At 41.2% G+C, this 144,179-nt stretch overlaps 1 protein-coding gene, 1 non-coding gene and 2 pseudogenes across 3 annotated transcripts, besides 6 other annotated features; 2 read left to right on the top strand and 2 right to left on the bottom strand.

Annotated features, from left to right (window-relative positions):
* RNPS1P1 (RNA binding protein with serine rich domain 1 pseudogene 1) lies at positions 5,388-10,316 on the top strand (annotated as a pseudogene).
* On the top strand, positions 5,394-5,488 carry MIR572 (microRNA 572). The gene has a single exon (NR_030298.1). It is a non-coding gene; the product is annotated as a microRNA 572 (primary transcript).
* Positions 20,541-21,112: an enhancer, noted in NCBI's record as "NANOG-H3K27ac-H3K4me1 hESC enhancer chr4:11385598-11386169 (GRCh37/hg19 assembly coordinates)". NCBI's record gives its function as "activates a minimal SCP1, AML or CMV promoter by ChIP-STARR-seq in naive and primed H9 embryonic stem cells {active_cell/tissue: H9 hESC(naive and primed)}" and the evidence as "EXISTENCE:reporter gene assay evidence [ECO:0000049][PMID:30033119]".
* On the bottom strand, positions 29,717-70,894 carry HS3ST1 (heparan sulfate-glucosamine 3-sulfotransferase 1). Of its 2 annotated transcripts, none has more exons than XM_011513913.4 (2): positions 65,992-70,894; positions 29,717-36,680 (listed from the first exon to the last, which is right to left on the bottom strand). In XM_011513913.4, exon 2 carries the CDS (start codon positions 36,570-36,572, stop codon positions 35,649-35,651), a length of 924 nt encoding a protein of 307 aa, XP_011512215.1. In that variant the 5' UTR covers positions 36,573-36,680; positions 65,992-70,894; the 3' UTR covers positions 29,717-35,648. The 2 variants fall into 2 exon arrangements, with proteins under 2 accessions (XP_011512215.1, NP_005105.1); NM_005114.4 differs by lacking the exon at positions 65,992-70,894 and adding an exon at positions 65,266-65,461.
* Positions 33,352-34,551: an enhancer, noted in NCBI's record as "CDK7 strongly-dependent group 2 enhancer chr4:11398409-11399608 (GRCh37/hg19 assembly coordinates)". NCBI's record gives its function as "activates an origin of replication core promoter dependent on BRD2, BRD4, P300/CBP, MED14 and CDK7 cofactors, with strong dependence on CDK7, by STARR-seq in HCT116 cells {active_cell/tissue: HCT116}" and the evidence as "EXISTENCE:reporter gene assay evidence [ECO:0000049][PMID:35650434]".
* RNA5SP156 (RNA, 5S ribosomal pseudogene 156) lies at positions 50,618-50,727 on the bottom strand (annotated as a pseudogene).
* Positions 65,117-65,336: an enhancer, noted in NCBI's record as "active region_21321". NCBI's record gives its function as "activates an Ori minimal core promoter by ATAC-STARR-seq in GM12878 lymphoblastoid cells {active_cell/tissue: GM12878}" and the evidence as "EXISTENCE:reporter gene assay evidence [ECO:0000049][PMID:35858748]".
* Positions 65,427-65,606: a silencer, noted in NCBI's record as "silent region_15283". NCBI's record gives its function as "represses an Ori minimal core promoter by ATAC-STARR-seq in GM12878 lymphoblastoid cells {active_cell/tissue: GM12878}" and the evidence as "EXISTENCE:reporter gene assay evidence [ECO:0000049][PMID:35858748]".
* Positions 106,749-106,938: an enhancer, noted in NCBI's record as "active region_21322". NCBI's record gives its function as "activates an Ori minimal core promoter by ATAC-STARR-seq in GM12878 lymphoblastoid cells {active_cell/tissue: GM12878}" and the evidence as "EXISTENCE:reporter gene assay evidence [ECO:0000049][PMID:35858748]".
* Positions 141,491-142,690: an enhancer, noted in NCBI's record as "CDK7 strongly-dependent group 2 enhancer chr4:11506548-11507747 (GRCh37/hg19 assembly coordinates)". NCBI's record gives its function as "activates an origin of replication core promoter dependent on BRD2, BRD4, P300/CBP, MED14 and CDK7 cofactors, with strong dependence on CDK7, by STARR-seq in HCT116 cells {active_cell/tissue: HCT116}" and the evidence as "EXISTENCE:reporter gene assay evidence [ECO:0000049][PMID:35650434]".

The following is a 144,179-nucleotide window of genomic DNA, read 5'->3' on the forward strand; positions in this document are numbered from 1 at the left end:
GCTGGGGAGGCCTCATAATCATGGCAGAAGGTGAAAGGCAAATCTTACATGGCAGCAGGGAAGAGAGAATAAGAATGAAGTGAAAAGGGTTTCCCCTTATAAAACTATCAGATCTTGTGAGACTCATTCACTACCATGAGAATAGTATGGGGGAAACCACCTCCATGATTCAATTATCTCCCACCGGGTCCCTCCCACAACACGTAGGGATTATGGGAGCTATAATTCAAGATGAGATTTGGATGGGGACACAGCCAAACCATATCAACAGGTGAACTGAAGAGACAGGTCTAAGTATAGGATTTAAAAGACAGCAGAAACATAATACCTGTTGCCCTTGTGAGTATTTGGCAGGTGTTTTTCTATAACACCTGTTTGCCAACCTATGTCCTCATAGTTGCTCTTCTCTCTGCTGCGAATATTATTCCTGCTCTTCACATCTCTGGCCGCTTCTCATCACTCATACCTCAGCTCACTCTGCTCCACCACAGACACAATGGATGCCACTGAAAACCCTTCTGAAGGCACCCCTCCTCCATCAGGATCACATCATCTTGGGCTACTGTTCTCAAACAATTACCACCCCAAAGTGTGTGTACGTGTGTGTATCTGTGTGCGTGTGATACATACTCATTTTATTTTCTGTCTCCCCCAAATGCAATTCAAGCTCAAAGACAGGAAGAGCACCTCTTTTGTGCTCATCTTTGTCTAGCAATGCTGCTCTGTATTAATAACTGTATAAACATTTGTTAAAGGAATGAATGGATGAATGATCTCTAGGAGAAGCCCTACAGAAGCATGTTGCAGGATAGAAGGAGTCTGCATAGGGGAGGAAATCATGAGAGATCCTGACCCTGGCCTAACCAGGAGGGGTGGAGGGCAGGAATGGCCTGAAGAGGGGGATATTTTATCAGTGACATTGATTCGCATTACAAGTGCATGGTAATAACAAAAAGTACGCCCACTTTTAATTGTTTTTATTACTGTTTTTAAACTACGCAAACACTACACCCCTCATCACCTGCACCCCAGGAAGACTGTTCCCATTGCCCTACAGTACACCACTGGACTTACAAGCGAGTCTTCTGCTCAATGTGGAGAAAGAAAATATTAAATTAAGGAAGGTAGAGGAACCTCAATATCTCTGATCTATCTATCAACTATCTAAATGTTCTTTCAACAAACATTTGTTGAGTACCAACTATGAGCCAGTGCTGTGTAAAGTTCAACAAAACAAGGTGGTGAAGGCATAGCTGCTGGGCTCTGTACCTGGTTATAGACCCAGACCCAGTAGGGACAATGACACTGAATGGTAAAGACTTCCCTACAGATGAGAGCCAAGTGCTTGGTGGATGTCATAGATGTGCTGAGTTCTTCTATTGTAGAATACCAGGGGAAGTCAATCCCAAGAGGTGATGTGTTAGGTGGGCTCTGAAAGTCACACAAGATATTGCTGGGAAGCAAGAGGAGGAAAATGTTTTGAGTGAGGCACAGAGATGTGAAAAGGGATGGCCTGTTTGGGAATGCAGGCTAGTGTGTCTAGCACTCCTGTCGCTTGAACTGCAGCCCAACATATAGAAGAGCAGGGAAAGAGGACAGTAAAGGTTAAGTTGGGCCAGGCATGCAACAGGCCTTGAATGCCACATTGAAAATAAAACCCAAGAAACAAAAAAAGCAAAATTACCTTCTACCAGTGGGCAGCCACCAAGGTGTGGAAGTGGGGAATGACACCAGGAGCCTTTTACTTTTTGAAAACTCCCCTGCTGGCTGTGAAGATCACAGCCAACATGGGTGACCTTAACTCTGTGCAAATGTCAGCCAGCAAGGAAAGTGGAGCTCCCTATAGCATGCACCTGCTCTCTGCATCAATGTTTCCATCCCTTTATTTGCTGCCAGTTTTCTGAACCTCAAAAACCCATTCATGTTTATTAATGACTACCTATAGTACATCACAAGTGTGACATTTAAAACTTAAAGTTGTTTGAATTATGAGATTTCCAAGAAAGTAAAAATTCCTCTACATTTGAAACCCTTTCAGTTCTACCAGCCCCCATAGCTATGGAAAAAGAGCTTAAGAGTTTTCAAACTCCACAGAATTTTGTTTTTGTTTATAGAAGGACCAACTGTGAAGTATTTCAAACACTAGTTATTATTGTGTTGTTTTGAAAGCTGTGAATGTGTCAAAGTCTTCAGTAGGGAAGGTCCATTATCTCTAGTGCAATGATAATAAAATACATAACATGATATAATTATACATATATTAAAATGATGCATGTGCAGGCACAGAGTCCAGAACAGAGCAAAATGGGAAAAGGAATTATTGCTGTGTGCTCCGAAGAACATTGGCTTTAGTGTGAGACAGTCCTGGGCTCAAACCCCAGCCTCCATTTCCTTCTAAGGAATCATTGCTAAGCTTCAAGGAAACAGAATACACCAAAGACATTAATTCTGTCCAAGCAAGGTCACACTGACATTTAATCCAAATGGATAGTGATATTGAGCCCTCTTAGCTTGATTGCAGGGTGTCCTTCCTCTCATCGACATCTTCTGATTCTTTCTTCCACTTGCAAAAAGATAATACCATGTGCCTACAATTAGTTTACTCATTGCCCTTGTCCTATGGGTTATGTTAATCGGGTAAAACTTTGGCTGTGTTACAACAGCAGCACCCCTAAATCCCAAAGGGTTTACACACAAAAGTGTGTTTCCAGCTCACACAAAATCAACTTAGAATCCAGGTGACCTTGGCACAATTATCCCTCATGCCACTTGCCCCCACTGCCTCCAAGTCTGAGGAGGAAGGGGGCTGGGATGTGGACACTGGCTCTGCCCCATTTGGAGCTACTTTTTCACTGGACCCTGGAAAAGTCTTTCTCTACCCAGAACTTCACAATATCTCTCATGAAATCAGAGTCTTCAGCTTCGCTTTCATTTGTGTTTTCTCCTGTACGTAAATATCAGTAAAGGAACTTTCAAAAACCCTCTCCAGCTGGGTGTGATAGTGTGTGCCTGTGTTTCCAGCTACTCAGGAGGCTGAAGTAGGAGGATTGTTTGAGCCCAGGAGTTTGAGGCTGCAGTGAAATACAATCATACCACTGTACTATAGCCTGGGTGACAAAGCTAGACCCTGTCTCAAAGAAAAAGATTATCCATTTTTACAATGATAAGGTATAGACCACAGAACACATTCTAAATCTATTTCACAAGTTTTTGCCAGGCCCCAGCTGTAGGCCAAGACAAGGTTAACTCACTGACTTAGCAACTCCTACCACTGAAACAAGTGGCAAGTGTAGCATGGAAAATGAAAAATGGAAAATAGGTTTCCATGACCAAACCCATCACTGAATTCCTCTATGACATCTCAAGAAATGAGATTTGTAAATAATGAACAGAGGAAAAGGTGGCTGCAAAGGAGTCCTCAAGTTTCATCATGTAAGGAGCATAATAAAATGTCTACAGCTTTTTAGAGGATATCTTTCTGGCTTCTACCCAAGACAACTTCAAAATTTCAAGGTACTAATTTCATGCAGAAATTATTTACTTAAAATCTTGGTACATTAGAGAGAGAGAGAGGAAAAAGAAGACAGGAAGGAGGGAGGAGAAAGGAAGGGAGGGGAAGGGAAGGGAAGGGAAGGGAAGGGAAGGAGGCAGGGAGGGAAGGAGGGAAGGAAGGAAGGAAGCAAAGAAGGAAGAAAATTTCCTTTTTTCTTAAACTTTCTTCTTTCATACCTAGGAGAAATTATCATGTTTTGGAATTTTTCAGAAATTTAAAGATAATCTAGTTCTATGACCCTTTTCAGAGAAGGAAATCTGTAGCTCAGGAAGGTGAGGCTCACCGTCACTAATCACAGGGTCAGCAAACGAATGAACTAAACCTTTGTGCAGCACTTTCCACAAACTCTGTTGTGCTGTCTAGCTAAACAACAGCTTAGATGAGAGGAAGACCTTGCGGGGTAATTATCTCTCCCAGATCCTAGCCAAAGAATGCAGCCTTCTGTTTGTACCAAGGCACTTGGTTTCTGTGTTTCTGTGCTGAAAGAACAGTGCCTGTTTGAGTCCTTGGCCATTGGCCAGAGAAGCTGGGCTCTGGAAGCAGTTCAGGGAGACTGCAGTGAATGGGAGGAAGGCTCCCAGCTGAGAGGAGGCTCTTGGCTGTCCACTGAGGAGAGGCTAGGAATCCTTCACAATGAACGATTGAGAAATCCTCCAGGAAGGTAAACAACTTCAAGTGTGCAATTGGTGGCCAAGGATGAACTACTGATGTGAGCAAAAGGCCAACTAAGTGTCCGCCCGCTTACTCATTTTTTCTCTTCTTCTTTTCCACTCCCTCCCTCCTCTTCCCCTTCCTGCTCCTTCTCCTCCTCCTCCACCTCCTCCTGCTGCTGCTTCTCCTCTTCTTCCTTCCTTTTTTCATAAACCACTAAAATGATTTATTTTTTTCAGGTATCTAAACCCTAGATGTTTAAAATCTCCAACATCTATTTTAGATGGAGTGTGGGGTGATGCACACAGCCTAGAGAAACTCCTTATGTAACTGAGGTGTTTGCCAACCCTTCACTATTTCTTCTCATTACTGGTCTGTAACTCAGGGCTCTTCTGCACAGATATAGTAGGTAAATTGCAGAGTTGGTGGTCAAATAGACCTGGATTAGAATTCTGACTCCATTTCCATCGAACTGTGTGTCCTTGAGGAAGTTGTTTAATGTCTCTGATTTTCACTTTCCACACTAAGAAAAAGCACAGACCCTGCAGAATCATAAAGAGGAAATCTCAGATGCATTCCATTACCCAGCTCTCTCCGTGTTAAAGAGCTTCAAGGTTTGCTCCTCTTTTCTTCCCTGGTGACAATTTTCATGTGCCGGGTAAAAATATTACTCACTCACTCATTTGTTTATTCACTAAGTGTTGACTTTATGGGATAGTCACTGTTCTAGGTTCTGAGTTTTGAGGAATGAATCGAAGACACAGAGTCCCTACTCTCATGGAGACAGGCTCCTGGTAGTGAAGGTCAGTAAGTGAACACCAGAAAAGAAGGTGAACAAAATTTTACCTTTTAATTACTGTTATATTTCCAGTCCCATGAATGGGTCCTGGCACATAGTAGGTGGTCAGTTAATATCTGTAGAATGATTTAAATGAATTACATTTGGTAAAAAAAATTAAAACAGAGAGCGGCGCCGGCCTCGGCGGCTGAGGAAAGCAGGAGGAGGTGGTGGCGGCGGGAAGATGTAAGTTGGCGCGGAATCCGACCGCATCCGTGTTTCGGGGGCTGCCCGGCAGGACGCATCGTGAAGCCGGTCCACTCCTCAGCCCCGCAGTGCGGCGGTGGTCTGGCAGCGCGGTGCGGGCTCCGAGAAGAAAGAGTGTGGCCCGGGGCGGGCGCATTAGGAGGTGTCGAGGCCGTGGCCCGGAAGTGGTCGGGGCCGCTGCGGGCGGAAGGGCGCCTGTGCTTCGTCCGCTCGGCGGTGGCCCAGCCAGGCCCGCGGGACTCAGACCAGCGGGGAGCGCGACCTCCGCCCTTGGGGCTCTCCCGCTGGGCCGGAGACCCAAGCCCCCAACGCTAGGCCCTGCCCTGGAAGCGCTCGCGGCCCGGCGCCTGGACGGGGAAGTTGTGAGTGAACGCGGACGGGTAGCGGCAAGGTCGGCGTGTCGGGCCGGTGTCGGCGGGCGCGGAGTTTCTTTGTGGGATGCGGTGGAAGGTCGGCTGATCCCCCCTTCGGAGTCATTAATTCAAACGTGTACTCCGCGAACGTTTCCCGGACTCCCGTGTGCAATTATCGACGCTAGGCCTTGGGGATACGGCCCACTATGGACCGAGCACGGTGGCCGAGCTCAGTTTGATGGGTTACCCCAGAGGGGCGGATACGGGAAGATTAAGGTTGTTGGAGGAGAAACGTGGAGTAGGCTTTTTGTCTTGATTCCGCATGAACTGTGCCTGAAATGTACTTTTAAATGGGGAAGGTGCTCTGAAGATTTGTGCCGAAACGCCCTCTCCTCGAGATTTAACTAATTGTTCTCTCCTCTCTCTGGCTGTTGGACGCGCACCTTTCCAGAGGATGGGGGAGGTAACCGAGGTCCTGAGCCGGTACCTGAACTTGGGTGAACAGAGAACCTCAACTTTTGCTTTCTAGCACTCGACCGCACCCAGCAAGGCGTCCGCTTACTCAGTGGTTCTCAGTGTTTGGAGTGCTTAAGAATAACTGGTGGCTGTTCATGTCCTTTGCCCACTTTTTGATGGGGTTGTTTGTTTTTTTCTTGTAAATTTGTTTGAGTTCATTGTAGATTCTGGATATTAGCCCTTTGTCAGATGAGTAGGTTGCGAAAATTTTCTCCCATTTTGTAGGTTGCCTGTTCACTCTGATGGTAGTTTCTTTGGCTGTGCAGAAGCTCTTGAGTTTAATTAGATCCCATTTGTCAATTTTGTCTTTTGTTGCCATTGCTTTTGGTGTTTTGGACATGAAGTCCTTGCCCATGCCTATGTCCTGAATGGTAAATTAGCCTAGGTTTTCTTCTAGGGTTTTTATGATTTTAGGTCTAACGTTTAAGTCTTTAATCCATCTTGAATTGATTTTTGTATAAGGTGTAAGGAAGGGATCCAGTTTCAGCTTTCTACATATGGCTAGCCAGTTTTCCCAGCACCATTTATTAAATAGGGAATCCCAAAGAAGACATTTATGCAGCCAAAAAACACATGAAAAAATGCTCATCATCACTGGCCATCAGAGAAATGCAAATGAAAACCACAGTGAGATACCATCTCACACCAGTTAGAATGGCAATCATTAAAAAGTCAGGAAACAACAGGTGCTGGAGAGGATGTGGAGAAATAGGAACACTTTTACACTGTTGGTGGGACTGTAAACTAGTTCAACCATTGTGGAATTCAGTGTGGCAATTCCTCAGGGATCTAGAACTAGAGATACCATTTGACCCAGCCATCCCATTACTGGGTATATACCCAAAGAACTATAAATCATGCTGCTATAAAGACACATGCACACGTGTGTTTATTGTGGCATTATTCACAATAGCAAAGACTTGGAACCAACCCAAATGTCCAACAATGATAGACTGGATTAAGAAAATGTGGCACATATACACCATGGAATACTATGCAGCCATAAAAAATGATGAGTTCATGTCCTTTGTAGGGACATGGATGAAATTGGAAATCATCATTCTCAGTAAACTATCGCAAGAACAAAAAACCAAACACCGCATATTCTCACTCATAGGTGGGAATTGAACAATGAGATCACATGGACACAGGAAGGGGAATATCACACTCTGGGGACTGTGGTGGGGTGGGGGGAGGGATAGCATTGGGAGATATACCTAATGCTAGATGACGAGTTGGTGGGTGCAGCACACCAGCATGGCACATGTATACATATGTAACTAACCTGCACAATGTGCACATGTACTCTAAAACTTAAAGTATAATAAAAAAAAAAAAGAATAACTGGTGGTGTTTGATTTCACAAAGTACATTTGGGCAGATCTTTAGTTCTTGGGGGGGTGGGGCTGGAATCTGCGGGTGTGACCGCCACTCTAGGTCTGTGCTGTCCAGCAAAGTAGCCATTGGCCACATGTGGCTACTAAGCATGTGAAATACAGCTAATCAAGACTGAAATATTAAAACACACACCAGTTTTAGAAGACTAGGAAAAAAGCAAACCTTTATTAGATTTTTATGTTGATTATATGTTGGAAAGATAATATTTTGGATGTGTCAAATGTTAAAAATTAATTTCACCCATTTTTGTGACGTGGCTACTAAGGAATTTCAGGTGATGCTTGTGGCTCCTCACACGGTTTCTACTGGACAGTGCTGCTGCAGGTGATCCTAAGGCGGGTGGGTGCAGGAACCCAGCTGAGAGTTTAGAAATTACGTGTAAATTTGGAGACAAGTGTCTGTGGGGGAAGGAGCCTCCGGACGTGGAGATACAACTCTTGCTCCTAACATTTATCGAGTCTTTAATTAATGCCCTGGGTAACTATAAGGTTGGAACTGTAATTGTCACCATATTGATGATGAGAAACTTGAGAAAGGATAAGTGACTTGTCTAAAATCACACAGTAAAACCTCAAATCAAACCCAGGCCCTCTGGCTCCAGACTCTAAATTATACTCTGAATGATACTCACTGATTGTCCGAGGACACAGTGTCGAGGCACTATCTGCTGGGTGTCTGCAGAACCTTACTGTTCTAAAGCAAAACATTTTACCCCTGGACAAGAGCAGCAAAGGTGGCGTTCGGCCCTCCTTGGCTCTCATTTGACTGTTCAAAGCCAAGTGCTTTTCTTTCTTGGGTCAGAACATATTTTCAGCAGCATTTTGAAGCACCCCTGGCATGCACTGCACAGGGAAACCAGGACCACATTGGTGTGCTGCGTCCTCCTTACCAACTGGCTCTTGGAGGAGGCCGCTCTTTGGCGTAAATTGCAATCGATTAGGGATCGTTTCTCAGAATCAAGTTAGAAGTGAGAGTTCAGATAAGTGAGGCCGCCATTGCTGCTTTGAACACCTCAGAAGGGGAGAATGGATTTATCAGGAGTGAAAAAGAAGAGCTTGCTGGGAGTCAAAGAAAATAATAAAAAGTCCAGCACTAGGGCCCCTTCACCTACCAAACGCAAAGACCGCTCAGATGAGAAGTCCAAGGATCGCTCAAAAGATAAAGGGGCCACCAAGGAGTCGAGTGAGAAGGATCGCGGCCGGGACAAAACGCGAAAGAGGCACAGCGCTTCCAGTGGTAGCAGCAGTACCAGGTCTCGGTCCAGCTCGACTTCCAGCTCAGGCTCCAGCACCAGCACTGGCTCAAGCAGTGGCTCCAGCTCTTCCTCAGCCTCCAGCCGCTCAGGAAGCTCCAGCACCTCCCGCAGCTCCAGCTCTAGCAGCTCTTCTGGCTCTCCAAGTCCTTCTCGGCGCAGACACGACAACAGGAGGCGCTCCCGCTCCAAATCCAAACCACCTAAAAGAGATGAAAAGGAGAGGAAAAGGCGGAGCCCATCTCCTAAGCCCACCAAAGTGCACATTGGGAGACTCACCAGGAATGTGACAAAGGATCACATCATGGAGATATTTTCCACCTATGGGAAAATTAAAATGATTGACATGCCCGTGGAAAGGATGCATCCCCATCTGTCCAAAGGCTATGCGTGCGTAGAGTTTGAGAATCCAGATGAAGCTGAGAAGGCGCTGAAGCACATGGATGGAGGACAAATTGATGGCCAGGAGATCACTGCCACCGTCGTGCTGGCCCCCTGGCCTAGGCCAACCCCCAGGAGATTCAGCCCTCCCAGGAGAATGTTGCCACCACCGCCTATGTGGCTCAGGTCTCCCCCACGGATGAGGAGAAGGTCCCGCTCCCCGAGGCGCAGGTCCCCCGTGCGCCGGAGATCACGGTCCCCGGGCCGCCGCCGCCACAGGAGCCGCTCCAGCTCCAACTCCTCCCAATAAACAGGCCACTGAAGCTCTCGCCCCTGTAACTTATACGCCACCCAGCTCAGTTTTGTCACTTTTCTAGCCAAAGCAAGACCAGTAGGAAAGCAAACCCTTGACTCTGGCAGGATTTGCAGGCAGCAGGCAGCACCCCTCTGCCAGCCGGGCTCCGGCTGCAGAAGTGCTGTTGGCTTGGATGCTGTGTGCCTGTCAAGATTCCCTCCGGTTTTCTGGCTAGAAAGCTCACCCGTTTCCGGTTTTAAGAGTCAGTTCAGTGGCAGAGCCACCAGGGACAAGTGAGGCTCTTGGGGGTGGTTTGACCCTGCTTACCTGGGAGCACACTTTTCCCTTCCCCGATGACCTGGGATGGTGGCCAGGCCGTGCCCTTGCTGTTGCTGGGCAGTGTCTTTTTGGAAAGGGAGCTGCCCCAGGCTTTAGTGCAGCTGCCAACGCTGTTAGGCCTGGCCTCTCGAGGCCTCTTCTGACTTCAAGGGTCACAGCCCCCCAAAGATCCTCTCACCCATGGTAGTTGCTGCTCATGGTTCTGTCTGTCCGTGCACCGATGCATACACCACACCCCACCGCTGTACTCTGAAATTGGCGAGTGAGTTGAGAGCCAGCTCTGCGGGGTCATCACGCAGCCATGGTTGTGCCTGTCCTTCATGGTGGTCTTTCAGGTTATCTTGGCAACATGTACATTGCTTTTATTTTTTTTCTTTTTTGCTTTTATTGTACAGTCAGTTCTATAAAATTTCTCTTTTGAGTTTTATACCTTTGTAGCATTTTAGATGACATTGTGTTTGTACTTTGTTGTGTAGAGTGGAAGAATTGTGTTGAATAAACCCAAGATCGGAATGCAAATCTAAAAAAAAAAAAATTAAAACAAAAGGGGCAACATTTAAAATAATATTTAATCTGTATGTTACTAATATACCTAGTAATGATCAGTTCTATGAGGAAAAATCAGTACAATGAAAATCGAAAGTTAGCAGAAGTTATAAGGTGGTGAGGGAAGCCTTTATTTGGTGGTATTTGAGTAGAGAGCTAAGTTAAAGTGAGGCAACAATCATAATGAATATTTATTCATGACCTAATCACATGAGAAGAGTTCTTCTTTTCCACACATTTGATTATTCAGCTCTCCGTAATCCAGTAAGGGATTGCCGTTATCATTGCCATTCCAACATTGATGGAAGGAAGCACTGGGAGTCAAAGAACTTGTCCAGGGTCAAACTCTCTTCTGTCTGTCTGGAGATATTTCCACTCTAGATAGACAGAAGAGAGGTTGAGATTTGAACCCATAACCCTGACTCTAGGTTTGTGTGTTCAGCCTTCATGTGGCACTGCCTGAATTCCATCAGGTTAGGTGACATTCTCAAGCCTTGGACCCCTCAGATTCAAATTATAGAATAATGGTTCAATCATATTGTGTGTTTCAGAATAACCTGTGCTTGAAATGTTAGTAGCAGATGGAAATATTTGCAGCCCCCATAAGCAAATAGTACAGGCTTTAGGATTTTGGAGCAAGCTCTGCCATCATCTTCAGAAAACTCTTCTCCTTTTGAGAGACAGCTCTCTGCCAGCTATTAGGCCTTAGTAGAAACTGAATGCTTGACTATGGGCCACTAAGTATCCATGCTATCTGTGCTACTTATCATGAACTGGGTGTTACATGACATACCAAGCCATAAGGTTAGGCACGCAGTACAATACTTCATCACCAAAGGAAGTTCTGTATACTGATTCAGACCCAAGAAAGTCCTGAAGGCAGAAGTAAATTACATGAAGAAGTGACCCAAATGCCCATGGTCCCTACTCTGGCTACACTGCCTTCTCTCTTCTAGCCTGCACCTGTGGCTTCGTGGGTAGTACCCTATGATCAGTTGACAGAGGAAGAGGACAGTTGAACCAGGCTTCAGATGTTTTTGCATAATATGCAGACACCACCAAATGTGGGCAGCTGCAGCTCCACAGCCTCTTTCCAGAATATCCATGAAGGACAGTAGCAAAGGGAAAACCTCCCAGTGAATAGAACATTGGGCAGTGCACCTGGTTATGCACTTTACTTGGAAGGAGAAATGGCTAGACATGCAATTATGTGTCAATGCATGGGCTGCAGAATCAATGGTTTGGCTAGATGCTCAGGGTCCTGGAAGGAAATGGAATCTCCATTTATATTTATGTCTTTCGCAACAGGCTATGTGTCAGGCCTCTGAGCCCAAGCCAAGCCATCGCATCCCCTGTCACTTGCACGTATACATCCAGATGTCCTGAAGTAACTGAAGATCCACAAAAGAAGTAAAAATAGCCTTAACTGATGACATTCCACCGTTGTGATTTGTTCCTGCCCCACCCTAACTGATCAATGTATTTTGTAATCTCCCCCACCCTTAAGAAGGTACTTTGTAATCTCCCCCACCCTTAAGAAGGTTCTTTGTAATTCTCCCCACCCTTGAGAATGTACTTTGTGAGATCCACCCCTGCCCGCAAAACATTGCTCTTAACTTCACCGCCTATCCCAAAACCTATAAGAACTAATGATAATCCACCACCCTTTGCTGACTCTCTTTTCGGACTCAGCCCACCCGCACCCAGGTGAAATAAACAGCTTTATTGCTCACACAAAGCCTGTTTGGTGGTCTCTTCACATGGAAGCGCATGAAACTATGGGCTCCACCAGGACAAGAACTGCATCTGAGCCACCTGTGAGTCACTGGGATTTTAGGGTGCAGAGAGGCCCAAACTTTGAAAAGGGAACACGGAACAGTATGGTCCGAAGAGGAAGAAACCTGAGGAAGACAAGCCTGACTTTGTTGGCTCTATCTCTTAAACTGCTCCAGGGCTGGGAGTCAGAATGCTTCCCTGGGCTACAAGAACTTGAGTTGTTAAAACCATAAATTTCATCCTCACTACCTGTATGTTTGAAAATAGCGATACCCCCTTCCAGAAGTCACTCAGTGCAGTTAAGAGGCTGCCTTGAAGGGAGTCCATTGAGCTTCCTTTTATCTGTGTCCTGAACCTGAGGCTCCTCACAGACCTGGAGTCTGTGTTTTCTCCAGCACCCCTTGGGGGGCTGAATAATGTCACCACAGATATCCACATCCTAGTCCCTGGAACCTGTGAATATGTTAAATTACACAGCAGAAGGACTTTGCAGGTATGATGAAGGTTAGAGTCTTGAAATGGGGAGATAAGTTACCTGGGTGAACCCAATGTGGTCACAAGAATCTTGAGGGAAACAGAGGTAGATCAGAGTCTGAAGGAAGGTGATTTGATGTGAGACCACTAGCCAAGAAATGAGAATGGACTCTAAAACCTAGAAAAGACTTTATGAAACATTCTTCCCATTGCCTCCAGAAGGAACAGATTCCTGACAACACTTTGATTTTAGCTCACCAAGACCGAGTTTGAACGTCCAAATTTCAGAACGGTAAGAAAATACATTTTTCTTGTGTAAGCCACTAAGTTGCGGCAATGTGTTTCCGTGGCGATAGAAAACAAATACAAGCCATTTGATGGATCTTCTGAGTTGACAGACGTCTACTTGAAGATGAACAATCCATTCCTGTGTAAGGCAGACACTCTAGTTTCTTATGGTTATATAAGTGAGCCAAAGATGGCCTCTATGTATTGGCTACTGGGTTGTTTACTTCTTTGCAGAAGGCTGAGACCCCTGAGCTCAAAATTCCACTTGCTTCAAAGTCAAATATTTTTGCATATCCAATTATTTAAAATATAACCCAAACAAGCCAACTGTAGCCTGCTTGTTTTGCATACTCCGGGAAACCTCACCAGGTAATTGTTACCCATTGATAAGATAGGGCCTTGTAATTACAAATTCAGAAGAAGCAGCTGCTACCTTTGGGAGCTTTCTGACGCGGCCTTGCTGTTTAGCAATATCACCTGGGCACTCAAACCACTGGATGGTCTCGTGCTGTAAGGACTTTCCTGTTATGCAACCCTGTCCAAGTACTGCCCCATAAGGCTTGTTGTGTGTTACAGCCTTTCAGGATCATATCTTATTTATTGATCAGCCCCCAAATCCCTTGAACTTCCTATTTACTGGCCTCTAGTAGGAGAATGCCCAGTTGCCCAGGACTTATTTTAAACAACTAAACTATTATTTAAGGAATCCAATCAGATTGTAAGGTGTCAAATTTTCTCCATATAAGACTGCATATATATATATATATATATATACACACACACATATACATATATACACTTAACTCTATGTGACGTTAAATATAGTCAGTTTTATTTCCAATTATATAACACTTTTCACTTGCTATCTAGCAGGAAGTTGGCATACGATACAAAATGATACCTACTCAATTAGCCTGTGCGTCTGATGGAGATAAACAAAACAAAAATAATTTGAAGGTACACCCACCCCTTGTTAATGTATTCTTTTGGTTAATTTATTACAGCTCAAGTATACTATCTGCTTTTGACTATTAAGGAGCTTATCTATTTAGTACTTACTCCAGTTTGGGCAGCTATGCTCAACGCATGATCAGGAATTGTTGTTTAACAGAACTGAGAGGGCAAGGGGTTAATTTCCACCCTGGAAATTGCTGACTGATGATGCATTCACACTGAGGTTGTGTCGCTGAACGTTTCACAGGTAGATTGGGAATAACGTGATTTAGAGAGGCAATAATATACTTCTCAGGATGGGAGAAACTGAAAACCGCTTGTACAGTAGTTTAAGTTACAAGTGTAAATGATTTATTTGGTTTGAAGCTAAGTCACATGTTAGGCACATGAAAAGTGGGTGTAATTAAGCCTGCTTCACGTTAAGTACCATGTTTATTTCCCATCTATAAACTGATAAATAATGCAGCAATTGGTAACTGAAATTGTCATGCAATAGTGATGCATAGATTTAGCATTTTTATAGAAGATTTTATGCATATCCTAGAAATGAGTCAAGAACATAATTGACTTGCTTGCAATTAAATACAAAGTTCACATAGAACGTAAGATTAATGTTTTCCCCTGTTTTGGGACACACAAACAGAAACACACACACACTCACATAGTGGTAAAATATATATAACATACATTTGCCCTTTTAATCTCATGTGTATGATTATATGATTCAGAGCCATTAATTGCTTTCAAAATGTTGTGCATCCATCACCATTATTTCTAGAAAGTTTTCAGCACCCAAACAGAAACTTTATACCAGTTAAGCAATAACACTTCATTGCCTACCCGCCAGCCCCTGGTATCTGCTAATCTACTTTCTATCTCTATGGACTTTCCCACTATAGATATTTCATGTAAGTGCAATCATAGAAGATTTATTCTTTTGTGTCTGGTTTATTTCACTTAACATTTTCAAGGCTCGCCCTTGCTGCAGCGCGTATCAGAACTTCATACATTTTCTTGCCTAAATAATATTCTACTGTATAAATACGTCCATTTAGTTTATTCATTCATCAATCGATGGACATAGGTTGTTTCTGCATTTTGACAATCATGAATAAGGGTAAGATTGGATTTTAATAAATAGAAGGGCAAGACTGAGATATCCCTTGACCTTTACAATTCTTTTTGTCCTTTTCAAACTTGCCATCCTCCACCTCTCTAGAAAAAAAATAATAATAGTAAGTAGGGCTATTTGCATTGAGAGGGGGAAATAACTGAATTTTAAAGGAATCATCTCGATAAAAATGAAAAAAAATGATAGATAATTGAAAATAGTCATTTTACATCCTTGAAAAACGGTTAACAATCATCTTTAGAAAAAAGTAAATTTCTCAACTAGTTAGTAGAAGTGTTTTAAGAAAATTAACTTTAATCTGCATCTGTCTATGTGTAAGAAGAAAGAACAGGAAAACCATCAGCCTTTTCTTTTTTTTTTTTTTTTAATTATACTTTAAGTTTTAGGGTACATGTGCACACTGTGCAGGTTAGTTACATATGTATACATGTGCCATGCTGGTGCACTGCACCCACTAACTCGTCATCTAGCATTAGGTATATCTCCTAATGCTATCCCTCCCCTCTCCCCCCACCCCACCACAGTCCCCAGAGTGTGATATTCCCCTTCCTGTGTCCATGTGATCTCACTGTTCAATTCCCACCTATGAGTGAGAATATGCGGGGTTTGGTTTTTTGTTCTTGCGATAGTTTACTGAGAATGATGATTTCCAATTTCATCCATGTCCCTACAAAGGACATGAACTCATCATTTTTTATGGCTGCATAGTATTCCATGGTGTATATGTGCCACATTTTCTTAATCCAGTCTATCATTGTTGGACATTTGGGTTGGTTCCAAGTCTTTGCTATTGTGAATAATGCCACAATAAACATATGTGTGCATGTGTCTTTATAGCAGCATGATTTATAGTTCTTTGGGTATATACCCAGTAATGGGTTGGCTGGGTCAAATGGTATCTCTAGTTCTAGATCCCTGAGGAATTGCCACACTGACTTCCACAATGGTTGAACTAGTTTACAGTCCCACCAACAGTGGAAAAGTGTTCCTATTTCTCCACATCCTCTCCAGCACCTGTTGTTTCCTGACTTTTTAATGATTGCCATTCTAACTGGTGTGAGATGGTATCTCATAGTGGTTTTGATTTGCATTTCTCTGATGGCCAGTGATGATGAGCATGTTTTCATGTGTTTTTTGGCTGCATAAATGTCTTCTTTTGAGAAGTGTCTGTTCATGTCCTTCGCCCACTTTTTGATGGGGTTGTTTGTTTTTTTCTTGTAAATTTGTTTGAGTTCATTGTAGATTCTGGATATTAGCCCTTTGTCAGATGAGTAGGTTGCGAAAATGTTCTCCCATTTTGTAGGTTGCCTGTTCACTCTGATGGTAGTTTCTTTTGCTGTGCAGAAGCTCTTCAGTTTAATTAGATCCCATTTGTCAATTTTGTCTTTTGTTGCCATTGCTTTTGGTGTTTTGGACATGAAGTCCTTGCCCATGCCTATGTCCTGAATGGTAATGCCTAGGTTTTCTTCTAGGGTTTTTATGGTTTTAGGTCTAACGTTTAAATCTTTAATCCATCTTGAATTGATTTTTGTATAAGATGTAAGGAAGGGATCCAGTTTCAGCTTCCTACATATGGCTAGCCAGTTTTCCCAGCACCATTTATTAAATAGGGAATCCTTTCCCCATTGCTTGTTTTTCTCAGGTTTGTCAAAGTTCAGATAGTTGTAGGTATGCGGCGTTTTTTCTGAGGGCTCTATTCTGTTCCATTGATCTATATCTCTGTTTTGGTACCAGTACCATGCTGTTTTGGTTACTGTAGCCTTGTAGTATAGTTTGTAGTCAGGTAGTGTGATGCCTCCAGCTTTGTTCTTTTGGCTTAGGATTGCCTTGGTGATGCGGGCTCTTTTTTGGTTCCATATGAACTTTAAAGTAGTTTTTTCCAATTCTGTGAAGAAAGTCATTGGTAGCTTGATGGGGATGGCATTGAATCTGTAAATGACCTTGGGCAGTATGGCCATTTTCACGATATTGATTCTTCCTACCCATGAACATGGAATGTTCTTCCATTTGTTTGTATCCTCTTTTATTTCCTTGAGCAGTGGTTTGTCGTTCTCCTTGTAGAGGTCCTTCACATCCCTTGTAAGTTGGATTCCTAGGTATTTTATTCTCTTTGAAGCAATTGTGAATGGGAGTTCACTCCTGATTTGGCTCTCTGTTTGTCTGTTGTTGGTGTATAAGAATGCTTGTGATTTTTGTACATTGATTTTATATCCTGAGACTTTGCTGAAGTTGCTTATCAGCTTAAGGAGATTTTGGGCTGAGACAATGGGGTTTTCTAGATATACAATCACGTCATCTGCAAACAGGGACAATTTGACTTCCTCTTTTCCTGACTGAATACCCTTTATTTCCTTCTCCTGCCTAATTGCCCTGGCCAGAACTTCCAACACTATGTTGAATAGGAGTGGTGAGAGAGGGCATCCCTGTCTTGTGCCAGTTTTCAAAGGGAATGCTTCCAGTTTTTGCCCATTCAGTATGATATTGGCTGTGGGTTTGTGATAGATAGGTCTTATTATTTTGAAATATGTCCCATCAATACCTAATTTATGGAGAGTTTTTAGCATGAAGGGTTGTTGAATTTTGTCAAAGGCTTTTTCTGCATCTATTGAGATAATCATGTGGTTTTTGTCTTTGGCTCTGTTTATATGCTGGATTACATTTATTGATTTGCGTATATTGAACCAGCCTTGCATCCCAGGGATGAAGCCCACTTGATCATGGTGGATAAGCTTTTTGATGTGCTGCTGGATTCAGTTTGCCAGTATTTTATTGAGGATTTTTGCATCAATGTTCATCAAGGATATTGGTCTAAAATTCTCTTTTTTGGTTGTGTCTCTGTCCGGCTTTGGTATCAGAATGATGCTGGCCTCATAAAATGCGTTAGGGAGAATTCCCTCTTTTTCTATTGATTGGAATAGTTTCAGAAGGAATGGTACCAGTTCCTCCTTGTACCTCTGGTAGAATTCGGCTGTGAATCCATCTGGTCCTGGACCCTTTTTGGTTGGTAAGCTATTGATTATTGCCACAATTTCAGCTCCTGTTATTGGTCTATTCAGAGATTCAACTTCTTCCTGGTTTAGTCTTGGGAGAGTGTATGTGTCCAGGAATTTATCCATTTCTTCTAGATTTTCTAGTTTATTTGCGTAGAGGTGTTTGTAGTATTCTCTGATGGTAGTTTGTATTTCTGTGGGATCGGTGGTGATATCCCCTTTATCATTTTTTATTGTGTCTATTTGATTCTTCTCTCTTTTTTTCTTTATTAGTCTTGCTAGCGGTCTATCAGTTTTGTTGATCCTTTCAAAAAACCAGCTCCTGGATTCATTGATTTTTTGAAGGGTTTTTTGTGTCTCTATTTCCTTCAGTTCTGCTCTGATTTTAGTTATTTCTTGCCTTCTGCTAGCTTTTGAATGTGTTTGCTCTTGCTTTTCTAGTTCTTTTAATTGTGATGTTAGGGTGTCAATTTTGGATCTTTCCTGCTTTCTCTTGTGGGCATTTAGTGGTATAAATTTCCCTCTACACACTGCTTTGAATGCATCCCAGAGATTCTGGTATGTTGTGTCTTTGTTCTCGTTGGTTTCAAAGAACATCTTTATTTCTGCCTTCATTTTATTATGTACCCAGTAGTCATTCAGGAGCAGGTTGTTCAGTTTCCATGTAGTGGAGCGGCTTTGAGTGGGATTCTTAATCCTGAGTTCTAGTTTGATTGCACTGTGGTCTGAGAGATAGTTTGTTATAATTTCTGTTCTTTTCCATTTGCTGAGGAGAGCTTTACTTCCAACTATGTGGTCAATTTTGGAATAGGTGTGGTGTGGTGCTGAAAAAAATGTATATTCTGTTGATTTGGGGTGGAGAGTTCTGTAGATGTCTGTTAGGTCCGCTTGGTGCAGAGCTGAGTTCAATTCCTGGGTATCCTTGTTGACTTTCTGTCTCGTTGATCTGTCTAATGTTGACAGTGGGGTGTTAAAGTCTCCCATTATTAATGTGTGGGAGTCTAAGTCTCTTTGCAGGTCACTCAGGACTTGCTTTATGAATCTGGGTGCTCCTGTATTGGGTGCATATATATTTAGGATAGTTAGCTCTTCTTGTTGAATTGATCCCTTTACCATTATGTAATGGCCTTCTTTGTCTCTTTTGATCTTTGTTGGTTTAAAGTCTGTTTTATCAGAGACTAGGATTGCAACCCCTGCCTTTTTTTGTTTTCCATTTGCTTGGTAGATCTTCCTCCATCCTTTTATTTTGAGCCTATATGTGTCTCTGCACATGAGATGGGTTTCCTGAATACAGCACACTGATGGATCTTGACTCTTTATCCAATTTTCCAGTCTGTGTCTTTTAATTGGAGAATTTAGTCCATTTACATTTAAAGTTAATATTGTTATGTGTGAATTTGATCCTGTCATTATGATGTTAGCTGGTGATTTTGCTCGTTAGTTGATGCAGTTTCTTCCTAGTCTCGATGGTCTTTACATTTTGGCATGATTTTGCAGCGGCTCGTACCGGTTGTTCCTTTTCATGTTTAGCGCTTCCTTCAGGAGCTCTTTTAGGGCAGGCCTGGTGGTGACAAAATCTCTCAGCATTTGCTTGTCTGTAAAGGATTTTATTTCTCCTTCGCTTATGAAGCTTAGTTTGGCTGGATATGAAATTCTGGGTTGAAAATTCTTTTCTTTAAGAATGTTGAATATTGGCCCCCACTCTCTTCTGGCTTGTAGGGTTTCTGCCGAGAGATCCGCTGTTAGTCTGATGGGCTTCCCTTTGAGGGTAACCCGACCTTTCTCTCTGGCTGCCCTTAACATTTTTTCCTTCTTTTCAACTTTGGTGAATCTGACGATTATGTGTCTTGGAGTTGCTCTTCTCGAGGAGTATCTTTGTGGTGTTATCTGTATTTCCTGAATCTGAACGTTGGCCTGCCTTGCTAGATTGGGGAAGTTCTCCTGGATAATATCCTGCAGAGTGTTTTCCAACTTGGTTCCATTCTCCCCATCACTTTCAGGTACACCAATCAGACGTAGATTTGGTCTTTTCACATAGTCCCATATTTCTTGGAGGCTTTGCTCATTTCTTTTTATTCTTTTTTCTCTAAACTTCCCTTCTCGCTTCATTTCATTCATTTCATCTTCCATCGCTGATACCCTTTCTTCCAGTTGATCTCATCGGCTCCTGAGGCTTCTGCATTCTTCACGTAGTTCTCGAGCCTTGGTTTTCAGCTCCATCAGCTCCTTTAAGCACTTCTCTGTATTGGTTATTCTAGTTATACATTCTTCTAAATTTTTTTCAAAGTTTTCAACTTCTTTGCCTTTGGTTTGAATGTCCTCCCGTAGCTCAGAGTAATTTGATCGTCTGAAGCCTTCTTCTCTCAGCTCGTCAAAGTCATTCTCCATCCAGCTTTGTTCCGTTGCTGGTGAGGAACTGCGTTCCTTTGGAGGAGGAGAGACGCTCTGCGTTTTAGAGCTTCCAGTTTTTCTGTTCTGTTTTTTCCCCATCTTTGTGGTTTTATCTACTTTTGGTCTTTGATGATGGTGATGTCCAGATGGGTTTTTGGTGTGGATGTCCTTTCTGTGTGTTAGTTTTCCTTCTAACAGACAGGACCCTCAGCTGCAGGTCTGTTGGAATACCCTGCCGTGTGAGGTGTCAGTGTGCCCCTGCTGGGGGGTGCCTCCCAGTTAGGCTGCTCGGGGGTCAGGGGTCAGGGACCCACTTGAGGAGGCAGTATGCCCGTTCTCAGATCTCCAGCTGCGTGCTGGGAGAACCACTGCTCTCTTCAAAGCTGTCAGACAGGGACATTTAAGTCTGCAGAGGTTACTGCTGTCTTTTTGTTTGTCTGTGCCCTGTCCCCGGAGGTGGAGCCTACAAGAGGCATGCAGGCCTCCTTGAGCTGTGGTGGGCTCCACCCAGTTCGAGCTTCCAGGCTGCTTTGTTTACCTAAGCAAGCCTGGGCAATGGCGGGCGACCCTCCCCCAGCCTCGCTGCTGCCTGGCAGTTTGATCTCAGACTGCTGTGCTAGCAATCAGCGAGACTCCGTGGGCGTTGGACCCTCCGAGCCAGGTGTGGGATATAGTCTCGTGGTGCGCCGTTTTTTAAGCCGGCCTGAAAAGCGCAATATTTGGGTGGGAGTGACCCGATTTCCAGGTGCGTCCGTCACCCCTTTCTTTGACTCGGAAAGGGAACTCCCTGACCCCTTGTGCTTCCCAGGTGAGGCAATGCCTTGCCCTGCTTCGGCTCGCGCACGGTGCGCGCACCCACTGGCCTGCGCCCACTGTCTGGCACTCCCTAGTGAGATGAACCCGGTACCTCAGATGGAAATGCAGAAATCACCCGTCTTCTGCGTCGCTCACGCTGGGAGCTGTAGACCAGAGCTGTTCCTATTCGGCCATCTTTGCTCCTCCCGCCACCATCAGCCTTTTCTTCTTCATTATTGGAATAGTTCAGAAAAACAAAATGATCTTCATAATCCTGATAATTATCTCAAAAAATGGTGTTTGTTTGTCCTACAGGATAAAACAAATCATTTTATACTCACTCAACTTCCACACCACTGTTTCACTTCTAGTCATCAAATGTGTGCTTTTTTCCTCCCTCACACCAAGCAATTTTTAAATTCTTGGCAGACAACAACAGTTGAGTGTTCTATGATTTAACTCAATTCTGATATGATCCTGAGATCGTATCAGACCCCATAGGCTAAGGTTCATTCCCACAAGACTGCCCCCACTTCAAAAGTCAATAACAAGATCTAAGGTGTCATCATTGCTTCTGACTTGGCAAGTACAAATTCAAGGGTTCCAATAACCCCCTTTCTCAGGTTTAATAATTTTATACAATAGCTTATAGAACTCAGAAAAGTGCTTTACGTACGATTACAAGTTTATTATAAAAGATACAACTCAGAAGCTGACAAATGGGAGATATGTGTTATAGTTTGAACATATCTCAAAAAATTCATATGTTGGAAACTCAATCTCCAATGCTTGGGGTTGGGGCCTAATAAGAGGTAATTAGGTCATGAAGCCTTTGCCCTCATGAATGGATGAATGTCATTATCAAGGGAGTGGTTTATTTATCACAGAAGTAAGTTTATTAGAAAAATGAGTTTGCCCCCCTCATGTTCTCTCACTCCCACCCTCACCTATATGCCTTGTTCAATGGGATGACACGGCACTAAGGTTCTCAAATACTCCTGGACTCCCCAGTCTTCAGAACCGTAAGCCAAATAAATTTCTGTTTATTGTAAATTACCCAGTATGTGATATTCTGCTCTAGCAAAATAAAATGGACTCAGACAGAAAATTGGTACTGAACAAGTGATGTTGTTGCTATAACAAGTACCTGAAAATATGAAAACAGCTTTGGAACTGCCGAATGTGCACTGATTAGAAGAATTTAGGAAAGCAGGCTAGGAAAAGCCTAGATTGCCATAAACAGAGCCTTAAGGGCTGTTGTGGGGAGGACTCAGAAGAAGAGAATAGCTGTAAGAAAAGTCTGAATCTTGTTAAAGATTACTTAAGTGGTCATGATCAAAATGTTGGTAGAAATGTGGACAGTAAAAGCCATTCTGATGAGGGCTGAGATAGAAACAAGGAATAGTTTATTGGAAACTGAAATAAAGCCTATATTTGTTATAAATTGACAAAGGATTTGGTTGAACTGTGTCCATTCTCAAGGGCTCTATGGAAGGTGCAATTTAAGTAAGAATGATAAACTATTAGGTTGGTTTTTGCCATTGGATGTAATGGCAAAAGTGCAATTACATCTGCACCAACCTAATAGGATATCTGGTGGAAGAAATTTCTAAGCAAGATATTGAAAGACTTGCCTGGCTACTTTTAACTGCTTATAGTGAAGTGATAGAAGTCAGAAGTGATTTAAAGATGAAATTTATAATTAAAAGGGAAGCAGAATGAAAAGACTTGTAAAATGCTCAGCCTGCCATGTCAGGAATAGAAAAAAAAATAAAAAATAAATAAAAACATGCTTGGGAGAGAACACTAAGAGTGTGGCCAAGTGAACATTTGCTAAAGTGATTAATATGGATAGAAGGAAGCCAGGTTCCATTTAACCAGACAATGAGAGAATGCTCTTGGAAGCATTTCAGAGACATCCCAGGTGAGCTAGAAACTTGAGGGCAAGGTTTTCAAAGAAGTGCCCATGGAACCTCAGAATCTGCTGCCCTGTGACATCTAAAATTCAGGGATCCCTGAATTCTGGTGCAGCACCCCTCAGCCACCCCAGCTGTGGCTCAGGTGAGTCCAGGTGTGGCTTTACCCACTGTTCCAAAAGTTACAAGCCATAAACTTTGGGAGAACTCATGTGATTCTAATTCTGCAGACAAAATGCAAGAGCTATGTGGCCAAGATGGCCTCCGTCTAAATTTCAAAGGATGTCTTGGACAGTCTGGGGGCATAGACCTGTCACAGTAGTAGACACCACAGACAGCACCCACTAATGCAAAGCCTAATGGTGCTATGAGAGTGGAACAGTCCCTAAGACCCCAGAACTGTAAAGCCACTGGAGTGCAGCTCCAGGAACCCTGCAGTTGCAGGCATAAGATTTTAACCCATGATAGCTTCTGGATGGATTGTGCCCGGCAAAGCCATAGGCATGGGGCTGCCTGAGACTTTGGGGGCCCAGTTCCTAACCCACTTTGTGCTCAGGATTCAGGACATGGAGTCAAAATAAATTGTTCTCCAGATTTAAGACTGAATGTTATTTTCCCTGTTGGGTTTTGGACTTGCTTGGGCCCAGTTACTCCTTTCTTTTCGTCTATTTCTCTCTTTTGAAGTGAGAATGTCTATTCTGTGCCTGTTTCACGATTGTATTTCATAACTTGTTAATTTCACAGGCTCACAGCTGGAAAATAATTTGCCTCTGATGAATTGTGCCTTTAGTGTCACTTTGATTTAGATGAGACTCTGGACTTTGAACTTTTGAGTTGATGACTAGAACAAGTTAAGAATTTGAGACTATTGGGATAGAATGAATGTATTTTGCATTGTAAGAACATACATTTGGAGGACCAAGAATGGAATGCTATGGTTTGAATATGTCCCCAAAATTTATGTATTGAAAACTTAATCTCCAATGCAACACTGTTGGGAGGTGGGGCCTCGTAAGAGGTGATTATGTCATGAAAGCTTGGCCTGAAGGAATGGATTAATGTCATTATCAAGGGAGTGAAATAGCTGTCACAAGAGTGGGTTTCTTTTAAAAGTGAGTTCAGCATATTTTGCTCTCTTGCTCTCACCCTCCCTTGCTCTTCCACCTTCTGCCATGGGATGATGCAGAATGAAGGAGTGCAGAGCGTCCATGGCCTCTCTGGGCTTGCTATCCTCCCAGCACCCTCAAATGTTCATCAACTTGGAAACTCTGAACTCTGTCCGTTTGGGTTTTTATGGTCACACCATTAAGTAGGTATGGCTGATTAAATCATTGACCATCGGTGATCAACTCAATCTTCAGCCCCCCTTCACCTGCTTCCTTCAGGGAGATCAGAAGTGAGGGAGTGTGGCAGCTAGGGCTGAAAGCTCAGACCTTTTAATCATGTGGTTGTTTCCCCTGGCAACCACCTCCCATCCTGTGGTTATCCAGGAGTTTTACAAAAGTCATCTCATCGGCCGGGCGCGGTGGCTCACGCCTGTAATTCCAGCACTTTGGGAGGCCGAGGCGGGTGGATCATGAGGTCAGGAGATCGAGACCATCCTGGCTAACAAGGTGAAACCCCGTCTCTACTAAAAATACAAAAAATTAGCCGGGCGCGGTGGCGGGCGCCTGTAGTCCCAGCTACTCGGGAGGCTGAGGCAGGAGAATGGCGTGAACCCGGGAAGCGGAGCTTGCAGTGAGCCGAGATTGCGCCACTGCAGTCCGCAGTCCGGCCTGGGCGACAGAGCGAGACTCCGTCTCAAAAAAAAAAAAAAAAAAAAAAAAAAAAAGTCATCTCATCAATGTTAACTCAGGTGTGGTGGAAAGCGGCCTGTTGTGAATAACAAAAGGCTCCTTTCTGTGCTTTATTGCTTTTATCCCTTAGGAAATTCCAAGAGTTTTAGAAGTTGTATGTCAAGAACAAGGTGAAGACCAACATAGGGATGGTTCTCAGCTTACAGTGATTTGGCTTACTATTTTCTGACTTTGTGATGGTAGCAGAAGCAATACAAATTCAGTAGAAACCATATTTCCAATTTTGAATTTTGATATCTTCCTGGTCTAGTGATATTCAGTAAGACACTCTCTAGCAAGGCTGAGCAGTGGCAGCGAGCAGTAGTTCCCATTCAGCCACGTGCTCACTGGGCTAAACTGACACTTGGTATCGTCCTGAAGAACACTATTGCTGCTGACCCATAAACAAGTGTCCGTGTTCCAGTGCCTTCTATCGGCTCTTCTTAAGCCTCACTGGAAGAGAGAGAAATTGATGACCCTGTGGCTGTAGCACCCCCATCATTCAAAAATTAATTTTAGTTCAATTCTTCAAACATATTTCAGGCCCAGTGTGCTTTCAGCTGTATGTGCTAGTGGTGGGTACTCATACAACCATTCTGTTTTTCACTTTCAGTACAATATTCAATAAATGACATGAGATATTCAACATTTCATTCTAAAATAGGCTTTGTGGTAGGTTATTTTGCCCAACTTTAAGTTAATGTAAGTGTTCTGTGCATGTTTAAGGTAGGCTAGGCTTATCTATGATGTTAAATAGATTAGCATATTAAATGCATTTTTGATTTACAGTATTTTCAACTTATCAAGATATTTCAATAAATCAGATTTATTGGGATATAACTCCATTGTAAGTCAAGGAGCATTTGTACATAGTTCTTACTATACCACTATATCACATTTGCCCATGGCTTGGACTTATGTAAATGGTTACCATTAGAAGCACAATAAAATTTCATTGATTTTTAGATGTATTGGCCTTGACATTCATGATGGTACAATGATATCTGAAGGGCTGTTCCATTGTCACAAGTGAATTCCTATTTACAGACCCTTTGAATCCACCAACAAAAAGTGTATTAAAAGATCAATGAATATGTATGTGTTGAATATCTACTGCATGCCTGGCTATGCTCATAGCCTTCAAGAGCCACAACAATTCCTGAAACAAAATCATACTCCCATTTAACATATCAGCCAACTGACCCTCTTGAATGGTTAATCAAATTTGCCCAGCATTACCCAGATTTTAAGTGATGATGCCAAAATTTAAAACCTCGTTTTCTAACTGAGAGGGAAATAAACAGATAAACAGAGAAGAAAATGTAAATCACAGACGAATTGGATACTTGAAGTGCATATCAGAAATAGGTACAGTCTTTAATTGTGTGGAAAATGTAAATTGCTACTAAAGATAGAACTTCCAAATTAAAGAAAGTAGAAATAGAGTCTGCCATATATTGTCTTTTGAGTGCTGCGAACAGCTTTTAATATCCAGTGTTAAATGTCTCAGCAATAGTCTTTTATGTCTGATGAATTGTCTAAGAGGTTTTGCAGGTCTGTCAGGGTTTGTGCTTTCATATAACACAAAGTTTTCCAAGCTGACTCCAGCCTGTAATTTGTTCTAAGTGTATCTTTTCTTCACATGGTTTGGTTGAGCCATAAAAACATTCAGAGGAAGCAACATAGTGTGCACGCCTGGATTCTACTTGTAGAATAAATTGATTTATGCAAAATCACTTAATCACCATCACATGGGATCAAAAGAGGAGTGAACTGGCCACATTCCTTAGGTCAAAATAGTTGAAATTACATAGCAAGCCCAAGGACTTATAATAATGATAACTTACATTTGTATAATGAACACTAATATCCTGAAAGCTTACACTTACATTAATCTCCCTTTTTAAGTATGACCACATAACCATTAAGCACTTGTTCTGTCGATTTCATTGTCAAGGAACAACCAGGTATGGAAGCTAGTCTCAACAGAGGGCCCCCCTGTGAACCACGCCTCCAATTATTCTGCCTCTTTTGTGGTCTTTTCCCACACTGAATTTGGGCCGGCCTTGTTGAAACATTAAATGTGACAATAGTTTCACTATGTAACATTTGCAACTTTTGACTTGGTTTCTTGGAACATTCTGGGGAAAGCCAGCTACCATATAAAAAGTTCCACCAATAACTCTAAGTTGGCCATGCTGTGAGGAAACCCAAGTTGGCCACATGGAGGTGTTACAGTTATCCCAACATGAGATTAAAGAAGCCATCTTGGCCATCCAGATGAGGTTAGTCTTCAGATGACTACAGTCCTAGCCACCACCTGACTACAACCAGGTAAGCCCCCAAGCAAGACTTTCTCAGATGTTTCCAATTTACCCACAGAACCATAAGAGGTAATAGATTGTTTCTTTATACACTAAATTTTGGAGTGGTTTGTTATATAGCCTTAGGTAACTGGAACACCCAGTATGTTTAGCTATTATTGTTTTTCCTGCAGTACCAAAAACACTACTAAATGAGGAGCATAATTTCAATCAAGTCTCAGCTGGGTATCTGCTTTATGCAGAGAACTGTGTGGTGCATTTTTCTCCATAGTAAGCAACAGACCTTCACTTGGAGAGCAAGGGATTAGACAACAGATACGCAGTGTGATAGATATTACGAAGTAGTTCTGAGTTCTCCCTTGGATTCTGCTGCTACCTACATTACTTTACTCCTCCAGATCTCAAATCCTTCTATAAAAAAAGAAGTTTGGCTAAAATGACCGGTATGTTCCCTTTCAACTCTATCAGCTGATGGAGCCGCAGTTGTGTGTATGTGCTTTTTGTTTTTTTTTTTTTTATCTCAAAGGATATAATTAAAATTTGACAATTGTCATCTCTGAATAATCTTGCTGTAAGGCTCTGGTTAATATACAATGGAAATGCATTCCTTGGGTAACAAAAATCCATACATTTCGTTTGTTTTCAAGGGAGCATACAGAAAAGTGAGCATGAGGCAAGATGAATAGACTAGATAATAGAATTACACTTTGAATTAATTACCTATTACCTAACAAATTACTACAAACTTAGCAGCTTAAACCAATATACACCTATTCTCTCAACTTCCCTATGATAGGAGTCCAATCACATCCTACCTCTGCTGTGGCCTTCCCAAGCAGCGATCAAGATTTCAGACAGATGACTTTCTTATCCAGAGCTTGGGGCCCTCTTTCAAGCTCACGTGTTGTTGCAAAAATTTAGTCTTTGAAACTGGAATATTGAGATCTTTGCTTTCTTGTTGGATATTGGCTGGGGACACTCTCAGCTACTACTGGACACTGCAGTCCCTTGCTACATGGCCCTCTCAAAGGCCTCTCACAGCATGGCAGGTGATGCCTTCAAAGCCAGTAGAAGAATCTCCCCAGTGTGCTAAGTTGGAGTCTTACATAACACAATGTCATTATAGCCCATCACCTTTGCCATATAAAGTACTCTAACCAAGAGAGTAAGTGACTCATCTTATTTATAACTTCTGCTCATATTCAAGGCGAGGGGTCTATGCAGGGTTTGTACACAAGTGGGTGGAAACCAAGGGAGCCATTCTAGAATTCTGCCTGCCACAGCCTTTTTTGCTGATATTTATATTAAGTTTCTGGTCTCTATCTTTGCCTTCTTTGTGTTCTAGCTCTTTTTATGAACAAACATGTTGTAGAAGAGATTCTCTTTTGCATTGACAGCATTATAACCTAGAGGTAAAGCATTTTATTTATGAAGAGAACACGCAGGAGATAAATCTGGCTCTACTATTTACTAGCCATGTGACCTTAGGCAAATTACTTAATGTCTCTGTGCTTTGGTTCCCCATCCATATATAAAAGAAGCGAAACAGTAGCATTTGTCTCATAGGTTGATATGAAGGTTAAATGATATAATACCTAGGTTTTAATAAACACATGAGTGTTATTCCTTTACTTTCTGTCGAAGATGATACCAGCCATGAGAGCTAACTAGGAATTAGAAAGACTCACTTTTACATATTTGGAGAGTTTATGAAATTGTGATCTCTTATATGTCCATTGTCCATTTTCCATAAATTGTTCATAGAATCTCTGTGAAGAAGGTATAATTATCCCTATTTTACAGAAAGGTACTGGAAGTTCAGAGAAGTTAAGGAAATTGCCCAAGGTCACATAGCTGTGAAAAAGGCTGAGATAAACTTCTAAATTCATGTCTTCAGAATCCGAGGTCAGCGCTCTTTTCAGTATGCCAACATGAGAAAGTGGTATTAGACCTGTTCATTATGGCACTGTGTGGTAGAACTCAGATGCATGAGAGAAAGCTGGGGGATGTAGGTCGAGGTACAGTAAGTATGAATTTCAATAGCCAGTTTGGAGATATAATGGGTTACCTTGGAGAACTATTCATTGGTTCAATATTCAAGAAGAGGTCATATAGTAAGGCATAGTGAAAAGAGCTTGGGTATTAGGGTGATCTGTTCGATTAATAAATATTTATAGCTCCTATGTCAAGTATGGTTACTATTTGATGTGGATCTAATGGTAAACAAACACAGGAAGCTTGAATTGATTATTTCCCCTGAGGTTTGTGAAGATTACATAAAACAGCTTATTTTAAAGTACCTACCAGTGTCTGGGCCAGAAAGGCTACTTCCAGGAGGCGGGCCAGATCATGAGGCTGCGATGTGGTAGAAGGGGCTTTCGCGTAAAACTGACAACTAGTCTAGAGTTACCCTTCAATCCACAAACAAGTATTAATACTCCTTACTTACCATGTACCAGGCACTGTGTTAAGTGCCAGAGGGTTGCAATCAAAAGAAAGAGACATCCATGTATTAGTTCTAAGTGGAATATTTATCAAACAATAGAAATACAAGATGTTGCTACATAAGATGGAGCAATACCTTCATATTTGTTGGGCCCAGAATTGTTTTATGAAGTTGAAATTTAAGTTTGATATTGATGCATTATACTATTTTGGTAGTCCGATAAGCTAATAAAAGAGCCTACTACTTGGTAACAATTTCAGCCATTATTGAATTTAACACTTTGCTATTTGCTAGCCAATAAAATAGACTCATTCTCTGCTATATCTCATTTAATTGGAAGAATTCTAATAACTCCGTGGGTTGATCACGTTATACATGTAAAATACAGAGAGAAGAAAACATGCATGCAAGGTTAAGACTTTAGAGTGGATGGTCTAGAAGCAAAGTCTGAGGGGGGATTCCTGTTTTCTTGGGAAACACATTTACTGAGAATAGGGTAGCAGAAGAAATGAGTAAGGTAATGTGGGAAAAGGATGAAGTTTCGGAAGAAATAAGTAAAAGTACAGTTTCAGGAGAAGTCTAGCCTCAGCCTGATCTCACGAGGAGCTCTGAGCATGAGTTGCACCAGAGGTTGTCCTGCCTGGAGGCAATGAGGGTGGACTGTTACCCTACTACCCCCATGCCCCATCCCACATGGGTCAGTCAATCATTAGTCATGCCCTAACCCTAGGAAAGCAGGGGAGTGGGGTGGACAACATTTCTCAGGCATCTTCAGGTAAGAAAACTCCTGCCAACTAAGAGAAATCCTTCAGAAAATAGTACAGAAGACAATCTTTGTGGCAGCTGGGGTTGAGAGCACTTCCCTGGTAAATGAGCTCTGGATGGAGCATTAACAGCAATAGCTACAGTCACATAGCTGGGAAGCAGAGGAGGAAAAAAGGCAGCGCATTTCTGCCGACTGGTTCAAAACCAGTTTTGGTCTGTCTCCTAAAGTCCCAAATGTTTTTAACCACTAAGTAACATATGCACTGGGTTTATAGTTTTTACCTACTTTATCTCATTGAGTTGGAGTTTTCCCCCAACAGAGTACAGTACATATCTGCCCATTTTTATGGAGAAGGAAATGGAGGTTCTCAGAGTCTGAATCTAAGATCCCATGGTCAGTGATTGGTACAGCTAGGATGCACACCCAGGTCTTCTGGCTCTCTCTCTTTGCTGTTATCTAACTGAGAAATTTGGGCAAAATAGAGTAAAGGTCTTGACATCAGGGATAACTAAAGCACCAAGGTCATTTTCTACATCAAAACACTTTAGTGAAGCAGCTAAATCCGATGATGTCCTCTTTAGCTTTGGCCTTCTCTCACTGTGTGCTGTTTGGAGAACTCTGTTATGTTGCTCTGGCCTTTAACTCAGGCTCAGTCTTCCGAAATGAGCTGCTGCCGGTTAGGAGCATGTTTTATCACGTCCCTGTTGCATCAAATCCCAGCCACTGCTTTGCTTGAAGGTAATCTTGATATCACCCTAACTGTCCAACTCCAAATCCTAGATGCCCATAATTTCCCTTACAGGCTCTGCCTAATAGACAGATGCATATGCTTTATATCTTCCTCCACTTACCCACAAATAGATGGACTGAAAAGGAGCAGAGACATCGGAGACAAAATTTCATTTGTAAGAAGTAATGGCTCTATCAACATGGGCAAGCCCTTTAATTTCTGAGTTTATTTTTCTGTAAAATTAGTAGCCCATTTTCTACTTCCTAGGGTTGTTATATAGGTTAGAAGCAATATATTTAAAATACCAAGCACATGGCAGGTGTGCAACAAATGATAGCTATTTTTATGCAACAGATACACCTGCACAGGAGCCAAATTCACATGGGTGCCTGCTAAGTAAGCTTCCAACACTCCAGCCTTGGAAAGCAGTAGCTTCTCATTGAGTTTAACACATTTGACATGCCACTCAGACAAATCTCTTGCCTACCTCTACCCTCTACCCCCAGCCTCTCCCCGTGACCACTGTCTTCATGTCTCAAGCTTCCCTTGTTCAGAATGCCCTGCTCTGGTGACACTACTGCCATTCGTGCGTGCCCCAGCTTTATGGCAATTCCTCCATGAAGCCTTCCCACAGGAAGGTCAGGGTCTCTGTGGCCCACAAGTTAAGTGACCTGCCCTGACATGCGACCTCTGGGAAGATTCTCTATTTCTTAATATTTCTGAGAAATGACATTCTGGAGAGGGTCTCTGATATTTTTCACCTTCTTTTGTGATTTGTGATGTCAACATTTTCCATTTCTGGACTATTTCCCTGGAGTGAGCAAGAATCCTTTCTTCTGAAAAAAATGACTTGAAGTCAGGATTACTTTTTTATTTTTTTATTATTAATTTATCTTTTTTTTTTTTTTTTTTTTTTGAGATGGAGTCTTGCTCTGTTGCCCAGGCTGGAGTGCAGTGGCATCATCTCGGCCCCCTGCAACCTCCACCTGCCAGGTTCAAGTGGTTCTCTTGCCTCAGTGTCCTGAGTAGCTGGGATTACAGGCACTCGCCACCATGCCTGGCACATTTTTGTATTTTTAGTAGAGATGGGGTTTCACCATGTTGGTCAGGCTGGTCTTGAACTCCTGACCTCGTGATTCACCTGTCTTGGCCTCCCAAAGTGCTGGGATTACAGGCGTGAGCCACTACACCCGGCCAGGACCACTTTTTAAATCTCAGTTTCCTCTTCTCTATAAGGGGGCTAGTTGATTTCTCTCAGGAATGTTGCTGAACTGAATGCCAAACCATGGAACACATTCCCCCACCCATTCTATACACAGCTAAATGTCTTTGCCTTTGTACTCCAAGACCCTCTGTACTTTTATTAAAGTCCAGAACAAACAGTTAATGACTACTGGTTCCTGTTGTATTTTCTTTTTATATTCTTGAGGACTCAATACCATGTTGAGCATGTGGTAGGGGATCAAAAAAGTAAAATTTTAATGAATAATGGTGACCTGTGACACCACCCCTGTAAGCAGCAGGCACGCTAGGCATCGGCCTCTCCTGCCCTCCATCTCCTTTCAGTTGGGTAAGCCTCCAAGCACAGAAGGAGTAAAGCACCCTGTGCTCAGAGGCATGTCACTTTTCCTAAACTTGCAAACCTTCAGGTTGTGAGCTGATAACCAAATGGTGTTAAAAGGATTTCAACCCTATCTGATTCCAGGAGGAAGGGAAAGGGAAGGGGCTGTTCTGACTCTGGAGTGTCAAGTGTGTGAATATTCCAAATCTAATAGCTGAGGCTTGGTTCAGTTGTTCTCACTTGCCTCTCTGGAAGGACCCACCTAGATCCCCCAGGCTGCTCCCGGGCCGGGGTGGTCTGGACAGGAGACCCACCCCTTCCACTGACACCTGTCTCTGTTAATGGAATTGGTAGAAGGCATGTTTTGGAGGGACCGGGTGCTATTAGGCTCCTGAGTCACTGCATTTTGGCCCTGTAAGGACAGCCCAGGGTCTACTACAGGGCCTCCTTTGAATTTGACAGTGCTTGGTGAGATCTAGCAATAAATACCTTGGGTAAGTCTGGAGTGATGGTTTCTTACACAGTGTACCTTCTCAATGACTGGCTGGGGTTGTACCAAAAATGAATGAACAGATAGTGCCACTAGGACCTCTGATCCCTTGCTCATGGTAGACTCATTTGAACATTCCTTTAGCCACGACTCTGCACCCCCAAATGAAAACATATTGAATTTACATTCACTGATCATTTTACACTGGACCACCGCCTCCATCGACTATGCCAGTCCCAGCAGCTAGATTATATTCCATGTGCTGGTCCTGTCTTCCTCCACTCCTCCCCGCTGCCTCTTGCATCCACAGTTCATGCTTCTACCAGACCATCCCTGTCAGGGGACAGGAATTTACAGGCAGTTTGCAAAGAGCATCTTCTTCAGTCAGAGACTCTCATTGCAGTTTCCTTTCAGTCACCATATTCCTGAACAGGCTTGGAAACTTGACTTAACCTTGCTGGGCCCTCTTATTTCTTCAGCTCTTCAAGGAGTATGGTAAAAGCAAGATCCAACGATGTGCTGCAGAGGGAGGCTCTCTGCCTATTGAAAAGTACCATGTCCACCAGGGGCCTGCTGTAAATATTTCTGCTACTTCCTCTGGGGGAGATGATGGCTTAATGACAACTTCAATGGATTCTAAAGAGGAAGGCATCCTCTCTGCTCTCTGTTCATGATATGGGGTGGGGCATAGGCCATGCTAAGGTCAGGTCAGGCTGGAGCTGCTGAAACGTACCAAGGTGACTCACTTCCCTGATAACACTGCTGAGAAAAATGCAGGCTTCTTCTTGCCCTTCCTGTATCTGGGACACACCTCTTAGGATGGAAGATATTTGGCACCTGGGAAGAAATGTTAAGTCAGGTCAGGAAGAACTGGCTCTGAGTCTGGGCTTTTCCTTTTGAGTTCAGAAAGAGTTGGGTAAAAACTAAATACATAAATAACCTGTGCTTTGGCTCTGAGTAGCCTCTAAGCCTGAGTTTATAGTCAATGTGACCTTGGGCAAGTTTCTCATGTTCTCTGGGCCTAATTCCTCCTCTTTGAAATTTCCATAATAATATCTGCATCCTGGGGTTGCTTGGAGAAATTTCAATGAGTTCTTAAGTGTAGGAGATGATTAATAACGTCCATTTCTGTCATTTTCCTGCGGTATAAACCATGTCAGGAAGCCGGTTTATTTTGCTTGTTTGTATTTTCTCTTTTACTGTAATGAATGTTTTATTTTTATTAAAATCCAATGGGTTTAATTCTGTAAAAGGCTGACTGCATGAAGAATGCATGAAAAAACTGAGGATAAGAAGGGTTTATGTGACCATCTCCAACAAGCTGGCTGCTCAGGGGCAGAAGTAAAACTGAACTCCAGCCACTCCTCTGGGGGCAGGTACAGTGGTTCTCTTAGGTGCTACCTTCAACTCTGCCCTTTTCTCTTTTTAACTTCAACACTTGGGAACTTACTTTTTCTTTCACATTCAGGACTCCAAATTTAGAGTTGATTTTGAAACATACACATATTTATGTCTCAGTGCATATGGAATATATGTCTATAATGCCAATGTGTCTTTCAGGAAGTAAGCAGACTTTCAGACTAAGCAAAAGACTACTACCCTTTTAGTCAGCCTTTCACAGAACCGACAGGATGAAGACACGCATAGATTTCGCAGTTTCTCTTTTCTATTCTAATTGGCTTTCTGGAGGCCAGCTGCCACCTGGGGCAAAGTATCCAGGTCCAAGATCATTCTGAAGGCCAAGGGTTTAATCCTCTTTATTATAACTGCTGAGATCAGAAGCATGTGCAAATATTCTTTGAGGTCAAGATGGATCCCAAGAGACCTCTAGCCAGTCACTAACTGCTTCTCCATCCTGAATATTGCTTTGTTTACTTGAAGTTTACACATGGGAATGAGTAAAACTGTGACCTCCAAAAATGACAAGGAATCGCCGAGGAGATAAATCTTACAATCCAAGTAAAAATAAATCTGATGATCACAATGAGACATTAAAAATTAAAAAGAGCAATGCAGAAAGGAGAGGGGAGAGAGAGGATTGTAATAGCCATGAAAAACATGTTTTTTTAAGTAACAAAAGAATTTAGATTTTGCAATGATTGCAACACAGACAGCTATTTTGAGTTGGGGGCAAGTTAATTATATTCAAAAAAACATAGCGTCTCCAGAAAAAATCTTTTTTTTTTTTTCAGTGAAATAGTTTAGTTCCTTCATATAGAGACATATTACACAATGTTAACAACCATGAAAAACAATACAAAATGCCCTCCATTTAACAAGTAGAAAAATATAACTAGTATATATGGCAATTGTGAATCTAATACTGTACAGAAGTACTTTATGGATTTTACAAATAAATTATACCTTAAATGCTTTTTTAAAATTCTTTTTCCCCTCAGATGTACACCAGAACTTACAGTAGGAAAGTTTCTGAGCTTAGCTTATTGCAAATCAGTGCCAGTCAAATGTTCTGCCAACAAGCTCGAAGAACTTCTTATTTGGCTCATGAAAATATTCGTGCAGTTTATTGAGTAGTTTGGGATCGACTTGGGGGTGCGCCCGGCCTTTGGACTCATGTAAGCAGCGGTCCCGGCCGCTGTCCCGCAGGCAGTAAAAGCCCTTGGTTTTGTTAAAGTAGAAGTTCGAAGCATTGATCTGCGGCGACAGCTTTAGGAACCTCTCGACCTTTTGGATCTCAGGGAAGGGGTCCCTGATGAGGCGGTCGCCGTCCACAATGTGGATGTGGCGCAGCGGGAAAAAGCGCAGCCAGTTCTGCATGTGCACGTGGTAGAGGCTGCGGTTGAGGGCCTTGTAGTCCACATTGAGCCTGCCATCGCGCACCAGGAACTCCTCGATGGACGGGTAGGGCTTGTGCTTCTGCATGTGGTTGTAGAACACTTGGGTGTAGTCAGATAGCACGCGCTCCGACGGGTCTCGCAGGATGAGCAGCAGCCGGATGGACGGGTTCATGCTGTAGACTCGCTCAGGCACTTTGGGCGACGTGAAATACGCGGGGGTCTTCTCCACTGTGAGCTGGTGTGGCCAGGAGAAGGGCATCTGGCTGAGGTACCAGCCCAAGCCGTGGCTGTAATGCTCCTCCCAGTCGAAGAAGTGGACCTCGTTCTCCGCGGCCGCCACGTCGGGGTGCAGGCTGAGCATCTCCAGCAGTGCGCGCGTGCCGCCCTTGCGCACGCCGATGATGATGGTCTGCGGCAACTGCTGGGCAGAGCCGTTTGGGGCCACGCCATCGCGGACGTCATCCTGGAGGGTCCCCGCTTTCCGCAGAAGCTCCTGCTGGCCTAGCTCGGCGGGGCGGGAAGGCACTAGCTGGGGCTGGGCCACCAGCAGCACCGCGCCCAGGAGCAGCGCGGCCATGCTGGACACCACGGTGGCTTCACTGGGCCGCGCGCCGCTGGGTCATGAAGTGCCGCAGCAGGGAAGCCTCCTAGTCAGTGGCACATGGGCGTTTCAGGCCTTCAATTACTAGGGAACAAAAAGGGAAGATATTAACATATAACAAATACAGGGATAATTCAACTAACAACTCTGTAGCCACTCTGTAGTGAGGCCTATATTCACCTCCCCAGGACTCTCAGTTTCTTATCCTATACAGGAGCCGATGGCAAACATTTTCTGCAAAAGTCCAGAGAATAAGTATTTTAGGCTTTAGGGGACATACTTTATGCCAACTCCAACTCCAACCGTGCTATTATAGATGAAATGCAGCCATAGACAACACACAAGGGAATGGGTGTGGTTGTGTTCCAAGAACACTCTATTTATGGGCACTGAGTGAATTTCATATAATTTTCACGTGTCATTAAATATTATTTTCCTTCTTACTATTGTTATTTTTTGCAATCATTTTATATGTTTAGCTGGCTGCATACAACCAGGCCAGGTTTGCCTCCCTAGTCAGAGCATGCTAACCCTTGCTATAAAGGAAAGGGTTGGGAAGACCCTTTGGAACTCAGCAAAAATCAATAAAATATCTACTACTCACCAGTCCCTGGCAAAGGGGCAGGTGATATAGAAGCAGGCTTTGTTCCTGCCCCCACTCTTCCAGCCAGGGGCTCCTAATCTAACAGAGCATGTGAATTAGTATGAAAGATTGCATGATTAGTCCCAATTCTTCACCTTGTGTCCAACTCTTGAATTGGCCTTGCTACTAGCATATGAGCAGATGTGACAACGTATCAGTCCCCAGCCTGGCTGCAAGAGGCCTTGTGTGTTTTTGCTCACCCTCTTTCACTATTGGCTTTGCCATGAGAAGAATATGCCCTGGCTAGCCCATGGTCCCAGAGGGAGGATGAAAGACACACAGAGCCATCCCAGCTCATGAGTGAAGATGCATGATTGTGGTTTTAAGCCCCTGAGTTTTGGAGTGGTTTGTATTGCAGCGGGAAATTGGCAAAAGTTAATTGACGCAGCCTGACTGTAGGCATCAGGGAGATATATGTTATGATTGTAATTTTGGTAGGGTACTATGAAGACACATGTTCATTCATTTTGCCTAAAATAATTGGGGATGGTTTCACAGTGGAGGAAACATTTGAAATAGGCCTGGAGGGATAAACAAGTGAAATTACTACAAAGTGCAAAAAAGCCTTCATTTGTACAAAGCTTTACTATTGATAATGTGGTCTCATACTATATTCAGCTATTGTCACTACAACCCTACACTGTAAGGTAGGAAGGCAAGGCAGATGTCACCGCCATTTTTTTTTTTTTTTTATGGAGTTTTGCTCTTGTTGCTCAGGCTGGAGTGCAATGGTGTGATCTCAGCTCACCGCAACCTCCGCCTCCCCGGTTCAAGTGATTTTCCTGCCTCAGTCTCCCGAGTAGCTGAGATTACAGGCATGTGCCACCACGCCCAGCTAATTTTGTATTTTTAATAGAGATGGGCTTTCTCTATGTTGGTCAGGCTGGTCTCGAAATCCCACCCTCAGGTGATCTGCCTGCCTCGGCCTCCCAAAGTGCTGGGATTACAGGCATGAGCCACTGCGCCTGGCCTGTCACCACCATTTTATAGAGGGTAGTCTTGTCTAAGGACACAATTCTATTAGTCTATTTCAAAATTTAGAGCCCAAATTGAAAACTCTAAACTCAGTGTTCTTTATCCACAAACCACATCTTTTCCACAAAACTTCTCCTCTTTACCTATTTAAGATTTATAACATTTAGGCAGTAAAGGACACAGGAACTGCTGGCCTAGATGCTGTGGGGTTCCACAAGACAGACCAGTCAAGGGTTTATGTTTTCAAGGAGCTGATACTCATCAGTCTGTGTTTCACGCTATCCCCTAAAGAGGAGATTAGTTGCTTTCACTTGAGTCATCTCTGTTAAAACACATTAAGGGAAGCGTAAGAGACAGGCCTGGCTTGGGGACTGAGGGATTTACAAAGCTAGTAAAAATATTCTCCATCAAGAGGACTCATCATCTTTTGTACGGTAGTTTCAAAATTTACTTCATTAGTTTAAAACTTGTCCAGAATGAATAAAGGAAGAACAAATTCCAGGACATCCATTTTTATGATCAACCAGCTAATCTACCTTTCTCAGATATTGTTATCTTCTTTGAAAAACATATTAAAGAGCAAGTAATCAAATAGATGGAAGGTTTTAGAGAACCACAGTGCACTGGAGAAGGGACCTGAGAGATCAGTGATGTAACTCTTTAAGAAAAAATCAAGAATGCTTTAGAAAGGATAGCCAAGAACGATGAGGTTTCAGGTTGGTTCTACCGATTGGTGAACTAAATTTAACAGGCCAATTTTTTTAGTCAAGTGATGGTTTCAGGGTGTTTCAGCTGAATTTCATTTCCTTCTCAAGTCACCTATGTGGTTCGACCAAATGTACCAATTGTGCTTGGCTCTTACATGTTTGAGATGTGAGAATGTATGCAATTGTATGTGCATGCTTGAGTGTGTCTGTATGTGTATGCATGCATGTGTGTGTGTGTGTGCAGGTATAACAGGTAGGTCAAGTGAGAGAGGGACTAACTACTACCCTTTAGAGAGCTATACTGTGTGTTGGTCACTGCTATCACCATCTTATAGTTCCATGTTCAGACTCAGGGAACAACACATTCATATTATTTGATACCTAAGTGTAGAGGCAGAGGCCAGATCTGAAATTCATATTATCTGACTGTTTATGCTCCTTCAACTCTAACCTGAGGCATCCTGGTTAGTGTAGTGTACATCTGAGGTTTCTTTCCTGAAGGAGAATTACCAGCAGACAGTAGAGAAGAAACTAAATATAGTTTGTCCTTTATGAAAGAAAATAACAACAACGTATTGGGAAGTTAAGTAGCTTATAAGCTCCTTGTTTGTATTTTAATCCTTTCTAAAAATGTATTTACTTATGTCTAGACCTTTTTCATTCAAAAATATTTGAGGCTAATAGAGAAAGAAATTAGCTAATGTCTTATATACACATATGCAAGTATATACGCACACATATACATACACACATACTATATATAGCATATATATCATGTGTATACCCCATGTGTATCTTTTATGTGTATATGTAAAAATGTGTATAAGTACATATGTGTTTGTGTGTGTAAATGTATGCACACATATATTCATAGCTAAATATAGTATAACCTGTTTTATATTACATACACACTGTGGGCATTGGGAGCCAACTTCCTCTTGTGGTTTTGTAATTTGGACTTCCCAGTGGCACAGAAAGGATTTCTGGTCCTTTTTGTAACACTCTCAGAAACAAAAAGATTCCCAAGCTCAGGTGAACCTGTAAGCCATTCCTGTGTGCCACCTTGATCTTGACAATGAAGTTATAAACATCAGGGAAGAAGGGAGTCACTTAGTCCCTGCCTTTCACACCCCAAGATGACTTGCCCAGTGTCACATAGTAAATCTGTTCCTAGGACTTTTGGCTCCAGAAGTCCAGTTCTGTAGTCTAGTTGCTGTTACTACTGTCTTCCGAGTAAGTGGTTGTAATGTAAAATAATGACAATATTTTTGGGATTCCATAGAAGAAAAACCCAACAAAATCTACCCAGCAATGACAACTCCCTGGCCACCAACTTCCAGTGTCAGCTGACACACAGGGTATGTGTAGTACAGGGTCAAACTTGCTCATTTGTTCTGTTCAGTAGAAGGGTCCAAATGAATTGCACAGGCCCTGGAGTCAGGATTCCTGTCTCTAGTTTGGACCTTGGTCAAAGTGACTTAACCTCTCTTAGCTTCAGTTTCCTCATCTGTAAAATGGTAATAATTCCACCTGCTTCAAATGATTACTTTGAGACTGAAATGAAACAATGTGTGTCAGGACTGTCCAATATAAATATATTGTGTATAACATATGCATTCAGACATTTTAAAACATATATTCTACATAGCTTAATAGATCTAAAGTGTTATCACTCTAACCTATAATCACTATATAATTTTTCTTTTTTGAGACAGAGTCTTCCTCTGTCGCCCAGGCTGGAGTGCAGTGACATGATCTCAGCTCACTGTGACCTCTGCATTCTGGGTTCAAGTAGTTCTTGTGCCTCAGCTTCCCAAGTAGCTGGGACCACAGGTGTGTGCCACCACAGCTGGCTAATTTTTGTATTATAATTTTAGTAGAGATGGGGTTTCGCCATGTTGGTCAGACTGGTCTCGAACTCCTGACCTCAAGTGATCCACCTGTTTCGGTCTCCCAAAGTGCTTGGATTCCAGGTGTGAGCCACCATACCTGGCCTAATCACTATATAAAATTAATGAAATATTTTGCATTTTTTTCTACCCAGTCTTCAAAATCCAAGTGCATATATATTTCCTGTGTAGCACATCTCAAGGACACATATGGCTGGTGGCAATTGAGTTAGAGAGCACAGAGATAGATAGCACTGGGCATGTTTGCAATTCTTAATCTGAGAGGTCTTTAAGTGTGGAACACACTCTCCTGAAAGCAAGATTCTCTACGCACTCACAGATTAGGAGCTTCCTGAACAGGAGAAGAACCAGGAAGGCAGGTTTGAACCTGCAGGCAGCACAAAGGCAAATTCGATCTTCTCCCTCAAGAAACAAACCAGGTAAAAGTAAACAAATGGGACCTTTTGACAGTTGAAGCACTTGGCTGATGTGGGCATGGATACAGAATTCTCTATAGCACCTGGAGCTGAGGCCACATCCTTGGCAAAAGCAATGATTGCAGCTCCCATCTGCAGCAATTGCTACTGAGCAGGCACTAGACTGGCAACTTTCCACACAGGGCTTGCTGTAATCCTCACTGCAAGTCCTCAAGGTAAGTGATGTTTTTATTTTAAAAAGTGAGGTTCAGAGAAATGAAGTCTTGTGTCTAGAAAGTTAGAGGAGGTGAAAGGATTCAAACTCAGTCTAAACAAAGCCAGGAACTTCACTGTCACTTTCACTTTTCTTGGCAATGTCTGGAGTTAGTGAGCAAGTTATTAATGAACTTGGCTCTACTTCTTTGGTCCTGTTGAATAGTTGTGCCTTGCACCAATTCTTTGATGAAGGACAGAATTTCTGTGAAGGCCCAGACTTGCTAAGATGGGCAAAATGAACCTCCGATGGGTTAATAGGTCCCAAAGGGAGACCCAGCTACCCCTCCATTTACTTCCCTTTATCAGGGAGGCTGTTTTCTGGGTGTTATGGTGAAAACCCAAGGCCTGAGTTTCATGAATTGAAAAGATTAAGGTCCTTCCTATCAGCAACAGTAAGCTTCCTCGAGTCCCACTGTGAAGACAGTAGCCACATGCCAGGCATGGGAAACCCAAGGGAGATTCCACAGAATCTTCCAGATGGAGGCTTCCCTTGCACTTGGAATTAAATCTAAACTCCTTTCCAAGGAGGCCTTTCCTGCAAATGGAGGTCTTGCCTTGCTCTACTCTGTCCCCTCGGGCCTGGCATGATTTCTGGTATATAGCACATACTAGACATTTTGTTTGCTGAATGAACTTGTCAAATGCAGTAGACAGGCAAATAGCTGGAAGGTACTGGGAACATATTTTAACACAGTAGGAAGAGAAACTTTAAGGGTTTGAAACTTCTGTCTCTAGAGAGTCAAGCAGAAACCAGATGTTGAAAGGGGGACTCAGCATTTCTAATCGTGATTGGGCGACATCACCTGAGAGCCTAGAAAATATTTGGATTAAAAAAGAGGGGAAGCAATGAAATAACCCTTCAAAAATATTTTCATTTTCTCCTTATGTCTCCTTATTACATAATTCACATCATGACCTAGATTTCAAATGTAATTAACTGTAATATATTCTCTCAGTCCCACTACTGGAACATATTCATAGATGAAATGAAATAACTAGGATATTTCACAAGAGGTACATTTAATGAATCTGGAACAGCGATGCCTGCCATCTGTCTGTCTGCAGGACACCTTCACAGCCCCTCAATGAGAGATGGTGACACACTGTCACAGGCAGGAATCTCCTCTAGGGTAGCAGGGATGATCAAAGCATACAACCACAATTCACTTATGGGATTTAACAAAAGGGTTAGAAGGAAAGAGATTACCTGCTGAGCACTCACTGGGTGCCAGGTGGTAAGCACTTGGGTATAAATTATTTCTTCTAATACTTGCAACAATACAAGAGGTGGTTGTTCTCATTTTATTTTATATTTTTAAGCAATAAAAAGGTGGTGGGGAGTAGTAGATGAGCAAAGAATCTTTTGCAATCAGGTAAATCCAAGCTAGAATTCTTACTGCTAACTGACCTCAGTAAATGTCTAACCTCTCTGGGTCTCCACATTCCCCTCTGCAAATATGAGCTTAAATCTACTTGATAGGGGTGTCATCATAATTAAATAAGATGACCCATGCCAAATACACGGCACAGTGTCTGGCACACAGTTATTCAACAAATGTTAATGGCCTGCCTTTCATATTCATATCTGCCATGACAGAAATGGATACATGCTGTTAAGGTTAAATGACCTCCTCAAGGTCACAGAACCAGGAAATATCAAAACTAAAATATTCCACTGGCCATCCTCAAAGCCCACGGTGTGCTTTTGTCCCCTTTGAATGGTGATGCTTCCCCTTGGGCAGTGGGGAGTGCATTCCAGGCAAGGGAGAGCTTACTTAAAACCACAATGAGATAGAAGTGTGAGATTTATTATACTGTTATGCGAGAACTGCTTCTTTCCAAGAATCCCATGGTGTTGAGTGATTTAATTTTCTGGAACGTACTGAAACATGAGAAACACAGGTTGAACAACAAAACTGTCTTTTTTTTTTTTAATCTACCAAACTTCTGGGCAATCAAAAGTATAAGATTATTTTTTCATTGTTAAGAACGAAACATGTCTTCACTTTCATCTTTGCATAGCTATGGAAGAGCACCTCACAGTGGTGTCAGATTTTCATCCTTGGCAGGTCATTTTAGAAACAATGAAATTGGAAATACGTTTAGTTTGTGCCTGTCAGCCTATGAGAGGACAGTGATATTTCAAGACCTACATAAATATTTATTTTCTTGAAATTGCCTATACATGTCAATCTTCAACAAATGTTGACATTCACTTTTGTTTGGATTTCCTTATGGTAATTGCTGTGAGGTGGGATGGGGTGAAAAGAGTTTAGGGTAGAAAGGACCGTAAGTCAGGCCACATAATGTTAATAAGCTTCCTTGGACCACATTTACTATGCAGTGGGGGATAAGTTACAGTAATTGGCCCCACTTTTTCCTTGAAAAAGAGGAGGACTATTCGAATATCTCCTCCTCTAGCCTTCTGTGCTTCCTTGAATCCTCTGCATGTCTGAGAGGTGCCATATTTACAAACGTTTAACTGGATAATAAATTGAATTCTCTGAAATTGAAGGAAGGAGATGCTTTGGCAAGCCAAGGGAGGCAGCTTGGTGTAGTCACTGGGATAAGGATTCCCATCTTGGTGTTATTTGTGAGCCTCTAAGTGCTCCTTGATAAAATGAGAATGATAAATGCAACCTGTCCCATAGGTGGTCTGAAGTCAACCCACACAACATTATTGTCCAGATCAGGTGAAGGATTATGGCCCAAGGATCTGGATAAAAAATTCGCATGAGAGGTAACTAAAGATTTCCTCCTGGGAGGGACTTGTGGCTGCAAGTTACAGTCATCAGGCATAGTGCTTTCCAAACATGCATATGCACGCAAGTCACTTGGAAAGCCAGTTACAAATGCAGATTCTAATGCAAGAGGCCTGAGCAGAGGCCTGGGATTCTGTATTCCTCATAAATTCCCAGAGGAGCTGATGTAACCCTCGATAGTCTTTGGCATGGCTAGGACCCTGTGAGCTTAGAATGTGGGTGCCAATTCAGATTCTGATACTCTTGGCCTGGGGCAGAGATGGGCAATGTCTTTTGTTTTTTATTTGTTTGTTTCCTACTGTTGTTGGGGTAGTATATTTTTAATTCCAGGACTGAAAACAATTGTGGTAGACAAAATAGACAGGGATTATTTTGTCTGCTGAGTTTGTATTTTGGGAGGCGGGAGATGGAGGAAAGATGCTGGGAATTAACAGGATTTAGAGCCAAAAACCCAGTCTCAAATCTTAGCTCTGTAACTTGAAATCTGCAAGACAGCCCTGAAACTCAGAGCTTGAGATTGAATGTCTTGGCCCTACATATTTACTGTGAGGATTAAATAAAAAAGTACATGTGGCATGCTTAGGGCATTGCCATACTGACTGGCCTGTGGTAAGCTCTCAAATCATGGTAGCTATTTTTGTCCCTTAAAAAAAAAATGTTGGGTGGTATAAATGGGATCCTGGGATGATAATTAGTCAAACACATTTGTTCATGATGCAAAGTACTGCAGTGACTCAACCAGACAGAAGCTCAAAGAAGAAAGGACAGTGACACATAGAAATAATTTAGCTCTCTGTAGAAGGGCACGCAGTGGCTGTGGGTCCTTCATAAAGGGCTCCTGAACGAATGATGAGCAGCCAGGTGTGTGCAGTGGTGAGGCAGGCCCCAGTGAAGGAAGAGGAGAAGTTACTTCTCAACATGTTTAATCTGCATTGCTGTGCACAGAAGGCAGCAGTGACCTAAATAAATCCTTCATTAGAAGCAGAAACACACTGGCTCAGGCACTGTGCAGCAGAGCTCCGTGACAGGAGGGCGGACAGACGGGGCTTCTCTTATTACTCAGTGCAACTGAGTGGAAGAGGAGCCCCATAGCAGACAGGAGACAGGACCTGGGCTGCCTTGGGCCCACAGTGGGGTGCATGGCTTCAGCCCCTGCTCCAGGTATGACTGAGCCTCTGAGAGGTGCCATCTTAGCTGAAGAAGCTCCCCTGGCTGGGGTGGACAGTCATCTGTCACCCTGCAGATGGTGAGTACCCACAAATCTTTTATGTTAACCCAGAAGTGGTCAGGAAAGACACACAAGGCATCAGAGGCAAAATAGCCATGTGCCATCATCTTGTTCTGTCTTATCATTTTGCAGATAGACAAACTGAGGTAAGCAGAGAACAAGAACCCCAAGGTCAGGCCTGCAGGGACTGAACTGACTCAGAAACATGGGTCTCCCAATTTGCATCTTACTAACCCCCAGACACATGGAAATCTGTCCTTTTTTGTTTGGGTAAGGAAGATTGGAATAATTCACAGCTGAAAATAAATTTATACAAACCAAAGTAAATTGTTTCCCCTGAAACAATTTGGACAAACAGGGAGAGATGATTTGTCTCATTTCTTGAGCCAGGTTGTTATGGACTGAATGTTTTTGTCCTCCCCAAATTCATAGGTTGAGACCCTAACCCTCAGTGTGATGGTATTTGGAGGTGGGGGCTTTAGATGATCGGATTTCCATAAGGTTGTAAGGGTGGGGCTCCATTCTGACAAGATTGGTGTCCTTATAAGAAGAGGAAGATAAAACAGAGCTCACTCTGTCTCTCTCTCTCATTCTCTCCACCATGTGAAGGCACAGGCAAAACGTGGCCCTCTGCGAGCAAGGAATGGGGTTTCATGAAGAACCACTTCTGCTGACACCTTGATCTTGAACTTCCAGCCTCCAGAGCTGTGAGAAATAAATATCTATTGTTTAAACCATCCATTGCAAGGTATTTGATGATAGCAGCCCTAGCTGACTAGTACATGGTCCTCAGAATAATTAGTAAAGCAAAACTGTTTGGCTGGGACTTCCTCCACTGTGTGTATTTCCAGGGGCAGCACTCAGATGCTTCCAGGTTTAGGCAAGTGACATCTATGTATGAAGCCAGCTGGCTGATGGGAGACGGTGGCAATCAGCTGTGTGTGTAGTTTGGCTAAAGAAGCAGGTGCTGCCAACTCTGGCAGATATTGTCAGAGACCAGGGACCAGAGTGGTCTGATCTTCACATTTCTCAAAACTCAACTATGGATATTTATGTGAAAAGTGCTGATTTTTAGGAATCTCATAAATGGATATAAGTTGCCAAGTAAAGTGAAGAAAAGGAAAAAATAAAAATAAAAAAGACTGAATGGCAAGTCTGCAAAGAGCAATGCCTAAGGTCTATGCTTTGCCCATAGGTGATCACTCAAACTCTTACAAGACATCTACGATGTTTCTAAAATTGTACTGAGTCCCTGGGGACACTGAAATAATCCCGTCCCTGTCCTCAAGGAGCACCTTATAATGTGGAAGATGCACGTGGAAGGAATGAATGACTAGACCTCAGAGTAGACATAGATCCAGCCGTGGAAACTCAAGAGCCCAGAGGAAAGAGATGGGAGCTGGCAGAGGGTCAGGGAGGGCCTCGAAGGACCTCACAGCAAAGATCATGTTCGAACACAATCTTGGAGAAAACTTGGCCATTGCTCAGAAGGAAGTCCCACGGAAGCATTCATTCAGGGCAGTAGGAGAAAAAGCCAAATGGGGTACAAGGAAAGCCTCAGCCTATGCTAAGATATGCTGTGGGGAGCACAGGCCATGGCAGGTGCTGGTGTGGATGAGGCTACAGGACCCACAGCTTGAGAGGCTGCAGTGTTCTCTCTAGAAATTTAGAAAGAGGGTAGAGGAGGCTGGGAGCGGTGGCTTATGCCTGTAATCCCAGCACTTTTGGGAGGCCAAGGCGGGTAGAACATGAGGTCAAGAGTTCAAGACCAGCCGGTCAAACATGGTGAAACCCTGTCTCTACTAAAAATACAAAAATTAGCCAGGCGTGGTGGCACACGCCTGTAATCCCAGCTACTCAGGAGGCTGAGGCAGGAGAATTGCTTGAACCTGGGAGGCAGAGTTTGCAGTGAGCCAAGATCACACCATGGCACTCCAGCCTGGGCAACAGAGCGAGACTCCATCTCAAAAAATAAATAAATAAATAAATAAATAAAAAAGTAGAGGAAAAATAGCCCTGGCATTGGGATGAAGCATATAGTCCTGAACTTAAATCTCAGCAGTGTCACTTCACTATGTACAGGCTCTGACTTGAGAAAAGTTAATGGTGTAACTTGGAAACTTTTGTTCAGCTTTGGCCCAGGAACTTTTTACTATCTTTCTTTTTAGGTATGTGTGCTCTTGGTTTATCATGATCATTTGAAAACAAACATTTAAGAGAGTGCTTAGTATTGCCAGGCACCATGAAAAACACCAGGGATAGAGCAATGACAAAGCGGCATCCATGCCTGAAAGAGCTCAAGGGGAAAACTGGCATAGAAATAATATGAGTAGTATGCCCTAGTGGGTTTTGATTTTATATTGAAAAAACTGTTGCACTTCATATGATAGCACTAAATAAAGCAATAGTACATGGTTCTTTCCTCTGGCCCACATACATATACACACCACTGTGATTTCCATCTGTCCCTTACTTGAAATGTTTTTAAAGTGTCATTCAAGTTGAATATTTCATTATACTGATGCTTCAGGTTCTACAAGTAAATTAGTATCTCATTTGCCTCTAACTCAAGCTTTACTTTAAACAGGAGGTGCTGTTTAATCATCTTGCTAATCTTGAAATATTTAAATGCCATGTAATCTATCCAGAGAAACAACACCTAGATCGTGCACACCACACAGCCCCCTCTGTAATCTCTTGTTATCTCTTATTATAATTACACTATCTTCAGATTAAATGCACTGGTGTATGTCAAGTTAATCCATCAGTGGCCTGGTCATCTGTTCTTTCTGAATGTTGATGCAAAATGATTTACATTTTATATTTTTAAAATGTTATTTATTATTACTTAAGTAATGTCAGAAGGAGAAGTTCAGGAATCATCAAGATGAATTACAGGAGCTCGGAGTCGGGAGGCTGGTGATTAAGGGCCTGGGTTTGAATCCTGGCTGCACCCATACTGGCTCCATAGGACCAAGAGCAAGCCATGTGATCTCTATATGAATTTTCCCATCTGAAATATGGGGATGGTAACAGCACCAACCTCATGGGATTGTCATGGGGATCAAAGGAGGTGTGACTGTGTGAACTGTTAAAGAGTGGGGCTGGCATAGAAAACTCCCACCAAATTTCAGTTTTTGTAACCGTCAGACTTCCATATCCCAATAGCTGATAAAGCTTCTATTCAGGTAATCAATAATTCGGACACATAAGATGCATATCCACAAAGTCTTCTTTGCTCGAAAGGGCCAAAGCACCAGGGTAAATAGGGTGCTGAACTGGGAGATAGGAGCTGGGGTCTAGTCCCTGGTTCTGTCTTGACTTCCATGTGATGGTCAGCAAGACACAGGGATACTCTAAGCCTTGTTTACAGAGTGAAACGATTGGGTCGTAAATTCTAAGATAGTATAAGATCAATCTAAAACATGAATGCTTTAGAGGATTGAGAAACATACGGGTTGATCATGCATGGCTCTCTTGGAATCCAGAATTTCAAGAGAATTTTCCAAGAGCCACGGAATCCAAAATTCCTAGCCAAAGTGATTACTGTTAAAAATTAACCACAAAGTTTTGTCACCAATGTGGGCATCTAACATTTTATAGGTTAAAAGTAGCACCATATATCAAACTTCTAAGCTGCTGAGGTCTCCTTGATGGGGAGGGGGAAGAATACAGCCTTTAGTGGAAAAGAGGCTGTTTCCTTGGATAGGGTCTCTCAAACTGCACTTGCTGCTCTGATTCCACTCAGATCATACTTAGCACTCATTCAATGAATATTCATTGAACCCAGGACCTGATTGAGAGGTGGATCAGTTAGACTGAGAAATAATCTATGAAGAATGCTTAACCATTACTAGAATGAAACAAGGCAAAGAAGAAAGCATTATACTCCTACGGACTGAATGTTTGTGTCCTTACAAAATTAATATGTTAAAATCAAATCCCCATCATGATGGTATTGGAGGTGGGGCCCCTAGGAGGCAAGTAGGTCATGAGGGTGAAGACGTCATGAATGGTATTAGCGCCCTTCTAAGAAGAGGCCAGAAATCTGGCTTATTTTCTTTCTGCCATGTGGGGTACAAGGAGAATTCAGCAGGGGCTGCAACCCAGAAGAGGGCTCTCACCAGAACCCAAGCATGCTGGCATCCTGGCCTCAGACTTCCAGCCTGCAGAACTGTGAGAAGTCAGTTTCTGTTGTTCATAAGCCATCAGGCCTATGGTGCTTGGTCATAGTAGCCCTAATTAACTAAGATAAGTATTATATAAAAAGTTTATCAGTGACAATAAAGCATACCATTAGAAGAGAATCCTTCCAACCTGGGGCATGTGGTGGGATAAGATTTCCCTTATCCCCACACCAAACAGGCAGCTTAATCACCTTCTAGGCTGGAGGAAGGCAGTTTGCTCTAAGACTTCTGCTTGCTTAAATGAGGTATGGACGATTGGGAGTGAGTAGAATTGCTTAGGAAAAGAGCCGAGGACTGAGAACTGCCACAGGGGTCTAGTTTCCTGGTTTGTGCCACATATGACACTCAGCCTCTTCCGCCTCTTCCTTAGCAAATGGAGAAGCAAACTTTGTAAAGTATCAGGGTTTGAGAGTATCCACAATTCAGAGTCAAGGCCTAAATAAATGTACGGTGCATCAGGCACTAAGAAATTAGAGACACAGTTGACACCCACCCTGTCTCTTCCCTCAAACAACTTGGGACCATGCAGGGTATAGGGTGTGGAGAGGGAACAATAGGAGAGAAGGTACAAAACAAAACAAAAACAGCCATGATCACCTTAGGGTTAGGGCTGTGAGAGGGCTAAGGACAGGATGCTTGTGGGAAGAGCACAGAGGCTCATCGATAATGGACTGAGAGATCTACATGAAAACCATTTTGGTCTTATTCATACTTTATGAGATAAGAAGAAGGATAGCAGAGCTACAATTAGAAATAGATTGCTTTGTGTTTCAAAATTGAAAAAAAAACCATGTGAACATGAGTTATTGTCTGTTAATAACTGCATTCCTTCCTCTAAATCATAGTGAGAAAGAAGGAAAAACAAAGATATTGGCAGGAGAAATGAAGGACTAGCAGGAGGATGCATGAGATAGGCTTCTTTCCTTTCTTTTTTTTAAAGCATAAAACACTGGATCTTCCTGGACAGTCTTCCATCCCAAGTACTAACCAGGCCTGACCATGCTTAGCTTCTGCAGTCAGGCACTTGCAGGGCGGTATAGCTGCAGGCAAGAGAGCCTTTGCTATGTTGCTCTTTATTCTGTCATGTTCATTAGATTTGATGGGACCTCAGCAAGGTTCACTCATCAAGTCCTGGTTCCATCTCCTTTCAAGAGGGGCCTGTGGCATATAATTGTTGTGTCTCTCTTTGAGTGTGTGTGTGTGTGTATATATACATATACACGCGTGTGTGGTTGTTCCAATGATGAACTGAGTTTTCAAGACTTCCTGCTTCTCACAACCTTCTCAAGGTCATCAGCACATTAATGAAGGAAGCTATGCCTAGAGGTCCTGAAATGTTCTAGCCCATAGCATGGTACCATAAAGATGAGTTTTCAGAGGCGTCTAAAGAATAAAACTGACTGTGGCTTCCTTGGTGAAGTCAGTCCCATTGCTTTTCTACTTTAACAACCGTATTTACTTCCCCAACCAGCTAGCGTGAACACTCAGGCCTGGCTTTGTATTCCAGATTGATATCAAATCTAAACCAACAGATTCGTTAGTGTCCAACATGCCAAGGAAGATGAGTAGGCTTGGCCAAAGAACAGTAGCTCATGTTAAATAAGCTTTGGAAATTGTGTTGAGATTTCTGGATTGGTTTTTCACAGTTTTTCTTCAAATGCTTAGATTCATAGAGAGAATTTTAATACTGTGAGTCACTAAGTTGGAATCCAGGATTTCTTTCTACAATTATTATCCCCTTTCCTCACCCCCACAATGTAAGATTAGCAAATTCAGACACTGAAGAGGGTTAGATGTCATTTGCTCAGGTCACAGGTAACCAAGCCCAGAAATGTAAGAAGAAAATGAGGTCCCATCCCAAGGAACCCACTGTGTAAGGGGAAAGATGGATTTGGAAACAAACACTGCCAATCCAATGAGATGAAAGAAACTGTGGAATAGACATTATTTCATCAACATTAAGGAGGTTGGGATGAGGAAATTTGGAATATGCTTCATGGAGAAGGCACCTGAGGAAAGTTCAGGGGTCTGGTGAGGACAAAAACAAAGTTCAACACTTTGAACTAATGTCCAGGCTAAAGTATGTAAATAGGGAAACAGAGAAATAAATGGATGGGGCAGAAAGATCAAAGCAATCATGTTTAAATTATCTTGGGTTTGCATTCTGGGTTAGTTACATGCCCTTGAAGAAGCTATTTTTCACTCTGGGCCTAATTTCCCTATCTTGAAGAAAGGGACCAGTGCTTGTTTTCTTAGGTGGAATTAAGTAAAATATTATAGAAAAAACATTTTAGCCCACCTGACATATGATAGACTCACAATAAATAATTGCTCAATAGTATTCACTCAATCAATAATAGCTCAATGATATTAACTTGAAGAGAAAAGTGAAAGAAAAATATTAGTAATAACTTAGGTTTAACAACTATTTTTGTCTGCTTAAATAGTTGTCATAAGTAAAGAAAGAAACAACATTCTGAAAATTGATGAGTAAGAAAGAAACATTCTCCAGTGAAAGCAGAAAAATGCTGCTCTATTGATAGCTGTGCAGAGACAGATGACAAAGAAAAAGCAGAATAAAAAGCCTAAAGTGGCTCTTAATCTAGTGTTTTTAAAGGACAACTTATCATAAGATAATTAGCCTTTGTGCTGCCTTTAGCAGAGAACCTTAAGAACTAAAGCAAGAAAAAGGAGCAGGTGATGACAATCTTAAACCAAACACATGGGTTTGTCTAAATGAATAGGGCCCACTGGTCTATGTCACCAAATGACCCAATGACAATGCAGAGAGAGTGCTTCTGCGGAAATGTGTGCAGCTAAGGAGACTTGTGTGGGGGTGAGAAGCCGGCAGGAGCAGGCTGCTCCAGTACGCCTGGAAGTGTAAAAACATTCCTAGAACAGGTGCCTTCCTGGTTGGGGAAGGGCTGATGCACATAAGAACTCCCATGAGAGAGTTCAGGGAAGGGCAGAGTGCAGGTAGCATTGACCTTACCCAGGGGACATTTTCTCAGGTCACTTTAAACCCTTCATGAGATGACAAAGGACAGCTGCCAATCTGAACTCAGGCAATCCGAATGAAAAGATCTGCCTCCCCTCAAAGACTGATAATTCTGTTTATCATAGTGGTACTTTCACTTCCTAACAACCATGACCAAATGCCCCTCCTTTCATCGCCCCTCACCACATAAATCCATATTTCACTCAGGGATCAAGGACTTATACTCTGGACTAGGCACGAGAGGTGTGAAGGGGCATGAAGGGGCATGACCGTGGTTCTGTCCTGCTCTCTGGGAGCTGTCTCCTGAGGGATGCAGCCAAGTCAATGAGCAATGACAACAGTGCCACCTGCACAATGTGGAGAGCTCCAGGAGGACTGAAGAGGTGGTGCCTCGTTCAGGGTATGCCAGGTTAGGCTGAGATCAACACCTACATCTCTGTCCCTCCTCCCTTTGGCTGTTTGTCCCATGAGGGTTGGTGGCAGGACACTGCTCATTCGAGTCTCTCAGAGAGGCAGAAAGACGGAGCAGGTACTCTCCGGAGTAGTGCCAGTCACCAGGCTGGTGGGGAGGAGATCTGACACAAAGCATGGGCTGGCTCTTAAAGCTTCAGGCCAGGTGACCACACATCAGTTCCCCTTGCTTTTGCATGGCCCTGCTGAACTCCAACTAGGAAGGAAAGCATGTCCCATCAAGTGCCTGGAAGAGAGTGATCCAAGGCAAAAGGCACACATGCAGTGATTTACTATGGAGAGGGAGCAGTGTATTGGGACAGAGCTAGACAGCTCTTAAAGAATGATACAGTCTGAACCTGATAAGAAAAGGGAGAACGTACAAAAGTTCTACGCAGAGGAAACAGTATGCGTAGGGGTGTGAATGCTCACATTCCTGATTTATCTGGGAACAAAGGGTGGTCCTGAGGTCAGATTATGAGGTATGTATACAGAACAGAGAGTGGCTAATGATGAGGCTTAATAAATTAGAATGTGAGAGCCATCCTGCAGAACTTGAATTTTGGTACTACTTTCATTATTTAAAAAAACAAAAACTGAAAGGACAGCCAGCTTTCCAGCACCCACTATGTGTATTAAACATTCTAAGTTAATCAAATGCATTATAATTAAAATAATCAGTAAATGCATTATCATATTTAATCCTGGCTATTCTATGAAATGGAGGGCGTTATGTTCCATGGTTTTTCACTCCACAATTATTTCCTGGGTGACCACTGTCTGCCAGGCATTGGTTCAGATTAGAGACAGATTTTGGTGGGGGCGGCTCTAGACAAAGTCCCCATCCTCTTACAATTTCATCTATTAGACTAAATTAAATGTTAATAAATGAGTGTATGAAAAATACATAATTAAAAATCATGGAAGAATACCTGAAGTTTAGAGAGATTATTCACCTGCCCAAGGTGATATTGTGATGAAGTGATGTGGCTAGGACTTGATCTCTTCTTGCATCTAAAAGTCCTGCACTTAAACATTAATATTATGAGTAATGGAAATCCATGGAACATTCTGAATTATGGGACTGGGCAATAACCTAATTATATTCGTGTTTTACAAAGATTTCTCAGGTTAGCAAGAGAGATTAACATAGAGAAATATTGCAGATTGCAAATGGCTGTAAAAATGACAGAGCTGGGAAGGAAAAACAAAACAGAAGCCAGAAAGATATCAGATTTGTATTTTAGCTGAAGACGGCAGTAAAAGACAAGTGATGAAGCTGAGCAGGATCAATCTCCAATTGTAATATACAAACAGAAGTGTAATTGTTGCCCAAAGGCAAGAGGGATCAATTCAGAGTTACCATATTCGATTCATTTTCCTCTTTCACTGCTTCAAATGTCTTTGTGCCTCAGTTTCCTATTCTGTAATGATTTTGCCTGTGAGCCTGTGACCTAGTTTTTGGCCAAGAGGACACAAGGGGAAAATATTCTGGCATTTGAGAAAGATTTTCCTCTGTGATTAAAAGAGAGCCCCTCTCTTCTCAGCCCCTCTGCACCTTGCTCCCCTCCTACTTTAGAGCAGAGTGATGACATCGGCTGCTTTGGGACACTGTGGCACTTTAGCCACCTGGAGGGGAGGATCGGCCAGAAGGCAGAGGTGGACTGGAAGGCAATAAGCAGCTAGATCTATGATGACATTTGTAATCTGCTTTTCAATCAAAATCAGGCTTACCAGCAAGAAAAATAATCATTGCTATTAAGTGCAGCATTATAGACACTTAACTACATACCAGGCTCTCTAATGGGTGCTTTGCATACATTATGAAATGTGATTCTCACAACAAAAGTCCATAAGGAAATATAATTCTGTTTGACAGATAAGGCGACAAAGGTTCGATGAGGCAAAGTCATTTCCCTGTCATCAAATGCTTCAAATACTACACTCCCTTTTGGATCAGGGAATAGTCTCTCATACCCAGAGCCACCATGAATTTCAAACTGCGTGGCGAATGGAGCTCTGGCCCCAAGAATGATCCTGCATCACAGAATGACTGGTAACAATGTACTCATCACCCCAGAAAGGATCAGTTCCCATGGTGCAGGCAGGTGGGGCTTAGGGACAGGAGGAAGGCCAGGATACACCATGCAAACCAATAAACCAAACCAAACCCCCACACAGTGAGAGGACCACCAGGGGCACCATGGCCTGTCCCTCCACAAGATGGCACTCAGGTCCCTTGTCTTCAGTTTTCATCTGTGATGTTCAGCTGTCACAGAAACAGACTGGGGAGAAAGCACATGGCTCACTGCTCCTATCATGCTCCATATGCTTTCTAGTTGGAACACTACAGTTTCTATGTCTTTCCCTCAAGATCATGAGGTGTTGTGTTGGGGTCCTCAGAAGCTCTGCTGAGGCAGGGAGAGGGAGTGGCATGTACCACTCTCAGTGGTCTGGCTGCGTTGGGGTTTACTCAGGGGCTGCTGAAGACCACCCTGTCACAAAACATCACTGGACTTCTATGCTCTTCAAATCCTTTTTTCTGCTTGTCATGATTTTTCTTTTCTCTCTTGTCCTGTATTCTCTTCCCTTCTCTCTCCCTCTATCCATCTTGCCTTATCTCCCCACTTCTCTTCCTCTCCTTGTACTTTTTCTGCATCTTCCCCCTCACTGTTCCTTCCATATTTTGCTACATTGCTGCATCTCATTGGTTGGCCTAGAAAATGAATAACAGTGCTTGCTTGAATTATATAAATTAAGACTAAAGAAACAAAGGGCAAAAAACTGAGACACTCTCCCATGAATATGATGCATAAAATTTAGTTTGTGACACCGCATGTTCTCACTCCTAAGTGGGAGTTGAACAATGAGAACACATGGATATAGGGAGGGGAACAACACACACCGGGGCCTGTCGGAGGTTGGGGAGAGGGGAGGAGAGCATTATGACAAATAGCTGATGCATGCGGGGCTTGAAACCTAGATGACGGGTTGATGGGTGGAGCAAAACACCATGGCACACGTTTACCTATGTAACAAACCTACATGTTCTGCACTTGTATCCTGGAACTTAAAGTAAAACAAAATACAATAAAATTTTAAAAAAAGAAAAAGTAGGGGCCTTCTAGTAATAAAACGTATATGGTAGGGGCACATTTAACCCATTAAGAATATAATTTGAAAAAACAAATTAGTCTGTGGTCTTTGTGACAGGACGTTGAGTTTGCAATCCAGAGGCCTTCCTTGCTTTCCCTCATCATTAATGGCATCCTTTAAAAAAAAATTCTGACCGTGAACCAGACACCGTATAAGTGCATGACATAACTTATTAATTTAATGCACATGAAATAAAATCTGTGCTATAATTTTAATTAAGCCTATTTTGTGGAGGTGGAGCTGAGACGTTGAGCTGTAAAGTAGCTCACCTCTTATGGCATGGCTGCAAAGCAGCATAGCAGATTCTAACCAGATCTCTCTGGCTGGTTAAGCCTTCACACTAATCATACTGCTGTTCTACCTTCTTTCTGTCCCATATTTCATGTAAACACCCTGCTAGTTAGGAGCTCAGGTTAAATGAGGAGTCACTGATATTACACGCAACAGGAACTGGTTATTTTGGCATGAGCAGTACCTCACTATTGAAGAAAGCATGAAACTCTGCTTTGGAAAGACCACACGCAACAAAACTGTTGTTAATTTAGTTCCCCATCAGTCTATCACCTGAAATGGAAATGCAACATTTTCACAGCCCTCCTCAGAACGTCATGCTCCAGCAGTCGCAGGAGAGATCTCAGACTCAATTTATAATCTGTGTTCATCTATTTGGGGGGAGCGAGTCTGAAAAGCTCTCTAACAGTTTTATTAGCTTTTATTGCAGGAGCAATTTCAGGTGTGAGTTTTCAAAGCACAAAGTATCCCTTCAGTGTACTCAGTGGAACGCTGTGTGACGCTAGTCTTTCTAATTCCAGCCCTACAGTAACGAGCTTGGAGCAATGTTAGTATTTAATAAGGTTCTATCTTAGCGGAACGAACACTACGCTGGTGGCCTCACAGGGTTGAAATACCTTCTTCTTGAAGGGTGTTGAGAATAATCTGGCTTGTGCTTTGGTGACATAAGCAAGAATCAGACTCACTTCTTCAATGCCCAGAGTTCTGTTTTGCTCTACACTTCTTTTGGTCCTTTTAAGCAAAGAAATAAGCTTGCTTTTGTTTGATTGTTCTGTTGCTTAGCTCACCAAAGAAAACAGCCCTTCTCTTTCATCTTGGACCCTACTCCCTGGACAAGTCATTTCACCTTGAAGACAACACTGCTTTCTTTATCTTTCTATGGCACAAGAACTTTCAGAAAAGAATCGTTCAGAACTGCTACCAGGAGAATAGGGATGCTAATAAAATACAGGATGTCCAGTTAAATTGAAATTTTAGAGAAACATGACACATTTCTTACTTTTTAGTATCTGAGACATACTATACTAAAACATTATTTGTTGTCTGTCTGAAACTCAAATTGAATTAGGTGTTCCGTATTTGTATTTGCTAAATCTGGCAAATCTACACAAGGAAAAACACATTGAGCATTGTGCTAGGCACTATATATTGGCCATCTCCCTCAATCCTCACTAGAGTATGGAAAAAAACCGAGGCCCAGAAAAACCGTCTATTACTCAGAGTGACACAACTAGTGAGAACCAGGCCAGAAATTCAAACATACATGACTTCCAAAGTCATGCTCTTTCAACCACAAAATAGCTCCAAAATCTAATCTCAGAAATCTATAACCAACACCCTCCCCCTCCTTCCTACCCAGGACACTGGGAGAGATCTGGTTTTAGAAGTAATTCAAGTAAAGTGCAAGCCAGTTTTCCAGAGGAGGCTCCCAGCCCACTCTCATTCCCTGCCACACAAGTATGTATTTTTCGGAGCACAGCTAGGCAAGCTTGCTTTTCATTTCAGCTGCAGCCGAAATCACCTTTCTCTCACTGTATTTTAACTGCTGACACAGAACTTTGATTTACCCTCCTAAACTAAAGAGTGAAGACATTTACATAAAACAACCTACCACAGGGTGTACAAGTACTTCATCTGCAGGAATTCTAGTGGAAATTCGACAAGACATAAAATGCTGAAATAGAAGTTCTTGAGGGATGAAAGGAGATGTGAATGTTTCACATCTAAATGTATTTCTTTGCTTATAGAAAATGTGGACTACTCAGTTCTCCAGGGATTTAACAAATCTCCACCTTGAGCCTACTGCTCACAGCAGGTAGAGAATTTTGTCCCTGGATCCGGAGTCTGCCACCTTTACTCTGGGCATCTCTAAGAAAAGTTTCTTCACTTCTGGACCTCAGTTTCCTTAAATAGCAAATGAAGATGGTGAGAGCTCCCCTGCAGTCCTCGCAGGACTGGGTACGAGAGATAAAGGAGGCAGTGGGTATTGTCACATTATGTGAAAGTAAGGAATTATCTACTACATTCTTTTCATGCCAGAGTGCTTTTGCACAAGCAGACCAGGATCTATTCAGCAAAGCGCTTGTATTAATATGCCAGTTATTCAGCTGGACTGACCGTATTGGGAATCCCTAAAATAGACAAATGAGTTTTCAACAAAGGTTTGAGGGCTATGCAATTTTGACTACGTCTTATCATTCTTCTTTGGCTGTTCTCACCACATCTCTTTTCTTAAATATTTCTTCCACCATGAACCGCTTCCTAACTCCCCCAGACAGAAATGCCGCCTGTTTCTTCTTTTCTGAGCAATACACTGTTCTAGAAACTGGAGCAAACAGACACTGCCCCTGCTCTCCTGGAGCACATATTCTGGTGGGAGAGTGTGAGAAAGTAAGCAAATAAGCCAATCCAGTAACAAGGTGACTCCAGATAAACATACTTGCTACCTAATTATGTTACTGAAGAAATTATTACCATGAAAGAAAGAAGGTGATGAAAGGGAAATATTCTTGGGATGGTCCATCTCATGAGACAGGCAGAGACTCGGTTATTTATCTGACTCCCATACTAAACTGTAAATTCATCAATGACAAGAACTATTTCTTAATATCCTGCACAACTGCCTTGTGAACGACAATCAATAGCAAAGGTAGGGGCAGATTTGGGAGAAGGTGTACCAGAGTCTCCAAGGGCACAAGCACACTTTACACTTGGAACACATTTTTTAAAAATAAATACTTTTAATAATGCAAAATGAAATTTTATAATAAAAATGTCATTGCCAGATAAAGAAATTAAAGCCTCAAAAAAATTTCCGTGGACGATGGGAGCAGGCTTAAAGTAAGTTAATAAGCACAGATGTAAACTGTTCCTGGAACAAAACAAATGATCAAGTTAAAAGGTGCTCAGGAGGCTGAGATAGGAGAATCCCTTGAACCCAGGAGGCAGAGGTTGCAGTGAGCTGGGATCACGCCACTGCACTCCAGCCAGGGCAACAAGAGCGAGACACCGTCAAAAAAAAAAAAAAAAAAAAAAAAAAAAGTGCTGAACGTCAGAGTTCTGAGTATGAAAACTCAACAATTAAGGCATCCTTACCACAGTCCTCAATCACTGTAGTTGCCTAATCATTTGAGATCATGTTTAATGTATTTCATGCTGGTCTATAATTTCCTTGCAGAGTAGTCCTTGACTGGTTTTGTTCATCAATGTACTCTAACACGTAATGCAATGCCGGGTACATGGCAGACAATAAACGTGCTCAATAGTCAGTTTTATTAAAATTGAGAGTATAGCTCAATATCCAAAACTACCCAATGGATGATAGACCCAGGATACAATCAAACTCCCACATAGAAAATATTTTATGTTGGATAATGAAATTTAACTTTGGGTTATGTTGAGCCAGAGACTGAACTGCAGGCTCCCTGGCTAACAGCCTAAGGTTTCTCCCCAGTATCCTGATATTTCCTATCACTTTCCTCTAGTTTTTATTTTTTAATCCTTAGCACATCACTATCTAACTAGGAGAGATTCTGCTTATCTGTCTTGTGTTTTGTCTGTCTCCTCTGCTGGAAGATAAGCACAAGGGCGAGGACTTCCATCTGTTTTGTTCCCTACTGTGTCACCGGTGAGCAGAACAATATGCGGTACATGGCTGGAACTCAATAAACGTGTTAAAGGAGTAAACATGATTGCTGTAACCACTTGCAGAGATAGGAAGAAGGAACATCCCGAACAGAGGTTCACTCTGTAAACAGTAACTAACTAGAGCACTGTCTGTGCTCCATGTCCCTACACTCTTGCCTCGATATTCTGAACAACATGCCCTCCTGAATTTCATATTCCAAATTTCCCTCATATCCCTGGAAACCAGAGGCCATACATTGGAGGCCTGTGTGACAGATATAAGGCTTACACACAGAAATGTTTGGTTTGGCCCACATGGTGTTATTTAGGAATATCGAATTAGCTGCTGGCACTTGAAAGTGAGTAGATTTTACATAAAACTGTGAATTGACAGTCTATCTTGAAAAAAAAAAAAAAAAAAAAACATAACCAGGTCTGGCAAGACCAGACCTGAAGTCCCGCCTGCAGCCCCTGTGCTGGATCTGGGCTACAACCCCCACTTACCCAGGCACAGGGCCCAAGTCCTGTTCCACTCAAGCTGTTACTTGCCTGGCTGCTGAAGACATTAGAGTTTGCGACCCCTGCTGGAAAACTACCAAAAAGCATAATGTATTAGAGAAAAAGAAAGATGCCCACTGGGATCTATTTCTGTTATGTTTAGAGTATTGCTTGGAAGAATAATGTATTCATTTTTCTAGACCTCTTGTAGTAGCACATAACTATTGACAAACTACGGCCCAGTAGATATTATTCTAACGATCTGAAAAAGCTACAGACTTCATTCCCCATGGGTAGAGGAAGCTAAGGATGTTTCATGCTGGAGACAGGCCTGAAGATGAATGGGGAGAAGCTGTACATCAGTGGGTTGCAATTCTGGCTAAGTCAGGGAGAAAGGGAATTCACTTGAAGACTATGGGTTGCCTCTAGGAATTGCTGAGAAGCTGAAAAGCCAGGATTGGAAAATGAGAAGGAATGAAAGGAACCTGGGCACCAGAGGCACATCAAGATGGTGTTGCAGAAAAGGCACCTCTGGGACCACAGCTTGGGACATGCATACTGCTGCCAACGCCACTTGATCCATGATCCAAGGTGGTAAATAAACACTCCAATGTCCCTGTGCCCTTTAGCTAGTCTTTCAAGATTCCAGGCCCCAGGTGGGATCATTCAACTAAGCCCTAGTTCAGGGCTGGGAGATATGGACAAGGAGAAAGAGGCCCATCTCCCACAAAAAAAAAAAAAAATCCTTCTATGAAGGGAAGGTTGTGTTCCCTAAATAGGATGTTTGGTTCCAACTGCTTAGAAGGGTTTTAAGTGAGTCTGAAGAGAGAGGGCACTACAAGCACGACTGTAGAGTGGAATAAGAACAGACAGGCCTGAATTCTAGTCTGGAATCCTTTGTACCTTTAGAAAATTAATTAAGTTTTCCGATCGGCAGATTCCAAATCCTTAAAATAGAAATGACGCCATCTGCTCTCCAAGGTTGCTGTGAAGATTCAGTCCAATCACTCATTCAATTATTCCAAATATACTTATTGAATGTCTAAGTGCCAGGCAGGCACTGAGTTAGGTTCTGGAGACACGTTTGGAACAACACCTAAAATGCAATGATGAGGAGCCAGTGCATTATGCTGATGAAAGATTCAGACAAGGGGGACCCGGGTCATCTCGTGACACTGGTCATGTTTTACTTTTCCCCAGTGGAGTCACTCCCCATTTGTGACTTTTCTCCTTTTTTAAAAAAATTATTAATTAACATCAGGGCCCTCTCTTCAAACAGATTTTCTTAAGACATGTAATGTGTATTATGTTAAAAGGAAAAACACTCTAAAAATTGACTGTGATCCTGAAAACAAGAAAGGAATCATTCTGAGAAGTAGTGAGGCCCGGTGCTTGTAGCATTCAGGTGGAGTGATCACAAGAAGAGACTGGCCAATTAAAAGAAATCTCTCCCACTTAATGTTTAGCATATGTCATTTACTCAGACATATGCAAACTATGATTAAAATGAACATTAAAATAGATCTACGATAAAACTTAATTTTTTGTATTTTTTACCCTTTACAATTGCACAAGTGTTCTCCAATCGGCAAGATGCATTTCATATACATTTTCTCACTTTCTTATAATAATCTTTTCATCACTGTTTTGCAGAGGAAGAAATTTAGGGTCAGGGAGGGAGAAATTGTTGCCCAAGGTCATGGGGCAAGAAGTTGGCTTTAAATCCAGCTAGCACTCTCCTGCCTTCTGCCATAAGAAAAGAGCAGCCTCAATTGAAAGCACCAGGTCAAGTAGCCAGGTTGAGGGGAAAAAAACTGGGAATAGCCCTGATATTTTCCAGCACTAGCTGGAAAGTTACTGCATTTCCCTGGAAGCTGCTAAAAAGTTACCACTCTCCTGCAACAACTGTCTCTAACACAGGGACCCAGGCTTAGATGCAGGCCCGGAAACCTGGTGCCTGAGCACTGACCCAGCCTACAGGCTCAATTTCATCAGGACACCAGATACATCTTACTGTGCCTTCCTCCAAACTTTAGCCCCCATAGACAGACATGATTTAGCAACCACGGTGGGGATATGCCATTGTGGGTAGCTGCTATGTTCTCAGAAAGGCAGTGTGCATGAGTGAAGCAATTTACACCACCCAGGCCATCTTTCTAGCCCCTTCCTAGTCACCATCGAGTTTCAATTCAAGGCAAGAGAAGCTTCCATGTGGCTTTTCCCTTCAGAGGCCCCCCCCCCAACCCTCACAAGATTTTTCCAGTAAAATAATTTCTTATTTTAATAAGAAAAGTACATGCTCCAACTTTTAGGGGGACCCAGGGGGGGGGCTTGAGGCTTCATTCTAGACATAACCACAGGAAAGTAAAGAACCCTTTGCTTTTTCCGATGCCATCTCAAGATGCCAATTTCTCACCAGCTTCTCAGAACAAAAATCTCCTATCTTAAAACTACAGAGCATTGTATACCCTGTGGCATCACAGAGGATCCACAGTCTAGAAGCACAGCTTAATAAGCCTCACTAAGGAATCTTCATCTATGCTGCTGTTGTAATTAACTGCTTCCACTTAAGAGTGCTTAGTCATGAAGTTGTCCATCCCTGTCAAACTCAGCTGAAAGAGTTAGATGGGCTAACCAAAACCTGGAAAGACTCTTTTAGAAGCTGTTCTTTCTCTGCTTAGCGCTGGAGAAAACCTTATGTAACACAATGGTCCATTTCAATATGTTATTTCTGCAATCCTGTGGGGGAAAATCTAAGCGCTGGATGTACAACGGGAAGGGTAAGGCAGGGATTTGCAGCGGAGCGCGCGTCTCCTGGAATTTCAGTAGGTAAGGCTTATTCTAATTGCACCCAGTGTTACCCAATATTACCAGGAATGCAGAAAGCAAGAAAAAAATCCGAACGTCAAAGGATGCGCTTTGCTTTAGAAATGCAGGGAGGCAGAAGTTGGGTTATTTCTCCCTCCTTTTTTTTTCTTTTTTTTTTAAAGATGGAATTCCTGGAATTAACCCTTGGGTGGAAGCATTTCAACAAAATAAAATGAGATTTGCCTGCAAAGCGAGAACGCACGGGTGGGAATGAAGGATCCTGCCTGTGCCAGGCTGCTGCCTCAGCAGTGTCCAAGCACCCAGCGCCTGAAAGCGGGAGCGTGGGGACTCGTCTGGGGACCCTCTTCCGGGGCTACTGGCGGGAGGCGCAGCCGAGCTGGTGGTGGCGGGGTTTCCCTCCGGGGCTAGGGCTGAGGGAGGAGAAGAGGGCGGACTGGCTCCTTCCGTTCTCGGCCACCCTCCCCGCCACTCCTTGAGGCTGCTCCATGCTAACAGGAGACTGTTTCTCGGAGCGCAGCGCAAAGACAGTGGATTTGGAGTGGCCTCCCTAGAATCCCCCCAAAAGCATCTTGGCACAAGTTGTAGATAAAAATAGCTCATGATAACATTGTGGGAAAGGGAGGAGCGAGACTCGCGCAAGGCGAGGCAAGGGTACCACTGGATCTGCAAAGGAGGAGGAAGAGGGAGGATGCAACCCTTGGCCCAAGAGAGCGCCCTGAGTGTGCGAGGAATCGCTGGCTCCCAGGGGAGGGAAAGAGATGGAAGACCTATAGCGCCTATAACTGCAGAGTTATAGACCTATAACTGCAGAGCCCAGCACACCCCATCCCGCGCCGGCACCCGGCTTTGGCTCCAGCTTCTTCTTCCCATCATCCGCCTACGTTCTGGGTCTGTCCTCCGCTTCCTGGGACAGGCTGGGGCTAGAAGGAGGAGCAGCGCGCCGTCCGCCCCCTGGCTGGTAGAGCGCACCTGGAGAGGTCAAGCTCCGCGAATAAGACCCTTCCTGGGAGCTGGGGTCTAGGCGTTCCAACCGCGGGTTCGCACCCCGCCATCCCTCACCTCCATCCGCTGCCACTACCCAAGGGCCCGGAAATAGAAAACCACGAAGGGGGAAAAAAATCAGTAAAAAGTAACAAGAAAAAAATCAAGACCCTCATGTAATTGGCATTAGGGATGAGAGGTTTATTGTCAGGGCTGTCACCTCAATCTCTCTCTTTGGGAGATGCCTATCTCCAACCAAATGCAAAGGCAAACCCGACCAAGGCTTCTCCACCCCCAAAGGCTCCCTCAGCCGAGTTACTTTTGCGGGCTGTGTCCTCGCCCCAGTTTCTGGCCCCAGGTGGTACCCAGGATCCGTTGAGTGCTGCGCTCTCGCTGCCCTACAGGGTCCTATGGTGAAGCTGCGGTCGCGAAGCGGCCGGCAGGAGCGAACCTCACGACTCTGCAGGGGGGGAAAACATCCAACCCAGTAAGAGTCAGAAATCTGGGTCCCTGTCCTTACAGATCAACCGGTCCCTCGGGACTTCCAGAGCAGAGGTGCTAGGGCAGGAGGTGAGGAGGATGGGAAAATCCCCAGCCTTTGCTTCCTGGTTCCCTCTGCATCCACTCCACCTGCTCCAGCCTCGATTCTTCTTAGGTTCTGCACTTGCCCGAAGTCCAGAACGCCAGACAAAGGCACCTCGGAGCCCTCTACACCTGCGTCCTGCCACTCTCCCACCCCGCGCGCGCCGCACTCACCTGAGCCGCGCCTCTGTCCAGCCCGTCCGGCGCCCTAAATAGGCTCCTAGGCTGGGCCATGGGCAGCACTGCCGAGCACCCGCGGCGGGTAGAGCAAGTTTCTGGATGGCCCGGGGCAGGCGGGCGGGGAGAAGGCGCAGGCACCCACTGAGACCCGGCTGTCGTGGCGGCGACTCCTGGCTGCCAGGGCGCAGAGGACCTTGCAGGCGGGCGTTTTGGTGCTCAATCCCGAGGAGGGGGAGGAGCGGGAGGAGGAGCGGGAGCAAAAGGAGGGGACGGAGGAGGCCGGGCCCGGAGGGAGAGCGCGTTGGGCAGAGGAGGATCGCGAGCGCCCACTGCTGCCCGGCCCGCTCGGGTGCCGCCCAGAGTCCGGCCCGCTAGGTGCCTGGTGCTCCGCTCTGCGCTCAGCTGCTCCGCACAGCCCCGCCTGGCACGCAGCTCCAGCGGCTGGTCGGGTAGTAGTCGGTCCCGCCCACCCGGTGCGGTGGCCCCTGGGGTTTCAGTCCAAGGGGAGGGACCAGCGCTCCAAGAAGGTGAGGCTGCTGGGATGGGTGACTCCGCCGTCACTGCAAACACGGGACGTCCCGTCTACTCCCTTACGCCTGCTTGGTCTGAGCCCGAGTCTACCTCTTCTCTAAGTCGCCAGCTCGGCACTTGTACCCGGGACCTGTGCTCCTCCCACGTGAGTCTGCACCATGCGTATTCCCTTCCTGGCAGGTGACCCACCTTAGGCGCTGGCGCTCCTTCCGCCCCCCGGGAAGCAGGAGGTGCCATCCTCTCCAATTCGCTCTGCAGCCGGACTGGGACCGGAGCGGCGGCCTGGGCCAGAATCCGCGTGAGGAGCCGGCTTCAAAGAGCGCCCTGTCGCCATTGAACACTCCTTTTCCTTTGGTTTAGCGTCGGAGAGCGGACGCCAATTTGCCAGGAGAGCGCGGAAAATTCAGCTTTTTTTTTTTTTTTTTTTTTTTTTTTTTTCCGCTAGTGCACTAGGATTGCAAACGTCAGCTCTGAAATAAAAAGCAGGATATTTCTGCCCCGCTCCTCTATTCCGGAAGCTGGGAGGTTCTGTGGGAGAAAGGACCTGCACCCAATAACTCAATTTAAGATTTAAGGTTTTGAGGGGCGTGGGGTTGGAATCGCCTTGGAGAAACGGGTTTGCCTGCTTACCTGAGCCAAAGGAAGTTGCCCTCAAAGGCAGGTCAGCAATCATACCCCGCCAAAAGCAAATGCACATCAAAGTAACTTCCTTTAAATGAGATTACTGTAGTTTCCATGTCTTCCACATTAGTAAATAAATATTTGGAAGACTTCGAATTTGTGATTTACGTTTAAATATATTTCACCAACATTGTTTAATTAAAAAAAAATCCCATCTAAGAGAAGGTTCCTATAGGAAATTGGCCCTTTAACTCATACACAGATTACCCTCGGCACTTTCAGAAAACAACACAGTGACCAGTATATTCTGTCTTTTTGATACAGCCAGAAGCACCCTGAAAGCTGAGACCTAACTGTGCTTTTGGAAAATAAGCTTTTAGGAGTTGAATGACCTTGTCTACTTCTTTTAGTCAGAATAATGTTGGCATGTCTATTTTAGGTTAAAAAAAAATACAAATTCTAAAAAGTGACTTTAAAGGCCCACTTTGAAAGCCTTAGCATTTAAACTAACATTAGATTTAAAAGAAGGGCTTTTCTCCCCCATTATAGGAAGCTGTGTAAAATCATGTGTGAGGTTGTGAGGGTCAAATGGAAGTCTAAGATAAAGTTCTGCCAATTACTGGTGTCTTTAAGCTTCCACCAGCAGCCAAGCACAGTGCAGATCATGAGTCCTTCAAAATACGGGGTGGTTTTAATGCTCTAAGTTGGTATGATTACTTTTTCTAAAGAGCTCAAAGTGCTTTGGTGCCATAGTATGAATTTCATTACCCATTGTGAGACACAAAGGGGGTTAGCAATGATTCTGTTTGCACCCTGGAAGCCAAAGGCAGGTTACTCACCCACTTAGTTCCCTACCACAAGACCTTGAAAGAAACTGGAACCCCAGGTCTCCAGCCCAGAGATTTTGTTGGAAGTTTCCATTTGCAGGAAATGACTGCAGGGCACATGTGGGAAGTGACAGGAATTTGAGGACTAACATTTTAGTTTTCCTCATTTCTTTTTAAATCTGAGCAATTGTTCATTGATCGATAATCTATGTTCTTACATTCAGATAAATAAAAACACCAACTGGCTATTTTGTTCTTACTTAGTTTTATGTGTATGTCCAGGCATTTGCCACTGCTCCTAAATAGCTCTCCCTGAAGTCTTCTGGTCATGAGTTAGGTTTCTTATCCAGAAGCTCATGTAGTGCCAGAGCTTAGCTCTCCTATGACAACACAATCACATTATTGAAACATCTATTTAGGGATCTGTCTTCTCTAATAGATTATAAACGCCTTGAGCTTGGGTATCGTGATTTAATGATGAATCCTCCATGGTATCTGAATCCCAGAATCCTACAATCCTGCATGGTATCTGAAACATACTATGCTCTTAAAAAAAAAAAAAAAAAACTTTGTAAATGGAACTTCCCTCAAGGAGTCAGGGTTTAAGTCAAACATGTTTCCCTTTCAAAGCCGTGGGCATGAGAATAGAGGCTGTTAGGAGACACAGTAGTAGTTGACTGCAAAAGTGTCTGTCAGTCAGTTGTGTGGCCCAAGACTCTTTTTATCAGTTCCAACAACTGAAAAATGAGAGGGTTTTAGTGGAAGATCTCTGTACTGCTAATATTTTAAGATCTCGAAGTCTTTATTGAGCACCTAGTATGTGTACAACACTATGCCAGTTACTAAGAGAGAGATGAAAAAATAAGATATCTCCATTGCCCTAAGAGAGCATAAAATCTTATCTCAAGGAAAAACAAGGCAAACACTCCTAGCCTACCTTTACAGACACGCACAGACATGAGTTAACACAGTTGTAAACTGTTCTAAAGAAGATAAAGGCTCAAGGAGTGAAAAGGCATGAAATAGAAACAAAAGCAACTGACCTATGAGTTTGGGCAATAATCAGTAATAATACCAGCTAAAGTGTATCTAAGGCTTATAGTGCCAGGTACTATGCAAAATGAATCATAGGAGCTGCACCTTTTGTTCATTTTACAAATGGGGAAACGGAGGTTTAGGAGAGTTTAGTGACTCGTTCAAGGTGACATACTAATAAGTGGTAGGGCTGATATTCAAAGAGTTCTCACCTGACTCCAAAGTGCATCTTCTCAACCAATATTAGAGATTATTAGCCCAGACTTCCCTATTTTATAATTGAGGGATTTCATTAGAGCACTAGAGGAGGAAGCTACCCTTCCAGTAAAAACTAGACTCCTAGTCTAGTGCTCTATGTAATTAAGTAATATGCTTATGTTTGCTATTTTTCTGGTTTTTCTCTTTCCCACAAAATATGTAATAGGAGACGGGAGGTCAGGAAAAGGGGAGAGAGAGAAAAAGAGAGAAGTTGCTTCTTTTGAAGATGTCCAGAATCCACAGTAGTCTACCTGCTCAGACTCAATGGGGTTTTATTTGTAACCCCCAGTCTAGTGGGCAGCCCTGTATAGCCTTTCTTCCCATCATGGCTGTTTGAATCTTTCAGGTTAATAGCATGAATATTAAAGACTCCAGTGGGACTCTTTATCCACAAAGGAAATTGGGATCAGGTTAAAAATCCAATTTTAATAAACTTTCCAAGTCCTGATTTAGATGAGGTACTAATGGCTCTTACTGCTGAATCACCTTAAAAGTCAAATGTATTTTTAAAAGGGAAGCTTGTTGGGTATTGTTTAATTGTGCATTGCACATTCCTGTCTTAATAGAAAAAGATCATCTGTAAAACTTATGAGAGCAGATAGGAAATGCCACTATCCACAGAGCCAGTTGGGTAGAGGGAAGGGCGTTGGGTTTGAAAGATAATTTTCACTCGTTTGACCAAAACAAAGAGAGCATGATTGCACTGTGTGAAAATGATATCCTCGAATAACTCCACTAATTTGATTGTGCTGAGGTCTAGAATTGTTTCTATTTCTTTTGATTTGCTAATTAGCTAGAGCAGTCCGCTAGTGAGAGGGGAAATGAGGGTCACAGCCATAAAACATGGAGGATTGTTGTTCCTTCCAACTCAGCTCACCCATCTCATGCCTCCCCAACCATCCCGTCCCAACGCCCAATTTTGTCTCTGTGTATGTAACAACAATCCATCCATCTATGACAAATTGAGTGATTCTTTTCTGAAAACAGGATTTTTAAGATTATCTACTTTATGACACCAAATTTGACACATCTTGGCATATGTGGTTATGAGGTCCAGTTATGACTTTTATGATGTTTTCCTTTATGAATCCTGCTCCCTGCCTTGCCAAGTTAAAATTATATCTTATGATTACATTAGTATAAAGGTGAGTATATTTTCTTCTTTATTTAAATATCTTCTTTAATCTAAAAGTTTATCTTTTTCTGATTTTTAGAAGAAATTAAATCATTTTTGGGAAGCCCTCAAGGTACCATAAGCTCTGGGCAGTGTGCCTAAGACTTCTAATGGAGAATTTAGCCCTGTGCAGATGATATTGCAGAGGAGGAATGCTTAGTTAATTTAGGTAAAGTATGCACAGTAAATACAATTTCATAAAAAAGCTTATAGTCTATGGTGTTATGTAAACAACTATAGACAAATAGAATATTGCTTTTATTTGTTATCCTGTGTTAAACTGTGGCCAAAATTACACACATCAGTGTTAGAAAAATTGCAGTATTGCAGGCTTGAAGTGGTCCCCTTGTTCAAATTACTGGCCCCTGCTGAGTGCTGGAATACCTTCAGGGCGATGGAAAATTGTGGCACTCTCTTTGATTTTAGATTTTGGGACCAAAGCTGGCTGATCTTTTGATGAGTCGGTCTTAATGATTTGCTCTTTTAGGCCTTATTCAAGGATACTGGGAACCTCACACTCTTCAGAAAAAAAAAAGTTTTCCTCCTGGCAGGCCTATCAGTTCAGTTGAATCAATATGTATTAGGTACCTCCCATATAGCAGCCTGTGTGCTAGGTACATGGGTAGAGATTTATTAAGAAGAATGAAATTCAATCCCTTACTTAGGAGCTCACAGATGTGCATTAACAGAAAAATTACAATTCAATCTAATCATTCTCATGAGTCCCTAGTTCCATTTGTAATAGAAGGTCCAAGGAGCATTTGAACTGTGACTCTCAGACCCTTACCTCTTACTCTGAACTCTCAACTTCAATCAGCACATGCTGTTTCTAGCAGCTCTCTTCTGTCTTGGAGTCCTCACTGAAGTCCTCTAGAGTATGTCCCTATTGTCCCTGAAAACTGATGGTGCTGGCTTTTCCTTTCAAAGCCTTGTTTTAATTCTAGATTTAAAATAGCACTAATGCCACAAGAAGTCTCTTACACAATGGTAGAGTTCTCTTTCCATAGACTTTGGAACACTGTTCTTTTGGAAATGTTTACAATGACACTTATAAGAACTGGCTATATATATATTAATCTGCTTTGTGGTGGAAATAAATATTTTGTAGAATGCTTTGAAGCTTAGGCAATTAGTTCTTTTTAACAAAAATTAATTTAATTTTCTTTTAAGTTCCAGGATACCTGTGCAGGACATGACATGCAGGTTTGTCATGTAGGTAAACATGTGCCATGGTGGTTTGCTGCACCTGTCGACCCATCACCTAGGTATTAAGCCCCACATGCATTAGCTATTTTTCCTGATGTTCTCCCTCCCTCCACCCCCTTGACAGGCCACAGTGTGTGTTGTTCCCCTCCCTGTGTCCATGAGTTCTCATTGTTCAGCTCCCACTTATAAGTGAGAACATGTGACGTTTGGCTTTCTGTTCCTGTGTTAGTCTGTGGAGGATATTGGCTTCCAGCTCCAACCATGTCTCTGCAAAGGACATGATCTCATTCCTTTTTATGGCTGCATAGTATTCCATGGTGTATATGTACCAGCAGTTAGTTCTTAAATTAAAAAAAAAAGCTTTCATATTTAATCAAGTTAGGTTATTTCAATATATGCACCATAATGATTATTGTAAAGTAAGTTCTGTAAACTAAGGAAAAATAACTATTTTGTGCAATCTCAGAAAAATCTACTAGATGGTATGGGAAACAAGAAAGAGAAATGAAGAGGCAAATAAAAACATGGCATTTATTGAGTAGCTGTATGCTGGGAGATTTGAACATTCTCCTTTCCTTTCCCCTAATTTTACGTACAGAGAAGTAACTTCTTGAAGGTTGTATGTTCCAGCTTGCAACTAGCCATGTTGGATTTAGAAACAGGTCAAAGTCAAGTTCCATGCTTTCTTCCTGTCTCATGATAGCATTCTCTCCCATTCTCTACCTGCACATATATATTTCATAAAACTAGAAAGAGGACTCCACTATATTTTACATCATTTCTTCAAATGAAGAAGAGATCTGAGTTCTTCATACCTTCAACATGTACTTACATTCCAGGAATTTAACTATCCGTAAGGTATTTAAATCCTACATTCATGATATTGTTTTAATTGCCCTGAGTCAACTAATTGACAAAGGAAAATGCTATGCTTAAAAGCTCAGTTCTCAGTGTAATTATTTTTCTCTCCCCACATATAATCATCCTTTAAATATAAAAGCTATTATAGAGATGCAGTTTCCAGCAAACTTTATCTCACATTGAGGCCCTTGACTTTATGTGGTGTTTCAGATCAGCTTTTTTGTCAAGGGTCACACATTCATTCCAGCATCACTTAATTCTTTAGCTGTTAGTCTCCATCCAGCACTAGGGTAGACCCTGGAGATGCAAAAGCAAGCTAGAGACAGTACCCTTATTCTCATGGAGCTAAACATTAGAGAGGTATTGGTGTATTCTTCGGAGTATATAATGCCCTTTCCAGCTATGGACTCTGCCTTTCTTTATGTATTCACCTCTTCCTGGAAGCCACTTTGAGTTGGCAGAAACACTCTGCCTGCCTCAGGAGACAGAGGGAATTATTTGTTGATAAATTGGGGAAGAATGGCTCTAAATGCTTACATCAGCTCTGTCCTTCCTCTTGGGAATGAGATGCATGCAGGGAGCATTTAGCCTGCAAGGCTTCTCTGCTGCTCTTCAGGGATGCTTCCCTGTAGGAGAGAGATCTACCTGGGTCTGGGGTGGCCTCTTCCTCCCTGGGTGAGTGTGCCTAGTTCTGGGGTTCAGCTAGTGGGTATCTTGGCTCTGTCACAGTTATACCCTCCATCATGGCCTCTATTGGTAATAAAGGAGATACTTAGCTCTCATCTGTCTTAGTCTTCGTTCCATTAGCAGGGAAGAGGGGTGTCATTCATCGTGGCTGATTTAAAGCTACAAAACTGATGAGCTTTCTGTATCCCTTTCTTTCTGGCTCCTAATTCACTTATCCTTTGCCCATAATTAGCACTCATTATGCACTGTCCTGTTCGTTAATTGTTACCATGGCTATGGCTTTTTCTTGATGTTTTTGTGAGTCTATCGTGTTTATAGCTTATGTCTTTTAGGCCCTACTTATAAGTAGAAAGAGAACAGGAAGTGAGCTCCCCCAAAATAGACATGCAGTCAATATCACAAACCCCAAGAGGGCAAGTTCTGGAACCAGCAGATTCCAGCTCTGCAATATTAGCTCTATAACTTCACCCACATTACTTAACCTCAGTTTCTTCCTCTGGAAAATGGGGAAAATAATGACACCCTTCTCATATTATCACACATGAAGTTCCTGACACAGAGTACACACTGAATGCATGTGTGCTGTTATTACAAAAAGGAATTAAATCAGATGGTTTTACCTTCCTTAGAAAGAATTAATACAGAAAAAAAAAAAGCTCCTCAACTCTCTTAAGTACTCTGAATGAATGACCTCTGTATTGCAGACTCTTTAAAGCAGCAGTCTCCAAACTTTTTAGCACCAGAGACTGGTTTCGAGGAAGACAATTTTTCCACAGACCCGGGTGGGGTGAAGGATGGTTTTGGGATGATTCAAGCCCATTACACTTACCATTCTATTCTCATAAAAGAGCGCACAACCTTGCATGCACGGTTCACAGTTGGGTTCTGGCTCCTGTGGGAATCTAATGCCGCCGCTGATCTGACAGGAAGCTGAGCTCAGGCAGCCAGTGCTGGCTTGCCTTACCTCCTGCTGTTCTGCCCAGGTCCTGACAGGCCACAGAGCAGTACTGGTCCACAACCTGGGGGCTGGGGACACCTGCTTTAAGGGAACAGTTCTTGAGAACAAACAACATCTGCTCCAGAGGTCATTGATGCTTGAAGATCATAGTGAAAGAAGAATGTTCTCAAAGAACAAGATTTTTGGGTCAGATATTGCTATGTTTGAATCTCTTTCCTTCAAATCCACTTACACATCCTCCCTGAACCTCATTTTTTAAATAAAATAATACAATGATATTTACATATAATATAATATTTTGAGATTTAGGTTAAATGGTGCAGTTGAAAGTCACTAATAGTATAAGGCATATGGCATATTGTACATCAATCTATTGTATTTTATATCAATATATGTTGTATTCAATATTGTTCATTATTCATTGTTCATTATTCAATATGTATTCATATTGTACATCAATATATGTTGAATAACTGAATCCAGGGAATATTCCTTCTGCAACTGATTTCAAATAGTGCCATTACCCAGAGCTGTGGATGTTGCCTGAGTTGACTTGTACTTACCTGCAAAGCAAGTGACCTTGAACGGGCAGAGTAAGAGGAAGAGGCCCTCCATGGAAAACTAAACAACTGGTCCATTTTTGTTTGAATAATCAAGTCTGGGAGGTGTTCCTTGTGCAGAGCACATTATTTTCTTTCTATATTGGATAGCTGTACCCCATTCACAGGGGTGACATGCCATTCATACTGCAGCAGTAGGAAAGTCCCCATGGTTTCTCTTTCCTCATTCACTTTTATATGTATATATATTTTTTATTATACTTTAAGTTCTAGGGTACATGTGCACAATGTTCAGGTTTGTTACATATGTATACACGTGCCATGTTGGTGTGCTGCACCCATTAACTTGTCATTTACCTTAGGTATATCTCCTAATGCTATCCCTCCCCACTCCCCCTACTCCACAACAGGCCCCAGTGTGTGATGTTCCCCTTCCTGTGTCTAAGTGTTCTTATTGTTCAATTCCCATCTGTGAGTGAGAACACATCATTCACTTTTGATGTCGGTGGAATAGTGGCCCCCACAAAGACGTACACATCCGGATCCCCAGAACCTATGAATATGTTCCTTTACATGGTTTTATGGATTGATCTGTATGCTGCTAAAATTAATATGTTGAAGTTGTGGCCCACAATACCACAAAATGTGACTAAATTTGGAGATAGGTCTTTTCAGAGGTAATCAATTTAAGATGAGTTTATTAGGGTAGATGCTAATTTAATGTAACTTTGTTCCCATAAGAAGGAAAAAATTGGACACGGAGATAAGGACAGAGGAAAGATGATGTGAAGACAGGGGCAGAAGTCAGCCATCTACAAGTCAAAGGGAGACATGTGGAACAGATTCACCCTCACAGCCCTCAGATGGAAGCAACACCACTAACACTTTGCTCTTGGACTTCTAGCTTCCAGAACTGAGAGACAATATCTTTCTGTTGCTTAAGTCATTCTGTCTGTGATACTGTGTTTATGGCAGCCCTGGCAAACTAATACAGTCCCACAAAGATTTGGTTGTTGCTTTGCAAGAGAATGTATAATTCCTGGTTATTTCTACAAATAAGGGCATTGACTTTATAAAGCTACAAGTATACCCCAGTATTCTGTTTCTGGTTTTTGTTTACTTTCATATATGCTATCTTTTCATTCCCAGGTGAAATCATAGTGCATTTTAAATGATATTTTAAAGAGCAATTATACTCGTCATATGTACTTCAAATAATACTGATTCCTCAATTGAAGTAATGGTAACATGAGTGTATTAGTTAATTTTTTCTGAATAACTAGTTACCTCCAAAGTTCATGCCTTCAAGCAACACATATTCATTATTTCACAGCTTCTTTGGGTCAGGAGTCTTGGCATAGCTTAGCTGAGTCCTCTGGCTCCTGGCGTCCCAGGCTGTAATCAAGGTGGTGGCCAGGACTGTAGTCATGTCAGGGCTCGCCAGGGAAGGATCTGCCTCCAAGCTAACCAGTGTGGCTTTTGGCAGAATATATTTCTATGCAGGTTGTTGGACTGAGTTTCTTGCTGGCTGTTCCAGAGGTTCCCTTAGCATCTTGTCGTGTGGCCTCTTCATAGGTCAATTCATATTGGCTTCATCAAAGTGAGCAGGTAAGATAGCAAAAGAGAATGCCCAAGATAGAAGCCATAGTCTTTTTGTAATCTAATCTTAGAAGTGACAGCCTGTTATATTTGCTATATTCTCTTTGTTAGAAACAAGTTTCTAGGGCTGGGCATGGTGGCTCACATCTGTAATCCCAGCATTTTGGGAGGCCGAGACAGGCAGATCACCTGAGGTCAGGAGTTCGAGACCAGCCTGGCCAACATGGCGAAATCCTGTCTCTACTAAAAATACAAAGCCGAGTGTGGTGGCGCAGGCCTGTAATCCCAGCTACTTGGGAGGCTAAGGCAGGAGAAGCACTTGAACCTGGGTGGTGGAGGTTGCAGTGAGCCAAGATTGTGCCACTGCACTCCAGCCTGGGTGACAGAGTGAGACTCCATCTCAAAAAACAAACAAACAAAAAACCAAATTACTAGGTTTGTCTCATTCTCAAGGGAAGAGTTTACTCAAGAGAATAAATACCAGGAGGTTGGGATCACTGGAGGCCAGTTTAGAGTCTGCCTACCAATAGGAGCAAGGCCATCAATGTCAGTCAGTGACATCAACATCATGTAGACTGCTTGGCCAACAGTAATGCTAAAATGCCATCAATCTTGAGATCATCTTCATCTCATAAATATTAACATGTAAAAAAAGTCATTTTAAAGTAAAGAAAATATGTTATTTTTTAACATTTGAAACAGCCCCTGAAGTCATGTTTTAGAACATTTTCTCATCATTTTTTGTGTGACTTTTATAATATCTTTTATATTATATGTTATAATAGGGAATAAAGAAAGTAAAATAACTCCAAATCAAATTTTGAGCACTTACCAATTATTAAATCATTTAAACAGTCAGGAAATGGATACTACTGTGTTCTAGAAATGGGTACCAACTCTCAAAATGTTTCACATACTCATGGAAATAACATGGCTTTAATGGAAGGGCTTAGGGAGTTCTGCTTCAAGCTGGCTGATCAGAAAAAGGAGAAGCCTCAGAAAGGAAGTGGGATCTGTACATGCACCCAGGAAGCACAGCTTTAGTGTCAATGGAGAAGTTTCGAATAGCAAAATTCTCCACTGAACTTGCTGAAAGCACGAGAGGAGAAAGAAGCATTTGCAGGCCCAGATGATACCTAAGAGAGGACTGTGCATTGCTTTTCAACCTCCACATGTCAGTACTCAAGGGATAAGCTGAATTTTAAAAATTTACTTTTGTATTTGTTTCATTGTATATTACTACCTGTTCACTATAGCTAATTGGGAAACTTACAAAAATTAGAAATAATAAGATTCCTCTTTCCCCAAAGTCACCACTATCCTGAATTTTAAAACTAGAGCTTACTTTTGCAATCTTGACACTTTATTTCACTACCGTCATATAGTATCCTTCTGTGTCTCAGTCCTTTTTCTTTTTTTGACATTGTTATGAAGTTCATCCATGTTGTTGCATGGGCTAAGGCTCATTTTTATTGCTGAATAATGTCATATTGTATGAATGTACTAAATATTCTTAGTCATCCTTCTGTTGAGGGTATTTGTGCTGTTTCCAGTTAGGACTTTCACAAATCATGGTTTCATGAACATTCTTTGTGATGGCTAATATCAGGTGTCAACTTGATTAGATTGAGGGATGCCTAGATGGCTGGTCATTGTTTCTGGGTGTGTCTGTGAGGGTGTTGCCAGAGGAGATTGATATTTGAGTCAGTGGACTGGGAGAGGAAGATCTCATGCTCCTCAATGTGAGTGGGAACCATCCAATCCATGGCCAGCAGTCCTCTCTCAGACAAAAACAAAGCAGGTGGAAGAAGGTGGGATAAGTTGGCTTGCTGAGTCTTCTGGCTTTCATCTTTCTCCTGTGCTGGATCGTTTTTGTCCTTGGACATCAGACTCCATGTTCTTCCGCCGTTGGACTCTTGGACTTACAGCAGTAGTTTTGCTGGGGGCTTTTGGGCCTTTGGCCACAGACTGAAAACTGCACTGTCAGCTTCTTTGGTTTTGAGGCTTTTGGACTCAGACTGAGGCACTATTGGCTTCTTTCTTCCCCAGTTTGCAGAAGTCATATTGTGGACTTTGCCTTGTGATCGTGTGAGCCAATTCTTCCTAATAAACTCTCTTTCATATATACATATATCCTATTAGTTCTGTTCCTCCAGAGAACCCTGACTAATATACTCATAGATATGCTTTTTGGTACACGATTTCAAGCATATATTTGGTGTAAACCTAAGAGTGAGATTGTCACATCACAGGACTTTCAAATGCTCAACTTGAATGGTTAATGTTGAACTGCTTTCCAAAGAAGTGAGGCCAACTCATACCCTACCAGTCATGTTTCTCTGTTTTTTTTTCAAAGATTTTGGTAGTATCAGTCTTTGCAATATTAGCCATTTTGTTGAGTAGGTAGTAGTGTGTCATTTTGGTTTTCACTGGATTTTGTGATGACAAATGAAGTTGAACACTTTTACTTAGCTATACTTTCAGTTTAGTTTACTTGTAATTAGTTACAGTGTTTAATGGCTGTTTGGGTCTCTTCTTTCATGAAGTGCCTATTCTTGTCTTTTGCCTATTGTTTCCTATTGGCTTGTTTGCATTTTTGTTAGTGATTTCTAAAAAGTCTCTATATATTTGGGATAAGTGGCTGTGACTCAGTTTTATAACGTATAAAATAGAAATAATAATGCTCCCCACATATGACATTGTTATGAGGAGTGTATTAGTTAATACACAGAAAAGCTTCAAGCCAAATGTGGCACAGAGTAAGTGCTCAGTATTATTGTGCTTAGCCGAAAGAACACTGCTAAGAACTGTGGACACAGAAATCCAAAGAGGCCTTCTAACTTCCATTCAACACATTTTGCCTTGCACAACAACTTCTCAGAAGTTCTGAAACTCACTATACTTGCCCCTAATTGTGCCCCAGTACTAGCTTTAGTGAGAAGTACTGTGATAATTTTGTTACAATCCCAACACTATTTTTTAAAATTGTATTTTTCCTTGTAGAAGAAGGCAGTTTTCAAGCTGCAAATTGATAGGGAAGCACTTATTCTCACAGGCACTGCATGGTACAATTGGCATTTAGCATGTTCATTGCAAAAGTTTTAAAAGAATAGCACTGCAGCAGGAGAAAGAGGAAGACAACGACAATAACAACAACAACAAAGCAAAGTAAAAACTACTCCCTGAATGCAGAAATAAAATGTATTAAAAATTAAAGGGTGCACAATGGGAGCAATTAAGTGTTTTAGGCCAAGTGCCCATTCTTGCCTCATCCAAATTCCCTTGGTTCACTGGCCACATTTAAGAAAAAAGGGACAATTTTTATCTTCTGCCCTAGTGAAAATTGTTTTGCTCCCAGTAGCCAGACAATAAAAATTTCCTATAAACAAATAAACACACTTTAATCACCGTGGTTATTCTCCTTCTATCAGTGGAATTTTCACAGATAAAGTTTGTTGAGGAGGATAGAAAAACCACAATTTAGGCCTTTGAAACCAAAAATGACAGAAAAATCTTTCATTTATTATTCCTCGTGGACAATAGCTCTTAATATCTTCCTTCTAGGTTTCTTAATTAAATTCAGCTTCTTATATTTTTCTCTTGATTCACCCACTTTCATTCCCAGATTAACCTAGATCTTCATAACTATAATTTCTCAACTGTAAAATTTCATTTACCTCATTTAAATTTCTGTAGATTTCTCTCCCCAAGTGGAAAGTTTGATTATTCACTCTTTCACCTTTCTCCCCAGGCAATAAAACTATGCTGCTTAGACTAGTGCTAACTGATTTATAAACAGTCAAATAAATTGCATTATTCTGTATAATTCATATATGTGTGAATATAGAGTGACTTTAGAAAGTGACAGTGATAGTCCTAGCCTGTGAAGAATGGCCACCATCTTCAAAGATCCTTCTGAAGCGTTATCTTTTCCACACAATCTCTGATTTCTTCTTGGGGAAAGGACTAGTTTTCTCTTTCAAATCCCCCAGCATGTCTCCAAGGGCATTATAGTTGATTAGTTCATTTTTTCCTGATCATCTGCTCCCTGCATCTCCATAGAGGATGAGACATACCTGCCTCTTGCTATATGACTTTCAGTGGCCCCCTGTGCTTTTCTGTCACTGGTGCCAGGCTTGGCCAAGTGACATTCTTCAGTCAACGGAAGGGGAGCAGATTAGTTCCTTCTGAGAGGAAGTTTTCAAAGGCATTATAAGTTTTTACCAGCTTCATTGCTCTTTTCCTGTGCCAAGTTCCTTCGGCTTGGTCCCAAGAATGAGAAGGCACATGGAACCATGGGACCTGAGCTGTGGCCTCCTACATGTGACATGAGCAAGAAAGAAATATCTGAGGTTTGGGGGTCATTGGTTACTTCAGCACTTAGCACTTTATTGAAATTGTTTGTTTGTTTGTCTTATTCAAGGTGCATTCAGGAAATGCATCTTCTTCGTTGGATGTCTGCATAGTCTGGAGCTTGGCAGTTGGTGGGAGCTAATAAATGTTTGTGGAATAAGTGAATGATTCAATGAAGATCTCCAATGAGAAGCATCTATTATCTGCCATGGCAATTGTGCTGACTGGAGAATGTTTCTTACCCTGAGCAGAAATTGAATCCTCCTGTACTTCCACTATGGGTTTTAGTTATATCCCTTAGGCTCCTATAAAACCGTCTAATTCCTCATCCATATGACAGCCCTCTAATGCCTGAAAGCAGTGCTACTATTCATCTTAGGATTTTATCTTTGCAGAATAGGTATTCCCAGTCCTTATCCATTTTGGTATCTCCCATGGTTTTAATGTCCTTGGTTTCCTGGGGGTCCTCTTTGCAGGTGCTCTTGATGCATGTCTCTCTTAGCACATGGGATCTGCAATTAGCATCATTATCCATGTGTGGTCAGAGTAGCACAGGGTGAGGAAAGAGTGTCTCCTCCCTCTGTCTAGACAAATTATACTGAGTCTAACACAGCCTCCAGTTGCCTTCACTGGTCTTGGCAGCCCCATCATGCTGCTGACCCATGTGGAGTCAACCAAATCCCTTAAGTCTTTTCCAGGAGCCTTTATTGTCAAGCTCTGCCTCAACTTGTGCAGGTGGTTTGGGGAATCCAAATGTAGATCTTTATACTTTTCCCTGTTTGCCTACTCCCCTCATTTCATCTAGTTACTGATTTCTGTCTACAGTATTTTGGGAAATGAAGGCTTTGGTTTCTGGGAAAGGAAATGCAGCAGGTAGTCCACACAAAGGAGAAACAACTGTGTCTTGTTAATCCTGGTATGGCTAGAGAGCTCCATTTTCAGGTTCTGCAATGTATACTTCACTATGTGAGGTAGCTCATTTCTAGTACTGTACTGTCTTTGCTTGGTTTCTCAGGGGGAATAGAAGAGTAGCATCAATAGCACACACCAACAAGAAGCTCTATGTGTGACATATAGACTGACTGTAAGGTGTTCCCCATAACCCCTGCTTCCCGGTAATCATGCTCTTTGATTATCCCCTTGGCTTGAGTATAGACATGTCCTGTAACTTGCTTCTATCCAATGGAATATGGCAAAGCCAATGGGATATATGTGATTGCATGTACATAATTATATTTGGTGTGATTGTAACATTGCTTCCTTGCTGGCTGTGAGGAGCAAGGTTCTAGGCTGTGATCTGTTCCCTGGGAAGAGGCCACATAGTCAGAAACTGAGGGCAACTTCTAGCTGACAGCTAGCAAGAAGCTAAGGCCCTCAACCTGACAGCTTGCCAGAAACAGGATGCTATCAACAACCAAATGGGCCTGGAAAATGATGCTTTCCCAGTCCACCCTTGAAGTGAGGTTGCAGCACTGGCTGATGCCTTGATTGCAGCTTCCAGATGAGACTCTGAGGCAGATGATTCAACAAAGCCAGGCCCGACTCCTGATCCATGGAAACTGTGATATAATAAATGTGTGGTGTTTTATGCTGCTAACTTTGTTGTAAATTATTTATCAGCAATATGCAATTAAGTGGTAGAAACCAAATTCAATTGGAAGCCTATGACATCATGTAGCCAAAATATAAATATATATTATATATATAATATATATATAATATATATATTATTATATATTATATATTATATATAAATATTATTATATATTATATATTATATATAAATATATTATATATAATATATAATATATAATATATAAATATATAATATATATTATATATATAATATATAATATATTATATATTATATATATAATATATATATATATGCCCACTGGCCTGCTGTCTCTTTTTGAAGGGTTGCATTGACTTATAGAACCCCTAATAATTTCCATGGCCTATACCATGAGAATGTGAAAAGGCCACTTATCAGTAGTAGTAGCAGTAGTAGTAATAGAGCTGTTTTTTCTTTTTTATTTTTCCTTTTTTTTTTTTGTTTTGAGATGGAGTTTCACTCGTGTTGCCCAGGCTGGAGTCCAATGGAGTAATCTCGGCTCACTGCAACCTCCGCCTCCCGGGTTCAAGTGATTCTCCTGCCTCAGCCTCCTGAGTAGCTGGGATTACAGGCACGCGCCACCACAGCCAGCTAATTTTTTATTTTTAGTAGAGACGGGGTTTCTGCGTGTTGATCAGGCTGGTCTCAAACTCCCGACCTCAGGTGATGCACCCGCCTCGGCCTCCCAAAGTGTTGGATTACAGGCGTGAGCCACTGTGCCTGGCCAGTAGAGCTGTGTTCTAGTATTTCCCCAGACTAACTTTCTGCTCACCCATCTTCTCCAATGTCCCAGTTCTCCTCTTTGCCTTCCTTTTGGACTTCTTGGTTCCATACCCAGCTGTGAATATTTGCTTCCTGCCCACCAGGCCTTCTAACTTTGATTCGTCATTGGAGCAGGGTTTCCCAGTTTTGATCACTTCCATACTCTCAACGGGAAGTGTTTTAATCTAGCTTCTTTTTTGTCTATATTTTCTAGGTCTAGCTCTTATAGATCTCCTGTTAAAGAAGATTCTAATGCTCTACGCTCCTTTAATGATAAAAAAAAAAAAAAACCTGTATTGGGTAATGTGAACTTCAGCAAAAGAATAGATATGGGGGACGCCAAGGAAGGCACCTCAAGCCATTTTGTTATTTCCATTCAGGTTCTTTTCATCTTTGAGCATTATCATCATCATCATCATACTAAAGCCCTGTACACATATTATGTATGAAAAGGAAGTTGTAAGTACTATGGTTTGTAGATCCTGGGGAACTGCTTGATGCCATGAGGCTAGTTTGAATCCTGCTTTTCATTTCTAATGGTTCAGACACTGGACATGGGGGCCTGAGGGAGAAGCTGATGACTCACTTTTTCTGTTTGTACCAGTATGCTATTTTTGCATGCAGCTAAGTTTGCCAGAGAGAGAAAGGTCTTCTGGAGTCCCTCAGTCCTAATGTACTTTAAATGCTATACATAGAGAAGTAGAGAATCCAAGAGCTCAGTTCCCACACACTGGGCTTGCTCTCTAAAAGCAGAGGGATGTTTGAATTTAGGTATGTGAGCCCTCTTAGACTTGAGCTTTTAGGTTCAGGCTATTTCATTTAAGGTGTTACTGCTGAGGCAAAACATATACTATGAACAATTTGAGTCATGCCCATGGATGTCCCTAGAAGTACAGACAGATCAGAAATGGGACTGAGCTGAGCTCTAATACAAACCTTTAATTTTACCTACAGAAAAATAGAAACTCAGAAAGGTTAAATGCCTAGACAGAATTTATGCAGTTAATTAATGACAGCATCCAGACTTGATTTCAGACAAAGTAGCCATGGTGTTCTTTGAAAAGCCGTAAAGAAACCGAAGCTCAGAAAGAAAGTCAGTCGCTCTCAGTTGCTTGGAGGAGAGGTGAGTTCTAACTCAGGAGGCTGGACCTGGGAGGGGAAACACTCCATTCAAGGAGAATGATTCTCCTTCTCCTTGTCTAGACTTTTAGGAGTCCAAATGATAGACAAAGATGAAAATAGTACCTGTCAAGTCAAGTGCGATCAGGACATAGGAAGAGAAGGAGTCAGGAATAATTCCCTTTCCTTAGGGGTTCCATGTGGATGGAGTGGGCCTCTTAGATGTTTTGATTTTATAGGACTGTTTATTTCCTTGTTTCTGCTCTTCAGCATTTAGTAAAGGGCCTATTGATTTTCATTATTTTTAATTTCAGCCTTGCCTCAGCCTCAGCTGGACAATGGGGAGTTCATTGAAAGGGCTTTCTTTTTTCTGTCTGGGCCAGAGTGTTTGAAGATTACTACCCTCTGAGGCCAGCAGGATGGTGACAATGGAAACAGAGAAGGAGGCGAAGCAAGAGAGGATCTGGAAACAAGTTCAGAGCTCCAGAATCTGGTGCTCCTTCCTCCAGGGTATTTTCTTTCCAGTGCCAGCCTCAAAGGGATTGATTTTTATTTTTGCGCAAAATCCATTTAGGCCCTAGGTCAAAGGCCTCCTTTCTCACCAAGTCTCCACAATTTGCCATCTACCCCTTCAATGCTGTCTTCTGTCTTCTATAGTCCCTTAACTGGACAATCACTCCTATGCTTATAGTTTGGCTTGTATTCAAATTAGTTATGAATAGTTCTGTCCATCCCTTAAGACTGTAATCCTTCCCACAGCAGGGAAAGCATCATTTTTACTCTATAACAATCCTCTCCTCTAGCCCCTGCTCCAATAGACACCCGATAGACACTGCTAGGTGTCTATTACATACCTGCACCAAGTAACTAATTATACGGTAGTGTTTTCCACACTTTTATGATGACAAGAATTATGTGGTAGAACTGGTTAAAAAAAATTTCTCAGATCCCACCCTGACCCTCTGTATAGGAATGTCCAGGGGCAAAACCTAGGAAGCTGTTTTTTTTTTTTTTTTTTTTTTTTTTTGAGACGGAGTCTCGCTCTGTCGCCCAGGCTGGAGTGCAGTAGTGCGATCTCGGCTCACTGCAAGCTCCGCCTCCTGGGTTCATGCAATTCTCCTGCCTCAGCCTCCTGAGTAGCTGGGATTACAGGCGCCCACCACCACGCCTGGCTAATTTTTGTATTTTTAGTAGAGATGGGTTTTCACCATCTTGGCCAGGCTGGTCTTGAACTCCTGACCTCATGATCTACCCTCCTCGGCCTCCCAAAGTGCTGGATTACAGGCATGAGCCACCGTGCCCAGCCGGGAAGCTAAATTTTTAACCGGAGTTGCAAGTGACTCTTATCAGTAAAGTTTAGGAAACTCTCTTCCAGAAGGTGAGAAGGAGAGATAGCTCTATGCTGGGGTGGCCTTTTTGTGTCGAATATATTGGAGATGAGTATTGTGGGGTCAGAGGCTGTCAGAAGGGCAAATTATTACCAAACTTCATTCTTTCTGTTCCCCTGAAGTGAGCTACATGAAGCCCTGCAAAATCGCTCAGGAGCTGCGTAAAATGTCTCTCCTGGCATCCTCATTTGCCCTTGCCGTTGCTTTCAGACATGCAGTTTTTACAGTGTCTCAGTCCTTGTCTTCACTTCCTGGTCCCCCGAGTCTGAGTGTGATGCTAAAGCGAGAATGTCCTTGAATGTTCTTGATCTCGATGTGTCGGCCACTCTCGGAAGCCTTCTGTCTGCTCCCCACCCTTCCGGGCAATTCCACGTGTGTGACCCTCTCTCTCTCTCTTTCTTTTTTCTTTCCTTTTTTTTCCCCCTTAACTCCCCTCATACTCCATGTCTCTGTTTTCCCCCTGGGCAATGAGTGCAGAAAGAGTTTTTACGCACGCAGTGGTTTCCCACTGCTCTAAAGTCCAAACCTCTAAATGAGGCCCTGTTCTGCCTACTTGATTCAGACAGAGCCTTCTTTACAAGCAACAAAGATGGACTCAGTGAAAAGGGAGATTATTGGAAGGGTTCTCGGGGATCTATAGAAGAAACTAGAAGCAGGAGGACCAGACTTAGGAACGGGTAATCAACAGGGGAGCTGATCATCGAAGATTGCAGCAGGGGTCACAACAGAAGCATGAGCTGGCTGCTGAGGCCTCCGCATTATTTGGCCACTCTTTCAGGATACAAACCCCAGAATTAATTGACAACTGGATAAGCCCAATTCATGTGCCAGCTTCCTGTTGACCAAGGACAGGGCGGGAAGAGCTGCGCTTGGTTTTTCTTTTTAAGTGATAGACTGGAGCGTTTCACCAAGACTTCACTAAGAAGAGTTTCTCAAAAGGGAGAAAGTGGTGAGATAATAGAAAAAGAAGCTTGGTTGTCAAAGAACTTAAAATTGATGTGTCTTCTATGACAATGCTCCAGCCTTAAAAAAATGGAAGTGTTTGGAGAAAAATATAAATTACACAAAACTCAAAGGCTTTTTAAAAATTAATGTATTAGTCTGTTCTCATGCTGCTAAGAAAGACATATCTGAGACTGGGTAATTTATAAAGGAAAGAGGCTCAGTGGACTCACAGTTCTACATGGCTGGGGAAGCCTCACAATCACGTCAGAAGGCAAAGGAGAAGCAGAGTCATGTCTTACGTGGCAGCAGGTAAGAGAAGTGCTGAACAAAATGGGACAAAGCCCCTTATAAAACCATCAGATATCCTGAGACTTGTTCACTACCACGAAAACACTATGGGAGAAACCACTCCATGATTCAATTATCTCCACTTAGCCATGCCCTGCGTGGGGATTATTACAATTCAAGGTGAGATTTGGGTAGGGACACAGCCAAACCATATCAATGAATGCACCAAGTGGCCTTGTCTTCCTCTCTTTCCCTCTTTTTGCTCCCCCTCCTCCCATTTCCTCTTTTTCTCTTCTCTCTCTTTGCCTCTTTTTCTCCTTTCTCCCTGTCATTTTACTGGCAGTTATGTTCTTCTGTTCAGTATTAGGAAAGTTCCAGATGAACTTGGAGGAGGAAGTGGAAAAGTAAGACTCTAAGTTGTGAGAAAGGAAATTGGGATGAGGTGTGTCCATGGGAGTTAACGAATTAAAACCACTAAGAGTTTATCATCTTGCTTTAGCGTTGATTTGGGGTTCTTCTTTCCAATCCACAGCACACAGAGATGTTCATTTAAAATAGGTCCTTAGAGTTTGAGGGTCCTTCTAACATTTAACTCAGAGATTTCCCTGCAGATATTCCTCTGTAAGAAAATAATCTAGAAAAATTGGGGAAAAAGTTTATACAGAAAAATGCTCATTTCAGCTTTATTTATAACAGCCTTCAAATTGGAAACAACCTAAATGGGATGAGTATCTCCATGGTATGCTCACTTTATGGTATATTATGCTTACAAAGCATTTAAAACTTGGAAAATGTTTATTAAAAAGTGAAGTGAAAAAGCCAGTGCATAAAATGCTGCATAAAATATAATCACAATTACATAGAATAAGCTAAAAGAATAAAAACTTATCAAGTGAGAAAACACAGAAGTTAGACACAGCACTGTTACAGGGATTGCTTTTAGATAATAGGAGTCTTGGTGATTGACTTAAAAATATTTTTGTTTGTCGCCTTTTGCATGTCTTTGATCTTCAAAAATGCATTGAGCACACATTGAGCACACTAAAACAAGATGCATGCATTTCTTTACACCAGAATAAAATCAACTTTTGTTAACAACCAAAGGAGAAAATGTCCTTGCTTAAACAATGGACCCACGGCTTCCAGTTTTCACGGAATCTTCTGAGATAGCTGCTCTCTTGCTGAGTTCACCATAGTGCTCGTGTAATCAAATCCAGTAGGCATACTGTGCCCTCATTTTCCTCAACCCTCCAGCAGTATTTAATGTGGTTAATCCGTCTTTCTTGACACGCTATCATTTTTTCCTGGAAACCCGCCTGCTTCTCTTGCCACCCTTGACCCTTGCCTCCTTCTCAGTTCTCCTTGTTCATTTCTTCCTTTTGTACCCAAACTCTAAATGTTACACTCCCCTCCTAGTTACACTTGCTTTTGTCACCAAAGGCATCCCATCCACTCCTTCTATATTCAGACACCTTCTTGGTTTATGAATCTGCCCTTCTCTCCCTTGTGATCACTTATCTAGCTGCTTCCTTGACATCCTTGTTTGGATGTCCCCAAAATATTTCAAACTTACATCCAAAATGAAACTCTTCAAGGTAAGTCTATGACATAGAGACTGAATGAAGGTCCATGTGTCAAGTGATATAGTAAACATTGGTGTAATATAATTTTCTTATTTTTTCAATTTAAAAATGTGTGAAAGTAGAAGCTCTAATATTTTCTTCCTGAATCTCAATGGATCGTATTGCTTACTCCTTAAAATACAAATTACCTTCTTAAAGACCAGTGTTTGCATTGCCAAAATCATAGATGATTCTCTTCTCTGGAATCTTCAGATTCTCTGTCTTTTAAAATTAGAAGTGCAACAAAAATTCCAGGTTCTGATGAGACTTGCAAAATAAAAGGATTTTTCTACTGTCACTTTATTTTATATGTTATGCAATGTTAAGCGACATTTATATAGTACTCAAATTATTTCCAATCCCCTGTATATGATGTTTTTAAGTAAGGTCCTACGCCATTTGAACACCACTCATCCACTCCCACACCAATGTTTACAGGAGAAGGACACAGAAAGTTTTGACCATAACCAGCGAATTTTTTTTTTTAACCAATTAAACATGACAACATAATTTTTGGAGAGGTTTTTGTTACAGGGACTTTGTGACATACCTATTCAAGTTCTAGCTGTTTGCACTGTGTCTTAAAGGAGCTGCAACTATCTTGATGTATTTATTAATTACATGTTTCTATTTCTTCCAAAAATAAAGGTAAACATAATTACATGCTGAGTGTTGTTCAGCTTTGGGGTTCTAAAAAGGTAATTTGAACCAGATTCCTTTAGTCTCTTGTTACTTAAAATGTGATGCATCAACTAGCAACATTGGCATCACCTGGGGCTGTATTAGAACTCACATTCTCAGGCTCCACCCAGATCTGATGAATCACAACCCACATTTTGAACAAGATCCCTATGTGACTTGTTTGCACACTAAACTCTGAGAAGCTGTGATCTAGAACTGTAAGCCTTTCGACTTCTTAAAATCTAGCTTCATATTGCTATCATTCACTCAAATTCTATGTATTATGATTCTGACTCTGTAGCTTTTACTTGATAAAACATCAGATTGAGCGCAGTGGCTCAATCCTGTAATCCCGGCACTTTGGGAGTCCAAGGTGGGCGGATCACGAGGTCAAGAGATCAAGGCCATCCTGGCCAAGATGGTGAAATCCCGTCTCTACTAAAAATACAAAAATTAGCTGGGCATGGTGGCACATGCGTGTATTCTCAGCTACTCGGGAGGCTGAGGCAGGAGAATCACATGAACCCGGGAGGCGGAGGTTGCAGTGAACCGAGATCACACCACTGCACTTCAGCCTGGCGACAGAGCGAGGCTCCATCCCCCACCCCCCAAAAAATCATAAGTTTAGAAATTATTTAACAAATTCAGCAGAAAGAAAAATTATTTAAAATTAGAAAAATGGTTTAAACAGATATTTCACTGAAGAAAACATGATGGCAAAAGCATGTGGAAAGAGGTACATCATTAGTCATTAGGTGAATGCAAATTAAAACAACAATAAGATGACACTACACAAGTATTAGAATTGCAATAATAATAATAATAACCACAACAATAATACTTAACAATATTAAGAGTTGATGAGGTTGTAGACTCTCTACTGGTCTAGTACTCTCATACATTGCAAATGGAATTGCAAAATTGTATAGTCACTTTGAAAAACAGTTTGGCAGTTTCTTTTGCTTAAACTTTTATTTTAGGTTCAGGATTACATGGGTAGGTTTATTGTATAGATAGACTCACCTCATGGGAGTTTCTTGTGCAGATTATTTCATCACCCAGGTACTAAGCCTAGTACACAGTAGTCATTTTATCTGATCCTCTCCCTCCTCCTACCCTCCACCCTCAAGTAGAACCCAGTGTCTGTTGTTCCCCTCTTTGTGTCCATGTGTTCTCATCATTTAACTCCCACTTAGAAGTGAGAACATATCGCATTTGGCTCTCTATTCCTGCATTTGTTTGCTAAAGATAATAGCCTCTAGCTCCATCCGTGTTCCTGCAAAGGACATGATCTCATTCTTTCTTTATGACTTTCTTTATGACTGCATAGTATTCCATGGTGCGTGTATATATATATATATCACATATATATCACATTTTTTAATCCAGTCTACCATTGATGAGTATGTAGGTTGATTCCATGTTGCTATTGTGAATAGTGCTGCAATGAACATATGTGTGTTCTTTTTAATAAAATGATTTATATTCCTTTGGGTATATACCCAGTAATGGGATTGCTGGGTGGAATGTTACTTCTGTTTTTAGCTCTTTGAGGAATTATCACACTGCTTTCCACAATGGTTGAGAAAATTTATACTCCCACCAACTGTGTATATGTGTTTGCTTTTCTGCATAACCTTGCCAGCATCTGTTATTTTTTGACCTTTTTTTTTGAGACAGAGTCTTACTCTGTCACCCAGGCTAGAGTACAGTGGCATGATCTTGGCTCACTGTAAGCTCTGCCTCCTGTGTTCAAGTGATTCTCCTGCCTCAGCCTCCCAAGTAGCTAATTTTTGTATTTTTAGTAGAGATGGGTTTCACCACCTTGGCCGGGCTGGTCTCGAACTCCTGACCTCAGATGATCCATCCAGCTCGGCCTCCCAAAGTGCTGGGATTATAGGCATAAGCCACCGTGCTCAACACTTGACTTTTTAATAATGTAGTTTGGCAATTTCTTATAAATGTAAACTCATACTCATCATATGATTCAACAATCCTACTCACAGGTATTTATTCAAGTGAAGTGAATTTATGTCATAGAAAAGCTCGTAAATGTTTAGAGCAGTTTCATCGGTAGTCACCAAAACCTGAAAATACCCCAAATGTTCTTTAACTAATGCATGGACAAATACTGGTATATCCATATAATACAATGCTATAGGACTATAAAAAAGAACAAATTACAGAGATATATAAAAACATGGATGAATCCACAATACATTATCCATTATACTAAATGAATACAGCTACACATTTGTATGACATTCTGGAAAAGATAACGCTATGGGGATGAAGAGCTGACAGTGGTTGCCAGAGGTTCAGGATAGGTGGAGGTGGAGTATTTGAATATAAAGAAATAGTCTTTGTTGTGTATCACTGGAGTTACACTGTAGTCTGATTGGGAAAGTAGCTACATGACTCTAGCCATTTGCCAAATCTCATAAAACTGTATATCAGTCTGGGTGCAGTGGCTCATGCCTGTAATCCCAGCACTTTGGGAGACTGACGTGGGAGGATCCCTTAAACCCAGTTGGAAATCATCTTATGCAACATAACAAGACCTCATAGCTACTAAAATACAAACAAACAAACAAACAAAAAATTAGCCAGGCATGGCTAATTATGATTGGCATATGCCTGTAGTCCAAGCTACATGAGAGGCTAAGTCAAGAGAATCACTTGAACCCAGGAGTGTGAGACTACATTGAGCCATGATTGTGCCACTGCACTCCAGCTTGAGCAACAGAGCAAGCTTCTATTTCAAACAAATGAACAAAAACTGTGTATCAGAAGAAGGAGGCTGGGCACGGTGGCTCACGCCTGTAATCCCAGCACTTAGAGAGGCTGAGGATGGAGGATTGCTAGAGCATAGGAGTTCAAGACCAGCCTGGGCAACATGGGGAAATGCTGTCTCTACAAAAAAATGCAAAATTAGCCAGGCATAAAGGCATGCACCTGTTAGTCCCAGCTACTGGGGTGGGAGAATTGGTTGAGCCCAGGAAGTGGAGGTTGCAGTGAGTTGAGAACACGCCATTGTATTCCAGCCCCAGTGACAAAGTAAGACCCTGCCTCAAGAAGAAGAAGGAAGAAGAAAGACAAAAAGAAAGAGAAGGAGGAGGAGGAGGAGAAGGAGAAAGAAGGAGAAGAAGGAGAAGGAGAAGAAGAAGAAGAAGAAGAAGAAGAAGAAGAAGAAGAAGAAGAAGAAGAAGAAGAAGAAGAAGGGAAGAAGAAGAAGAAGAAGGAGAAGAAGAGGAAGAAGAAGAAGAAGAGAAGAAGAAGAAAAGGAGGAGGACACTTTATTGCATGTAAATTAAAAGTAAATTTACAGGAATTATTTATTATTTGCAGTGCATGCTCTTTATTCTTGAGCCAAAGAGACATAGCTTAACTAAAGCTAACTATGATCAGTGATGTCACATAATGGCAATTGTGACAGTGAGTTTGTGGCCCTTTATCCCTTATCACCCTTCCAATCACATCGCTGTGATTGAGTGCAGACTGCTTCCTTTGTTTGTTTTCATGCTCCCCCTTTGATTACTCTCTCTTTTCTGAGCTGTATTCTCCTTCCCTGTAAGTAAAGTACGACCTGTAAAACACAAGAGGAAATGGGAGCATAAAAATTTGCATAATGTAATGAAACTGCTGTATCATGAGCTTTCTTTCTTTGGTTATGTTCGAATGAAAACAAAGGTATACCTCTGAATCGGAGTTTGGAGTGTTAGCCCTGGAAACTGGAATGAATAAAATAGGCCAGTAAGGCTTGCGTGCCTTACAACTTTAATGCAGCCATGTGCTGTACTGTTTATGGGTAAAGCACCTGGCATCACAGTCCTTCCTGGACTGGCCTTTATCTCAGGTAAGTGAGGCCTTTCCTGTTGAATCTCTTCCAGGCAGGTGTGCAGGGAAAGATGATAGCCTGGCCCATGGCTGAATGATTACTTCTCATCCATGGAATTCATTTTCATATCTGGAATGCTGCATAATCTGGTGAATAAAGCACTAAACTGGAAATCCAGGATATACAGTTTGTGAGGACTTGCTGACTGCACTTATGTGATCATCTTAACAGCTTAATGCTTGAATTAACTCAATCAGTATCATGGTTGGTAATTTGTAGTAAAAATTCTGACAACTTATACATGGTTTAAATTTATAAAGTGCTTTTATGCAGTTTAACTCTTTTAATCTTCAGGTTCAGATGGGAAAAAAAAATTGGGGCTGCGCGCTGTGGCTCATGCCTGTAATAACAGCACTTTGGGAGGCCGAGGCGGGCAGATCATGAGGTCAGGAGATCAAGACCATCCTGGCTAACACGGTGAAACCCCGTCTCTACTAAAAAATACATAAAAATTAGCCGGGCGTGGTGGCGGGCGCCTGTAATCCCAGCTACTGAGGAGGAGGCTGAGGCAGGAGAATGGAGTGAACCCAGGAGGCGGAGCTTGCAGTGAGCCGAGATCGCGCCACTGCACTCCAGCCTGGGCGACAGAGCAAGACTCCGTCTCAAGAAAAAGAAAAAAAAAAAAAAAAACAACAAAAAAAACCTGGCTGAATGAGGTTCGGTGTCATGTTTCTTATAGGATAGTTACGTCGTCTTTCCCTTCATATTCATCCTGTGAAGACACTTTAAGTAACACAGCAGATTTGATCTTGGACCTTTCATGACCCTGAATCATAACATTCAAGACCTGACTTTCTCTTTTTCTTACTTAGTATTTTTTTTTTAAGATTATAGATGAAGGTAAAGGTCACTCAGCCTGTTAATTGCATCTTTAGAAAATTGGGCCATAAGCTTGTGAAATATGACTCCATGGAATTGGAATGTGTTGATGCTCACGACATGTATATAAGGGGATGAATTGTTTCATAGATATAGTGACAGGTGAGGGAGAATAAATAGAGGCTGTTTATGAGGTGCTTTGAATTCTTTAGGGTCAATAAAGTGATTACAAAGTCACATTGGTCAATGAGACATAAAAAGAAAGTAAAAATAAAATGGGGCACAATTACAGTTTGGGTGATGGGTTAAAGTCTAAGTTAGGCATATTTTAGTGGAAAAAATTAAAATGCTTGATTAATCTTAAAGCTAAATTAGAAATGTAGTTGTGAACTTCATGACCTTGAATATAAGTCATTTTTTTTTCAGTTATTTCTGTCTTTCTGTCCCCCAGTACTTATGGACAGTGAGTGGCCACATCTTATGCCCTAATACGAATTAGTTCTTGAACTACAGAGAACAAAGGCTCCTTGGAGATCAATTGATTCCATGCCTTGGGTGCCTCGGGATGAAGCAAAATTTGGATAGATTATGAGCTGGAGTGGCTGCCAGAAAACAAGGAAATTGTAGCAATGTGTAGAGTTGTACCAAAAGGACAAAGGAGATAGCTTAACAAGACCCCCACTAGCCAAGATGCAACAATTTGAGCATCCAAAGGGAGAAACTATAACTAGTTGGGATGAATTGAGTCTATAAGAAAGCCATGACATTCAAAGAGGAAATAATTTAATTACAGTGTATGAGATGATAATTATACTACAAAAAAGGGTGAAAGCAATTTTTCAATTAACTAAAATTAGTAGGGGACTATTGATGTATTTGTTTTGTTTTTCCAAGTACATGTTTATAGGTATTAATATGTTGGTTTTTTGTTCTGTTTTACTTTGTTTTTTACTTACCTCTGTGTGTAGTATGGAAGGAGATGCAAAAAGTGTCTGAAAGGAGGGAGGAATTGCACTAAGAACAGCTAGGGACCATCACCTCAAGGAACCGTAGACAAGAACCAGGTGGATAGAGTGTAAATGGGTTTGCTACATGATGGACTGGTCAAAATTTAGAATGAAGACTGACAGATCGACTCAGCCTTGTATCTCCTAGCAAATAAAACCTATGGAAGACTCAAACAACTTTACAGAGATACAAAAGTTACACAATGACTTAAGTTATACATTGAGGTTAAACATCGTGTATTAGTTAGCTAGGGTTGCTGTAACAAAATACTGCACACTGGGCAGTTTCAAAAACTGAAATTCACTTTCTCCACTTCTGGAGGCTGAAAATCTGAGATCAAAGTGTCAGCATGGTTGGTTCCTTCTGGGGGCTACGAGGAAGGATGTGTTTCAGGCTTCTTTCCTTGGCTTGTAGGTTGCCTTGGCCTCCCTCTGTCTTCACACAGTTTTCCCTCTGTACATGTCTGTGTTCAGATTTTCTCTTCTTATAAAGACACTAGTCATTACATTAGAGCCCACCTTAATGATATTATACCATTTAATTACGTCTTTAAAGATTCTATCTCAAATTATGGTTACATTCTAAAGTACTGGGGATTATAACTTCAAATACAGATTTTGGGAGGACACCAGTCAGCCCATAACATACCTCATGACACCCATGTAGTGAAGAAAGAGAAAGAGAGAGAGAGAGGTTGGACAAAAAAGCATGGCTATGAACATTCCCATTGGCACAGCCTGTCAATCTTCATCATAAGAGAAACCTAGGTAATAAATACCTGGTAGCGTTCAACTCACTGTGGAAGTCTCAGCTGGGTTCTTTGGTCTGATTAATAGTTGATTGATAATGCAACCATTTCAATTGATTTGCAGTAGTTTTTGGATGTTTGAGAGGTCATTGTAATCTGGAAAATGCATTAAATGTATTAACTGACATAAATAATGAAGAAATTGATTAAGCCTATAAGATCCACAGTTTTCTGATAGGTTGTGTACAGATATAAAGATACATTTTATAATTATTGAGATAATTTGCAACTATCTTATCTCTTTTCAATCGCCTAAGAAAATGTAGCTCTCTTAGTCTGTTCAGGCTGCTAGGACAAAAAGACCATGAACAGAGAGGCTTATAAACGACAAACATTTATTTCTCATCATGTTTTCCCATGTCCTTCCCTTTACTCTTCTTGATATTTCTTCATGCAACACTATGCCCACATTTTCTCAGAGATGAGCAAAGCATAGGTCTAACCACAAAGAAGAACTTTATAATAAAGCCATGGCATGTCCCTGGCTCCAGAGCTCACTGTTGATGGGAAAATTGATTCAATAAATATAATTCATTAAAAGAGGCTCATGACTTGAGGTATTACTAGAGTAATTCAGTGGAATTTGCCTTTGATAATAGGACTGTATGGGAGGCCAATTCTTAGCCTGAAGGAATTACCTGAGAACAAGACATGATGTCAAATCTACTTTACTAAACAACTCTATTCATGTGACCTAGAGTGTCCTATATATCAAGTCTGTGACTTAAGTCAAGGCATTACTTTATGGGAAACTTACCCATAGAAATTAATGCCAGTAATCATTATCTTTTGAATATCTTCTGTAGTGCTTTTTGATAATTTGCATACAGCGACACATGGAATATTCCATCCAACTCATAGTATACATATTATTTTCCCAAAGATAAAATCAGAAATTTAGTAATACTAATCAAAGCTCTAAAAGAGGGACAGAGCAGGATAGCCAAATAGAAGCCTGCACTGATTGTCTCCACTGCAGAAACACCAAATTTGACAAATATCTACACAAGAAAATAACCTTCATAAGAACCAAAAATCAGATACTAGCTCAGCCACAGTGGGGTAGAGCACCAAGCAGCCTCTTGAGATCCCCACTTCAAGGCCTGGATGATGGAAGTCATTTCTGGACCTGCCCTGTTCCAGAAGGGAGCCCACTGTCCTGAATGGTGAGTCCCAGGACTAGCAGCCTTTACCACAAGCTGAAGAGTCCTTGGGCCTGAAGTGAACACCAGAGGTAGCCCGACGGTAATCCTTGTGCACCTGTGATGGTGGTGGCCATGGGGAAAGCTCCTCTGCCTGTGGAAAGGAGAGAGAAGAATGGGAAACTCTTTGTCTCGTGGTTTCAGTTCCAGCTTAGTCATAGTAGCATAGGGCACCAGGTAGATTTCTAAGGTTTTTTACTCCAGTCCTTGGCTCCCGGATGGCATCTCTTGACCCACTTGGGACCTGGGGTAACTCACTGCCCTAAAGGGAAGGACACAGGCATGGCTGGCCTCACCACCTGCTGATTGTAGAGCCCTAGGGCCTGGAGTGAACATAGGCTGTAGTCAGGGAGTGGTTACAGCAGGTCTTGGGCAAGATCCAGTGCTGTGCTGGCTTCAGGTCTGACTCGGCACAATTCAAGTGGTGGTGGCCACAGGGGGACTTGTGTCACCCCACCCCCAACTCCAGCACGGGGAGAGAGACTCTGTTTAGGAGAAAGTAAGGGAAGAGAAGAAGAGTATCTGTCTTGTCATCCAGAGAATTCTTCCAGATGTTTTCCAAGACCACCAAGACAGTACCTCTACAATTCTGTAAGAAACACTGCATTACTGGGCTTGGGGTACCCTCTAATACAGTTATGGTTTAGATCACAACACCCAAGTCCCTTTGAATACCTGAAAAGCCTTCCCAAGAAAGATGGGTACAAACAAGCCCAGACTTCAAAGACTACAATAAATATTGAACTCTTCCTTGCAGACATGGACAAACATCTGAAAGTATCAAGGCTATCCAGGAAAACGTGAGCTTACCAAACACATAAAAGAATACACCAGGAACCAATCCTGGAGAAACAGAGATATGCAACCTTTCAGAGAGAGAATTCAAAATAGCTGTTTTGAGGGAACTCAAAAGGAATTCAGTATAACAGGGAGAAAGAATTCCAGAATCTCTCAGATAAATTTAACTAAGATATTGAGATAATAAATAAGAATCAAGTGGAAATTCTGGAGTTGAAAAATGCAATTGACATACTGAAGAATGTATCAGAGTCTCTTAGTAGCAGAATTGATCAAGCAGAAGAAAGAATTAGTGAACTTGAAAACAGGCCATTTGAAAATACAGAGTCAAAGGAGACAAAAGAAAAAAAGAATAAAAACCGGTGGCCTACAAGATCTACACAATAGCCCCAAAAGGGCAAATCTAAGAGATTTTTTGCCCTTAAAGAGCAGGTAGAGGAAGAGATAGAGGAGAAAGTTTATTCATTTGCATAATAACAGAGAACTTCCGTTTAGGAATATCAATATTCAAGTACAAGAAGGTTATATAAAACCAAAGAAGACTACCTCAAAACATTTAATAATCAAACTCCCAAAGGTCAAGATTTTTTTTTTAAAAAAAGGATCTTAAAAGCAGCAAGGGAAAAGACACAAATAAAATATAATGGAGCTTCCATACATCTGGCAGTACTTTCACCACTGTTGCTCAACATAGTACTGAAAATCCTAGCTAGAGCAATCAAAGAAGAGAAAGAAGTAAAGGGCATTCAAATTGAATAGAAAGAAGTCAAATTATTCTGGTTTTCAGATGACATGATCTCATATTTGAAAAAACCTAAAGACTCCACCAAAAAACTATTAAAACTGATAAATTTAGTACAGTTGCAGGATACCAAATCAACAGACAAAAATCAGTGGCATTTCAATATTCCAACAGCAAACAATCTGAAAAATAAATCAAGAAAATAATTTCATTTACAATAGGTACAAATAAAATTAAATACTTAGGAATTAGCTTAACCAAAGAAGTGGAAAATCTTTACAATGAAAACTATAAAATATTGATGCAAGAAATTAAAGAGGACACAAAAATTTCCAAGATATCCTAATTTCATGGATTGGTAAAATGTTCATACTACCAAAGCAATCTACTGATTTAATGCAATCCCTATAAAAATACCAATGACATTCTTCACAGAAATAGAGACAAAATCCTAAAATTTATTTGGAACCATCAAAGACCCAGAATAGCCAAAGCTATCCTGAGCCAAAAGGACAAAATTGGAGGAATCATATTACCTGACTTCAAATTATGCTACAGAGCTATAGTAACCACAACAGCATGATATTGACATAAAAACAGATACATAGACCAGTGAAAAAGAATCGACAATCCACAAACAAATCCATACATCTACAGTGAACTCATTTTTGACAAAGGTGCTAAGAACATACACTGGGAAAAGGACAGTCTCTTCAATATGTGGTGCTGGGAAAACTGGATACCCATATGCAGAAGAATGAATCTAAACTCTTGTATCTTGCTATATACAAAATTCTAACCAAAATGGATTAAATACCTAAAGCTAAGACCTCAACTATGAAACTACTCAAAGAAATCATTGGGAAATCTCTCCAGGATATTGGATTGGGCAAAGATTGCTTGAGTAATAACCCAAAAGCACAGGCAACCAAAGCAAAAATGGACATATGGAGTCACATCAAGTTAAAAAGCTTCTGCACAGCAAAGGAAACAAAGTCAAGAGACAACCCACAGAATGGGAGAAAATATTTGGAAACTATCCATCTGACAATGGATTAATAACCAGAATACATAAGGGGCTCAAACAACTCTATAGGAAAAAAAACTAACAACCCGATTTAAAAATAGGCAAAATATTTGGATAGACATTTCTCAAAAGAAGACATACAAATGGCAAACAGACAAATGAAAAGGTGCTCAACACCATTGATCATGAGAGAAATGGAAATCAAAATTAGAATGAGATACCATCTCACCCCAGTTAGAATGGGTTTTATCCAAGTGACAGGCAAAAACAAATGGTAGAAGGGATGTGAAGAACAAAGAACCTTCATACACTGTGAATGTAAATTAGTACAACCACTATGGAGAACAGTTTGGAGATTCCTCAAAAAACTAAAAATAAAGCTACTATATGATACAGCATCCCCATGCTAGGTATATACCCAAAAGAAAGGAAATCAGTCTCTCAAAGAGATACCTTCACTCTTATGTTTATTGCAGCACCATTTACGATAGCCAAGATTGTCCATCAATAGATAAATGGGTAAAGAAAATATGATACTTATACACAACAGAGTACTATTCAGCCATAAAAAAAGAATGAGAATCTGTCATTTGCAGTGACATGGATAGAACTGGAGGTCATTATGTTAAGTGAAATAAGCCAGGCACAGAAAGACAATTTTCACGTGTTCTCACTTATTTGTGGGAGCTTAAAATTAAAATAATTGAACTCATGAAGATAGAGGGTAGAAGGATGGTTGCTAGAGGCTGGGAAGGGCAGTGAAGGGATATGGGGGAAGTTGGGATGGCTAATGGGTAAAATAATAGAAAAAATGAATAAGACTTATTATTTGAGAGCACAACAGGGAGACTATGACCAATAATAATTTAAATGTACATTTTAAAATAACTAAAAGAGTATAATTAGATTGTTCATAACACAAAGGATAAATTCTTGAGGTGATGGATACCCCATTTACCCTGATGTAATTATTCTGCATTGCCTGTCTGTACCAAAATATCTCATGTACCCCATAAATATATACTTCTACTATGTACCCACAACAATTAAAAATATAAAATTAATATAAATAAAAACTATAAATAAATAAAATACTAATCATTCTTGGGTTTATCTGAAATTCAAATACTTATCTTAAATGCTATAAAGCTAGTGACTTTTAACTGAAATACACTGTTTTTTTACCCCCTGAATCTTAGTTACCCATTTGTGAAATAAATATGACATCTACTCATGAGACCCTTGTCGAGTCCAATTATATTTATATAAAGGGAAGGCACTCCTCTTTCCATGGTGAGACCCGGGATGTCTGGGTGCTTTCAATCTCCCAAGCCACTCCTCCCAAAACCTCAGTTTTCAATATATTTTTGTGTATAATTATATTTACATTTATATGTATCCATCTACGAATGCTGGAGGTGAAGTCAATCCTGTCTCTCAGTCTCAGATGAGGCACATCCATCTGTGGATGGATGGTGGTGTGGCTGCCCTCCTCCGTTTCAACTGGGCATGTGATCAGGGTCTAGGTTTGCTATTGCTCAGGGCAGGGTTGCCAGATTAAGCAAACAAAAACTTAACAAGTCCAGTTAAATTTAAATTTCAAGTAAACAAAAATTTTCTGTTGCGTGTTTTATAAAATATTTTGGGCATATTCATAAAAAATTGTTGTTTATCTCAAATTCATATATAACTGGACTTCCTGTTTTTCCTTCTTTTTTTTTTTTTTTCTGGCAACCCTAATCATAAGCCTGGGGACTAGAATCAGCAGCTCTTACTAGAGCCAGAACCTTCCTAGGCAAGAAATTGACAAGTCAGCAATTAACAGGACAGTTGACAGAATTTGGGACAGGCATTGAGGGCCAGTCTCAAAGGTAAAGAAAAGAAGAAGACAGGCACAAAGAATGTAACTATACATCCCAAGCCCCATAGAGGACTTGGGAGGATTCTCTCCTCCCATTTGATTTTCCTCTTTCATTTAGGGAAACAAGCAAACTATTCTGTTTTTCTGTTTACCTCAAATTTGGGAACTTTCTAGATTGACATTAATGCAATATTTTTTTCTGTTGTAGGGCCACATGCATTCATAATACACTAAAATGTGAAAAAAGGGTATCTTTGTTTTCTCTATTTCTTATCTAGTATTTCTCAGAAGCCTCCACTTCATTGGGTGATGGAGAAAAATCTAAATTTAGTCCAGTCTGGCAAACAGTTCTATCTAATAATGCAAGTGATCTTTTGGGGATAATGCAGCTTTATAGACTTAAATGTTTTTCAGATGCTTTCTCTAATATTCCTATTTCTCAGGTAACCTGGTACCATCTTGAAGAGAACTCCAAAACCGTAGAGTTTATCACCTCAGAGTCCTGCCTGGAACAAAAATCACTGATGAACTTTGAGTTCTATTACAGACCCTGTGTAGTGAGGTGAGTATTAAAGCCAGGCCTTGATAAAAGGATAAATAACTTCTTGAGTTTCTGTAGATTCAGCAGGGATCAGAAGCCCAGCAGAGCTGACTTTCCGTATGACTGAGGTGGAGAGAATTCAAGCTATGACACAGTGAAGGCTGAAATGTGCTTCTTCTGGCCTCAACAACATTTAGAAAAGAGCTCAGTGACAGAAAAAGATATGGGAATTGAGATAATGGGGTCCTCGTTTCTCCTCAGCTTGGGATTTGGACTGGGAAACAAGGAAGTTTTAAAAAGATTCAGGAAGGTTTGGGGAACTCAGAACGTGGGGAAATGGATGACATCCTTCTCCAGGCCACCAGTCCCCAGGAGAAGCACTCCACAAGGACACCTTCAGCATGGGCAGAGGTGAGGTAGAACTATCTGTGGAGGGAGGGGGCTGGACAGTGGGCTTGAGGCAGTATGAGCAGCTCCACAGACCTGGGAGAGTGTTACAGGGATCCAGAAGTCCCCCATTGAAATGAGGGAAGGATGGAACATTTCTGTCGGGCTGGTGGTCCAGCAGAGTCTGACAGTCATGACGTAAAAGAGCCTGCAGTGTGGGGAACCGTGGTGTCTCTGCAGAAAAGCTACAACCTTGTACTCCAGACATGGGCATTCTCATGTTGACCCTGGAAAGGTCTTAAGCCCAGTGAGCACATCAGACTGATCATCGGTTGAAACCGTGCAGACTCAGATTGACAATGCATGGGTCTATATGCACCCCTTGCTTGCTTTCTTCAAACACCTCTTGCCTGAGTGTCTGTGCATTTGTTCTTCCTTCTCTCAAGGATACCCTTTCTTTTCCTCTTCACTCCTGTGCTTTCTTAGCCTTGAGATCATTATTCCAGTTGCCTCTTCCCAGAAGACCTCCAGGACCACCACCTGCATTATATTAAGGGATTTCCCTTCTTAATTTTTCTGCTTGTCTATTTCCCATCATCCACCACGTAAGTTCCATGATGTCAGGGCCCTTTCTGTTTGGTTAATTTCTGCATCTTATTATCGACTGCATGTTTGTGTACCCCTCAAATTAAATGCTGAATCCCTGAACATCAATGGAAAAGTATTTGTAAGTGGGGCCTTCGGAAGGTAATTAGATCACAAGGGTGGAGCTCTCATGATGAGATTAGTGACGTTATAAGAATAGACAGGAAAGAGCCTCTCTCTCTCTCTCTCTCTCTCTCTCTCTCTCTCGGATGCAATGAGGAGACTGCCATCTGTAAACCAGAGGGCTCTCACCAAACTCTACCATGCAGCCTTCTGATATTGATCTTCTAGACTACAGAAGGGTGAGAAATAAATTTCTGTTGTTTAAGCTACCCAGTTAATGGTATTGTTATTATAGCAGCCAAACTGACTAAGATATATCTTCAGTGCCTAGTACCTAATGGGAATTCAATCAATATTTGCTAAAAACTGAAAGTTATTCAATTATTCTCCTCCCATATCTACTATCATTATTATATTGTCCCATCATGGACTGGGCCCCTACTACATGTTGGCACCATACTCAACCATTTATTTAAATTATTTCTTATCGTAGAAATGCCCTGTTACATTGTGCAAGTAGACAAACTCGGGCTCTGGTGAGATAATGTTGCCTGAAGTTTTCAGATTAAATGTTAGTAAGTAGGAGAGCTAAGAATAGACTCAGATACTTCAAATTTTAAGGTTTTCTATTATGTTACCATGTCTTTCAAATAACAAAAATAATGTTTTCATTTTACAAAGTGCTTTGGTTTATTTTGGAAAATGTGAGGTGAATTGGAAAGAGCACTATTAACATTTTACTCTGGATAATTCCTTGCTATAGGGTGTTCTTCTGTGCACTGAAAGATGGTTAGCAGTATTCCTGGCCTCTATCCACTAGGTGCCAATAGTATAAATGGTCCCCTTCCCCAGTTGTGACAACCCCAAATCTCCAAACATTGCCAAACATCTCGTGGATGCACAATTAATCCCAATGGAGAACCAGTGGTTTAAACTGACACCATTTGTGTGATCTTGGTCAGTTTATTTGTATCCGTGAGCTCAGTCCCCTCCACCACAGAGAGGAATCACAATATTTGCCACCCGTACTACAAAGCTCATCAAGCCAGTATATCTGGTGAGATGAAAGGGAATCACCATATATTGAGAGCCTGTTGTATGTAAGGCATCACTCCAGCCTGCATGTTTTCTTGTTTAGTCCACCCCACATCCTTGTGAAGTCCTATTATCTCTTTTTTACATATGAAGAAAGTCAGGTTCAGAGAAGTAAAGTAACATGCTTAAAGTCACAGATTCAGCAGGCATGAGAGAGCAGTCACACTTCATAGCAAGTGCAATGGAAAAATGTGACTGGTCAACTCTAACCTACGATACATGTGGAAAATATGATAGGTTGCTACACGTGGTTAATTGGTCAATATTATCACCCTGCAACAAGACAAACAACAACAAAAATTTTATATATATATATATATACATATATTTATATACACATTTTGTTATTTGAAAGATATGATAACATAATAGAAAACCTTAACATTTGAAGTATCCGAGTATATATACATATATATATACACACATATACACACACATATATTTACACATATATGTGTATATATATGTATACACATATATATGCATATATACACACATATATACACATATATACACATATATACATATATATACACACACACACACATATATATATATATATCCTGAGTCAAAAAGGAAGTGGAAATGTTAGTAAATGCCTTGAGTTTGTAAACTTGTATAGACATTCTTTAATTTCCTTTATGACTATGAAAATAAATATTTTACCTTCACAGAAAGGAAACGATCCATAGACATCATTAAAAAACACTGATGAACCCCTTATACAATAGCATTTTATTCTCATGAAAGAACAAGGTTATGTCCAGCACTAGAGTCTATCACATTAGTGTAATTTCATGGAGCATCGATACTTCAAACTTTTGTTTTTAACTGCTTTTATGGTTTTCAGGAATTTTACTGTTGTCATTATTTTTTACATAAATGTACTTTGTGTTCTCTGTAAGGATTAAGCAGGAAAAAAGTATTGTTTTGGAGAGAGAGAGACTGAGGGGTGAAAGGGAAGAAGGAAGGAAGGGACAGACAGTATGAAGACCATTCCAGCTGGGCGCGCCGGCTCACACCATTAATCCCAACATTCTGGGAGGCCGAGGTGGGCAGATCACTTGAGGTCAAGAGTTCGAGGCCAGCCTGGCCAACATGGTGAAACCCCGTCTCTACTAAAAAAATACAAAAATTAGCTGGGTGTGGTAGTGTATGCCTGCAATCCCAGGTACTTGGGAGGCTGAGGCAGGATAATTGCTTAAACCCAGGAGGCAGAGGTTTCAGTGAGCCGGGATCCAGCCTGGGCAACAGAGCAAGACTCCATCTCCAAAAAAAAAAAAAAAAATTCCAAGAAGTCACAGGTGAGGAAGCCATAAGACAACATCCTTTTTCTCTGTGAGAGAAAAAAAAAAGTGACTTTTAAAGTGCACTGAGTCTGCTGAGTACTTGTGAATAATTTCAGAACTGAGACCCTATAGCACTCTTGGAGCTGCTGAGCCAGCTGCCATCCCCGCACCCCACCTCACCAACTCCCTGGCTTCCCCCACTTGTGCCAGCACTGCCAGGTGGCACTCAGAGAGCCTCCAGGGGTGTGTCTCCGGACCTGCCATTACCTACAGGAAGGGGCTTACATAGACCAGGGAAAGCCAACCCTGCCTTTTCAAAGGAACTTCATGCAGCCTGGGGACTTTTTTGACTTCTGTGAATTGTATCATCAGCTTTCCTGGTTCTCAGGGGATAACTATCTATCTTCTACAGAAAAATCTTTCTTTTCTATAGAGAGAACAATGCTTTCTCTCTCTCTCTCTCTCTCTCTCTCTCTCTCTCTCTATATATATATATATATATACGTATATATATATATGTATATATATATATACGTATATATATATATATATATATATACGTATATATATATGTATATATATATATATACGTATATATATATATATGTATATATGTATATATATCTTTATATAGAGAGAGGTAGATACTTATTATATATATAATCCCTCTTTACATGTTCCTCAGTTGGGCCCTGAGCACTACAGCTTGTCTCCTTTATCTGGAAGCTGATTGCATGCCTCCCCTCTCTCCCTGGCACAGCAGCTGGGAGCAACTTGCACATGACCAGGCTTTATCATTTTACATTGGAAATAATATGTTTCCATCCAGGATTTCAGTGAAGCTTCATGTTCAATCTTTTGGGAAGTCAGGACAGGGGGAAATGTTGTTAGTTTTTTCTTAACCAGAAGAACATAGAAGCCAGAAGAGACAGTACTAAGCTATTGTCCCCTAAACCAGTTTCTGGTGGAGAAAAGTGAGGCTCAGGGAGGTAAAAGTGTCTGCCTCAGTTGGTTCATCAGCGCCAGTGGCAGTGCTCTAAGGAGACGCCAGGCCTCCGGTAACCACTCAGTGTCAGAAGTTCAGGCAGCAACAGGTGCATGAGGAAGGAGTGGGGACATTCCAGAAATGCAGCTGTCAGGAATTTTTTAAATTGTTTTCCTTTCCTCTTGGGCCAATCATTGGGTATTTACATTCACTGTGGTCACCTGAGCCAGGTACCGCAATTGCATGTCCTGGAGTAGAAACTGATGTGATACCCAAGACTAACACTTAGTTCCTTCTTTGCCTTTAAGTACTAAGTGGATCTGTGATTTTAGGCAAGTGATTGTCCCTTTCTGGGCCTGTGGTTTTTTTGTTTGTTTTACTTTTTTGTTTTTTAATTATCATGACCAAAAGTCTTTTATTATTAACAACAATTGCACACTTTTTGTTGGGAAAAAAGGTATACAAATTATAAAACAGTTAACAATGTTTCCTTAAGGAGAGAAGTGTTAATGCTCTTCTCTAATTATGCTTTTAATGGTATTTTGTTCTATTTTTTTATTTTCAATAGCTTCTTTATTTCCCTTGGGATATTGAAGCTTTACTTAATCTTATTCTTTCTAAGTAGGGTAGAGAATTCCTGTTTCAAGTCTCCACAAAACAAAATCCCTTTTCTTGACATAGTAGAAAGGACAGGTGCTTGGATGTTTGGTTGGCAGGGGAAAGGAAAGAGTCCAGGTGCTACTGATAGAAATATTCAACCAAATCCTCCAGTTTTCGACTCCACCACTCACTGTGGTGCCTTCCTCAAGACCTTGGAGCTCCAAGTCTCTGAAGAATATTTCAGGCAATGAGAGGAGTCCCTGACTAAGGTAAAACCCTCCTCTCTGTCTCTTTCTGTGTGCGTGTATATGTATGTATATGTATATGTATATGTATATGTATATACATATACATATTCTATTGCTGCTTCCTCCTTAAACTCCACTAGAATAACAATGAAAGGTATTTAACATATTAATCCACCAATGTGAATAGTTGAGAGATGCCAACAATTTGAAAGATGGAAAAGAGGTCTGCAAATGCTCATTGTCGTAGCACAGCTGAGAAAGCTCACTGAGGCGCTGAGAGTGAGATGCGAAGGGACGGCCAGTGCAACACGGGCCTGTGTGTTTTTATGGACAGTATGAAGGTATTGAAACTGATCAGTAGTCTTCAAACATTTTCTTTCTTTCTTTTTTTTTTTTTCTTTTAGCAGGGAGATCTATTTCTCAAGTGAAAGGTAACTGAAACTGTCATGCATGAAACAAGCCCAAGCAAGCAGCTGCAGTTGCATGGTCAGCTGAGCCAAGGGCAGAGAGATGAGCCAGATGGGCTTCCCGCCCCTGGAGGGAGCCCCCATCCCCAGAGGGCAGACTCTGACACTCCTTCCCAGGTTCTTGGGGCATCACCAAAAAGAGTGGAAATCCCTACATGTTTTATCTCCAAGGGTCTCTAACCTTCTGTAACACTGCTCTGTGAATGCAATGAGACCATGTAAGAAAAGCACTGAGTAAAACCAAGAGCCTCATGTTTTGTTGCTATGCTGATTTTAATCTTTGAAGGTAAAGGGCCCTTGTATCTGACCTGCAAAGCACTTGGGCTGCTGGCTTTGCAAGGCATTGGCAAGAATAATACCTAAGGTACAGCTTCAAGAAGGTGGCTTTGTTTTCTCCTCTGAGAATAAGGGACTGAAAAAGTGATGAGTAACTCGGAAAAAAATAAAAGAGAACAAGAGAGAACAAAGTAGCTTTTCTTGATAAAGCATTTCCTCTAACCTGAAAGCTAGACACGGAAGCCAGGGAGTGCAGGAATTGCCCTGGCTGTGGCTAGTCACCATGCCGCCACCCCCAAATTCTTCTCACCACCAGATCAGCCAGGGAACGGCTTGCTGAAACCTGCTGGCTCTTTCTTGTGACCTGGAAGGATGACAGAGAGGCTGACATCCTGGAAGACCTCATTGCCCTGGGTTCCTTAGGAATCACAGAAGGGAACTCATTCACTCATTCATTCATTCAAGAATAGTATAGACTCTGCACAGTAGAGAAAACATGTATATCATTTTTCCAGATTCAACAGCTAGTGAATTTCCTGTATGCCAAGTCTTTAGAACTCAGGGATGAATGAAATTTCACAGGCTATTCTGTCTCTGAAAATCAAGTAAGGCAACACTCACATCCCCTCTGGGAAGCCAACCTTAGCCTCGTAGTCTGGATAAAATTTCACTATTATGTGCTACCTCAGCAGTTATGTACTGTAGCATCAGTCACATCCACTTCAGTGTAAGTTCTGGGAGGACAGGACATGTGTCTCTAGTAGCAGAAGAGATTGGCATGACAACAACCTCCAGTAGGTGTTCTACTAATTAAGTTTAGAAGAATTTAACTGTGGAGCCCGAGGCACGGGGATCACTTGAGGTCAGGAGTTCAAGACCAGCCTGGCCAACATGGTGAAACCCCATCTCTACCAAAAATACAAAAATTAGCCAGGCGGGTGGCACACACCTATAGTCCCAGCTATGTGGGAGGCTGAGGCAGGAGAATTGCTTGAATCCAGAAGGTGGAAGTTGCAGTGAGCCGAGATCGCGCCACTGCACTCCAGCCTGGGTGACAGAGTGAGACTCTATCTCAAAAAAAAAAAAAAAAAAAGAATTAACTATATTTAACTTTGCTTACCACACCACACTATGTACCCAATTACTTGTCTGTCTTCCCTCTCTACTCTCCCTATGGGCTGTGAGCCCCTACGAGCCCCTAAAGGCTGGAACCTTACCTCTTCCTGTCTGGCATCACATGCACTGTCTCATTCTATTGTGCGGAGACGTGAGCCAGGTCTGAATTCAAATCTATGACCCTGCCACTTCCTGTGGGGTGCATATCCTGTTTCAGTTTCCTCATATCTCAAAATGAAAATGAAAACACAATTTCCACACCTACAGCTACGAAAAAGCTTAGAAAGAATGCCAGTGATCTGCCTAGGACAATCCATAGCAAAGCATGGGCACACAGTAATTGCTAGCTATTAATAGAAACTTCAATTTGTTTAAACTCCTAAAGCTCATTGAATTGCTGGAAAAAAACAGCCTCTAGAGAACTTCTGTATATGCTTTTTTTCAGATTCGCCATGTTTTAACATTTTGCCACATTTGCTTTTTTATCCTCTATTTTTTCCTATTCTCTCTTTCAAATATTGTTAAATATAGTAATGCACACATACATACATACACAAACATGTATGTGTGTGAATTATGCATTCTAAAATTATTGTTTTCTATACCATTTGAAAGTAGATTAGCTACATCCTGTTCTTTTATTTTTTAATATTTCAATGTGTATTCTCTAAGAATATTCTTTTAAATAATTTAACCACAATGGTATTTCATTTAGGAAATTTAATGTTATAATATTTTCATCTAATCTACATTTTAATATGCCATATTTGTCATTGTCCCAATAATAATAATGTGCAAGTGCTCTTCCCTTCAAAACAGGATCTGGTCCATTTAGCAATTGTGTCTGTTGAATTCCCTTTAATTCAGAACTTTCTTCAGTCTTTCCCACTTTCACGACACTGACATTTTTAATGAACACAGGCCCCTTGTAGCATATTCTTTAATGTGGGTTTGTCTGATGCTTTTTTATGATCAGATTCAGGTTATGCATCCCAGCGGGGATACTCATAAGTGATGGCATTCCCTCTCCATGCACACATCCAGAGGCATGTGACATCCATCTGTTCCTTATTGCTAATGTTAATTTTGATCACACTGTCAAAGTGACATCTCTTTATACTAATACTGTGTAGTTACTACTTTTCCCCTTTTTGACTAATATGCAATCGGTGGAGAGACCTTTTGAGACTATAGGAGTATTCCATTTCTCAAAATTCCTCTGACACTTGGTACCCATGGATGATTCTTGCCCAACCAACCCTTACTAGGATGGTTAGAGCACAGTGAGTTCACAAATCTACCACCTCCACTTTTGTCATAGGTTTTCTACCGTAAGAAGGAACTATCTCTAAAGAGGCAAGACAGTGTGTCTGAGGACATTTTTCCTGTTACTGCAAAGAAATAGGAACTTTGTATCCTGGTAAGAGGTTGCGCTGGAGACAGGGGTGTGTATGTTAAGCCTACAAGAGCCCCGAGAAAGGCTGGGAACAAATCAGACCCTAAAACAAGGGAAGTGAGAGACCTTGAGCATGAAGGAGCAGAAGAAGATGAATTATAGGAGACTCGTTGGTGTCAGGAGAGTCTGGGCACCAGCCACAGGCAAAGGCAGGTCATATGGCACTGGGACCACAATCTAGTTAGTCCACTAGGAGAGTCTCTTCCTTTGAGTATGTTTGCTCTTCCATAAAACTGTGACAATCATATTGATGTCATAGCATTTTCCTGTGTTTAGGCTGATGTTGGATGCAAAGTGCCAAGCACACTGTTTAACATCATGTAAGTGCTCACTAAATGCCCCCCTTCCCTTCTTCCGTTCTCTTGCACTGTTCAGATATCGCCATGGAAACTCTCCTCTCTGCTTTCACTGAGGCCCTTTAAAATTTTTACAATTACTTTAACAGCTCATTTTTTTCATCTGAAATGAGAAATTCTAAAGGTAATAATATACCATATTTGCTGCTAACAGTAAATTAAATGCAGGGTCAAAAACTGCTTCTGAACTCAGCTAGGAAGTCTCGTGGATGCTTTTATTTGAAAATTTATTGCATTATTCTTGATACATTAAATATAACAAAATTAATTAATTATTTTCCATGATAATGATATCTCCATTTTATTGTTGTCATTAAGATACAATAATTATAATTGCCAGTTTTAAAACTCGATACCTAATATTTAGTAGGCCCTTAATTAGGTGCTTTGCAGTCATTACTTATAGTGCTCTCAACTGACTTATGTCAGCATTCTCTCCACTTTACAGATGAAGATATTGAGGCTCAGAGTGTCTGTGGGACCTGCCAATGGTCTTATTCCTGAAATATGGCAATGCAGGCTGTAAAAGTACTCTGTCTCCAAAGAATGCATACTTTGCTTTTTGGCAGTGATTTCGATGTGATAAAAATTCCATGTTTTCCATGAACTTCTGTATTTGACTTAGTATAGAGCTAAATTTAATTAACTATGTAATTGAGACAGGGATGGCTGTTGCACACCTCACATTCCATGTGCTCCCCTTCACTTCTCACTCTTCCTTGCAGTGAGGTTGAGGCCAAGTGACTCTTTCTGGCCAATGAGTTGTAAGCACAATGACACATGTTTCTTCCAGGCTGAAGCAATTGCAATCTGGTTTGCTTCTTTCTTCTCTCTGTCCCCATGCTGAAGCAACCTTAGAAGTGACATGTTAAGGAGCTATATTATAAGGTGATGCAAGCCTGGATCCTTGAGTCACTCGAGGGAGGGTCATCCCAGGATCCTAGGCCAACTGCATTAGACTCTGTGTGTGAAAGAAATCAACTTCTGTTGGGCTAAGCCACCATGATTATAAAGTTTATTTGTTACTGCAGGACAACCTAGCCTACCCTAATAGAATGGTGAATCCTTTTAGGTGACAAGTTATCATGGGTGGTGTAAGAAGCTCCTGATTTTGGAGGTCAAGGAGGCTAGATGCCTCTCCTTACCATCATCAAAGTGAAAACTGAATTCCATGACCTCTATGTCTATTTTTAGGCAAATTAAACATAGTCTTGTTATTATTATTTAAGGGGATAAGTGTTAAAAATGAACCTCTTCCTTTTCTTTATTGAAATTTAGTTTAAGCTGAATGAATGAAACTTCCACTGCAAGCAAAGAGGATAGAAGAGTAATCCTCATGAAGCGGCTGTTGTACACTCAGGAGGATATGTTTTAAATAATGTTCCCACAAAAAGCACCTGCAAACATCAGAATCTAAAGGAAAAAAATCACAACAAATGAGATTCAGCCTGATTAGGGAAAATGATTTTCTCTATCACTTTTACACTGCAAGGCCAGGCTTTGTCTGAATCTTATTAATACGAGAGCGATGCCAAGATAACTAAGGCTGATAAAGAATAAATACAATTTGACCGGATTCAGCTACAAATATCAGATGTTTTGAAAGATTATCATAAGTGGCTCAAATTCACTTAATTCTTTTATAAAACAAGTTTTTGTTGGACTATAAAATATTTTCCAATTTCCCTGGATGACAAATGGCAAAAGAGGTTAATTAAAAGTCAACTGAAGACTACTTAGGCACTTAAACATGTAATTTCTTGAGCTTCAAACTTAAATAGCTCAAACTAGTTAAAAAATAGCTTATTATTGTAATTCATGTATTTCCTCTTTAAATATACTTTTCTTAGTTTGATTTAAAATCTTACTAAAAGTTTGAAAAAAAACTAGTCGTTTAATAATCATTCCGTATTTGAAGGAATGAATGAGAATATACATGCAAGCACAGAGAAGGGTACAAGGGTCTCTTGCGATCCTCAGAACACTAATTGCAGGCTTCTCTGTCCCTCTTTACTTATATTTTCTTTCTCACCTCTGTGTCCTCACCCTGGCACCTTTTCTCTCTCTATGTTGGATTATCCAGCTGTTACACATCTGTCAGAATCCTATTACTTCCTCATGACCCAGGTTAAATTGTTCTTCCTCTGAGGTGCTCTTTCAGACTCTCATATTCTCTCTCTTGATTTCCTGTTACATTCTTTGGGCAATTCCCTCTTCATTTCAGGAAGTTTATAATTTTTACTATTTTGTTAATTTTATTTTCATATTTATATTCTGCTATGCACCGAATGCTTGTGTTTTCCCAAGATTTATATATTGAAGCCTAAATGTCAATGTGATGATATTTAGAGGTGGAGTCTTTGAAGAGTAATTAGATCATGAGACTAGAGCCCAGATGTATGGGATTAATGCCCTTTTAAGTGGCTAAAAATGACCAGAAGTCTTTCTCTTTGACGTGTCCTCATGACAATGAGAACATGACCATCTGTAAACCAAGAGGAAAGCATTCACTTTGATCTCAGAACCCCAGCCTCCTGAATTGTGCTAAATAAATGTCTATTGTTTAAGGCACTTTATCTATGGCATTCTGTTAGAGCAGCATGAACTGACTCAAACATAGGCCTTATCTCTTCCTTTTTACTGTGTATTTCCCGGGATTAAGGAGGATACCTAATGCCTTGTACAGCATCCCTTGCTTGGGCTTGGTAGTGGAAGGAAGTATCAAGTTTCCCATATTGTGTCTATTTCAGAATCTATGTTCAGTTCTGTCTCCACTGGCAAGTAACTTTTCCCATAAAGAGAAGGAAGAATAAGCACATACTCCAGCCTAGAAACAAGGTCAATTTTCAAACTCAAGGCCAACTATGGAATTGAATGAGGCAGAGTTGTATGGCCATGAAGACAGATAAATAATTTTAGCTGGGGTTTAAAAGTGATTAGCAGACATTTTCAGAGTATACTGTCAAAAAATAAACACTTCTTTATTAATATTTGAAGTTAACTTTGAACACTTATTAAAGACAAATTGAGGATGTTCTGCAATTAGTAATAGGACTCTGAGAAACTCTACTCATTATGGATAAGCTGTTCATGCAACACAACAAATGAGCCTTGTTTTGCCTTCAAGAATGCCTATCAGAACTTTTAAGACTTGGAGGCCTCATGTTCTCTCAAGGCTCCAAGCCCTTTTACACATTTCTCATCTGCCTGGAGCCACCCTCTCTTTACCAAGGTAACTCCTTTGCCAGGAGTTTTCTTAAAAACAAAAATATCACTGGTACACAAACAGGCACATAGAACAGTAGAACGGAATAAAGAGCCCAGACACAAGGCTGCACACCTACGACCACCTGGTCTTTGACAAAGCTGACAAAACAAACAATGAGGGAACAGACTCCCTATTCGATAAATGTTGCTGAGATAACTGGCTAGCCATACGCAGAAGATTGAAACTGGACCCCTTCCTTATACCATATACAAAAATCAACTCATGTTGTATTAAAAAGTTAAACATAAAACCCAAAACTATAAAAATCCTGGAAGACAACCCAAGCAATACCATCCTGGACATAGGAGTGGGCAAAGACTTCATGACAAAGACACCAAAAGCAATTGCAACAAAAGCAAAAATTGATAAATAGAATGTAATTAAACTTAAGTATTTCTTCAAAGCAAAAGAAACTATCCACAGAGCAAACAGACAACCTACAGAATGGGAGAAAATTTTTGCAAACTATGCGTCTGATAAAGGTCTAATATCCAGCATCCATAAGAAACTTAAACAAATTTACAAGAGAAAAACTAACAACCCCAAATTAAAAGTGGACAAGTGACATGAACAGACACTTTTCAAAAGAAGACATACATGTGGCCAACAAGCATATGAAAAAAGCTCAATATCACTGATCATAAGATAAATGCAAATCAAAACCACAGTGAGATACCATCTCACACCAGTCAGAATGGCTATTATTAAAATGTCAAAAAATAACAGATGCTGACAGCATTGTGGAAAAGAACATTTATACACTGTTGGTGGAATGTAAATTAGTTCAACCATTGTGGAAAGCAGTATGGTGATTACTCAGAGATCTAAAAGCAGAACTACTGTTTGATCCAGTAATCTTATTACTGGGTCTATATCCAGAGGAATACAAATCATTCTACCATAAAGACACATGCACACAAATATTTTTGCAGCACTATTCACAAGAGCAAAGACATGGAATCAACCTATTGTTTATCCATCAGTAACAAATTGGATAAATAAAATATGGTACACATACACCATGGAATACTATGCAGCCATAAAAAAGAATGAGATTATATCATCTTTTGTGGAAACATGAATGGAGCTGGAGACTATTATCCTCTGCAAATGAACACAGGAACAGAAAACCAAATACTACATGTTCTCACTTATAAGTCAAAGCTAAATGGTGGGAACTCATGAATACAAAGAATGGAACAAGAGACACTAGGGTCTACTTGAGAGTGGATGGTGGGAAAAAGGAAAGGAGCAGAAAAAATAACTATTGGGTACTAGGCTTAATACCTTGGTGATTAAATAATCTGTATAACAAACCCCTATGACATGAGTTTACCTGTATAACAAACCTTCATCTATATAAAATAAAACAAGTGAAGGTTTTATTTTATTTATTTTATTTTTTATTTTATTTATTCCTAAAATAAAAGTAAACAATTTTATATGGATAAATTATAAAGGCTTACAAATACACTCAAACATACATATGTTTGTGTGTGTATACATATATATATGCATATGTATATTTATGTATATATGTTTTTAATAGCTCTAATTAATTACAATTCAAAGTGGTAATCAATAATTGCAATGCAAGTTTGCTCCAAAGTACACCTGTGAAGATGAAAGGAAAAACTCCATGAATAACTCAAGCTCCTTATTGAACCAGTGTGAAGCATGTATTACTAATATTAAAATAACTTCTAGTAAAAAATTTTACCAGGGTAACTTCACACATCTTCTCAAATGTCACTTCTGCTGGGAAGCAAAGACAGATCTTCTCCCGTCTTTCTTCCCAGCTTCCAGCTAAGTTAGTTGTTTCTCTCATGTGTATCCTGAACTTTCACTATTATAGTGCTTCTTGACTCTAATTCCCTTTTTAATTGCCCCTCTTCTCTGATAAACTATAAACTTTATGAAGGTAGGAACCAAGCCTATCTCTGATAAACTATAAACTTTATGAAGGTAGGAACCAAGCCTATCATCTTGTTAGCTGTTAAATTTCCCTTGCCTAGGACATTGCATTGACATGGTAGACACTGAAAATATCTGTTAAAAAAAATAGAGTTGTCAGTCTTAGGCAATGAAAGAGGAGAAATCCAGGCAAACCAAGCCAGAGTCTTGTCTTTCAATTATCTCTGGCTAAAGTTTCTCACATTATTGAGGAAGAGATTGGCATTTACACTAGAAATCTACTGTACAGTAGTATAGTACAATGCATTTGTTAAAAATATGATAAACTACTTAGAGTTCTAATTTTGTAGATTAAGTTTAGTTACTTTCATCTGCATGGGTTGCTTCATCCTAAAGTTTTCTGTAAAAGAATTTGAACAAATTATTTCATAGAGAGATGCCTGGACTCTGGGGCCCCTACCAAATAATTGCTGTCAAGTTTTGTCCAGAGAATCGACATTACCATTTAAATGTCTACCTTACATATATTCATGACTAGGAATAACTACTAAGGTTAACACAAGCTCGTAGTTGTTGAGTACTTATTATGTGCTGGGCACTGTGTTAAGTAATTTGCATCAATTATCTGAGAGTCATGACCCCTACACCAGGTTGGCACTCTTATCCTAATTTATTAATTTATATACCTGACATTTACTGGGTTCATAACGTGTAAGATATTGAACTCAGCATCAGAGATACAATAGGGAATAAAATAAGTATCAGTTATCCTGGAACTTACATTCTAGTAGAGGAGAGGAGAGAAATGAGAAAAACTGAAAATGCCAATTTTATTAGATACTAAGAATGTTATAAACAAGTGTCAGTAGAGAAGAGAGAAAGAGTTCTAGGGAGTACAATTTTGCATAGAGAGTTCAGGGAAAGTGTCTCAGTCTGTTTGGGCTATTATAACCCATAAACCATGTGGCTTACAAACAACAGACATTTATTTTTAACTGTTCTGGAGGCTGGAGATTCCAAGATGAAGGTGCCAGCATATTCGAAGTCTGGTGAGGGACTCGCATTCTGGTCATAGATAGTGCCTTCTCACTGCCACATGATGGCATCGTCACTGTCCTCACATGGTGGAAGGAACAAAGCAGCTCTCTGGGGCCTCTTTTATAAAGGCACTAATCTCATTCATGAGGGCTCCACCCTCATGACCTAATCACCTCCTAAAATTCCCACCTTCTGATACCATCACCTTGGGGATTAGATTTCAGCATAGGCATTTTGGGGGGACACAGACATTCAGACATAGCAGAAGGCTTCACTTATAGGGTGCATGTGAGCAGAACCCTGAAGGAGATAGGAGAGGGAACCACTCAGATATCTTAGGGAAGAATATTTTAGGCAAAGACAGCAGCATGTGCAAAATTCTGACATGGGAGCATATTGGAGTAGTTAGGGAATAGCAACGAAACCAGTGTGGTTAAAATCAGTGAGTGAACAATAAGCAATTGTGAAGAAGGGGCCAGATCATGTAAGACCTTGTTCGCTATTTTGAGGATTAAGGCTTTATTTTGAGTGACAGATGTTGTTGGAGGATTTTGTGCAGAAAATGATCTGGTTTACATTTTAAAAGGATATTCTGGCTTCTGTAAAGAGGATAGCTTGAGTGGGTAAAGAGAAGAACTAAGAAGTTTAAATAGGAGGCTATTACAATAATCCAGGTAAGAGGGCATGGTGACTTGAAACAGTGTTTTATTGGTGGAGATGATGAGAACTGCTCAGGTTCAGTATGTATTTTTATGTGGAACTCACAGGATTTGCTGATGGATTGGATGTGGGTTATGAGAGAACAAGAGAAATCAAGGATGACACCAGAGTTTTTGCCCTGAGCAACCAGGAATATGGAGTTGCTATCTACTAAAATGCTTAAGATTGAAGGAGGGACATATTTGGGATAAAAGAACAAGAGATCGGACTTGGACTCATTAAGTCTGAGGTTCCTATTAAATATCCAGTGCAGATGATAAGTACGGGTTGGATATATATGTCTGGAGTTCAGCTGACTGCTCAGGCTGGAGACACAAACTTGACAATGCTTAATATAAGAATGGTATTAAAAACCCTAGAAACTGAGTTGACTCATCCAGGAAATGAGAGTTGAAAGAGTAGCAGTTCAAGGACTGAGGCCTAGGGCTGCCCAACATTTAGGTATTGTGTTCATTCAGGGAAGCAGATGCTCAGACACTGTTAGGAGGGCACGAGGCTTCTTGGGACATTTTGCCTGTGAAAGACAAAGGGGAAGGAAGTGGAGTTGCACAAGGAAAGGCTTCAGACCACAAAGCAGATCTGATAGCTTGAAACAGAAGAGTCTGTGGGAGGCAGGATTGGTAGAGTTAGCCTCCAATTTTGATACAGCTCTGATAAGATATTGGCCAACCCAAGGGAAAAGGTGGCATTTTTGCAGAGCCCCACTTTGGATAAACATGGCCAATCCCTAATGCTCTTGCTGTGCTCTGTCCCTGATTAGGGGCTTCTGACAAATCATAGTGTCAGCTTGAAATCTGCAGTAGACCCCAAACACTCTGCAGCTGAAGCCTGGTTGCAAATGACACTGCTTGCAACTAAAAGGCAAGTCTTTTCTTAAATGAAAATCTGAGCAGCACACTTCCTTGGCTGCCACAGATACCACTTGTGGCCATACGGATGCCCCGGCACAGAGAGACTAGGCAGCTAGGCTGAATTCACAGAGAAAGTAGGTGGATTTAAGTTCTGGCAGCCTGATTATGGATGCAGTCCTCTACTGTGCATGTAGGACAATGTCAAATAGTGAATTAAACTTTATTTGACATTGTACCTAGAACTCAGTTAAAGAAGCACTACAATTGGTTTGGGTAGCTGTGTACCAATTTGATAGCTCCCCCTTTTATCTGGCTCTCAAACTTTCTTGGAATGTCTGCCTCTTCTCCTTACCTGATTCACCACAGCCAGCCACACAAACACTACATAGTTGATTCCTGAGCCAAACTCAAAGTATTTGCAGATAACTCAAAAATGTTGCCTCATCAATGAAGCTCTCTCTGGTTCTCTAAGGAACGGTATTCTTGTACTACTCTAAAGCTGCATAGCATTTTATCCTAATTATCATTATTACTTTCTACCTTCCATGATAAATACGTGCCCCATTTCCCTATTCTTCAACATCAGCCCCTCCTCCTGCATTGGCGGACCGAGGGACTCAAGCCCTATTCCTGACCCATTGCAGGCTCCTTCTGCTACTCTGCAGCCACAGGTCTTTATCAATCTTCCCTCCTTTCTCACTCCTTAGGGCCTTTTTCACAAGTTGTTCTTTCTCTTGGAATGACTGCTTCTTCTCCAAGTTTCAGCATGAGATCTCTTCATTGAAAACCTTTCCTCTTCTACCTCCTACTAATTTCATCTAGATGTCTCTCCTCTGTGCTCCTACTCACACTATACTGATGGCATTTAAAGATTTTTGATGATGACCTGAAGTCAGAAATGCCTTTTACAGCATGACCTGGTACACAAACCTGCATATACAGAGCCTCCTATGCAATCAGAACACAGTTGTTTTATCAAACTCTTATATCTTTACTGCAGTATAACGCACCCTGATATATTCTGGCCTATTTTATTCCTTTAGAAAGTGCTGTCTGCAGCCCAGTAAATTGATTTAATGACCTGCCAGTGGGTCTCAACATACAGCATGAAAAACACCACCCTTCATGAGCCTTTGTTAATATACTGGGCTCGCAATGCTGACATCATTAGTATAGTTGTCTATTTCTCCACGCAGGCAGTAAATGCTGAGGGTAGAAATCGTATCTTATTCTTGTTTTTTCTTCTAGTTCAGCACAGGAAATGTCTAAGAAATGAATAAATGAATGCATGCAAGCTCTGAGGTCTTGACAATAACCTACTTCGAGTTTGAAAATGCAGCACCGGAATGTTTGCGTTCGACTTACCAGAAGCTTCTCCCTTGCCTCTTGGCTGTGAACCTCCACAGCGCCCTCCCACAGTATGTCAATGGTGTTGTTGGATCAGCATTCCCCCTATTCTGGAATGTTTTTCTCTTTCTGTTCATTTGTGTTGTTTGCATTGGAGGTACCCCGATCTTAACAGAGCTATTTCTCTGACTTTAGGTGATGACCCAGGGATGGGCACCCAACATAAGGTGAGCCAATTTCTAAACCTGTGACCAGAATGCATGCGAGTCAGTTTCTCTCCAGGCATGGGAAGACAAGTTTTCTGCCACATGGAGGAAGCCAGACCATAGAGTATGATGTAGAGACCACAGAACGAAGGAAAGGTAGAGATAGAGTAGGTATCCTGGCACCATTTCTAAACCCCTGGTTCCAGTTTTTTAATAGCCAGCAGACCCCTACATATTTCCTGTTGGGTGATTCAGCTGTCAAGTGACACAAGATGCTTCCAGTAAGTTCTTTATTCAGTGGAGTTATGGGTCTTAACAATACCACTGGCTTTTGTCAGTTTGATGTAGATTTCTGTCACTGGAGAAAACTAAGTCCAAAATCACACAATCCAAATGTGCCAGAGAAGCGTGTGGCTGGGTAGACAGTGACTTGTGGTTATGACTAAGTCTCTATTCTAGACACCATCATTTCCTCAACTCTATCAGGAAAGAGGCCTAGAATGTTTGCTTGGGAATGCAAATATTCGTTAAACCAAGAGACAGGTCATGGTTGTACCAGAAAAGGCAGAAGGGGCTTTTTGCTTTTCATTTATAAACTAGAATAGGTCGTAAAAATCATTTTACTGAATGAACTCTGGCTTTCTTGCCCTCATTTTTTTAATCCATAAAATCTACATAGTTCTAAGTTTTGTTGTGAAGATTAAATAATATAATAATGTGAAATACGTAGCATTTCACATTCTTGACATGGAGTAATAAATATAGCTCTTCTAATTATTCCTTTTCTTGTAAAAATCATGACATAGTCTTCTAATTTTTAAGTTATTTCTTGTTTCAAAAGTTAATGTCTTAGATAAAGCAGAGATTTCCTGTGCCGCCATCACTCTTGTTATTTAGCGTTCTATTATCATTTGCTGAATCACTAAATCTCCAGTGATTTGCATGTTTGGTTTGGTTAATAAATAGTAAAAATAATGCCACAACAAATTAAGATGGTTTTATTTTTAAAGCAGCCTAGAAAATGGCTGGTCAACAGCCCAACATGGGACTGGATGATAGGCATTTCTCTAGATAAAGCATCTACCACCACTGACCATTACTAACTCAACAAAATTGTCCCACTTTGCCACATAGATATTTAAACAGCTTGTCTTGTCAGGACCTGATGCTGAGCTGTCAGACAAAATTGAGTCTCTGAATTTTGCCATATTTTGTAGTGACCAGAATCTCACTATGAGAGACAGCAGGTTTAAGTGGCAGAATTAGACTTCTCTCTTCAATGTATTTTTCTGGAGAAGTTGAAATTCTACTTCTGAGGCTTGGGACAACCTCTGTAGCCTAAGCCGCTCAGTCTGAGGTTGCTTCAGGGATGGGAAAGTGATCTCAATTCTAGATAATCATAGAGCCCTGCCTGTGCTCTGGCCTCCAAAAAGGCCATGGGTGAAAAGTGGGGTGACAGGGGTAGTTCTTCTCCTTTCTCCATTGTCCACCGGGTCCCCACATATGAAAAATTGGTTCAGAGAATGGTATTCAGAATCAAGATGGAGAACCACAAAGGAAGTTAAATGTAAGCTAGACGCTGTTTTTCAATGGGCAGAGATGGGGCTCTCTGGGCTACATGACCTCGGGAAATGGGGATAATCAAAATTGCCTGTGAAGTTTTTGTCAAATTATCAAAACCCCTTTATAGGAGACTATCAGAGTAAATTTGGATCAGAAAAGCTCTGAGACTATTCTGTTTGCAATTTAAAAAACCTGATGATTTTAACATACCACTATCACTGCTACTCCAGAAAAATAGCAGTTTTCTCCAGACCATTTTCTCACTGAAAACCTCCTCTGCCATGCTGACCAAGAATTCAATTCCACTGTTGCTACATCACACAGAAGAGAAGAGTAGGTGGTAGTGCCACTGGCCCTGCGGTTTAGTCCTTCTGATCTCTTGATCAGCTCTCTTCCTAATATTGCCCTACTATGCCTGAGTCCAGAACCCTTCAACACACCTCCCCAAAATCTCCCTGCACCCCAGAGTAGACCATGTGCTTCCCTTGTAATCTAGTTCCATATAATAAAGGAGCTAGAAGACAGCTTTGAGCTCACTCAGTCTGTTCAACTCCAGCTGCTTCATAGCCAAAGGAGGAAAAGTGAGGTTCTCAAGATGAACAAGTGAAAGAAGAAAATTTAGCATTTAATGTGTCATAATTCACTCTGTTTTGCATTTGTATGACCAAGTTCTTTACTACTGGCATATACCTTCTTTGTGAAGTGATCAATAGGAAAATCACACACCAATCTCTTATTATGCTGATCTCTCCCCACTTTATTATTATCCCCACATCATGCATGTCCAGGGTGAACAAAGAAAGACACCTCCTTTCAAGGATCCAATGTATAAGTGCAGAAGAGTAAGTAAATATACTATGCCAAAGCTACTCAAGAATTCATTCAGCTACCATAATGGTGTTTATGTAGAATTTACAAAAAAATTAAAAAAAAAAAAACAGCAAAAAGTAGCCGCAACAAAACCAACATTGATAGGTTGAACATTGTGGACTTTGGCCCCAGTATTCATTCTCTTCTGATAACAGAATTTCTGTTTTCCTTCTGGGCATTCATGTCTCCTTCATTCTCAATCATGTATTCTGAGCACAACGTGGGTGAAAACTGTGACACAGACTGGTGTACTAGCTTTCTTGATGCAGCTGTCGCAAATTAACACAAATTTAGCGATTTACAGTTCTGGAGGTCAGAAGTCCAAAATGGTTTTCATGATACCAAAATTGAGACATCAGCAGGCAAGCCTAGTTCCTTTTGGAGACTCCGGAAGGAGAATATGTTCCTTGCCACTTCCAGCCTGCACAGGCTTCTGGCAGCCCTTGGTTTGTGGCCACATCACTCCAATCTCGGATTCCACTGTCACAGTGCTTTTTGTACCATGACCTCTAACTCTTTTGCTTTTCTGCTATAAGAACCCTTATAATCACATTGGATAATATTTCCATCTCAAAATCCTTAATATAATCATGTCTGCAAAATCCCTTCGGTCATAAGGTAACATATGTTCTGGGGATCAGGACATTCATACCTTTGGGGTGTTCTTACTTAGTCTAACACAACCAGCCAATCAAAGCAGCAAACATCTTCAGCAACAGTCATTGTTTTGGATAAGTAAATGGCCCAGGTTGATCCACTCAGAGAGAATCCTGGGACTTGTGAACTGGCACTGAGGGAAGCAAGTTCTCACTCTAGGCCGCCTTGGAGCTGTGAAGCAATGGGCTAGCACTGGCACCCCTGCAGCTGTTCTGTCACTCCACGTGTGTAACTTGTATCTGAGCAAGAGTTACCACAGTGATTGAGCCTCTGGTCAGGTCTATGTCTAGGCTACTATTTTGAAAGCAAATGTGCTTCCATTTGCTGAAGTCAATTGAAATTTTGTGTGTGTGTCATTTTCAGTTGAAAAAAAGTCTTACCAGTTATAAATAATAATAATCTATTGATTTCTTACTCTCTACCCAGCACTCTAAGAGTTTTACATGGATGGTCTCACTTTATCCTTACACAGCCCTATAATTAGGTGGTTACTGTTATTATCCTCACTTCCTATGAGAAGGCTCGAGGCTTAAAGAAGCTGAGTGATCAGCTCATGGACACAGAGCTGGTTACTAGAGAAGCCTGGATATCATAGTCTGTCTTCAAAGACTTAACCACTCTGCTAAAAATTACCTTGTGATGTCGAAGGAAAAGGCTGAGTAAAATGGCAGGGTCCATATAATAAAATTATAATAATATAAACAAACTCTGCATAGCAACCATTATAGAGAGGCAATATCTTTGGGGAATCATTTTGTACTTTTTCCTACATATTGTAAATTTTCTATAATTACAGTTTCTCACCTTTTTAATAGAAACTAATTTTTATTTAACCAGAGATGACCTTTTTCTCTGCACAACTGTGTCTGAGTATTGGTCTTGTGATCATAAGAATGGCAGGTAAGACTTTGAAGCCTAGTGCAACATGCTACTAATTGCTGCATTTGCACTCATCTTCCTTGAAGTTGGGCTGCAAATGTACATGCATGCTTCACCCGTTGTGCTGGTGACATTAATAAGAAATTACATTTATTTTTCCTAGCAGAGGACTGGATAAGTAGGTCTCTGATAGATGTAATTATCGCAAGGTTTCAAAATGAATTATTTTTTAACAAATACAAAAACTTAAATATGTATGACATGTACATACCTATATGTTGGTTTATAAATACAGTCATCGTGAAAACTCTACTTAAACTTGCCATTCAAATGCTAACTTGGTTAATGAATCTCTCTGTTATTTGTCTATGTCACAGTGTCTCTAACTTGAAGTAACATGAACTTGGCATTTTGGGGACAGATACTGTGTACCAGACATATTGTCAGGTAATTTAACCACATCCTCTCATTTAATCCTCACAAAAACTCTATGAGGTGAGGAAACTACATCTTTTAGATAAGGAACCTGCAGCTATGAGCTTATGAGATTTGCTCTGGGTAACACAGTATGCAAGAGTGAGAGCTGTGACAGACTGTGGTCTATCTGATACCAAAACATTTTTATCTCCCCCTTCACATTCCTGTGTTTTCATCTGTGAAACCCTATAGTATTATGCAAAGCATCACCTTACCTATTGTGTTTTATAGACTGCCTACTTCTGAGAAGGAATGAGAATTAGAGGACCATATGAACTTCAGAGTTAGATTTGGATTTCAGTCCTGGCCCTAGTAAATGCTAGCTATGGGACCTTGGGCAAGTTACATGACCTTGGTAAACGCCTTCATCTGAATATAAGGAAAATAACTGCACCCCTGTAGAGTTGCTATGAGCAGAAATAAAGGGATACATCCAAAGTTGTCGCAATAGAGGCTGGTTTGTGTTCCCTCTTTCCCAGCCTTTAGGAAGGTTGGAATAGTTCTGTAAATGTGGCCTGATGGATTAGCTAAATTAAATTAGATTAAAACCCCTTCTTTCCTATTCCCTGACCACATTCCTCTTTCAAAAAGATGTGTAGGCAGAAGAAGGAATGAATAGCTGGCATTCTGATGAAAATACCCCATATTTCTGGCAAAGAGGATTCATGCAATAGATCAGAGCTCGTGTGGCAGGTTTCATTTTTATAGCCTGATGAGTGGCACATTTTGCTTCTCTTGTTTGCTTTTATCTTGAGGTCAAAGAAATGATGCAATCACAAGTGCACACCCTTCATTTCTTGAACATCTGTGCTCATAGCATATGTCTGCCTAGACAAGTGGATTCATCTTGCTGCTATCTGGTCTCTTCTGTGTTGGCTCCTTTGAATCATGGTGCATTTATTTTGACCATTCCTGCCAAATAATGACAAGTTTAAGGGGAAATCAGGAAAAGGGAAATGTTTGTTTTCCATCTGGAAAGAACTCTGAGATGTTTATTAGCCTCTTTCTCTCTTAAATCATCAAGGTTTAAGTATGTTCAAGAGCCACAAGGCCCGAAGTTAAGTTATTACTATTGGCTTATCTTGAGCAAATTTTGGCTTGTAGACAGACACCCATGTGGTTTGAATTTCTTCCATAATAAGCTTAAAATATGAGGGTGTAATCAGTGAGTCTTGAAGTTGAATGAATTTACGAGCATGCAAACTCTTGAGATAAGCCAAGTGCCTGTGGCAATACCCCATCCTAATGAGAGGCTTTCCAGGGATTTCCTGAAAAAAATTATTTTCACTACTGCAACATGATTGTTGTTAGAAGCTCTCCTTAGAACATCATCCAAATAAGAATTTGGAAAAGTGGGAGACATCTTTGATACCTCCTTCTTCCTCTCTCCAAGCATCAAGTCCTGTGGGTTTTTCACCTTTCCATTCTCTCTCAATTAAGCATCGAATTGCCTTCTAATATCTGCCATTTGACCCTCTACTGTGTTCATCTTGCAGCCAACTATGAGTTTTCATCAACAAAATCTGATCACATAATGACCTGTTCACTGTATCTCCATTATGTAGCACTGTGACTAACACATGTTAGATGCTTGATAAGGCATTGCTGCATGACTAATGCACCACTGTATAAGTGAACTGGGGAACTTTAAGCACATTTCACCTCCATTTTTCTTACCTGAGATGAATATTTGGATACATACTATTCAAGTGGATTGAGGGACATAATGTATTTGATCCAGATGTATGTGAAAGGTACCATAGACCAGCAAGACTACTTAACTCAATCAGAATTTTACTTTCCAATAGAATAGTGTTGTAATGATATTTTGGTGTTTGGTCTTGAGGGCTCTCTCTTGAGAGTGATCCTAAGTCAAGATAACAACTCTCTCGGAGAGTCATGATAGGGGAAATGTTAGGTTTGAGTGTGTGTTTCAGGTGAGATACAATGAGAAAATGAAACCAAAATGCGTGAAATAGAAAAAATATATATTTTGTACATGTCCCAGAGAGGTTACGGGTGCTGATGGGCTGCTGATGGAAAGTCCAGAGAAGGTGAGAAGCTCAACCAGCAGGGGCCAGCACAGGACCCAACCTGTGGGACTATGCCCCCATTAAGGTCTATTGGCGTTATCCCTTAGGCTTTTCCAACGGGGTTGTGGACTGGCTAATTGAAGAGAATATATGTGAAAGGAGGAACTTATTTACATGATTCTGAGGTTCATCATTAGATTGCTCATAGTCAGCAGCTGTGGATATGCTGAGTTTTGCATCACTGGGATGAGGAACAAGCAGAATCTATCAGAGTCACATAGGAGAGGGGAAATTATAACTAGGTCAGAGGTGACATGGCGTGCCTGGGTTTCAAATAAATTACATCAGGCCTAAAAATGAATGCTGAGGCAGCAACTATATTAAACAAATTTATGAACACTAAATATTTAATAAGGAATTTAATAAAGAACAAGAACCTTCGTCTGATCTTAAAATAATATTTATTCTGGTAGGACAACATAATACCTTGAAGCCCAGCTAGCGATTTTTTAAGAAGAACATATGTATTCACAGAATCAGAGCCAGCTGGCAGTGAGTAATATCAGTAAATGAAGATCCTGTTAAGACACTCATCTCAAACTCTGTAACACCAGGAGGTACAGTGTTGTATAAAGAGGTAGGGAGGGTTGGGGAGCCTGATAGCTCAGTCCCAGGGATAAACTTGGCATATCTTCCTGCTAACAATTTCACTTGAATGATGAAGATAGTGGGGAAACAGGTAAATGTTTATGCTTAGAGTTTATATCATATCCAACAAATCTGTTTTAATTCCACACAATTACTTGTTAATTTTATGTGCCAGGTTTACATTTTGATAATAAAAGGAAAACATTAACTCTTACACATCCGATCAATTCTTTACACCAAATTCTCAAATTTGATTTTTTTTCACAAATATATAATTCTGCTGTTTCATTTTCAACTTCAGTGAGTTTTCTCAGCGAATCTGTGTGATTTGCATGTAGTGACATCAGCATCGTTCTGTGTTTAGATCCTGCCCTGTCCCCCGACATTATGCACAGATATAGATGTGAAGGTGTGCTTGAAACCCACTGGAATGTCCTTCCCGAAGCCTGCTGAGTTTCTCTTCCAATGTTTCATGATGGCTTCAAATATGAATCACAGTTTTCTTATACAGTTTTGTTTCCCTGGAAGGTTTTCTTTTCTCTTCTTAAATTTTTTTGCAAATTGTGCTTTCATCTTATTCCTCCTCATCTTCTTCTTCTTCTTTTTTCTTTTTTTTTTTGAGAGAGTCTTGCTCTGTCACCCAGGCTGGAGGGCAGTGGCGCAATCTCGGCTCACTGCAACCTCTGTCTCCCAGGGTTGAGACAATTCTTGTACCTCAGCCTCCTGGGTTGTTGGGATTACAGCTGCTCACCATCACGCCTGGCTATTTTTGTGTGTGTGTGTGTGTGTGTGTGTGTGTGTGTGTGTGTGTCTATTTTTATTAGAGATGGTGTTTTGCCGTCTTGGCCAGGCTGGTCTCAAACTCCTGACCTCAAGTGATCCTCCTGCCTCAGCCTCCCAAAGTGCTGGGTTTACAGGCCAGAGCCACTGCGCCCAGCCTACTTATGCCTCTTGTTTCTACATTTCCAACCTTACTATCTGTTCTGATTTATCCCTTTTTAGGGGGTGATCATTCTTTTCATTCTTTTAACCCAATACAGATTATTTGCCCTGTAAAATGGCTTCATTAACAACATTCTCTAGACTTCCTGTTTCTACTGCCCTGTATTGATCTCACCACTTTCTGGTGGTCATGTCATCTTTTTTTTTTTATTTTCGTGTATGCTGGAGTACATTCTCAAGGAACTTCCTAAGAGTGTATGTGAGAAATAAACTTCATTCTTATCTTCCCTGACAATTTGGCTGTGTATAAAATTCTGGGTTGGAAACTGTTTGTCCCTTACATCTTGGAAATCCTTTCTCTGTTGTTTTCTGGCATCCAGTGTTCCTGATGTATTTGAAGATACCCTAACCTCTCCATAAGACTGTAGGTTCTTTGTTTTATCATTAGTGTTCTATTTTTTTTTTTTTTTTTTTTTGACTTGGGGTCTTTCCTTGTCACCCAGGCTGAAGTGCAGTGGTGCCATCTCAGCTCACGGCAACCTCCACCTCCCAGGTTCAAGCAATTCTTCTGTGTCAGCCTCCCAAGTAGCTGGGATTACAGGCATCCACCACCATGCCCAGCTAATTTTTGTGTTTTTAGTGGAGACAGGGTTTCAACATGTTGGCCAGGCTGGTCTGGAACTCCTGACCTCAGGTAAACCGCCTACGTCAGTCTCTCAAAGTGCTGGTATTATAGGTGTGAGCCACCACACCCAGCCTGAATTTTTTAAACGACATCCCTAATGAGAGCTTTCAAAAAACCATCTCGTTTGGCACTTAGTGGGCCTTTTCCTTTTTACTGGCATCATATTTGCTGAAGGGTTAACAAATAATTGAATCTACTCTTTCGAAGTACAGTTTAAGCTTTCATAAAGGTATACTATCATGTATTCATCACCAACTGATGATATAGAATATTTCTAGCAACACCAAGAGTTCCCTCTTGCTCCTTCTTAATTGATCTCAACTCCTCATCTCCAATTTCTGACAACCACTAACCTTATTTCCATCTCTTTATTTTGTCTTTGCCAGAATGTGACATAAATAGACTCAAACAGTATACAGACCTTTGTGTCTCACTTCTTTCACATAATACTTTTGAGATTTATTCATGTTGTTGAATATATCAGTAGCTTGTTTCTTATTATTACTGTAGTATTCCATTATTGTTTATTGTTACTGTAGCATTCCATTGTTGGTATGTACCAAAATTTATTTATCCAATCACCAACTGATGATTTGATGGTCCTTTGAGTTGCTTCTTGATATCATATAAAGATGCTATAAACTTTTATTTACAGGTGTTTGTGTGGCCAGATATTTTGACTTCTCTTGGGCAAATAACTAGGAGTGAGACTCTTGGGTCATCTGGTAATTACTTATTTATGTTTATAAGGTATCGACAATTATTTTTTCTAAAGAGGCTGTACTGTTTTATATTTCTACTTGCAGTGCATGAAAGTATAAGTTTGTCTGAATATTCATCAACAGTTAGTATTTTCCATTTTTCCCTATTTATTTTTTAATATTAACTATTCTAGTGGAAGTGTGGTTGTATCTTATTGTGGATGGGACATTTTCCATTTGAAGATTTCCATTTCCTTCAGTTCTACACACTTTTCTTGTATTATATCTTTGGCAATATCCTTCCCTGTCTTGTCGCTATTACTCTTGTCCAGGATTCCTTTTATTCAATGCCGGGACCACTGGATTTGTTTCTTCTCTTACGTTCTTCTCTATCTTTTTATATCTAAGTTCTGTGCAATTTCTTTGACTTTACCTTTAGCCCATGTATTTTTTCCCTTTAATTTTACATGTAGTATTTTTTAACCCCCAAGAAGTCTTGTTATCTTACAATTTCTTTTTTTCCAACGCCCTATTCTGGTTTTTTGAAGGCAAGTTGTCCTCAAATTTTTGTCAAGATGTGAATTGGAATCTGTTTCCTGATTAGAGCAATCTATTTCTCCTTGAGTCTTTATTTCTCAATTATTTATCTTCGTCTTCCTCCATCAAGCTTTCTTCATATTTCCTGTATTATCTTTTCACATTAAGGAATTAGGCAAAAGGAGGCTTCCTGGAAGTTCCATGTAAAAATGAACAAGGCGGGCCGGGCGCAGTGGCTCACATTTGTAATCCCAGAGCACTTTGGGAGGCTGAGGTTGGTGGATCACCTGAGATCAGAAGTTCAAGACCAGCCTGGCCAACGTGGTGAAATGCCATCTCTACTAAAAATACAAAAAAAAAAAAAAAAAAATTATCTGGGCCTGGTGGCAGATGCCTGTAATCCCAGCTACTTGGGAGGCTGAGGCAGGAGAATTGCTTGAACCTGGGAGGCAGAGGTTGCAGTCAGCTGAGATTGCACCACTGCACAAGGCAAACAGAACAACAGACCTTGCTTTAATTTGTCTCCTTTCCTGTTCATTTGTACATATATATAAAAAAAGGCAAGAGCTCTGGTTTAAATCATTGAACATCCAGCTGCAAAGGGGGAAATGCTGCAGTGGATATCTATTAAGAATCAGCTATGTTCCTAAACCCTTTCAAATAATAGCAATACATGAACAGTTATCTAGTGCTTATAATTTTCAAGACCACCTTCCAAACACTTCATTTATTTAATCCTCACAAGAACGCTGTCAGAAATGCCTATTACTATTATTCCTCTTTAGAGATGTGGAAATTGGCACACAGAGAGGTTAAGTAATGTGTCTAAGGTTGCACAGCTGATCAGTGGCAAAGCTGGGTTTGAAAGACAGTGGTTTTGATCCATTGTCTTTGCTGCTAGGCAGTGTTCTAGACTGGCTCTTAGACATCGACTTTCTCCCTGAATCCCTCTAACAAATTGGTGAGGTGGCCATTATCATTGCCACTTTATAAAAGAGATTTCTGAGGCCCAGAGAGATCGAATGACAAACTTGATTCCCCAAAGTCAGATGAGTAGAATCTGTCTGACTCCAAAGCCTGAATTCTATTGCCTCAGATTTGTCCAAAGAATGATAATTTTAAATACTTACAAATGAAGATTTCTTGACAATTAAATCAATGTTTATTTGAAGTAGGGTAACATATGAACTCAATATTTTGTTTTAAATGATAAAAACAACAAAAAAATCTTGTTACTAATGATCTGTGAGAACTGTCTCTTTTACTTTGGAATGAACAATTAAGATTTAACATATCAATTATGTTGTTTCTCAATAACATAACGGATCAATAACCTTCATTTTGTGTTCTTCTTAATTACTGCATTGGGGTTTCTGCAGAGATATTCTGAACCAGATCTTGTGTATTAATCTTTGCACATAGTCCTTGTTCCTCACAATGGAGCAATCAGCCCTTGATTAATGTTAGCATTAAACTAACTGCTATCTAATCAGTTGACAAAATGCCGGTTTTGACTCTGGTTTTCTGTGGTCTGTTTGTTTCTGATGTTTCTGATTGGTGTTTGCTATGGGGAAGAATAAAGAAATACGACATACATTATTCATTGAAGTGAATAGAAGGGTTTTTTTTGATATTCCCTCAGGCTTTGACAGAATGACAGAGCAGTAACTCAAGGCCTAAATGTAAACCATCACCCTCCCTGCCCTGCTATTTTTTGAAGAATAGCGAATTTAAACCAATCATCCAATAAGTAAAATGTCCCTCTAGAATCCCACATCATAAAAAATGATACCAACAGCTGCCAAATTGCCCATGAAAAAAAAAGAAGACTGTTAGTGAATGTTTGTTCTTTGCCTTGTATTCCTTCCAGATTCTTTCAGATCCTTACATTGTCCTTTCTCCCCCTATTTAAAAATAATACTTAACCATCTTTTTCTTCATCTATTTCCTGCTTTTGTAGTCATCCATCCCTACTTCTGTCCTATCTCCATCCATCAGTCTGCCACATTGGAGCAGAATGAGCTTCCAAATACACAGCTTCAGATCACCTGCCACATGGTCAAAATTCTCCAGTGGCTCTCTAGAGTCCCCACTAGCTTTTCAGAGCCCTAGGGTTGAATGAGGGTGTCTCAGAGGTCCAGAAGTTCCTGAGTGGAAAGACTTCTGCCCTGTTTAAAATGAGCATTTCTATTTGTATCTGCCTGTTGTGTAGAAATTCTGAATAATACATTATTAGATAAGTAAAACAAAAGGTTATACAACTAAAAAGGCTTGAAAACTATTGGTCTATAGGAGAAAATCTGCACTCCATCCTATGACATACATATCCCATACAGTGACCTAGGAGGTTATTAGTGAAGAGTCCCCCATCTTCCTGTCAATCCATGTTGTGCTGCCTATGCCAGCTCACCCTTTAAAAATTTAAAATTGATCTGATTTACTTGCATCTTTCTGAACAATCTGTACCGTCTCATGCTATCTCCTTGCCTTGGCACATTTTCTTTCCTCAGCCTGGAATCTCCTGGCTCTCTCTGATTTGCCTGGAAACTCTAATTTAGTCTTCAAGTCTCAGCTCAAGAGCTACTTTCTGTAAAGGCTTTGTAACCCCTCATCTGGACTAGCACTGTACAAAAGAACTTTGTGCAGTGATGGAAATGTTCTGTGTTGTCCAATCCAGTAGCCACAAACCATATGTGATTATGAAACCCTTGAAATGTGGTTACTGCAACTGAGGAGATGAATTCTAACATTTATTTATAAAATACTTTCAATTTTTTCAAATTGAAATGTAAATAACCACACAAGAGTAGTGGCTACTGCATTGGAAGAGTAGCTCTAGATAGACCTACTTTGAAACTATTTTTATTACAATACTTTGAAAAAGTTGCATCATAATTATTTATTTACATAGACATTGATTATGGTAGTCTATGAGCATCTGTGGGACAGGACTGTGTCTTTGCCTGTGTGAATACTTTGCTGCCAGCACTGTGTCAGGGTCATAGTAGGGATTCTTTGAATGCTGAATAAGTGGATGAAAGTAAATAGCATAATCAAGTGGGAAGTTGAGATATATAACAGGAAAATTCTGAGGGCATTGCCATCAGACACTTATCATTTTGAGTCTAGGATCTTTCACTTAGTGGATTAGCAACCTAGGCAAGTTGCTTCTCTTTTTTTAGTCTAACTTTTCCACCTACTTAAAGAGCACAACGCATGATGTTCCCTATTAGGTTTCTTCCCTATTTAAAGGAGCTATGGTATATGAAGCATATACGAGTCAATTAGCTAAAACTAGTTCTCCCTTCAAGGTTACCCACTGTACATTTTCTACTTGTATCTTTTGTTCTGAAGTATGTTTATGTTACCTGAAATTCAAAAATGTAATAATAGAAATGTTTGAAAAATTTGCACCAAGAATAAAACAGATTGCAATAAGCATAAACAGTCAAAAATACTTTTAAAAAGATTACAGCTGGTCGGTATCAGACCCAAGTAAGCACAGCTATGTCCCCAACTTCAGTGAAACCAAATCCACCTCTACATGGGTAAGAGCATTAGCAGAGGCATGCCAAATGGCGGGTGGTGAGCTCTACCAGCATGACTAATGGTAGAGAAAAAGAGAAAGGCAGAGGGAAAGAATCTGTTGGTAGAAACACACTGATTTGTTATTCACTGGGAAAAAATGCAGTGTCAAGAAGTACAGGTTCTTGCTTGACATCAGCGCTCTGAATCAATTGGAAGAGTTTTATTCGCGTGAGCTGTAGCCAGAAACAATTGTCCACCTTTGTCATCACTTTGTGTGTCTAAGCACAAAGGGAAGCAAAGGCTGCAATCAGCAGCAGAGAGGGAGGGAGGCTGCAATTACCAAAAAGTATTAGAGTCATTGGCATATACGTGGAGAGACAGCAATCTTGAAAGCACTGCAATGATTTACATAAGTACAATCACGTGAATGACTCCATCCCCAAATCAAAAGTGCCGGCTCATCACAGTACAGTCTAGGGGCAAACTAGTGAGCATTGCATTTCTGCTGCTCCAAATCAGACTGCTATTTAAAATTAATCTTATCAAGGCATTTTAATAGTAAAACAACTTTGGTCACTTTTTGATCTTGGAGACTGATAGACTCAACTATGAAATATGCAAAACTGAAAAACTGCAGTTAGATTTTTCAACAGGGTTTTCTTTCTTTTCATGACAATTCTCTTTTATTTTTTATCTTTTCTCCTGTGAGTCAATGCTCATCACAAGAGCCCTTCAGTCTAGTTTCTACTTCCTTACTGTTTTTTTATTTCCTTATATGCAATTTGAGGTGCTTTTTGTTATGGCTTATTTGCTTTGTTTTGTTTTGCTTTTTGGCTGTGCATGCAACTAAGACCAGAGAGTTAATAGTGTCATACTCATGGAAACTGAAGTCAGTTAAACCTAGGAGTTGACAGAAGCATCAATATTTTTTATATAAGAATCTCTGCTGAGCACTGAGGAACATATTCTATGAATAAGATGCTCTTTACATCTGCAGTAGGTGGTCATAGGAACTTCCACCAGGAATCCATGCTCTACTTCCTAGAAGTGATGACTGTGAATGTGAAATACCACACCCATGATGGTGTTGTATGACACAGTTGACATTATAAAATAGATAATATCTTAGTGGGCCTGATCTGGACCTGATCCAATCACATGAGACCTAAAAAGCAAAGAATTTTCTCTGACTGGTGAAGAAAAAGAAGACAAAAATGGGAGCCAGAGAGTTTCAAAGCACAAGAAGCAGCAGATGCACTATTGTTTGCTTTGAAGCTGGAGGAAGCCATGTGAGAAGTAGAGTGGACAGCTTCTAGGAGCCAAGGCTGACCTCTACTGACAGCCGTGGGGAAACAGGGAAATCAGTCCTACAACCAAAAGGAACTAGATTATGCCAACAACTTACATGAGTTGGAAGTGGATTCTCCCCAAAGCCTCTAGTGAAGAGCTAGGCTGGCTGACATCTTGATTTCAGTCTTTGGAGACCCTAAGCAAAAAGGCTAGTTAAGCTCACCTAAATATCTGACATACAGAGCTGTGAAAGAATATTAAATAGTGTTATTTGTATTAAGCCAATAAGATTGTGGCAATTCTTTACACAGCAATGGATAACTAATACCGCATTCTTCAAGAGTATAAAATTACTAGAGAAGAAAATGAAAATATCTGAGTAATAATTATAATGTAGTGTAATATGTGTTGGAATCAGGGAAAAGTGAAATGTGCCGTAGTGGGAGAGAATAGAATGTGACTCACTTTGTCAGCAGTACCTACGTGACATATGACTTGGGATGTGATGAATGCAAAGAATTTGGGCAGGGAAAGACAGAACAGAAGTGCTATTCAAGCAGAGGGCACATCTGCAAATATCCAGTGTCACATATTTGTTCCCGAGGAAGCTGACTTTGAGATGGAGATTAAGAGAGCAGAAGTTTTATCCAGGAGTTCCCTTGGGATCCACACCTGTGGAGGGAGGTAGAGAAGTAGGAATATGCAGAGGGAGAAAGTGAGCAGCAATGCAGCCCAATAAAAGTCTTTAGCCAACATTAAAGGGAGCTCTGGAGCTGAAAAGGCCCATTAGAATTGTTGACCAGCAGAGAATGCAGGCTGTCAGTGGAAGGAGGTGTCACCTTGGGTAAGGCAGTTTTCTGCAGCTGAGACTATTCTCAAGAAGAGTGACAGCTAATGGCTTCCTCCGCAAATCCACATTTCTAAAGTGGGGCCTGAGATGTATATACAGGAACACGGAGAAGTCTGTCGTTTTCAAAGGCAGATGAGAAATTAGGCCTAGACAAACAACAGGATATGCAGAAAAATAGGAAAGGTTAGTAAGAAATCAGTGTAAAGAGATATGTGTTTTGGCTCACGTAGGGTTCTGTGAGTTAGGCTAAACAGACAGATGTGTATCCTCTTGGGGTGGGGTCCCAGGAGAAGGTTTTAGGCAGAAGAGTGATTTGGATTATAGATAGATAGATAGATAGATAGATAGATATAGATATATATAGATAGATATATCTATATCTATCTATATATATATCTTTTTTTATTATACTTTAAGTTCTAGGGTACATATGCACAACCTGCAGGTTTGTTACATATGTATACATGTGCCATGTTGGTGTGCTGCACCCATTAACTCATCATTTACATTAGGTATATCTCCTAATGCTACCCCTCCCCCCTTCCCCCACCCCACAACAGGCCCCGGTGTGTGATGTTTCCCTTCTTGTGTCCAAGTGTTCTCATTGTTCAATTCCCACCTATAAGTGAGAACATGCAGTGTTTGGTTTTTTGTCCTTGTGATAATTTGCTGAAAATGATGGTTTCCAGCTTCATCCATGTCCCTACAAAGGACATGAACTCATCATTTTTATGGCTGCATAGTATTCCATGGTGTATATGTGCCACATTTTCTTAATCTAGTCTATCATTGTTGGACATTTGGGTTGGTTCCAAGTCTTTGCTATTGTGAATAGTGCCGCAATAAACATACACGTGCATGTGTCTTTATAGCAGCATGATTTATAATCCTTTGGGTATATACCCAGTAATGGGATGGCTGGGTCAAATGGTATTTCTAGTTCTAGATCCCTGAGGAATCCCCACGCTTTCTTCCACAAGGGTTGAACTAGTTTACAGTCCCACCAACAGTGTAAAAGTGTTCCTATTTCTCCACACCCTCTCCAGCACCTGTTGTTTCCTGACTTTTTAATGATTGCCATTCTTACTGGTGTGAGATGCTATCTCACTGTGGTTTTGATCTGCATTTCTCTGATGGCCAGTGATGATGAGCATTTTTTCATGTGTCTGTTGGCTGCATAAATGTCTTCTTTTGAGAAGTGTCTCTTCATATCCTTTGCCCACTTTTTGATGGGGTTGATGGTTTTTTTCTTGTAAATTTGTTTGAGTTCTTTTAGATTCTGGGTATTAGCCATTTGTCAGATAAGTAGATTGCAAAAATTTTCTCCCATTCTGTAGGTTGCCTGTTCACTCTGATGGTAGTTTCTTTTCCTGTGCAGAAGCTCTTTAGTTTAATTAGATCCCATTTGTCAATTTTGGCTTTTGTTGCCTTTGCTTTTGGTGTTTTAGACATGAAGTCCTTGCCCATGCCTATGTCTGAATGGTACTGCCTAGGTTTTCTTCTAGGGTTTTTATGGTTTTAGGTCTAATATTTAAGTCTTTAATCCATTTTGAATTAATTTTTGTATAAGGTATAAGGAAGGGATCCAGTTTCAGCTTTCTACATATGGCTAGCCAATTTTCCCAGCACCATTTATTAAATAGGGAATCCTTTCCCCATTTCTTGTTTTTGTCAGGTTTGTCAAAGATCAGATAGTTGTAGATATGTGGTATTATTTCTGAGGGCTCTGTTCTGTTCCATTGGTCTATATCTCTGTTTTGGTACCAGTACCATGCTGTTTTGGTTACTGTAGCCTTGTAGTATAGTTTGAAGTCAGGTAGCATGATGCCTCCGGCTTTGTTCTTTTGGCTTAGGATTGACTTGGCGATGCAGGCTCTTTTTTGGTTCCACATGAACTTTAAAGTAGATTTTTCCAATTCTATGAAGAAAGCCATTGGTAGCTTGATGGGGATAGCATTGAACCTATAAATTGCCTTGGGCAGTATGGCCATTTTCATGATACTGATTCTTCCTATCCATTAGCATGGAATGTTCTTCCATTTCTTTGTATCCTCTTTTATTTCCTTGAGCAGTGGTTTGTAGTTCTCCTTGAAGAGGTCCTTCACATCCCTTGTAAGTTGGATTCCTAGGTATTTTATTCTCTTTGAAGCAATTGTGAATGGGAGTTCACTCATGATTTGGCTCTCTGTTTGTCTGTTATTGGTGTATAAGAATGCTTGTGATTTTTGCACATTGATTTTGTATCCTGAGACTTTGCTGAAGTTGCTTATCAGCTTAAGGAGATTTTCGGCTGAGTCGATGGGGTTTTCTAGATATACAATCATGTCATCTGCAAACAGGGACAATTTGACTTCCTCTTTTCCTAATTTAATACCCTTTATTTCTTTCTCCTGCCTGATTGCCCTGGCCAGAACTTTCAACACTATGTTGAATAGGAGTGGTGAGAGAGGGGATCCCTGTCCTGTGCCAGTTTTCAAAGGGACTTTTTCCAGTTTTTGCCCATTCAGTATGATATTGGCTGTGGGTTTGTCATAAATAGCTCTTATTATTTTGAGATATGTCCCATCAATACCTAATTTATTGAGAGTTTTTAGCATGAAGGTTGTTGAATTTTGTCAAAGGCCTTTTCTGCGTCTATTGAGATAATCATGTGGTTTTTGTCTTTGGTTCTGTTTATATGCTGGATTACATTTATTGATTTGCATATGTTGAACCAGCCTTGCATCCCAGGGATGAAGCTCACTTGATCATGGTGGATAAGCTTTTTGATGTGCTGCTGGATTCAGTTTGCCAATATTTTACTGAGGATGTTTGCATCGATGTTCATCAGGGATATTGGTCTAAAATTCTCTTTTTTTGTTGTGTCTCTGCTAGGCTTAGTTAAATATTCTTGTGTCTATGGAGAAATAGTAAGCATCTGATTTAAGAAATGAACCAAGGAGTACACAGGAGTCAACATGGTTGGGTTTGAGATGTGAGAGAGAAGCTGGATTGGATACTCTTTATATTTTTATCTGTTACATTGGTAATGGGTTCCTATACTATATATTATTATTGGAGCCACTGCGTGTACACTGATGCCATTCACTAAGCCAACAAATAGAGGTAGAGTAGATTTAAAGGTAAATGTAATTGCTTTGTTGAACATGTTTTTGAGGAATGGGTAAAGTTAAAATAATCTGTAGGTAGTAGGGAATACAGGAATGAATCAATGAAGGCAGAACCACACTACATACAGAAATTTGGAAGTCATTGAGAGAACATGATATTTACTAAAGCCTTGAGAGTGTTGACAATTTCCCAGATAGAGCTCATTGAGCAAGAAGAGAAAGTGATCAAGACAGAATCTCAAAGAAACAATATCCAAGAGGTAGGTCAAAAGCAGGAGGAAAGTGAAGAATCTTGAACAATCTTGAGGCATAGAAAGAGAAAAAAGGACCCATGGTATCCTAGAAATTAAAAGGAAGATGATAATAAAGAGTGAATGGTAAGAAGTGCTAATGTTGGGCATTGGACCTATTAATGGCAAGAAAAACCAGACACATCCACTGCCCTCATGGAGTTTATAATCTAGTAGAGAGCTACACATAAATAGAATATTTGCAAACACACATATGAAATTACTACTATGGTAAATGCCATGAATTTACAGTGCAGGCTGCTATAAGAGGCTGTAATGAGGAAGTCTGACTTCATTTGAAATATCAGTGCAAACCTCTCCAAGGAAGTACTGTTTGAACTGAAATCTAACGGGATGAATTTGTCACCCACCCAGATTTGTATCTTGAGTCCTAGCCTGTAGTACTACAGAATGTGACTGTATTTGGAGATCGTGCCTCTAAAGAGGTAATTAAGTTAAAATGAGGTCATTAGCATGCTCCCTAATCTAATATGGCTGATTTCCTTGTGAGAAGATCAGATTAGGACATGGATATACACAGATGGAAGACATTATAAAGACACAGAGATAATACATCTATCTAGAAGCCAAGGAGAAGGGCCTCAGAAGAAAGCAAACCTGCCTACACCTTGACCTCAGACTTCTAGCCTCCAGAAAACAAGTTATGTTGTTAAAGGCACCATCTTTGTTAGGGCCAAGTTATGTTGTTAAAGCCACTTATCTTTGTTATGGCAGCTGTACCAAACAAATACAGGTAGGAATCCACCTACCAGTGTGGAAGGATGAAGCCAATGGGTATTTGATAGCTCCATGAATAGGACTTGATGATGAACTGGATATTGGGAAACCAAGCTTGTTGTGTACGATAATATAGATCATGAATACACTTTACAGTGAGTGAAGGGGGAATTGGAAAGTTGAAGTGTGAATGAGAGGACTAAAGGCTAAGACAAAAAGTGTGGCAAGCAGATTCAAGTGGTCGCTTCCACATGTTCCGCACCTTCTAGCTCCAGGCATTGGAGATGCATTCTATTTATACAATGGACAAAGATCTGCTCTCATGTAACTTAAAGATAGTTCAGGAAGCAGGGCATTATACAAGTAATTAAACTCATCATTATTTACTATTGTGTTAAATCTTTTAAAGAATAAATATGAACTTTATGAAAGTATATATTCAGGTAGAAAGTAGATTGGGCTATTTGGGAAGTTATTGCTAAGGAAGATATTTAAAGTGGGATAAATTTGATAGTTGGGATAAAAATGCCATAGGAAGGGGAGGAAAAAAAATTCAGGATAGTAGGAACACTCATAAGCAAAGTTAGGGTGTAGAGAGGCAGAGGCGTTTGTAAACACAAATGTACTATGTCCAATGTCCCTGTGGTAAGGAAGGTCACCAAAGCAGGCAGCAATGTCACTGACATTTGTCTCCATGGAGCTCAGCAGAAACAAGGCCTGCTCTGCTTTTCTGAACAGCATGTAGGCACCTTGCCATGCAGCTTGTCAGGGGACAGTCACACAGTCCTGCTGAGCTGTGCCTTCCAGGGGCCTGGCTTCCTGTGGAGCTTCAGTGATGGTACAGACAGTGGGATGCTCAGGCGGTTGGGAAAGCTGAGGCTCTCAGGGTTAGAGGGGCCATCTGGCAGGAATGTAGGATCACAGACGGGAAGTCTTAAAGTGACAGTGTTCATGTTTTCCACATGCATTTAATGAAAACTTGTTAGGTTACAAGCACTGTACTAGGTATGAGAAATCAGAGGGTCCCCAAGAGACACAAGTTGTTTGCTCTCTTTAGTAGGTTGTATTGTGTCCCTTCCCCCAAAAGATCTGTCTAAGTCCTAACCCCTGGTACCTGTAAATGTGAACTTACTTAGAAATAGTGTTTTGGCATGTTCTCACTCATAGGTGGGAATTGAACAATGAGAACACTTGGACACAGCAAGGGGAACATCACACACCGGGGCCTGTTGTGGGGTGGGGGAGGGGGGAGGGATTGCAGTAGAAGATATACCTAATGTAAATGACGAGTTAATGGGTGTAGCACACCAACATGGCACATGTATACATATGTAACAAACCTGCACGTTGTGCACATGTACCCTAGAACTTAAAGTATAATAAATAAAATAAAATAAATAAAATAATAAAAAAATAAAATTAAAAAAAAAAGAAATAGTGTTTTGGGGCCGGATGTGGTGGCTCACGCCTGTAATCCTAGTACCTTGGGAGGCAGAGGTGGGCAGATGACAAGGTCAGGAGTTCGAGACCAGCCTGGCCAATATGGTGAAACCCTGTCTCTACTAAAAATACAGAAATGAGCCAGGCATGGTGGTGCCCACTTGTAGTCCCAGCTACTTGGGAGGCTGAGGCAGAAGAATTGCTTGAACCTGGGAGGTGGAGGTTGGAGTGAGCCAAGATTGTGCCACTGCAGTCTAGCCTGGGCATCAGAGTGTGAGACTCCATCTGAAAAAGAAAAATAAGAAGAAGAGGGAGAAAAAAAGAAAGGAAATAGTGTTTTTGTAGATGGGATTAATTTAGAAAGCTCAGGATTTAGATTTCCTGGATTTAGGATACGCTGTAAATCCAGTAGCTGGTATCCTTACAAAAGAAAGGAGAGGGGATTTGAGACATAGACATACAGACACAGAGGAGAAGTTCACGTGAGGGAGGTGGAGGTTGTAGTGATGCATTGACAAGCCAGAGAATGCCAAGATTGCCCACAGCCACCAGAAGCTAGGAGTGAGGCATCGAACAGATTCTCCCTTGGAGCTTCCAGAAGAAACCAACCCTAATGACACCTTGATTTCAAACTTCTGGCGTCCAGAACTGTGAGACAAAACATTTCCACTGTTTTAAGCCCCCAAGTTTGTGATAGTTTGCTACAGCAGTCTAGGAAATGAAAAATGAGGTTAATGTCAATTTTTTTTCTTTTTTTTTTTTTGTGAGGGGTGTGGAGTTAGAGAACTAAGAAAGGCTTGATACAGCTTTCATGACTTCCATGGGGAAAGACAGTAACTAGGCAGAGGAAGAAAGGAATGAACATTCTTTGGTGAACCTACTGTATGCCAGGTATTTTGCTGGGTATTTTAGGTGCAATAAGCTGCTTAACTCTTACAACACTAGGAAGTTTGTATTGTCATTCATGGTCTTCATATAAAACATTTCAGTCTCAAAGAGGTTAGGTGATTTGTCCCAAGTCGCCCAGACGAAGCCAGCAAGCTCAGGCCATCAGGACCTCAGAGTTTGCATCCTTCTCTAGAAACATGCTGCGTTTTCCTCCCTGCCAAGGAGAAGGCCTTGACTCAATGGACTCCAAATAAGATCCTGTGTGTATGCCTCAGTTTCTTCATCAGGTAACTGAAGAGACTAGATAGCCAAAGATTCCTTTCCCATCTAAAACAAACGGTCTGCTTGAGTCCATGGAGCCCCAGAGCTTTCTTACTTAAACATTTCCTGCTCTGATCCATGTTCTTCATCCAGTATGCAAAATGAAACATGTTCATTCCGTCTCTTGGTCTTGGGGTTGTAATTCTTATCTTTATTGCTACCTCTGCAAGGAGGAGTAAATCATTATTTGTGTATTTTGTTGCCCCCCCCCTTTTTTTTTTTTGCTCTCTCTTTCAAAGTTAATCAGGTTACTTCCATGTAATTTTTTACAAAGTAAATTTCCAACTACCTTTAACCACAAATTAGTCATCACATTGTGCTTTTCAGGGTTATATTAAGTCATTCGTCATAGATGCTGCCGATAATAGTTGGCTTAGGCTAAATGTTTCCTTGTTCAGAGTATTTATCACATCCTGTACCTGCCATGCCTGTGAAAATAAAAGGCAGGGAGGGTGTGAACTGGCTCACAGAGGGCATAAGAAAATGAGTATGAAGGAGCTAGGTAAACTGCAGAGGCCCCTGCAGTGGGGAGGTGGTTATTATTGGCATTAAGTCATCCTTTGGCAGGTTTTATTGCTGCAAGATGAAAGGGACAAAGAGGAAGTGTCTACAGGCTCACAAATACGCAGGGGCTGTGTAGGGAGAAGGTGGGCTTCCATGTCTGGGAAGCAATGCTTTCTAGCTGTGAACTTGGCAAATCACTTACCATCTCCCATCTCAGACTCCTCACAGGCAAAGTGTGAAATGGAAATTCCACCCCATGGGGCTATTGTGAGATTTGAATGAAATTGTGTCTATGAAACCCTAGCCTGGCCCAGAGCATTCAATTGAGTTTGAGATCCTGTCATTCAAGGCAATTGGCTGGAAAGAAATCTCCACAGGATTCATTGGCACTGATCACATAATTCCTCATGTCCCATCATGGATCTTGGATAGGTCTGCAAGCTAGGGCCTCCTATCTGCCACATTGTGAGGTACTCCCTCACAATGGTACACAAGGGAGTACCATTTCGAAGGTACTCCCTTGGATGTGGAGTCTTCCACTGTGCTGTCATGGTCTCTCAACCTGGTCATGGCTAGTCTGGTTTGCTTCAGCAAGTAACTTTTGGCACAAGGTGTATATTCATGCTGTCTTAGCATGCGGTATTCACTGAAACACTAGCTCTGACTTAATGATCGATCTTTATTAACCGACCTTCAATGGAACATGTCAACAGTTTCCATCACACTGGAAATAGGATCCCAGTAAATCACCAGCCTCTTGCCATGGTCCACATCACTGATGACTCTGCCTCTGACTTCTCTTGCTCCCTTCCTTCTGCTTCACCAGCTCTAGCAACACCGGTCCTCCTGCTGTTTCTTGGTCCCCACTCCCACCGCAGCCCATGCACACACACTCCTCTCCCCATGTGAAACTCTGTCTGTGCACCTGCATAGTCCGTGCTTTCACCAGCTTCACCTATTTGCTCCAATGTCAACCCCAGAAGAAAGACTTCCCTGATCATCCTGCTTAAAGTCACACAATCCCCTCCATAGCTATTCATCCTCTCACCTTTGTAAATTTGTTTTCACTGCCTTTTTTTGTTGTATTACATTAACTATGTATTTTGCCTGTATTCTGTACTTGACATATATTATGCATATTATAAATATTTGTTGAGTGAAAGAATGCATAAACATACTGACTTTTATGAATAACTATGCCATGGTACTTGAATTAAAGGAGTCAGAGGCAAACATTTACTTAGCTAGGGGATGGTTCCTTCAATAATTTTTTTTTCTTTGAATAGTAGCCCCATCACTCTCAATGAGGTGGAGGTTATTATTCCCATTTTACAGGTAAGAGGGAAGAAAGTGGTTCAGAGATTAGGATATTCACAGAAAAGAATGGTACACAAAGCTGCTCAGTTTCTCTGGTGAACAGTAACTGTGCATTAAGGATTTGCTGATGAATGAACACTTAATTGTTTACATAATTGAGGCTAAAAAACTATACTAATTCCAATGATTGTTGTGTTTACTGCTGTTGTTTTTATTATAATCATTATCATATTATTAATATTATTAACATCATCATCGTTATTACCCCTTTAGCTCTTTCATTCTCAGTTTGGCAAATAAATTTGGATGTGTTCATTTCAAGGCCACCTGACTCTCCATAAGAAACCATATCACCCAGATCCATTTAATAAAGTGCAGTGATCATGCCCCCCTTCAGCTTCCTTGTGGTCACCTGATTCTGTACTCTTTCTAGAATAAAGTAAAGATGGAAGGGGAACAGAACCTATTTGATGGCCGCCTCTAGTGGAGAGGGCCGCCTCTAGTGGAGAGTTCACAAGT

This window comes from Homo sapiens, chromosome 4, assembly GCF_000001405.40.
Source record: "Homo sapiens chromosome 4, GRCh38.p14 Primary Assembly".
Classification (NCBI taxonomy): Eukaryota; Metazoa; Chordata; class Mammalia; order Primates; family Hominidae; genus Homo; species Homo sapiens.

Bases quoted from the DNA above. Each gene is read 5' to 3' on its own strand.
- HS3ST1 (XM_011513913.4), bottom strand. From the start codon at position 36,572: ATGGCCGCGCTGCTCCTGGGCGCGGTGCTGCTGGTGGCCCAGCCCCAG.